At 35.4% G+C, this 140,064-nt stretch overlaps 6 protein-coding genes across 8 annotated transcripts; 3 read left to right on the top strand and 3 right to left on the bottom strand.

The window, feature by feature from the left end:
* Positions 1-6,932: 6,932 nt before the first annotated feature.
* On the top strand, positions 6,933-20,445 carry LOC131852184 (actin-like protein 6A). Its single transcript, XM_059202827.1, has 9 exons — positions 6,933-7,232; positions 8,611-8,759; positions 9,701-9,808; positions 10,966-11,084; positions 11,508-11,625; positions 11,945-12,076; positions 12,745-12,895; positions 14,779-14,979; positions 19,685-20,445. Exons 1-9 carry the CDS (start codon positions 7,031-7,033, stop codon positions 19,786-19,788), a joined length of 1,284 nt encoding a protein of 427 aa, XP_059058810.1. The 5' UTR covers positions 6,933-7,030; the 3' UTR covers positions 19,789-20,445.
* Positions 20,446-22,610: 2,165 nt separating this feature from the next.
* LOC131852254 (uncharacterized) lies at positions 22,611-33,068 on the bottom strand. Its single transcript, XM_059202906.1, has 11 exons — positions 32,882-33,068; positions 31,792-31,876; positions 30,692-30,738; positions 29,763-29,884; positions 28,295-28,404; positions 27,810-27,940; positions 26,780-26,832; positions 26,029-26,211; positions 24,899-24,962; positions 24,278-24,326; positions 22,611-23,804 (listed from the first exon to the last, which is right to left on the bottom strand). The coding sequence occupies exons 2-11, from the start codon at positions 31,862-31,864 to the stop codon at positions 23,686-23,688; spliced, it is 951 nt and encodes a 316-aa protein (XP_059058889.1). The 5' UTR covers positions 31,865-31,876; positions 32,882-33,068; the 3' UTR covers positions 22,611-23,685.
* A 7,213-nt stretch (positions 33,069-40,281) lies between these two features.
* LOC131852274 (uncharacterized) lies at positions 40,282-55,762 on the top strand. Its single transcript, XM_059202933.1, has 7 exons — positions 40,282-40,370; positions 40,584-40,643; positions 41,666-41,840; positions 43,602-43,722; positions 45,519-45,690; positions 53,306-53,437; positions 55,039-55,762. Exons 2-7 carry the CDS (start codon positions 40,587-40,589, stop codon positions 55,228-55,230), a joined length of 849 nt encoding a protein of 282 aa, XP_059058916.1. The 5' UTR covers positions 40,282-40,370; positions 40,584-40,586; the 3' UTR covers positions 55,231-55,762.
* LOC131852273 (differentially expressed in FDCP 8 homolog) lies at positions 50,250-51,867 on the bottom strand. Its single transcript, XM_059202932.1, has one exon. It carries the CDS (start codon positions 51,635-51,637, stop codon positions 50,312-50,314), a length of 1,326 nt encoding a protein of 441 aa, XP_059058915.1. The 5' UTR covers positions 51,638-51,867; the 3' UTR covers positions 50,250-50,311.
* Positions 55,763-68,593: 12,831 nt separating the features above from the next.
* LOC131852256 (uncharacterized) lies at positions 68,594-85,060 on the bottom strand. Its single transcript, XM_059202909.1, has 8 exons — positions 84,975-85,060; positions 80,634-80,772; positions 77,278-77,417; positions 76,050-76,153; positions 75,168-75,319; positions 73,938-74,012; positions 71,676-71,791; positions 68,594-70,139 (listed from the first exon to the last, which is right to left on the bottom strand). Exons 2-8 carry the CDS (start codon positions 80,761-80,763, stop codon positions 69,033-69,035), a joined length of 1,824 nt encoding a protein of 607 aa, XP_059058892.1. The 5' UTR covers positions 80,764-80,772; positions 84,975-85,060; the 3' UTR covers positions 68,594-69,032.
* A 765-nt stretch (positions 85,061-85,825) lies between these two features.
* LOC131852182 (adenosylhomocysteinase-like 1) lies at positions 85,826-120,918 on the top strand. Of its 3 annotated transcripts, none has more exons than XM_059202822.1 (10): positions 85,826-86,152; positions 112,084-112,286; positions 113,157-113,295; positions 114,550-114,720; positions 115,421-115,553; positions 116,428-116,554; positions 117,117-117,194; positions 117,621-117,800; positions 118,402-118,686; positions 119,637-120,918. In XM_059202822.1, the coding sequence occupies exons 1-10, from the start codon at positions 85,912-85,914 to the stop codon at positions 119,793-119,795; spliced, it is 1,716 nt and encodes a 571-aa protein (XP_059058805.1). In that variant the 5' UTR covers positions 85,826-85,911; the 3' UTR covers positions 119,796-120,918. The 3 variants fall into 3 exon arrangements, with proteins under 3 accessions (XP_059058805.1, XP_059058808.1, XP_059058806.1); XM_059202825.1 differs by lacking the exon at positions 85,826-86,152 and adding an exon at positions 102,229-102,437; XM_059202823.1 differs by lacking the exon at positions 85,826-86,152 and adding an exon at positions 108,271-108,453.
* The last annotated feature ends 19,146 nt before the right edge of the window (positions 120,919-140,064 follow it).

Raw genomic sequence — 140,064 nt, 5'->3', positions numbered from 1 at the left:
AGGTGAAGCAAGTAAGATTCTTTGACCCTTTCAGGAGGAGCAGCTACCCTCTTCTGCCCTGTAGTTACGCTCATGTAGTCATATACATATAGGTTTCTAGTGAATACTTGTGGGTATCTCGCTGGACGAGATTTGAGAATATACTTAAGACGTTTAAGAATAATGGGGTGATATTGAAGTTTTGTATTTTGATACCTATTATCATTAAAAAAAATTACCGAGGCAAAATTTGTTCGAAGTCGTGCATGTGTATGTACCTCAGTCTCACCTATTTCAGCCTCCAAGCAGCTTGCTTTGTAAGATGTTTTGGTTATAGGGTGCAGATTGGGCAGTGAAATTACAGGATGAGCGGAACGATTCTGGAATGGTAACGCAGGATTGGTATCACGGGTATCATGTGATAACGTGATGCCCGTAATGCTGTTCATGTTTAAACAGGTCACAGTAATCACTTACCATCAGATGGAGTGTCAACTTGTTTGCCATTCCAATAAAAAAATCATTTTGTACTACATGTTTAATTAGATATAAGATTTGGTAATTGATATCATACACTTATTGTAATAATACTTTTTATAAAATTTCATCAATATTGATACATCAGCAGTAAGAGGCACAGGCAAAACAATTGAAATAATCTCAATCTTAATTATGGAAGGTTGTTACTAACAATTCTAATTTAATTGTGTACTATTATACAGTTGCAATTTCATTACCTGAATTGCTTCAGAAACCTAGACCATTTTGATAAAGATATGTGAAACAACCTCTCTATAATACCCCTGGAAATTTTAAAGCGCTACCGAGTCCATTACTAAGCAGAGCTTGTGTTATGGGTACTAGACAACTGATATAAACACTTAGATATTGTTTTTGTAAACACATAATATACATAGAAAACACCCAGACCGATACAAACAATCATATTCAAGAACGCAAATGTTTATACCGTACGAGGAATCGAACCAGCGACCATAGGAAGTAAAGAGGTGTACTAAACCGCTAGGTGTACAGACCTATGAAGCCGTGTAGCGTGTCCCATCTGCTGTCTCAGAGTGGGACACTCCATTTTACTAAAACTACAGATATCAGCTGCAAAGCAGTGAAAAACTAAGTCTTTCCAATGTGAATATATGTACCTCAGTTATGCTCTTATTATTAGTTAATTCTCTATATGTGGTGCTGCCAAAAGATCTGTATTCCATTCTACTGGGAATATAAGATAATAGCTATAGGTTTTTTTCTTATGGATGATAATGGAATGGTACACCCGCCTGCGCTTTACGCTGGCGGAGTACCAGTGGAGAATGATAAGATGAGCATGAGGTCAGGTCAGTTAGTACATGGTAAATTCGCCATGATTTTAACACGATGGTTTCCAAGGGGAACCACGCAATGGGGTTATTAGTCCGCATTACTAACAATCCCCTTCCCTCCAATATATATAGTATATTAATCCAGGACAATTCCCAAAGCGCCATCTAGTCCCAGGCTTTGCAGAACTTGTTTTATTTGTACTAGAAAGCTGTCCCCCTTTAAAACAGAATGTAGATAATTTGGTAGCACCATGTATACGTACCTACTAGTTAGTATTTATATTACGTATCTGTCTATTTATAGTATACTTAAATTATTATTCATCCATAGCATGTAGATATTTTAAGAAACTATAATATTTCTTATTAATTATATTTGTCATTTATAAAATAGATGCATTATTAATTTCGTTGATGAATGTTGTTACCATTTTTTCTGATAGCCATTAAAATGGGTAATTTAATGTTTGGTCGTTTAACATTTCTTACATCCTGTTATGGGTGATACACGATTTATTTAAATATGTTATTTTAAAGTGTATTGAAATTTAAATTCTATAATCACAATAATGTAAGGAATCGTCTGTCATGGTATGGGCATGTAATGCGCAGGAATGAAGAGTGTTTTATGTATGAATGTGGATGGTTATAAGGGCTGAGGAAGACGGAAAAAGAGATGGATGGACTGTGTGAAATATGATATGGTAAGAAAGAGTGAATAACGAAATGACTGCGAACAGGAATGAATGGAAGAGAAAAACATTACGCCGACAACAAATGAATGGGATAAGGAAGAAGCAGATGATGAATGATATAATTTGGAAATGTTGACTACCAAAATGTTATATGTTACTATATATTTCAACTTTGGTAAGTACTTTAATTATAGATTTTCAACATGCTTGATTTTAATTATTTTTGTAATATAAACAGAAATACATTTATTTACAAATGTTATTAAATATACCCTTTAATTTAATAATCTATCAAATCATTAAATTTAATTCTCATAATTATTACATAATATTATTGAAATTAAACAATGTTATTTTAAATCGTGTACCGCTCATTTTGAGTGTCAAACATTTAGAGACGTAATCTATTGTTTATTATTAATATGAATGTAAGTAGTGATAATGTAAATGTTATGGGTGTTTAGAAAATTTAGATTTATGTAAATCATTGTACTTGGAAAATTAGGATTCTTGACATTATGATTTTGAAATATATGGCATATGGAATTAACTCGAGTATGACCTCAAGTGATTTCTACTTATAATTTTGCATCTTGTCTTATAACAAAGACGTTGTCTTATAACAAAGACGTTAGTCTAAGAAGCTTTTAAATTAAATATTCTCAGAATTTAATTGCTAAATTGTTTTTAAAGTGCTTTTTGTTATAGACTCTTAATCTTGATTAAGTTTGAATAATCCGGCTCGAAGGACCAAACTGAAAACTTTATATTTAAACGTTTGTAAACGTTAAATATTAATAAATTATAGTATATTATCAATTAAAGATTATTTGATAACTTTCTTATAATGAAATAAATGTGACTTACAAATTGCAATTATTTGATATACATATCAAATAATTGACATTCGTAAAATATTACATATAATTTTTTTTTATTTTTATTTGTTTTAAAGTATTGAATAATACCTATTATTGGTTTATTGGGTCAAATTAATCTAATTTTCCTAGTACAATGCGAGATCAATTAAGATTGTGGAATTTATATCACTTTTGACTTTAAATTGAGAAATGGCCTCTGATATGATTCCGTGTAAGACTGATGTGAAATTACACTTTTCTATGTACTAGATGAATAAGTGTAGCTCTACTATGTACTAAATTGAGTACACACTGTTTGCGTTAATTGGTATTCAATAGGTGGATTCAATATTAGAAAGAAAAGAGAGAGTTTATTTGAGATGTTTTCAAAATTTTGTCTGAATATATTCTCAAAAAAAATATAAACCAAGATACATTTATTCATGCAACTATAATTTTAGACAATTATGATTAGGGAAATCTATAGTCATCGCCTTACTTTCGTTCCTTTATCTTATTCCACTGATCCCTATCAGCCGGCATATCTGAGCTTACTGTCCTTTTATCTAAATCATCTACTACACAATCCATCCATCTTGTTTTCGGTCGTCTTCTCCCTTTGAATCCATATTCATACTAAACTCAAAATATACATATATATAAAATAAAAAAGAAATGTTAAAAAGAAGCAAAAATTGTATCATTAAAATTTGATTCAATTTTTCTCCTAGACTTGTATATTGCCTTGAGAATATTTTCAGATGAAATTTTGTATTGAAATAATTCTCTCTATTATTAATATAAATATCTGCCTATTGAATGTCATTTCAATTGGTATAAGACACGGAAAAGAGTTGCAATGTACACTTTGAAATTAAAACTTATGACGTCCAAATATGAGTATCTGTTGATCTACTCTGGAAATTAATTCCAATCCAATGACACTGGATTGCGTTGTTTCGCAGTTTTTTCTTATGCATGATAATGTAACAGTGCTCCCGCCTGCGCTGACGGTTTACGCTTAAAATAGATCTTATGCGATAATAACTTTAAAGTTAGTTTTAGTTCTTACTGAGTAAAATTAATGTTGTCTATTGCTCACTACATGGCCTTTTCGGCCGAGAGGAATTGTTTAACGAAATTAGACTCTAGCTCAGGGACTATTACACTGGCAACATTTTATATATTACGCGGTTAATGAAAGAACTTACTGACATTGTTACAAATTTATTTGATTTAGTCTTGATTATATTTCAAAAGAACAGTGTAATAAATTTTCAATTTTAAGCCCCGAAAAAACTACTCTGAATCTAAGAACCGTCTCGATAACGTCAGTTTTAAAAAACAGCATCGTAATCGGACTATTCGTTTAGGAGCTACGACTGATTACAACTTACAGACACGTTAAAAATTACAAGTATTTTTGCGTCGTGAGTTACAAATGGATATTGGTTTGAAATCGATATTGAGATTGAATTCCAAAGTAGACCTACAGTTCCTTTAAACCTACAAATATGTAACGAACACAGAAACAAGAAACTAATTCTGACAAAGAAATTATTTATTTTAAAAAAACGACCTTAAAGCGAGAGATTTAAACATAAAACTGATTGAGACAAGAATGAAAAGTTATTGAGGTAAGAACCTAGATATAAAAATTTAGTGGTATAATTATACCTTATTAGGTATAGTACTTTCATACTGTATTTTGTACTATGTATCTATTCGAAGAAATGTTCTTGTAAATGAGCCTTTATTATTGTTCCTATATCTGTTCTTTTGTTATTGTTTCATCCACTATATATGATGATGATGATGACTATGTCATAATCACCTTTTCAAAAATACATTTTGGATGCATTTAATATATGTACTCAGTTATGTAATATCTACGCTACCTACATGTTTTGTTATTGTTTCATCAACTATAAGATATGATGACGACTATATGGTAATCACCTTTTCAAAAATACATTTTGGATGCATTTAATATATGTACTCAGTTATGTAATATCTACGCTACATATTTTGTTATTGTTTCATCAACTATTAGATATAATGATGATGAATATGTGATAACCATCTTTTCAAAAATACATTTTGGATGCATTTAATATATGTACACAGTTATGTAATACCTACATAGCCATTCCTTTGGAATATTTTACATTTTATTAGAAAATATCAAAGTACACTACATTCAATTATAATAAACTTATTATATATAGGAATTCATAATAGTTTTCGTTACAGGATATATTTAGCGAAATAGAAAATTTATTGTGGCTTGTTACCTATTACTGTAATGTTACATGTTACAAAAATAATATTATATTTTGAAAAATGTAATACTTGCATAAATACTGTTTATATTAACCAAGTAATTGATTGAACAACGTATACATCAAGAAGATATTACAATATCAAATGTATTGGATTCAAACTGCTTGATATTGTCAGTTTTTAAAGATATTAGATATATGTATTATATTATAAAGTTTTGTCATCATTTGAATTAATACTTAATTATTTTTAATCAATATTTATGAGTGTAAATTGCAGATATCTTCCAATATATTCCTTAGTGACTACAGATAAGATATATAATGACAAAATAACATAAAAAAAAAGACAAAAACACCCACATTTTAAGAGCCCAATAATAGCGAAAAATAATCGATTGCGATTAAATTAAATATTATTATTCAATAAAAATCGATTTTCTTTTCGTATCGATTAGAAATAGATATTTTTAAATATTACATCCATCACTACATGAGAGTAGATGTTATTTTCTTCGCGTAAACTGTTTCCTTACTATTTATGTATACAGTGATATGTATAGTACTATATTGTGTATATCGGTGTTAGTTGAAGTCAGTGTTGCCAATTGTAAAACATTTAACGTCATTTAAAAAAACAGTACTGTAATAAAATTACGTAAATTAGCTCAATTTGGCAATGTAACCTAATATTTTGACTGTTAAAATCCCGTACAAACCTGTACGAAGTTATAAATATAATACCAAAGGTTAAAATTGTTGTACGGTTGGCATCCCTGATTGGAATATTGTTCGCATAAATTATTTGTGTTGTAATAAATTATTGTGCTGTAATAATGGTTTTATTTATTTTGATTTTTTCAAAGCTACAATATGTTACAATCCTACATCCTACTCCATTTTTATCCATCAAATCTGGGGATAGCAATAACAAAAAGAGAGTCGTTTGTTGTACATCGCGTCGAGCACTCGCAGATCCACATTTTCTCCGCGAATCAACATAAACGGATCCATTAGGCGCGATCTTCGTGCAATCATCTTATTAGTACATTATCCAGTGAAAATCATCGTAGTGTTGTGCGTTTTTAAAGTTAAAGGCTAGGCGTATATACGCCTGTATAATGGAAAACGATTGATTCTAAGGCTGACAAATATGGCATCTTTATTTCCTCTTTTCTATATCATACATTCCAATAAAAATAGTCTAAATTGTTCTTCTTTCTTGAATAGATTCCCCCAATGCATATAATTAGGTATATACATTGAGGGGCTCAAAAGGACATGTATGCAGAGCCGTAAAATATAATGTATAAAATATAATATTCAGTTTCTTTAGCCAGGCAACACTGATTATTTGTTATTTCACTGTCAGTTGTCACTATGAAATTTCTATTACTAATAATGTACTCTGTACTAACAATGATGCCATATTAGTAGATTACATTGATTTGGGCGATTTTATGGCGAAAGGGGAAATTTGAGGGCATTAATGTTTGGGAATTTATAGTTGAATTAAAAATTAAATAAGGAGGAAGGATCGTCAATAGAGGACTAAAAGCGACAGATAGAGATTAATGACACAAATATACACTTCTCACTTTAAAAATTCTCATAAGTTGTACGTAAATAGAAAATCAAAAGCAATATATTTCTTTTGGAATATTGTCATTACTAATACAAACTTTATTTATTCCTTGGATTTTTCTGAATTTTAAGGGTATTTTATACAAAATTTCAGGAGAAAGGAACATAGTAATCTGGTAACATTGGCAAATATACTCTGTGCTGTCAAGCTTTATTACCAAAATACCGCTTCTCCTTTTATTTATTGTAGTTTACGATTAAATAACATTATAATTTGACACAAATATACAATAATGAGTGGTCCGAACGGTATGTTGTACGGGGGCGACGAGATAGGTGCATTGGTCTTCGATCCTGGACATCACTCGCTAAGAGTCGGTTATGCTCAGGAGGACACTCCAAAAGCCGATATTCCCGCGGTTGTTGGTGTAGGTCCAGCCACGCACATACCAGACGCAGAGGAGAAGGTGCCCGATGGAAATATCACTCAGAGTGGTGAGTTTCAAGTTTCTTTTATATATCTAGAATGACAATCAGGCGCAGGACCCATTTCGTATTATTCTATAAAAAAAAACACCTCTTGCATTGCCGTTGCATAGAACAAAGGCATCATGCCGCCGTACCTTGTTATTTCCCTGTCATTTAACACCCTTCAAACCGGAACACAGCTTATGAAATAAGTTTTTTTTTGGCTACTAGTTGTTTTGCACTGGGACCTGTAGAAATCTATTGTGCTCGCCCTGCTTTAGAATGTTGCTGCATACTTCCGTCAGAGATAATAAATGAAGGATATTCTTAAGAGTGATGATTTTATCTCCTCAGTATAGTCTGTACTTTCCAAAGATATTTTATTTATGCATGAGTGACTATAACCACAGGTAAATTAATGGCAACTAAAGTAAGTAGAATAGAATAGAATAGAAAATAATTTATTTTTTATTCTTCATCTACCACTACACACAACAATTTGTTTTTTATCTACCACTCGTTCGGAAAGCTGTCTCATCACAAGAAGAATGAGCAAGAAACTTGTGTGTTGCTCTTTTAAATAATCCTTGTAAGTTTACAAGTCAAAACGTGTAAATACAAACTACTAACTACTAAGTGTAAGAAGTTACTCACAGGTAGACTTCAACAGCATACAGTATGCATTATATTTTATTTATATTATTAACCGGGTCTTAACACAAATAATTTTATGGCAAATATGACTGCTCAGTCAGCTCGTGACCATGGCTAGTGCAACCTAGTCGAAATGTCTAGAGAAGTAAAAATACCTTCATCTTATATATATAAAATTCTCGTGTCACAGTTTTCGTTACCATACTCCTCCAAAACGGCTTGACCGATTCTCATGAAATTTTGTGAGCGTATTGAGTAGGTCTGAGAATCGGCCAACATCTATTTTTCATCCCCCTAAATGTTAGGGGTAATCAACCCCTAAATATTTTTTATTTTAAGGCAAAACATTTGCCGGTACAGCTTGTTTTCCATAAACACTAAAGTTTAAAAATAACTATATGTTATATTGTCTATGGGTTTTTTGTGCTTTTTTGACTAGAATCCCATGCTTCTTATTCTGTATTGTATTTTGGTCCAATTACAATATCCTGTAATTTCAAGAATATAGCAAGGTTTTTTTTTATGTATGATAATGGTGCACCCGCCTGCGCTAATGGTTTACGCTGGCGGGGCACCAATGGAGGATGATAGGATGAGCATGAGGTCAGGTCAGTTAGCCCATTGTGAAAAATTCACCAAAAATTTATCATGATGGTTTCCAGTGGGAACCGCGTGGAGGTCAAACTACACTCCACATTACTAACAATCCTCTTCCCTCTATAGCAAAGTTTAAAAATTTCTCCAATTTCAGCCACAAAAACAGGTGACCTCCGATACTACATAGATGTCACAGAGCTCCATGTGCCTCGGCCAGGCATGGAAGTACAAACTTACATGAAGGACGGACAGATCGACAATTGGGACCTGTTTGAGAAGATGCTGGACTATTGTTACTCAAAGGTTTCATTTTGTTTACTTTATATTCAAGTAATTAAAGTTGGGGCCGTTAGTTAGTTATTGGGGCCTTTAGTTAGTTATTGGGGCCTTTAGTTAGTTATTGGGGCCGTTAGTTAGTTATTGGGGCCTTTAGTTAGTTATTGGGGCCGTTAGTTAGTTATTGGGGCCTTTAGTTAGTTATTGGGGCCGTTAGTTAGTTATTGGGGCCGTTTAATTATTACGTAAACACTATGGGGAGGACGGGCGAGTCTTTGCTTTGCTTATTTTGGATGATATGGGGGGTAGGGGAGTGTAGATGATGATTACGTCATCGGTAGTAATTACTTTTTTACGCGAATGACAACCCTAAATAAAACAAAATAATTGAAAAATGTTTACGTTATAATTTTTTAATTTCTGACAAAGGGGATGGGGGGCTAAATAATTGTAATAAATCTGCTTACGTAATACTTGAACGGCCACATACTTCTAGCCGTATGCCTGTATGCTAGCCGTTTGTTTAAAAAACGCCCACATTAAATAAAACAAAATAGGGGTTATAATTTTTTTAATTTAGTGTGGTCATTATTTTGACGACCTCTATGCCTAGGGGTTTAGCACACCGTCTTACTTCATTATTCAATCCCGTGCATGACTAAAACATTTGTATTCATAAGTATGATAGTTTGTGTTGGTCTGGGTGTTTTCTATGTATAATAAGTGTGTTTATGAAAAAAAATCTATGTATTTGTATCAATACTAGTTAGTACCCATAACACAAGCTTTAGCTGGCTTAACTTGGGTCTAGAGCCATCTAGCTCTGTGAATTGTTCTGAGATTATTATTATATTATTAAAACTGACACACAGTTGGTTTATAACAATAGTAGGATTTATCAATATTAAAAACTTTAATAAATTATATTTTTTTTAAAACCAGAAAATAATTTATTTTGTCCATTCCAGGTCATCAGATCCCCGTCAGAACACCATCCAGCACTGTTCACAGAGGCTGTGTGGACCATGAGACCAGCTCGGGAGAAATTGGCCGAGCTACTGTTCGAGAAGTATCAGGTTAGCTGATGTTCTAATTTACATATTACTCATCAATCAATCAACTCCATCATCTATGATGATGTGTAGACCTTGTCAATAAAGTTGTCTGCTTGGAAGCCTCTAGAATATAGCTTGTATATGAGAATAACACATGGCCACGCAAGTGATACCATGGGTACCGCTAGTGGATGGTAATGACATGGTGTTCGCCTGCCCTGACAGTATACGCTGGCGAAACAACATATGCACGATGACCAGGGCCCTCACAGGACTCTGCAAATTAAACAAGCATAAGGCTAAACTAGGCCTATGCACGACAAAAATCTGCAGATTCTGCCAAACTGAAGAGGAAACGTCACTACACATCCTATGTGGTTGTAGCCCACTCATGCATAAACGAAATATCTACTTTGGAAAGTTTACACTCTCTCCCGAGGACATAAAAATCATCGCTCCTAAGAATATCCTTCAATTTTTGTCCCTGACAGGTTTAGGCTGCGAACTTTGTAAAAGGGCGAGCACAATAGATCTATGTAGGTCGCAGTGCTACAGGTGCTACAAACATCTGACAATAGGGAGAAAGGGAATTGTTAGTAACGTGGACTGTTGACCCTATTGCTAGCAATGTACCTTATCAGGTTGACTTCCACGCGGTTCCCCCTGGAAACCATCGTGATAAATTCCAGGTGAATTTGTCACGATGGGCTAACTGACCTGACCTCATGTTCATCTTATCATCCTCCACTGGTGTCCCACCAGCGTAAACCGATAGCGCAGGCGGGTGCACCATTCCATTATCATCCATAAAAAAAAACATCCGACAATAGGTAACAACCCAATAAAAAAAAATACGCTGGCGGAGCACCAGTGGAGGATGATACGGTCAGTTAGCCCATCTTGATAAAATCACTTGTAATTAACCACACTGCTTTCTAGGGGAAACTGCGTGGAGGTTGACCTGACATAATACATGCTAGTCAATGTAATCCTAGTTCCCATTACTAACAATCCCTTTACAATCAACGCCTCATAGTATCACGGGTGATAACGTGATGTCCATAGTGCTGTTCATGTATATAGTCGACGGTTACCACTTACCATCATATGGGCCGTCAGCTTTTTACTATTAGAAATACAATGTTTAATAAATAAATCATTAATTCATTTCATTTCAGGCGCCTGCATTTTTTCTCGTCAAGAATGCAGTTCTAGCCGCGTTCGCTAATGGCAAATCGACAGCTCTCGTTGTGGATGCCGGGGCCAGTCAGACGTCAGCGGTGCCAGTTATAGATGGGTTAGTATTCTCTAAAAAAAAAATAGACGCAAAACAACATGACCTAAGACAGAAACAGGCAGATCACATAGCTTGTACTGAGACAAAAGGTGGACTCACCAATTAACTAGGCGAGTGACAGTGGCGAAGTAGACAGAGAAAAGATGGTCTGATGACATGAAGGAAATAGCGGGGGAAAACTAAATGAGTGTAGCTAAAAATAGAAACCATGATTTTCTATTTTTGCAAGCTGGAGGAAGCTTTACCCACATGGGACCGTATATAGAGTGTTTGGTGCAGCGACGGCTAGAACCCCAACAGCAGTATACTTGGGCCCACAGAACACACAGTTACCCATATGTATATACACTTTTTAGACTTCCTGTGCGGATGAATTATTGTTATCATCATCATCTTTAATTCGATGGTGATAATTGTCGTCAGGTACGCGCTGGTGAGTGCCGCAGTTCGATCTCCAATTGGTGGTGATCACCTCGTCGCTCAAGCTAAGAATATGCTCAACTCCATGCATATACAGATGCTCCCACTATACAGCATACAGGTAAACTGGTAAAACATTTCGTGGAAATTTTTAATTTTATATGTATATAAGTAAATAGAAAATAGAAGAATAATACTAGGTGTACGACGCTAGAGAAAGCCTCGGCAGGTAGTTCATTCCACTACACACGGAGGGAAACTCCTCTGAAACAGCACTGGCTCAGACCACCTAGGTTCCAGCGTTTGAGGATGAATTCCTTGTCGATGGCGAGCAGTACAATGGTAGTAGCAGTAAGCTTCATGTCGTAGAATTCCTCAGAACACATTCGTTAAATTTACGATTTTAGAAAATAATAGTGCTTAAATCGTTGTTGTAACAGAGTAAAGAAGTGATAAGAGAACGAGAACGCGCCCGGTACACATTGAAGACGCTACCTGCCGGACTGACGCAGTCGTGGCAACAGTACATGCTGAAGAGGCAGTACGAAGACTTCTGTCACTGTGTTGCACAGGTAAATATGTCAGGTCTGGATATGTCCACGTTTGTCTAGACATGGCCAGTTTTGTCTGGACATGGCAAACATGGTCCTGTGACAAGCTTAGGAATTGGCTGGCATAATAATATATTCGAATAAACTAAATGTGTAATATTATTCTAATTAGCTCATTGTACAATTGGAACCAAATATAGTTCTAGACTATGCAATAAAAACAAACAATTATTACAAAAATAATGAAAAAATTAACAAAAAATGGCTGTATAGTTAATTTATATGCCGAAGTGGAAGCGAGGTGTTACAGTTGTTAGTGTAGCAGTCATACATATAAAAGATCTTGGCCTGTCTAGAAGTGTAGTAAGTTCTATACTGGAATGTGTATCTAAAACTGTGCTAGCAAGCTCCTACCAGATTTACCTGGGCAGGGAGAGAAACACGAGCGGTGAAGGTGAGTGTTCACGTACGTCGGCAAAGAGTCCTCTTAAACCTACACCGGTTCAAGTCCCGAGAAATGCTCGGAGTTTCCCTCTCTGCCACACGATGGACTGATGGACTGGCACTCGCACGGTGAATCCCTGGAATGCTAAGAAGTTTATCTCGTTGTGCTAGCTACTCGGAATAGCTTATTGAAATTTGTCCTTTGCGTTAAATTCAGGAGGGTATTTTCTTAAAAATATAACCAGATATCAGAGAGTCCGTACGACGAACGAACAGCAGCATCAGTACCGTTCATACACTACGAGTTCCCCGGCGGCTACCACCAGGACTTCGGCCCCGAACGGTTCAAACTAACAGAGTGCCTGTTCGAGCAGAACGTGAGCGCAGCACACCTAGGTGAGTTCTATATGCAATTGTCTAATTGTACGAACATGTTAAATTTTGCCTGGTTCACTCTCATATTTTTTTGTATTTGATAATGGAATGGTGCGCACGCCTGCGCTAACGGTTTACGCTGGCGGGGCACCAGTGGAGGATTATAAGATGAGCATGAAGTCAGATCAGTTAATCTTGGCAAATTGCAATTTACCACGATGCTTCCGAGGGGAAACCGCGTGGAGGTCGACCTCTGATGGTACATTGCTAGCAATGGGAACACTAGACCCCATTACTAACAATGATACGATGACACGTTGTACTGGCCAGTGTTGTCTGAATATGGCCAGTTTTGTCTGGATTTGTCTAGTTTCGTCTGGACATGTCTGGTTTGTGTCTAAATGTTGGTCCACCGAAATTGATGATACCACAACTCGTCAGAGGGAAAAGGGAATTGTACAGAACTGTATGTGTGGCTCAGTCTTACTTATTTCAGTTCCGAAGAAGCTTGCTTTGTAAGACGTCTTTCAATTGAAGGGTGAGATATGTCAGTGATATTTCAGTACGGGGGCTCACGCTTTAGTTCTCAGGAACCCATGGAATAGTAGGCGTCAAGTGATGATGTAATTTCTGTGGTTTTGTTTATGTCTATAGACGGTTGTTACCATTTGATGGAAAATAACTGAGAGAGTTAAAAATTTAGTAGTTTGTGATTCATATTGTCCAATTCATTGTGTGTTTTAGTTGGTATGTACAAGTTTGTGTGTCTTGTGTATTGTAAGATGTGTATATGTATGCTGTGTCTGAGTTCAATGCAGTCTCAGGTTCGTTGAGTGTGTATAGTGAATTTGTATGTCGTATGGGTATGTGTGTGTATGGTGTGGGGCGGGGTGGTGGCGTGTAGTGTGCAGTGTGTAGTGGAGCGTGCAGTGTGTAGTGGAGCGTGCAGTGTGTAGTGAGTGCGTGTCGCAGCGTGCGCGGCGGCGGCGGCGTGCGAGGCGGAGGCGCGGCCGGCGCTGTGGGGCGGGGTGGTGGCGTGTAGTGTGCGTAGTGTGTAGTGGTAGTGGAGCGTGCAGTGTGTAGTGAGTGCGTGTCGCAGCGTGCGCGGCGGCGGCGGCGTGCGAGGCGGAGGCGCGGCCGGCGCTGTGGGGCGGGGTGGTGGCGTGTAGTGTGCAGTGTGTAGTGGAGCGTGCAGTGTGTAGTGAGTGCGTGTCGCAGTGCGTAGGCGGCGTGCGAGGCGGAGCGCGGCCGGCGCTGTGGGGCGGGGTGGTGGCGTGTAGTGTGCAGTGTGTAGTGGAGCGTGCAGTGTGTAGTGAGTGCGTGTCGCAGCGTGCGCGGCGGCGGCGGCGTGCGAGGCGGAGGCGCGGCCGGCGCTGTGGGGCGGGGTGTGGCGTGTAGTGTGCAGTGTGTAGTGGAGCGTGCAGTGTGTAGTGAGTGCGTGTCGCAGCGTGCGCGGCGGCGGCGGCGTGCGAGGCGGAGGCGCGGCCGGCGCTGTGGGGCGGGGTGGTGGCGTGTAGTGTGCAGTGTGTAGTGGAGCGTGCAGTGTGTAGTGAGTGCGTGTCGCAGCGTGCGCGGCGGCGGCGGCGTGCGAGGCGGAGGCGCGGCCGGCGCTGTGGGGCGGGGTGGTGGCGTGTAGTGTGCAGTGTGTAGTGGAGCGTGCAGTGTGTAGTGAGTGCGTGTCGCAGCGTGCGCGGCGGCGGCGGCGTGCGAGGCGGAGGCGCGGCCGGCGCTGTGGGGCGGGATGGTGGCGTGTAGTGTGCAGTGTGTAGTGGAGCGTGCAGTGTGTAGTGAGTGCGTGTCGCAGCGTGCGCGGCGGCGGCGGCGTGCGAGTGTGGGGCGGGGTGGTGGCGTGTAGTGTGCAGTGTGTAGTGGAGCGTGCAGTGTGTAGTGAGTGCGTGTCGCAGCGTGCGCGGCGGCGGCGGCGTGCGAGGCGGAGGCGCGGCCGGCGCTGTGGGGCGGGGTGGTGGCGGCGGGGGGCGGGGCGGGCGCGTCCGGTTGGCCGGAGCGGTTGGCGCGGGAGCTGGCCGCGCGCGCTCCTTCTTCGCACCGCATCAAATCACACGCCGCACCATCACCCATGGAACGAAGATTCGCAGCATGGATCGGTCAGTATTCTCACACTCACACCCCACTTCGCTTATTGACACTGGCACTCGTTGACATTTATTACATAGACTCATACGACACTGTGACGCTAACACCGTGGACAAAAATTCACCTGACACTTCTGACGCTCACAACTACGCTCCTGACCGCTACAATACTCGCAGGTTATAAACTAATACTTTTGACCATGACTCTTCTGACACTCACCTCATTAGCTGACATTCTCATCTGACTCTACAAACACACAGTTTCAATCTGCTTAGATCGTTAACATTCATTCTCTCACAGCTAACACCCACACTTCATAAGTTGATGTTTCCGACACTCACACATAACTCAGCTGACATTTCAGGTACTAACTTGCCTGACATTTCCCGCAAATATACATTATGTGACACAGTCATTTCTGAAGGTATTGACACTCACACACTTAAATCAGCTTAAACAGCTGACACTGACAATACTCATAGGTCCTCTATTTACGACACTCACAATTCTTCACTTGATATTTTTGACACCGACTCTCTTGACACTGTTTCCTCTCACATTTCGACAGCTGACGCTTTCGACACTCACACTACCTCAACTGACACTTCTGACAAATACTTAACTGATTCTACTTACACTTTGGATGTCGGCAGTACGAGGTCTCTTACGTGAACGAGGTCACAAGTAACAGCAGAGTATAGGTGTAATAGTCAGAAGTGTTCGGCGACTCAACGTCAGTGGCACCTCTGAATCTCACTCACACTCTACTGACACTTCTGACAACGACCTACCTAACACTTCTAACACTTTGGATGTCGGCAGTAGAAGCTATGAAGTTACAAGTGACAACAGAGTGGCTGTAACAGTCAGAAGTGTCCGGTGACTCGGTGTCGGCTACACTTTTAAAGTGGTAGAGCAAGCTGTACGACCACACGTGGTTGTTCAGCTCGATTGGGCCGCTCGAACCGGGAAGTACCACACCTCGGCAGAAAACCAGTGATATCGCGTTTCGCATGGTGAGCTGTAGGTTCCGGACGCCCCTCCCCCTCCCCCTATCCCTTTCCTACTTCCTTCCCCTACCCACCCCTTTCTTACATACCATGGCAGCGGATTACAAGAGATTTTTACCCCAGGGTGGTACCCAGGGTGGATCCCGGGCTTCTTGGTCTCTTGCCAAAGCTGCTCAGGTAAATTTCTGTCAGCCATCTTTTCCACCACTGCGCAGAGAGGATAACTCGTTGGCCCAACATGCCAAAGAGAAGGCCGATCTCCGTGGGTCTCTTTTTGCATCCAACTCGACACTGGACGATAGGGAGCAATCACCGCCGGTCATCTCGCGGTGTGAGACTTCTATGCCAGAGCTAAAATTTACCCAAAAGCTGGTACGTAAGTCTCTTTTCTCCCTAGATATTCACAAGTCAAGTGGGCCTGACGGTATTCCTGCTATTGTGCTCAGGACGTGTGCACCTGAGTTGGCTCCGGTACTAACGCGTCTTTTCCGGTACTGCTACTCTACAGGTGTAGTCCCGAAACTTTGGAAGACGGCTTTGGTTCGTCCGATCTCTAAGAAGGGAGAACGCTCAGATCCAGCTAACTATAGGCCCATAGCCATCTCCTCCTTATTCTCAAAGATCATGGAGTCGATTGTCAACCGTCAACTCCTACGATACCTAGAAGTGAACCAATTGATTTCTGATCGTCAGTATGGCTTTCGCCAGGGTCGGTCGGCTGGTGATCTTCTAGCGTATTTGACACATCGATGGGCAGAGGCTATTGAGAGTAAGGGGGAGGCCCTATCTGTTAGTCTGGATATTGCGAAGGCCTTTGATCGGGTTTGGCACAAGGTTCTTCTTTCAAAGTTGCCATGCTTTGGGTTGCCTGCGAAGTTATGCAAATGGGTCGCCAGCTTTCTCGCTGATCGGAGCATCAAGATCGTTGTCTATGGTGCTTGCTCCGACCCACACTCTGTGAATGCTGGTGTTCCACAAGACTGTGTGCTATCTCCGTCAACAACAAGTCAACAACATCAATTGCTATGCGGATGACAGTACCGGAGATGCCTTGTACAGCGGCCATGCTAATATGTCGCAGGCAAAAGTTATAGAGTACCGGAACAAACTTGTGTCTGAAATCGAAACTTCACTCCATCAAGTTTCGGTTTGGGGTCTGAAAAATTGTGTTCAATTTAACCCCAAGAAGACATAAGTTTGCGCGTTTACCGCTAAAAAGATTCCATTTATCGTATCTCCTCAGCTTCAAGACACTCTCCTTGATGTGAAGCCAAATGTGGGCAGGCGGCCCATCGCTTGCAATTATACAAGGCGCAGATCCGGCCGCATATGGAATACTGTTCTCATCTCTGGGCGAGAGCACCACAATACCAGCTACTTCCATTTGATTCAGATTTTGCATTCAGAACCGCGCAGCCAGAATCATTGGTAATCAACGTCTATGTGGCAGACTCGACCCATTGGCTTTGCGGCGAGATATAGAATCTCTGTGCATTTTCTACCGCATATATCACGGGGAGTGTTCTGAGGAATTGTTCGGATTAATACCAGCTGCTGAGTTTCAGCACCGTACCACCCGCCAGAAACTGAAATACCATCCTAATCATCTGGATAAATGGCGGTCTTCCACAGTACAGTTTTCCAGAAACTTTTTGCCTCGCACAACCACATTGTGGAATCACCTTCCAGCAATGGTATTTCCGAACCGATACGATATTGAAACCTTCAAGAAAAGAGCTTATTCCTTTTTAAAAGGCCGACAACGTACTTGCAATGCCCCTGGTGTTGCGGGTGCTCATGGTCGGCGGTAATCACTTACCATCAGGTGAGCCGCATGCTCGTTTGTCCCCTGTGTTATAAAAAAAAAAACACTTGCACTCAGCTAACACTTACAGTGTCAGTTCAATAATTATCAAAACACTTCTGATAATGACTTAATTGACATTTCTTTGAATGTCGACAGTACTAGGTCTGTTACGTGAATTGAGGTCACAAATGACAGCAGAGTGGGTGTAGTCAGAAGTGTCCGATGACTCGCTGTCGTTGACATTTCTGACAACGACTCGCATGCCATTTCTGACACAGTTACACCTGACCTGACACTTCTGACAGAGTCAAAAGTAAAATATACATTGAATCTCACATTGTACAGACACTTCTGACAACGACTCGTATGCCATTTCTGACACAGTTACACCTGACCTGACACTTCTGACAGAGTCAAATGTAAAATATACATTGAATCTCACATTGTACAGACACTTCTGACAACGACTCGTATGCCATTTCTGACACAGTTACACCTGACCTGACACTTCTGACAGAGTCAAATGTAAAATATACATTGAATCTCACATTATACAGACACTTCTGACAACGACTCGCATGCCATTTCTGACACAGTTACACCTGACCTGACACTTCTGACAGAGTCAAATGTAAAATATACATTGAATCTCACATTGTACAGACACTTCTGACAACGACTCGCATGCCATTTCTGACACAGTTACACCTGACCTGACACTTCTGACAGAGTCAAATGTAAAATATACATTGAATCTCACATTGTACAGACACTTCTGACAACGACTCGCATGCCATTTCTGACACAGTTACACCTGACCTGACACTTCTGACAGAGTCAAATGTAAAATATACATTGAATCTCACATTATACAGACACTTCTGACAACGACTCGCATGCCATTTCTGACACAGTTACACCTGACCTGACACTTCTGACAGAGTCAAATGTAAAATATACATTGAATCTCACATTATACAGACACTTCTGACAACGACTCGTATGCCATTTCTGATACAGTTACACCTGACCTGACACTTCTGACAGAGTCAAATGTAAAATATACATTGAATCTCACATTATACAGACACTTCTGACAACGACTCGTATGCCATTTCTGACACAGTTACACCTGACCTGACACTTCTGACAGAGTCAAATGTAAAATATACATTGAATCTCACATTATACAGACACTTCTGACAACGACTCGCATGTCATTTCTGACTCAAATACAGGTGTATCTGACCCTTCTGACACTGACACTCCACGTTCTTACACTCAGTGGACATTGCTGACACTCGAATCCTCTCAGCTAACATTTTTACTCCTACAGAGTCAAAATGTAAAATATTATACTTTAACCTTAAACCTTATATGTACATGTAAATAAATATACATAGAAAACACCCAGACCAATACAATCACACTCATACTAATGAATACAAATCTATATACCGTGTGAGGAATCAAACCCTCGACAAGCGGTAGGAAGACGGTGTTCTAAACCACTAGTCCGAGGCCGTCATTAAGTTTGAATATTTTTTTTAGTCAATTCTACTTTATTTACTACCTCGCCCCGGCTTTGCCCGGGTTTACATATATTATACATATAAACCCTCCTCATTCTATCTATTGTTAAAAATTGCATTAAAATCTTTTGTGTAGTTTAAAAGATCTAAGCGAACAGACAACGGAAGCGACTTCATTTTATACTATACTAACTTTTACCGGTGGCTTCCCTCGCAATGAATACATTAAATAATTTTTTTAAAGTATCCTATGTTCATTCTAATACCTTCAAGAACATACAAAATTTCATGATGATCGGTTCAGTAATTTTTGCGTGAAAGCCCTATTTTCATATTTATGGTAAGGATTTATTATGATTGCTTACAGGTGGTTCCATATTGGCGTCGATAGGCTCCTTCCAGCAGATGTGGATATCATCCCAGGAGTACGACGAAGGTGGCAAGGGTCAATTAGAGAGAAAATGTCCATAATTCAATATGTAATATAAGTATATTAGATTTTAAACTCTATTAAAAATTACACCGTTTACAATTATACATGTTATTTAAAATGAATTTGTACCGTGAAATTATTAGTATAAAGCTCCCGATATTTCGATGTAACAGCGTCGAAATATCGGGAGATATCTATATATGATTTATAGGTATTATAAACCGGGTCAGTCAGCTCGTGACCACGGCTAATGCAACCTAGTCGAAACGTCGAGAGAGGTAAATACCTTTATTTGCCATAAAATTATTCGTGTTAAGACCCGGTTAATAATATAAATAATGTATATTAAACACGAAAGTTTAAAAATAACGATATTTATATATAAATAATATGGTAAATATCCCGGTTATATAATATTAGCTGTGCCCGTGACTTCGTGCAGCGCACGCAACAGAAGCTCTCAAATATGAATAATTTTCCCCGTTACCCCCCATTAGCTCTTATTATGGGTACTAGACAAGTCATAGTGAAATGACTTTTATTTTTAAATCTCACATTTCTATTGTAGTATTGAAACTTTTTAACTATTCAAGTGCGACCAACTTTAATAGAGGGCTGGGCGGGGAGGGGGCGTGTTAACGTGACATAGATTGATTGATTGAAGGGACGTAGTTTTGTGAGTGACCCCCTTAAGCGAATTTAGTATAAATAGTTAACATTTTGTTATTAAACTAGCTGTACACGCAACTTCGTCCGCGTGGAATTCAACTTTATTTTTCTAAAATAAAGGTAGCCTAAGTTACTCCTTATTACATCAGCTACCTACCAATAAAAGTCTCGTCAAAATCGGTCCAGTCATTTCAGAGATTAACCGGAACAAACAGACAGACAAAAATTATAAAAAATGTTATTTTGGTGTATGCACCGTATTTATATTTATATGCATGTAGTAAAAAACGGTTATCTCAATAATACAACCAGACACTCAAATTTTATTTATATGTATAGATTTCCACTTTGTCTTTTGGGAGTAAGATTCCTGATTCCACCTGCTTTTGCTCTGTTCATCTAATTCTGTAATAGCCATAGTTGCTATTTACCATATTTTTTATACTACTATGGTGGCAAACAAGCATACGGCCCATCTGATGGTAAACTATTACCGTAGCCTATGGACGCCTGGCCACCAGGGATGTCACGTGCGCGTTGCCGAACCTTAAGAAACCTTGACGTACCCTTCCTGAAAAACCCAATTTACCATACATTGGGCCATCATTTTGTTTCCTATGAATGGCATTACATACAAAAAAAAATGCGATATGACCATGTAATAAGGCCCTAATTTTAACTTGTAAAGTTGGCCTTTGAAAGTTCATTTTACAATAAAGTAATTATAATTTTGTATACATTTGAATGTTTTGTGAGATATGAACATACGGGGACGCAGTCATGATCAACCGACCTCAAAAAAGGGCAGTATTGTAAATGACTACGTCGCTATTATATCTTATAGAGTGACTGAGAATAAATAATTGTAAGATTTTTATTTGAGTTTATATTTACACGAGTATAATCTTAGATGGTGTAATCAGAAGCATTGTCAACGTGGTATCGGAATTGACCAATCCCTGCCTGATCCAAGATTACCCTTTTCTTTTAATCTACAAAAGTCCGTCACCGCGGGAGGGATGTCGGGGCGGTATATGGGATTTTTACACTCTAAAAACCACACGATGTACCGATGTAAGGGCCTATGCCGGACAGCCTGATCCAAGATTCGAAACCTTTTTCCAACGTGTGGAAACTCTTGAAAAGACCGTCACCCCGCGGTTGGGATGGTGGAGCGATGTGTGGGATTTTTACCCTCTAAAAACCACACGGTGTACCTATGAGCGCATATGCCAGAGCGAAAGGTTTCGCATGTGCATTCCACCCCAGACTCCAACGTCTACGGCCCGCCCTGCAGATGTAGGGCAGGCCCCATCTCGTTTTTTTTTATTGTGATAAAGCCCCGGATACTAAATTCTAGGCTGCTACTATTTAAACATCTCATCTCTTGTGGAGGCGTGTGGGTACACGCGCACACCTCCCTCCTACGTGTTTATTTTGCTGCCCCGTAACACATTCCATTAATAAGAGGCAGGAAACATGCTGCCAGAGAGTTCTGCTCCTTAGCTGCATAAGGAAAGATAATGGGCGTCACATACTAACGTGATGTCCATAACGCTGTTCATGTTATCCGACAGTTATCACTTACCATCAGGTGGACTGTCGCCTTGTTTGCGACAGGGATGTCGCGAATATTCGCATCTGCATCCCCAAATACGAAACTTTCACATCTGCAATAATCGATGCGGATGTCGGACAAGTTGCTACAAGAAAGAAATTGCGTGGGGCCGGCGATCAGCGCTTGCTCTAATATAGGAGCAAAGTTTCGTTCGATGAGAAATTTCAACGCTTTTGTTATTGTATATCATTACCGTAAATTAAACATTACGTATCATCATTACATAGTATAAAACAAAGTCGCTGTCTGTCCCTATGTATGCTTAAATCTTTATAACTTCGCAACGGACTTTGTAGCGAGTTTTTTTAATAGATAGAGATTCAAGAGGAAGGTTTATATATATAATACATGTACCCGTGCGAAGCCGGGGCGAGTAGCTAGTATGGTATAAAAATATGAAAAACCATTCTGTTCTTTTCACTTCATTTCTGCACCTATTTAATATATATAAATAACTTTTTGTCAATAAAATCTAAAGCCGCGTCCGCATCAGTAGATGGGAAACAAAATCCGCATCCGCCTTTGTATCAGCGGATCCTGTTATAAATGCTACACAAATGAGTACACAAAATATAATTTAGAACTATTTATTAACTTACTTAAACTCAAATATAAATATATTCCAATTCCCATGCTAATGAATAACAATAGAAATGTTGATTAACTAGTGATTCTATTTATAGTACAATAGGGTATAATTTCGCGAATCATTAACAAAATAAATGATGTTGATTAGTAGTAGACTAAAGTGATTCTTTTTATAATATAGTATAAGGTCTAATTTCGTTTACCATTACCTCTCAATCAAAATTTCTGAATTGGTTAAGGTTTGTATTATGACGACAAGTGAACGTCTTCTGAGGGTAGTTTGAGGAACAGTTACCTCACAAACTTCAAAATCTTTTTGTTGATAATAATAAACTTTATGCACTATAACTTTAAAGTTCATTTCAATTATCAATCACGGGATTTTCATTCAAAGTTAGACACAGACATCTATATAATATACATTGTGAATACGCTAGTTGTAAAAAAAGCAGTTCGAGTTGTTTACCAGATTCAATTGAGAAGAACCATTGTGGAAGTTTTCAACCTCATTGAAATTGGTCACAATAACCTGTTGCTGGCTCACAACTATTATTGCAGAATGGAAAAAATAATGGAAAATCACAGCATGCTGTTTATAAAGAAAAAATATCTACAATACAAAAAAATCTCATACAATTTTTTTTTTATTCCAGTAATTTTGATCAAGGCTCAGAACGATACGGCAAGTAGACGAAGAGTTTATAATAATATCTTAGGACAATTCACACAGCGCCATCTAGTCCTAAACTAAGCAGTGCTTGTATTATGGGTATTATGGGAGTCTTTGACATGAGGTTGAGGGGTCCCCTACCCCTCATGTCATCCAAATCTAAGTTTAGTTGATGATTAGGTCATCGGTAGGTATATACTTAGTCTGACGGCACTGCCAGGGGTTCGAACCTCGGCTCAGGCCGTCGTAATAAATTAACACTATTACTGACTCCCAGATTTGTCTACCGTTTACATTAAACTAAATATTATAAATATACATTTCTTGTAGCAGTCTGTATACATAAACATAATTCTCACTTAATGTCAACATATTCTAGAAGGTTCTAGACTAACGCGCGATGGCTCCGTGCTTATCTTCTAGATGCTTCTTAAATATGATCCTGGAACTGGATTCGAACCCGCACGCGCCGCACACGAGGACTTGCATTGTGTCCACATCCTTGGTACCTATGAACACAATAACAGAAACATTTACGACTCACAACATCAAAAATATCGTATATTAAGTCAATTAGACGGCCCGGACGGTCTAGCGGTATAGCAGACCGCTTTACTACCGGGTTCGGTTCCTAGCACGGTACAAACATTTGCATTCATGAGTATGATTGTTTGTATCGGTCTGGGTGTTTTCTATGTATATGTATTTTAAAAAAATCTATGTATTTTTATCAGTTATCTAATACCCATAACACAAGCTTTAGCTAACTTAACTTGGGTCTAGATGGCGCTGTGTGAATTGTCCTGATATTTTTATTATTATTACTGATTTGTATAGATTTTACTGCTTAATCTGCAGCTCACAACCGAAGCAGCTTACAAAGCAAGCTGCTTGGCGGCTGAAATAGGTGAGACTGAGGTACACGCATACGATTTTGTGCTTTTAACCTCTGTAAATAGATGTTAGTTTACAGTGTACTTACTGTCTGCTGATGTTTGAATCAGGTGTTTCTCTTGAACGTGCCTCATAAGCTGAAAGTCAAACATTGCATAATCAAATCTTATTAATGTTATAAAAAAAAGTTATAGCATAATTGTTTTTTTTATAGTATAGGGGACAAATGAGCTTGCGGCTCACTTGAAGGCAGAAAATTTGTAAGTATGTTTTTTTATAGTACAGGGGACAAATGAGCTTGCGTCTCACTTTATGGCAGAATGTTTGTAAGTATTTTTTTTTATAGTACAGGGGACAAATAAGCTTGCGGCTCACTTTATGGCAGAATGTTTGTAAGTATGTTTTTTTATAGTACAGGGGACAAATGAGCTTGCGTCTCACTTTATGGCAGAATGTTTGTAAGTATTTTTTTTTATAGTACAGGGGACAAATAAGCTTGCGGCTCACTTGATGGTAGAAAGTTTGTAAGTATAGATGTATCGATCGGAAGAGCGATAGGCGCCGGTATGGTGTGGTTGAGGTCGTCGTCTTCGTCGGCGAGGACGGTGTCGTGTGTAACAGTATGGTAGAGACGGAACGGGTGGACCAGTAGGGGTCGTTAGCTGCCGTTATGGGGTCGTCGTGATCTTAGTGAACTGCCTGTGGTAACCTGTGAGTGCGAGGATCCCTTGTAGGGGCACCGCGCGCACTGCAGGCCGGCGTGTGTCTTGGCGCTGCGCCACCGCACGGCGCCCCCCGCGCCGCCCCCGGCCCCGCCGCCCCCGCCCCCGCCCGCCGCCGCGCCGCCGCCGGAGGCTCCGCCCCCGTGGCCCGTGTGCTCCGCCGCCTGAGCGTATTATACTTATTTAACATGTAATTGAAATGACTACGAAAAGACGGCCTCGGTGGTCTAGCGGTTTAGCACACCGCGTTACTTCCGATGGTCGCGGGTTCGATTCCTCGGTTTTGTATGGGTATGTAGTGAATACATAATATATATAGATATTTTCTATATATATTATGTATTCAAAAAATATATCTAAGTATTTATATCAGTTGTCTAGTACCCATAACACGAACTCTGCTTATCGTAAAACTAGACGGCACTGTGTTACTTATCCAGAGATAAAAAAAAATGACAAATAATTTAATGATAAAAAAAAGTAACCACACAAACGAGCTAGTATTTTGATTTAATAATATATATTTATTGCCAGAAAAGGACACAAACCTACATTTAAATGCATACACTGTTTCCTTAAGAAAAAACAGAAATGATCCTCTTAAACTATGTATAAATTAACAAAAGCATTATGGATTCATCCTCACAGTATTCTGGGCAAAAGCTAACTCGCTTAACTTGAGACTAGATGGCGCTGTGTTAATTGTCCAGGGTTATTTATTATTTACTAGCTAACTCGCTTAACAGCTTCCAATAAAAGAGACTAGATGGCGCTTTGTAAAAATGTTAATTGTCCAGGGTTATTTATTATTTACTAGCTGTACCCGCGTCTTCGTCCGCGTCGAATTTAACTTTATTTTTCTAAAATAAACGTTGCTCCTTATTACATCAGCTACCATCCAATAAAAGTCCCGTGAAAATCGATCGAGCCATTTCAGAGATTACCCGGCACAAACAGACAGACAGACAAAAATTGCAAAAAATGTTATTTTGTTGTATCTACCGTATTTATATTAGTAGTAGTAGTAAAAAACGGTTATTTCAATATTACAAACAGACACTCAAATTTTATTTATATGTATGTATAGATTTAAGTGCGTTGATTTTCAGTCACGAACGTACAAACCTTGTGTGCAGTCATCTCTTTGATAGCGTTGCATTTGAAGGTGCACATCTTGCAGGAATACAAGAACAGTTTGAAGTTAGGCGAGTTGAGCAGCTCGTGCGGCGGCGGTAGGTCCGACTTCCGTTTCCGGCCGCGCATCCGGCTCGGGGAAGGACAAGAGCGGGTTAATAAGGCTCTGTAACAAATACAACCTTATTAGATTTGTACTTTTTACTAGCTTTTACACGCGGCTTCGCTCGTATGATTTTTTTAAAATAAAAAGTATCTTATGTTCAGTGTCACGTTTGTTGTTGGGATGTTTGTTACGCTTGCACGCAAAAACTACTGAACCGATCATCATGAAATTTAGTACACATGTTCTTGGAGGTATTAGAATGAACATAAAATACTTTTTATTTAAAGATAAAACAAATATTTTTTATAAAAAACAAAAAATAAAATATCAACATTTTGCTACTTTAGCGCCATCTAGCAGCCAGTAATGGAGTTATGCGAGCGAAGCCGCGGGTAAAAGCTAGTATGCATATTCCAATTCTAACCATTGAGAATTGTAAGAGGGGAGAACTGGCACCTAAAATACAAGTTTCTACTTAGTTTAGGTACCGGGGAACAATTTAAATTGTAAATATTGTATGCAAAATAAAAAATATTATTATTATATAAAATTATATATAAAATTATATATGGACGAGTATGGTAACTAACATTGTGTGACGAGAATTTTATGTATAAGCTTAACTTACTTGGCCTTCTGGAGTCGCTTGGCTTTCTCCAAGATTTCCGTAGGGGTTAAAGGCTGTAAACAAAAACATTACACGATCACTTCTCAACAATACTTTATGGAAGAGGGGATTGTTAGTAATGGGAAGATTAAAACTATTGCTTATGAACGTAAGTCTTTATATTATAATTTTTTCCCTACCTACAGTTCAGTATACAGATTCAATTGAGAAGAACTGGCAAGAAACTCAATTGAATTACTTTTTTTTTAAAGCCAGTTTATTTACAATGCATAAGTATTTATATCGGTGTAACTAACATTAAATGAAAATCCCGTGCATGAACAACTATTGCCGTCATTCAAGTAATCGTTTAGTGAGTAATGCTACGTTTACATTCAGCCGCTTCCCCTGTCACTCGCGCTGCCGGAATTATTGCCGGGCGACAACTGAGCGAGAGGGCTGAATGTAAAAACACGCTGCCACTAGTGCTGCCAGTCCTTTGACTCGCGCACGAAAAACCGACAATCGAGGGAGCGCCGGGAAACGTGAGTGGCAGCGCCAATGACATGGGAAGTGTTTCCACTCGTGTTTACACTCTCGCGCTGCTCACTTCCCTGCCCACTCGGGCTGAGTGTAAATTGCGCATTATAGGATTTGCTCAGTAAATATGATTTAACAATGTTTTGAATTTATTTAAGAGTAATTCCAGTATATCCTATATAATTTTATATTTTGTATGTTATCCATAAATTTTGTTTATTTATGTAATTATATATTTTATACAGGTATATTAGTTAGTTTATATATTTGTATATGTATATATATATATATATATATATATTATTTTTCTGTATTTACCTGTTCTTATTTTTTATATTAATTATTAAACTGCACCGCCTTACTATCCCTGATCAATGTGACAGTAGACTGGTATAGAGAGAGAATGCCATCAGGCATTAAATATATATTGTATACAATAAGTATATATTGTATTGTGTGTATTGAAGTTATATAAATAAATATATCAGATAAATAGTTTGTGAAATCATACCTTCTTCTCTTGTCGCTCTATGGGAGTGTTCTGGATCATGTTTCTATTGGTCTGTGGTAGGGAGGACTGTAGGAATACTAGGGGTCCCTTATCGTCGTTTACCATGACGTATGTATCTTGGTTATCAGGATCTGTGGGCAAGTCATTAGAATAATTTTATTAATATTATTTCACGCAAAAACTACTGAACGGATTTTAATGAAACTATACAGTAATATAGCTTACACATAAGATTAACACATAGGCTATAATTTAAAAAGATATTATGTAAATTGGGCGCTATATAATAATAAGTGTGAAATTAAAAGTTTGTGAGTATGGATGGATGTTTGTTACTCTTTCACGCAAAAACTACTCAACGGATTTTGATGCAACTCTACAGTTATATAGCTTATACATCAGAATAACATATAGGCTATAAATCACACGCGCGTGAAATCGCTGGTACTGCTAGTAAATAATTATATTAGTAGACTCCGAGTTACCTTCAGTGTCGCTGCCTTGCAGTACGCAAGTGACGGTGGAGTCCGCTGGTATGTCGCTGGTGGTCTCAGCGCTGGCCACCAGCTTGTAGGAGCCGGATCCGTCTTCACACCTGCAATTGTAAGGCTTAAGTTACTGGGACCTCCAGGTCCCATATCTAACAATTCCCTACTGGGGAAGGAGACTGTTAGTAATAGAAATAGAAATAATCTTTATTCAAATAAATTATAAATACAAGCACTTTTGCATAGTAATATTTTGATTCTACCACTCATTCGGAATGGAGATTCATTACAAGAAGAATGAGTTAGAAACTTGTGTGTTGCTCTTTTGTATAATGGCAACTAACTCACACCAAAGGAGTTATAGATGTCAATAAGTTTTTTAACACCAACTTTAGGACTCCAATCCCTTGTAATTGTTGAAGATGTAATGCTGGCTGTTGCAGTGTGATACATGATATTGTCGGTTGAGACGATGTATATTACAGATGTTAATAGGCGGACAATCTAAATACATATAACTCAAAGGTGATTGACATAGTGATCTATCAACGCACAGCCCAAACCACTGGACGGATCGGGCTGAAATTTGGCATGCAGGTAGATGTTATGACGTAGGCATCAGCTAAGAAAGGATTTTGATTAATTCTACCCCCAAGGGGATAAAATAGAGGATGAAAGTTTGTATGAAACTTTGTCAATTTTAAACCGATAGGGCTGAGATTTTGCATGGATAAAGCTACTATGACGTAGGCATCCTCTAAGAAAGGATTTTGAAAAATTCCACCCCCAAAGGGATAAATTGTCGCAAACAAAAGCTAGTATGTACATTAAAGTATTGATCTTATATACTAAACTAGCTGTACACGCGACTTCATCCGCATGGAATTTAACTTTATTTTTCTAAAATAAGAGAAAGTTACTAAAATAAAAGTAGTCTATTTGAATTTATTTTCCTACATGATAAAAAAAAAGGGAATAGTTTGGGTCATCGATCTTAAATAGTATAGCTTTTTTCAATAAGAAATTTTAAGCAAGTATTTAGACTTGCTTTAAATCTCTTATTGAAAAAACAAGTCTAAACTGTAAACCTCACATTTTCCTATTGTTATCTATACATTTATACGTTATACCATACATATGAATAAAACGTTTTTAATAATACATGTAATAACTACATGCATATGAATATAAATACGGTACATACACCAAAATAACATTTATTACAATTTTTATCTGTCAGTTTGTTCCGACTAATCTCTGAAATGGCTGGACCGATTTCGACGGGACTTTATTGGCAGGTAGCTGATGTAATAATGAGTAACTTAGGCTACTTTTATTTTAGATAATAAAGTTAAATTCCAGGCGGACGAAGTTGCAGGTACAGCTAGTACATTAATAACAATCCTGCCTCTTTCCTTCCATGGATTGGTAGCCTTTGCTTGCTGTATGTTTGTTTGTTGTTTACCTGAGTAGGGTCATGTTCAGCAGATCCAGTTGCATAACAGTCTTGTCAGGGTTGATCACTTGCACGTATCGAGACTGACCGCCATCAGCCTCCAAGTCCGGCAGTATATGAGACTCCGCTCCCTGAAATAAAAAAGAAAATATTTAATATGATTTTGAAATTACATTTATATGTTACTAGCTACTCGCCCCGGCTTCGCACGGGTGTATATGTATTATATATATAAAACTTCCTCTAGAATAATTCTATCTATTAAAAAAAAACCTCTTCAACCTCTCGTTGCGTAGTTTTAAAGATTTAAGCATTCATAAGGACGGACAGACTGCGACTTTGTTTTATACTATGTTTTTATACCTACTCGTATTGTACCATTTCTTTGTGTCAATTTTTTTTTATGGATGATAATGGAATTGTGCACCCGCCTGCGCTAACGGTTTACGCTGGCGGGGCACCAGTGGAGGATGATAAGATGAACATGAGTTATTAAAAATTCTGTTTGTTATATATTTTACGTGTGTATCAAATAAATGTATATTTTTTCTTTCCTTCATTCCTTACATATTTAAGACCAGCTGTTCCCGCGACATCGTCCGCGTGGAATTTAACTTTATTTTTCTAAAATAAAAGTAGCCTAAGTTACTCCTTATTACATCAGCTACCTGCCAAAAAAAGTCCCGTCAAAATCGGTCCAGCCATTTCAGAGATTAGCCGGAAAAAAACAGACAGACAGACAGACAAAAATTATAAAAAATGTTATTTTGGTATGTGTACCGTGTTTATGTTCATATACATGTAATAAAAAGCGGTTATTTCAATATTACAAACAGACACTCCAATTTTATTCATATGTATAGATTCTGTGTGTATACAAACTGCCAAATAGCAAAATTAACAAAAGTGAATAAAATTAGATTGAAGAAAATACTGACCTGGTCACTCCTGTCAAAAGGCGTCACTTCCACAATTTGCAATTGGCCTGCAATGTTAAGAATATTATATGAGTGTTACATACATCATTGGGAAAGGGGATTGTTAGTAATGTGGACTGATGATCTTATTGCTAGCAATGTATGGTACATTGATTGATGATCTCATTGCTAGCACTATATGGTACATTGATTGATGATCTTATTGCTAGCAATGTATGGTACATTGATTGATGATCTCATTGCTAGCACTATATGGTACATTGATTGATGATCTTATTGCTAGCAATGTATGGTACATTGATTGTTGATCTTATTGCTAGCAATGTATGGTACATTGATTGATGATCTTATTGCTAGCAATGTATGGTACATTGATTGATGATCTTATTGCTAGCAATGTATGGTACATAGCTAGCAATAAGATCATCAGTCCACATTACTAACAATCCCCTTTACGGCATGTTAGGTTCTCGAAATACGCGACATAAATCGAAACGACGTAAGTCGAGACATATTGTGTCATATGTTTATCAGGTTGACCTCCACGCGGTTCCCCCTGGAAACCATCTTGATAAGTCTTGGTGAATTTATCACGATGGGCTAACTGACCTGACCTCATGCTCATCTTATCATCCTCCACTGGTGCCCTGCCAGCATGTAAGGTGATTTTGCACAAAGTCCACCTTGGTGAACGTTGGTAAAGAATAATAATATCTCAGTACAATAAAGATAGCACCATCTAGTCCCAAACAAAGCAGAGCTTGTCTTTTGGGTACTAGACAACTAATATATATTTTTTGCATATGCTGGTGGTCACTCTATTCTCCCAAATTTGAATTTAAAAATGAATCTGTATTATTGTGAACATGTACAACATTTATTTGAAAAGAATATTATTTGAATAGAGCCGAGTTTCTTGTCATCTCTCCCCATCTCAAACTCATTCTGATGGTAGATTTGATATGTCATAAGAGTCTGTAATAGACCTACATGAATAAAGATATTTTGAATTTGAATTTAAATAAATACATAGTATGGATCAGTTGGAAACAAGAATAAACACCTTCAGGACCCGTCAGGAAAGAAAAAATTATAATTACCATCCTTATACTCTGCTGACAATAACTGAGTTTCTCCGGCACTCTCCACAAGATGACCCTCTTCATCAGCCATTTCCGGTTAAAGCTGTAACATACATAAGTATACCTTCAGGATATACTTCAGATAATCTATACCAATACTACTCAGTTTGTTATTTGTTTGATGGTAATTATTCTCTGTACCACCCATGGTTGACTGGTAGATAATGCCCTATGGTGTTAGTCCGCCACATGTACTTTAAAAAGATGTGTTAGTTTAAATAAATAAATTTATTTATTTAGTTATTTAAATTTAATTGCACATAATATTAATTTATATATTTTATACATAAGTCAGTAAATTTTAATTTTGAATAGTTAAAAAAACTATATTTATATTATTACTTTATTATTATTATTACTACTAGCTGTGCCCGCGACTTCGCGCAGCACACGCAACGGAAGCCCTCAAATATGAATAATTTTCCCCTATATTGCAACATTTTTCATTGCAGCTCCGCTTCTATTGGTCGTAGCGTAATGTTATATAGCTTAAAGCCTTCCTCGACAAATGGACTATCCAACACAAAAAAATCTATTCGAAGCAAGTAGTTCCTGAGATTAGCGCTTTCAAACAAACAAACTCTTCAGATTTATAATATTAATAATAATAATTATAATATTAATAATAATAATAATAATATTAATTATTATATTATAAGTATAGATTAATGTAAGATACACATTGTATGAATTTCATTCAAAATACATGTAACCGTTTAGACATAATTAACAATAAACTATTTATGAGGTGGAAAACATACATCAAAGGTACTTAACCTAAATTATAAACATTCTTAAAATATGAATCTATTCTTCGACGTCTCTTGAATATATTAGGTGCTCTTCTGTATGAATATAACATTATTAGATATTCAATTATTTCTTATTAATGGCGATTGTACACATAAAAGAATATTAAATTGTAATATAGGACTATGTGTCAAATTAATAAACAAAAATTTTCTTGCAACATTATTGTAAAAACGAAAATAAAATCGGTGTTTCTATTATTAATTTTATGATTCTTGCAACAATTTACAATACTTACAATTTGATGGCAACAATAATATTGATGGATTACAATGGAATCGACACAACTTAATAATTATAGAATGAAATATTGAATAAAGATCAATAAATAGACAACGCTGTATTTTTAATAAAAAAATCTTTTTAGTACATGACGAAGAACACGCAAGTAGAAACAATCATTCACTCACTTGAGTGTTGAGAGATTTGAGATGCATTTAGGGTTGCCAGCTATTAAAATATTTACCCCATTATTCCAAATAACAAAAAGATATTGTTAAACAATTTTTGTTAATTCTAATTTGTATTATTTGCAATTAATACATTATTTTTAAATTGCCAAATTGTTTGTGAATAATTTTTAAACTTTATAACTACCTATGTAAATGTGTCTCTCTCTTACTCGTTATCAACTGTATGTACTTTCCATTCTATAAATCGATTTGCGTACAGATTGTAGAGCACAGTTGTAGAGTAAGAAAAATGTTATTCTGACTGAGGCAGCTGAGGCTGAGACCATTGAGAATGAAATGAGAGAGTAACCCTGTCAAATAGGTATAGAGTAAGAAGTTATATTTTTTACACATATCAACAATCACAAAAAAATAATGTAAATAACAATATTATGAGAGCAAATGAAGAAAAATATGGATAAAAAATAAAATAAGTTCTTTCTTTCTTATTTGCTTTAATGTTTAGCTCTACGTAGAGATCGTCAACTTTTTTTCACAGTCTGTGCATTAAATGCTACAGACTAAAAACAAAATAGAGCTGTTTAGATCCTACAACGCGCTATTAAAGTTTTTTGTTCCGCTAACTATATAACACTGGCCGAATATTCAACTAACGGGAGGTCCGTTGCTACTACGTGGGCCGGTGCTGGCAGGGAGCCGGTCTAATTCCTTGCCATCAGATATGTTGAAGCGTAAAGCAATCATATATGGTAAAATAATGTCAAATATGTCAAGAAAATGATAAAGAGAGACCCAGGTCTCATCCACACGGTAGTAGCCGCTTTGACTTCCTTTTGTTGTTTAGACATTAGTAAAAAATATTATTATAGTATTATTTTTATAAATAAAGTGTTATAACTCTAATTATTGTACTGTTTATAATAGAAATTATTTTTTAGTAATAAATATTAGATTAAATACTGGCACTCATGTTAGCTAAAACACGAAACATACGTCTAAATTTTAAATAGGTACATTATTATTCATAAAAAGTAGAGCAGAATGTTTTATGCCATGTAGTCATTAGTAGAGCATTTTGTTAGTCTTTATTAGCTTCATTATGTATAAATATTTAATTACATTTTAATTATTCTAATAATTAAAAAAACCTTTAATTTCTTGCTTTTTTAGAAAGTTATAGTGTTAATAAATTACACATGTTTTTATCTCTACATGTTACTTTATTATTATTAGTTTTTATTTTTTACTGTATTTATTTATTATTATTAAACAATTTGGTATTAATATGTATATGTAGAGTATTAAGTACCTATAATTAATAAATTAAATATTCATAATTCTACTATAAAAATTTGATTATAGATTGTTTCCACGTTATTATACAACGCAGAATGAAAATGTAAGACTGAACAAAAACAAAAGGAAGTCGAAGTCGCTACATCGGTTTTTTGAGAAGAGCTCTCTTGTGAAGATCTCATCAAAGTGTGTTTTTGTAAACCATTTTAATATTTAAACCCATACATGACGACAGTTGACGACATATTCAGATGGCGAGGGATTACACCGGCCCCCCGCCACGACCGGCTAACCTTGTAGCATGGGACTCCCCAACAGTACTATTTTGGTCCTGTTATATATACGAATCTCGTGAAAAACTTTGTAAGCGTGTTTCAGAACAGCAGTTTATCGAACGACGTCGCGTCGTGACGTAGGCGAAGTAACAAGTCGAGATGGTTTCATGCATTTGTGAGACAGTGAACGTTTTGAAATTGTACCAATATGCAATATTTAATTTATATTATACGACTGATAATCAAAGCTATTTCTTAATCCTTGATATTGTTATAATATCCAGAATTCTAGGAAGGAGCTTTACTAGCCACTTTAGTAGTCTCAGCTCTATACGCACAACGGCCCAGATCAGAGGCCAAATGCGGAGAATACAGTTTAGAAGAATACAGAATACATATATATTCAAGATTTATATATATATGTATATTCTTATGTATGAGTTGATGTTATTTCAAAAATCAATGCAATAGCAATAGGTAGAGTTACTATTTATTACTCTATTAGTAACATAATGTTATATTACAGACTTTGCAGAAGGATAGATAAAGCTTCATTTGCTTCATTATTATTACACAGTATAGAATAAAGTCGCTGTCGCTGTCTGTTCCTATGTATGCTTAAATCTTTAAAACTACGCAACGGAATTTAAGAAAGCGCTTCTAATCTAGAATCTAAATCTAGAAGCACTTTCTTAAAATAGATAGAGTGATTCTAGAGGAAGGTTTATACGTATAATACATGTACACCCGTGCGCAGCTGGGGCGAGTAGCTAGTATAATTATGTAATAAAAATGTCTCTACCTTACCTCGCAAATAAATTTGAAACTGTAGGGCACTTGAACGTCCCGTTCAGTATTCAGATCCAATTGAGAAGAACTGGCAAGAAACTCAATTGAATTTCTTTTTTTTGTAATATGACATGTTGCATTATATCGTCACTGGGCGTACCGTAAATGGATGAGTATACGAGGGCAATGGAGCGGACGATGACGATAGCCGTCCAGAATACGTGTTTAATAAACGACGGTAGCAATTTCCGGCTGCCAAATAAAAAAACTTACTAAGGATATTTATGTATGCACAACAAAAATCTGCAGATTTTGCCAAACTGAAGAGGAAACGCCACTACAAATCCTATGTGGTTGTAGCCCACTCATGCATAAAGATAATATCTCCTTTGGAAAGTTTACACTCTTTTCCGAGGAGATAAAAACCATCGCTCCTTTTACTCATTTTAAAAATGTAATTTTGGCATATGTACCGTATTTACATTCATATGCATGTAGTAAAAAACGGTTATTTCAATATTACAAACAGACACTCCAATTTTATTGATATCTATAGATCTATTGATTGCGATATGCAGACTTACTATTTTATTTTTTATTTTTATTACGACCAATTCCATTTCAATTAAAAAACCCATCATTGTTATCCAACGCGGCAAAATAGTAATGTACCCAAGATCAAGGTACTGGCAGCGTTCTCTCTCTGCATTGCTGTGCTTATCTTCTGAACAAAGTACTCTTTAGTCTTTATTCGTTAACATTCTTAATAAAAGTAATGTATACTTATTTTTATTTCAATATAATAATAATAATAATAATCTCATCAAGTTCAGATAGCTGAAGCTTGTGTTATGGGTACTAGATAACAGATACAAATACATAGATATATTTATTTTCGTAAACATTACATTATACATAGAAAATACCCACACACAATCATACAAAGAATAAAGAAAACAGCATAACTACAGTGCATAGCAGACTATCTATTAACAACATTCACGAGTGCACACGCTATCGTCTTGCTCTACCGAACTTAAGGCGATACTCTTCTGTTCTACACATTCATCTATTTATTTATTAAACGGTTATCGTTTTTAACGTAACAGTGTCGAAATATCGGAAGTCCTTAAACGATATTTTTGCATATATCCCGTTTCTATTATGTGTTTTAAATGTTTTTTTTCGCTCTACTTAGGTAGAGCACAGGAAAATATTATTTTATTAATTCTTTATTGCACTTTTAAACTGCAATAAATATATTACTAACAGATATCTCTTCCAGTCAACCCAAAGTGTGACACAAGTAGTGGTGATTGGGTCACAGAAGTGCAAATCATCATTACATAGTATTATACAAAGTCGCTATCGCTGTGTATTCGTCCCTATGTATGCTTAAATATTTAAAACTACGCAACGGATTTTGATGCGGTTTTTTTTAATAGATAGAGTGATTCAAGATGAAGTTTATTTATATAATACATGTAAACCAGTATGAAGTCGGGGCGAGTAGCTAGCAATAAATATAAAAAAGACGTAAGTAAAATTTACTTACAGGTCTTTGCGTTTTTATACATTATGTTAAGATAAACTCTTTTACAAGTAGGAATAGATTAAAGATAAATATAGTATTTCCAGTACTCGTCGTAATGATTTAGTTAAAAAATTATTTAAAATTGCTCTTATCTGTGGTTCGTTTATTTTTGCTTTTAGCAAGAGGTTAGAGTAAAAATTTTTATAGTAATTTTCAGTATGACAGTATTAAAGAGCTGTTTTTTAATAAATACACAAATAAATACGTTTGTTATGAAGGAATAATAAATAGTTTTTATTTTACATATCCAGTTATTATAGAGAACGTTGTTCTTACGTTAAAATACAATTAATTTTATTAGGTATAACCGTTATATAACTATAACTTTATTATTTTGTGTATTTACTTTATTACGTTTCAAATATACGACCAGTTACTTACAAAGGTTTTTTGTACTCATAACGTTAAAAAACCTTTATGTTTTAAAATGGACAAATCAGTTCGTCGTAAATTTGTCTAATAATTTAACAATAAATCTAACATATTTAAGCGTAAAGTGATTATCTGATTTATCATCACTAATCTGTCTATTACGATAAGATAAATATTTATTAACATAATAATAATTGTAACTATTATTAAACGACCTTGTAATTTACTAATTAATAATGTTAACATACAAATTATAAAGCTGGCTAGTTAGTTAGTAAACGATAAACATATGCATTATGGCTACTGTTTAGGTAATTTTTGGTCAGGTTGCGAACACTGATAAGATTTTTTGTTTTTTGCAATAGCATACGCTGGTGGTCACTCTATTCTCCCAAATTTGAATTTAAATAATTCTATATTATTGTAAACATGTACAACATTTATTTGAAAAGAATACGAACTGAGCATCTTGTCAGTTCTTTTCATCTCGATATCAGAACTGACGATAGATTTGATATATCATAAGAGTCTGTAATAGACCTACATGAATAAAGATATTTTGAATTTGAATTACTTATACCATCTAATTAATTAATTTAAAACTTTATACTTTTTATACGAGAGGGTATTCAAGTTGCGTCATATACATTTTATTTTTATACATATTAAAACCTCTTCCCCAGTCGCAGTCGGTCATATTGTATGTTTTAATACTAAAATTGTACATCACGTCACTAATCTAGGCATTCTAAGATCCAAAATTCAAAAATAATTTATTTATCCACTAGTTTTCATTATTTTTTTTAAACATATATTATAACTCGTCTCAATTGAATTACTTCTGTCACACTTTTTACGACGTATATTAATATAGGTGTCTTCATTAAATGAAAATCGAAAACAACTTTGCCATGCACGCTCGTCATTCGTCACAAATACCTTGACTACTAGTTTTATTATTTTTTTAAACAACGGTTGTGTCTCGTTCAACGTCCTTTTGTTACACTTTTTCGACTAACCAACCTTCATCTACACTCGTCACAAATCTAGTGCTTGATCACTAGTTTTCATTATTTTTTTTAAACAAAGATTATAACTTGTGCAACCTTCTTTTGTCACACTTTTTCGACCAACCAACTCTTCCTTAATATTAAAAGTGTACGTCACGCAGCAAATCAGCATTAGAATAGTACGAAAAAAACCTTTAGTCTTTTAAATTTACTGTATTATTTATTTGAACAAATTTAAAGCGATTGACAAATTAAAAAAAAAAATGTTCATCTTAAATTCATCTTACTTTACAGTGTCAATTTAAAAAACGACTCTATATAAAAATTATTCAGTCTTTCTTATAATAGGATGTCTGTGATGCTTTACCTTAACAGTTGTCGGTTATTGGAGAAACCTGATTCTACCCCTTTACAGAAATTCTATAGCACACAGAGCAATATCAGTCATAGATACAACAGCTCATAAATTTATTAAAGTTGTAATGATAAGTAACATTTCTTACAATAAATTATTATAAATAAACTAATAACTTAATGTTTAATTAAGTGTTTACCTAATTTGTTTACTCATTTATTAAGGTTGACAGGATTAAAAATAATGTTGTTCTAATGAACATATTTGCAACAATTGTTGTTTTGAAATAATTAAAATAATGTTGATAACATTTTAATGTTATATCCATGTTTATAAACAAAAGTTTCTATATCCAATTTTGTATCTATAAGAACTTAATTTAAATTTAGAAGATATTTCATTCAACACTTTCTGGAATGCCCATATCCAATAAGTTTTTGGTAGATTTCTTATCAATCATAAGGGAATGAAAGGATTTTCTGACAAAGTTTCCAAGATTAAAATTACCCACTGATATTAGAACCCTAGTAGTGCATGGAAAATGCAATTTCGTTTCACACAAGTTGTTGTACTATGCATGCTATTTAGAAACTTTTACTGGTATTTTTAAAAGTATGTTGTATTCTTATTTCAAAATAAAATCTCTACACTTCTCATTAATCTGCAGACCTGAATCGCGCTATGAAAATTCCTTTCCCCGTAACTACTTATATGAAAGGCTGCTAGTTTCGCTCAGGGAGTCCGCAGTCACATGGTAGAGTGGTCCTGTGCAGCCGCTTCAATCAAGTGCACCGCACACCCAAATTTAGATCTTATTCCATGTCGCATAAGAACATAACTTCAACATTTGCCATTCTGTCGACTAGAAGAAATTGCTAGACTGTATTTGGATACCCGCGACACTTTAGAATGACGAATGCTTGAACTTGACAATGACTGCCTACAGCACCAGTGTGGCGAATTTGACTCCTATTTTGAAATCTTATGTTTTGAAAAAAAAAACATTATTAACCTACATACCTAATTAATTTTAATGTCATAAAAACCTTAATTAATGATAACGAAGGATAAATATATTTAATTTTAAATTAATATCGCATATCTTCCTACAAAACAGTTTTAATAATAATATTCATTCAACATCTTAGAAAACGCCATCTATTGCTACATCCTTTAACTTGAACGACGTTGCAAGTGATGCAACTTGAATGTTTTCATAAAAGCAATTGGTATGGAATAACAATGCTTCCGTCAGGAAGTAAGTACTTACTACATCCGTTGAAGCAAGACATACGCCGCTAGCATGTACGATACATATATCTATGATTCATTATATATTTGGTTTGTAACTTAAAATTTATATAACATATCGATTAGTACATATAAATATTTTTAATCGTAGTTATTTAAAATAAATCTAAAACTATAAAAATTTACCCTACATAAGGGAATCTTTAATATCACCTAGCAACACAGTCAATGTACTGCGCAAGTCAAAATACCGTCAATTTTCTGACAACCAACAACCTGACCACTAAAATGACATGAGAAACAAAATAATCTATATTATCTTTTCATATGTATACTAAAAATTAATATAAAATACGTCCAATAATTTTATAGGTAAATATGTTTTTTATAAATAAATTAATTGTGTAATAATAAATCGAATACTATGGCAATAAATTTATAACTACCGGAAATGCATCCATCAATAATATCTATTTAAAAAATAAAAAATAAAATATTTCGTGCGTTCCGTTATTCTTAAAATGTAGCAATATTTTATATGTGTGGAGGTTATATTTTTATAATGTTTTTTTAATTTTATTACAGGAAATGACTACAGGAGGATCTGGAGCAGTCTTTTTTCTGGGCAACCGTGCTCATTACCAGGTAATGAAATATGCACAATCTATCGGATATAATAAATATTGCCAGAGACTTCCCTACGTCTAAGTGCATGCATCCACAATTGCAAACTAGGTCCTTTCCGCGTGACCAAAACAATATATTTTTTTTATATAGATATACACGTGCAAGCATGCTTTTCATTTTTACATCTACCTATACGTTTAAATACATCGTAACGGGAGGGAGGGTGATACAAAACGATATAGACCATAAGGAAATATTGGTTTAATTCAACTAAAATGCTAGTAAGATATACATGTTGAAATGTTACAATATGACAAGACAATAAAAAAACAAATCATAGTATTATAAAGAGTTTCTATACTACCACAGAGGGATTGTTAATAACGGGGAATATCTATTATTGGGGGGAAATGGAATTGTTAGTAATGGGCAATAACGCACCATGTCAGGTTGAACACCACGCGGTTCCCCTTGGAAACCATCGTGATAAGTTCCTGGTGATATTCCTACGATGCCCTGACTTCTTTTTCATCCTACCATTGTCTTACCATTGTCTTCTGGTGCCCCGCCAGCGTAAACCGTTAGCGAAGGAGTACCTTTCCATTATCATACGTTAAAAAAATTGTTAGGTATATTGGAGATATCAAGTTTGCAAATTAGAACCTTATGAACAGTGGTTGTTTCTACTGTTATCTATATAATCCAACCGAAATAATCCTAGTAAATACCGGTAAATTGGCCACCATCGGTTAACTGGCGTGACATCATGCTCATATTTTATAAAAAAAAAATGTATTTGTATCCGTTGTCTAGTACCCTCTAGCTCTCCTTAGCTTGGGACTAGATGGCGCTGTGTGAATTGTCTTGGGAGTAGATATAAATACATACATAATATAATATAGAAAATACTCACATCAATACGAACAAATATACTCATGATAAAAATGCATCGCGCGAGGAATCGAACCCGCGACCATTGGAAGCAAAGCGACGAGGCCGTTAATGACATAATAATGAGGATCCTATCTCCATTCCACCAGGTCCTCCAGCAGCCGGAGTCACAGTGCGACGTTGAAAATGGAAACGCATCCACAGAAACTATATACAGGAACCCGTCAGTTAGCGAGACGTGGACGGAACAGACGGATAGAGACAACAATAGCTGCTCGAACGCAACTAGCAACTGGAGCTACTGCGACCAAACAGATACATCAGGTGATTTTTTATATCACGATATAATAACTGACCTGACCTCATGTTCATCTTATCACCCTCCACTGGTGCCCCGCCAGCGTAAACCGTTAGCGCAGGTGGGTGCACCATTCCATATTCATCCTTTAGAAAAAACATACAGATACATGCTGGTGGTGGTGCTATAGGGTGTAACCTCGACTCGACCCATTGGCTTTGCGGCGTGATATTGCATCTCTGTGCATTTTCTACCGCATATATCACGGGGAGTGTTCTGAGGAATTGTTCGGATTAATACCAGCTGCTGAGTTTCACCACCGTACCACCCGCCAGAAACTGAAATACCATCCTGATCATCTGGATGAATGGCGGTCTTCCACAGTACGGTTTTCTAGAAACTTTTTGCCTCGCACAACCACATTGTGGAATCACCTTCCAGCAATGGTATTTCCGAACCGATACGATATTGAAACCTTCAAGAAAAGAGCTTATTCCTTTTTAAAAGGCCGACAACGTACTTGCAATTCCCCTGGTGCTGCGGGTGCTCATGGGCGGCGGTAATCACTTACCATCAGGTGAGCCGCATGCTCGTTTGTTCCCTGTGTTATAAAAAAAAACATTTTGTATGAAGAAAACATATCGGGGTAAGACTGCGGTTTTTTTTTCGGACTACTCTAATGCTGTAGGCCGCAGCTGGCCTTTACAGCTTCAACGGACGATAGGGGGCGAGTGCGGATGGCACTCAAAATCAAAGTAAAGACTTATGGAACGGCTGAAGACCAACAGTGAAGACAACTAAAAAAATGTTGACTATTCAAAACTGCTTAAATTAAGTTTATTTGAATAAATGATTTTCTATTCTATTCTATTCTAACTCCCGCCCGCCTGACGGATACGACTTTAGTATGAGAGCACCTTTAAGGGTTCTAACCTCGGCTCAGGCCGTCGTAATTTCGATCCCCGTTTGAATTGGACGGGGAATCAATCTGAGGGGCGACCGGGGGCAACGGTGTGGGGCGCTCCACACCGGGCGCGCGTAAGCGCCCACTTGATTGTGCAGTAAGGTGTGTTTGAGGTCGTTGTCTTCGCCGGCGAGGACGGTGTCGTGTGTTCGGAACGGAACGGGAGGACCCGTAGGGAGGTTAACTGCCGTCGTCGGGATCAATAAGAACGTGTCTCGGGCGACGTAGTACTTACGTATAGTTTGCTAGTTATATAATATTTTAAACTGCTATCCCACTCTGAGCCCCTGGTTGACTGTGCTGATATTATTTTTTGTTGTAGTAATAAGAAAAAAAGACTTGGTAAAAACAGAGAAAATATATTAATAATAGACTGACATATAGGAACAGAAAGAATGAATTGAATTATCAAAAACAAGAATGTAATATAAAAGAACTATAAATTCAAATACAAATTTAGAATATAAAATACATATCTGATTAGCCAGTTACAACATTTTTTATTTATATTTGTAAGTAATCCTGATTAATATTTAGATGTATATGTATATATATTTAAGTTTGTTATTGTCAATTATTATGTACTTACTACTTTGTTAGTAGTTTAGAACTTAATGTGCTATCGTCGTCGTTGATAGCTTATTGTATTAATTTACTAATAAAGGCTATAACAGAATAGCAGAGAAGATGGACTCACTGCCCCCTCTGAGTTATAGACCGTTTTGTCACCTACATTACTTTTAAATTTTATTATTGTATGGGCAGCAATTGTATTAGTTTTTGTTTGAGACAAGTAAAGATTATTGCCATGATTTTCTTTCAGATGACAAATTGGACATCGGCAGTGGTATAAAAAGACGAACTAACAGACGCACGAGCGAGACGGCACTGTGCGAAAGAGACGCCGAGATGCGGCCGGCACTGCTCAATTCCCTTGGAAATAAGTATGTTGTGATGTCAAAAAATAACTTTTTTATTTAACGGAAATGGCAAACAAGCTTGGTTTGGTTTCAATTCCATTTTTTTTATGTAATATATAAAATTTTCGTGTTTATACTCTTAAACTCTCTTCTTACACCCAGTCAACCATAGACGACTGGGAGAAAATGCCTCTAGGTGTTAACTAAGAAATTACTTAGAAATTGTCTCCACGTGCAAATGGAGAGTCATGTGAGGAGTGCAGTATCAAAATCTAAATATATATAACTCAAAGGTGACTGACATAGTGATCTATCAACGCACAGCCCAAACCACTGGACGGATCGGGCTGAAATTTGGCATGCAGGTAGATCTTATGACGTAGGCATCCGTTAAAAAAGTATATTGATTAATTCTACTCCCAAGGGGATAAATTAGGGGATGAGAGTTTGTATGAAAATTTGTCAATTTTACACCGATCGGGCTGAGACTTTGCATGCATAAAGCTACTATGACATAGCCATTCCCTAAGAAAGGAAACAAAAGTAAAGCCGCATAAACTATACCTAATTAATAATAATACTTCTTAACGCGAGCGAAGCCGCGGGCAAGAGCTAGTTATGTATATGAATTTACATAAAAAAATATCTAAGTAATAATATCAGTTGTCTAGTACCCATAACACAAGCTCTACTTAGCTTGGGACTAAATGGCGCTATGTGAACTGCTGAGTAAACGAGGAATCGAACTCGCGAACATTAGTAGTAACACTGTATGCTAAACGGCTCAACCACCAAGGTGGCCAAAGCACAAGGCTGTTGTAATATAATGTAATGACAGCCTCGGTGGTCTAGTGGTTTAGCACACCGCTTTACTATCCGATGGTCGTGGGTTCGCTTCCTCGCACGTTACAAACATTTGTATTCATGAGTATGATTGTTTCGGTCTAGGTGTTTTCTATGTATAATATGTATTTATTTACAAAAAAAATGTATCCATGTATTTATATCAGTTGTCTCACACAAGCTCTGCTTAGCTTGGAACTAGATGGCGCTGTGTGAATTGTCCTGGGATATTGATATTATATTATACTAGCTGTTCCGGCAAACGTTGTTTTGCCTAAAATAAAAAAAAAAATATTAGGGGTGGACTACCTCTAACATATAGGGGGATGAAAAATAGATGTTGGCCGATTCTCAGACCTACTCAATACGCTCACAAAATTTCATGAGAATCGGTCAAGCCGTTTCGGAGGAGTATGGGAACGAAAACTGTGACGCGAGAATTTTATATATAAGATATATCAACATAAAATCCCATTGAAAACAAATGTGAGTTGGACTCTATTTTCTACAATCTACTTTATTACTTATTACTTTAATACCATACAATAGTATTAACTCTTTCCACTCCAAGCCTTTTTTTATTCCACCAGCTCCACGCTAAACAAGAACTATTACTCTATGTCGAGTGACACTGGAGGAGAAAGACATTGGAGGAGAAAGGGTTAATGGCACTTTTTTCTATTCTTACTTTATCTAGTTTCTTTTTGTTTGTTGACTTTATTAGTATTCTTATTAAGATTCAGGTACGATGGGACCAATTTACAAAATGGACGAAATAGGAAAGATAAGGACTTTTATTAATAAAGTATAAATAAAACCTGGGGGGATGCCATTGTTAGTAATGTCGACTAATCCCATTTCTAAAATCCCATTGAAAACAAATGTGAGTTGGACTCTATTTTCTACAATCAGGCTCTCACTTATATCTAAGCATAAGGCTGTATGAGATCTGATCTGATAAAGATGACTGTCAGCAGTGTAACTCCAAAGACGAAACCACGTCGGCGCATCTCCCCCCTCACCTTCCTGGCGTCGCTGGCCCGGCGCAAGAAGAGAATGGACACCGACCAGATCCAATATTTGCAGCATTTGGAGCACGTCCTAACCAATTGCTCCTACAGAGAGTCCTGTCGGTGCCTCGATTGTCAGGTTAGTGGAATTTTATGGACCCCTGGTATATCTATACATATAAATATAATTGGAGTGTCTGTTTGTAATATTGAAATAATCGTAATAGTACGGTGCATGCACCAAAATAACATTTTTTACAATTATTGTCTGTCTGTCTGTTTGTTCCGGGTAATCTCTGAAATGGCTGGACCGATTTTGACGGGACATTTTTTGGTAGACAGCTGATGTAATATGGAGTAACTTAGGCTACTTTTATTTTAGAAAAATAATGTTCAATTTTAGCTTTAAAAAGGACGATACTTTCATACAAGGTTGGGACTGGGAGCATACAACTTTCTTTACTCTCATACAAAGTTGTATGGAAGTATCGTCATTTTTAAGCTAGAAGCTTGATACTTATTTTTCCAACTCCCCTTTCAATCTTTTTTCATATTAAAAAGTAATCTAAGTCCTTTATCAGGGTCTAGACTATCTATGTACCAAATATCATTTAAATCGGTTCGTTAGTTTTGGTTTGAAAGCGAGACAGTCAGACAGGCAGAGGGTTACTTTCGCATTTTTCAGTAACATTATATAAGTAAGAATTTTTACTTTGAAGTCATAATTATTGATTACTTTTATTTTGAAGTAAAAATATTTATTACTTATTACTTTAATACCATACAATAGTATTAACTCTTTCCACTCCAAGCCTTTTTTTATTCCACCAGCTCCACGCTAAACAAGAACTATTACTCTATGTCGAGTGACACTGGAGGAGAAAGACATTGGAGGAGAAAGGGTTAATGGCACTTTTTTCTATTCTTACTTTATCTAGTTTCTTTTTGTTTGTTGACTTTATTAGTATTCTTATTAAGATTCAGGTACGATGGGATCAATTTACAAAATGAACGAAATGGGAAAGATAAGGACTTTTATTAATCTTTAATCTATATATATAAAAATGAATTGCTGTTCGTTAGTCTCGCTAAAACTCGAGAACGGCTGAACCGATTTGGCTGATTTTAGTCTTGAAATATTCATTAAAGTCCAGGGAAGGCTTAAACGGTGATAAAATATGAAGAAATTGCATGGAGAATACTAAAAACAACAATTTTATTTTCCCATACAAACTGTCAAACGGGGTGCGTTCAGAAATTTATTCTGAGGCGGAACGGAGTGTGCGGGATCAGCTAGTAAAGAATAAAAAAAAACCTGGCGGGATGCCATTGTTAATAATGTCGACTAATAATTCCAATAAAAGAAATTATTCTGTCACAATAAGATAAAATAAAGTTAAAATAATACACACGAGTTTATAGAAACAATCTTTATTTATTACATTATCACAAATTATTCGCATCTGTGGGATTACATTTTTTATTCTATACACATGCCAAATAAGCATACGGTTCGCCTTATGCTAAGCGACAATTATATTCCTTATATATTTTAAAGCCATATTCGTTGAATTTAAACTTACGATTATAAATATTATAACAGGTACTAAGAAATTATTTGAGCCAATTTGACCAACATCTGATTTTTTTATGATATCTGAATGGCAAACGAGCTGTCCACCAGATTGTAAATGGCAATCGCTTAATTACAGGAGGGAAGGGGATTGTTAGTAATGTGGACTAAAAACACCATAGCTAGCAATATACCATATTAGGATGTCCTCCATACGGTTCCCCTTGGTAACCATCGTGGTAAATTGTCATTGGCCAAGATGCTTCTAATTGACCTGACCTCATGTTCATCTTATCATCCTCCACTGGTGGCCCGCCAGCGTAAACCTTAAGCGCAGGTGGTTCCACCATTTTTCTATCAACCGTTAAAATCGCCTAATTACGTGATAAAAAAAAAAGAAATCAATGCCATCAATTATTTTTAATGCTCAATTTACACTCAGCCCGAGTGGGCAGTGAAATGAGCAGCGCGAGAGTGTAAACACGAGTGGAAACACTTCCCATGCCATTGGCGCTGCCACTCGCGCTGCCCGGCGCCCCCTCGATTGTCGGTTTTTCGTGCGCGAGTCAAAGGACTGGCAGCGCGAATGGCAGTGTGCTTTTACATTCAGCCCTCTCGCTCAGTTGTCGCCCGGCAATATTTCCGGCAGCGCGAGTGACAGGGGAAGCGGCTGAATGTAAACGTAGCATAACATGTGTCTGTGTAAGTGAGAACTGAAATTTCCACGGACATCACGATATATCGTCTACTCTCTATACGCGACGGTAACGCTTTTTTGTGACCGAAAAATACTATTACATTTTCCACTAATCTATATAGAAGTTTCACTTCAAAAAAATCGCCTAATGACATAAACAGCATCACGGATATCACATTATCATTATGATGCCCGTGACAGGGGTGGATCTACCTAAGGGCTTTTTGGGCTGCAGTCCAGTCCCCACTGAAATGATATTTAGAATATAAAAAAAAATCTAGAATGTTAGAAATCTATCATAAGGTTGGCAACCCTGATATTAATCAACCCATGTAAGTGCGCGTCTATCGTAAAGGAACGGGGAATTTCTGGTCGCTGTTAATTTTTTTAGTTGAGTAATATAATTGGGTACGGTAGGTAAGCTCCTAAGTAGATTTAGCCCAGGGCCCCACAAATTCACATTCCGCCCCTGGCCCGTGGTATTTAAGCGTGCCATACCCTAGGACTAAGATGTCTTCATGTAACACCCTGTAATTTCCCTGCCATATCTCCCCTTCAATCGAAACAGCTTACAAAGCATCTGCCTAGCGACTGACATAGGTGAGACAGAGATACACACAGACGACTTTGCACAAAGTATACCTAAATTTACATGTAAATTAATTGAAATGGAACAAAAACCAAACCCTGAACTCTAACTAGTCATTTTAGCAAAATCCCCTTATGAGGTAGAATATGAAAAATAGTTAACTATTATTACAAATTCTTAGAAAGTATTATAAATATTGTGGTCACACTATTCTCCCAGATTTGAATTTAAAAATTAAAATGTAATATTGTAAACATGTACAACATTTATTTGAAAAGAATTCGAGCTGAGTTTCTTGTCAGTTCTCATCTCGAAATTCCGAACTGACGGTAGATTTGACATATCATAAGAGTCTGTAATAGAGTAGTCTGTAGTGGTAGAGTCTGCACATCTCAAAGGTTGACTGGGAGTGAATTCTATACCATTATATCATTTTGTACCAAATTTTATTGCTCAATAAAGCAAATAAACAAAAATCAATATCTGCATGGCCAACTTTGTTCTTTAAGAAAATAACTGTTGTTTTTTTCTCAATTTCATCTATATTATATTATATTAAATATTTTCTTCAACAAATTTTAACACAAATATATGTAGGGACACCTCTTATCATTACACAGTATAAAACACCCTATGTATGCTTAAATCTTTACAACTACGCAACGGATTTTGAAGCGGTTTTTTTAATAGATAGAGTGATTCTAGAGGAAGGTTTATATAAATAACTAGCTGTACTTGCGACTTCGTCCGCGTGGAGTTTAACTTTATTTTTCTAAAATAAAAGTAGCCTAAGTTACTCCTTATTACATCAGCTACCTGCCAAAAAAAACCAGTTCGGTCTATAGAGATGTAAGCCTGGATTTCTAAGATACAGATCTCCATTCTAGTTTAAGGTCCATTCTTTTAAATTTTATAATATGACTAGCTACTCGCCCCGGCTTCGCATGGGTGTTCATGTATCTATACATATAAATAAAATTGGAGTGTCTGTTTGTAATACCCGTTTTTATTAAATGCATATGAATATAAATACGGTACTAATACACCAACATAACATTTTTTACAATTTTTGTCTGTCTCTCTGTCTGTCTATTTCGGCTAATTTCCGAAATGGTTAGACCAATTTTGACGGGACTATTTTTGCCAGTAGGCAACTTTTATTTTAGAAAAATACAGCTAAAATTCCACTAGAACGAAGTCGAAGGAATAGCTAGTAGAAAATAAAATTGGCATACATAAGAGACTAAAATATCCTATATGTATAAGATGTTTTTGATTTGTTTTATTATTATGAATAATAATATTTTTGATTTGTTTTTATTTAGTATTGATTATGTATTAAAAGGACAGTATGGATATGTTAATACTGCCTTGGATTGAAATTGATGGATTGATAGTAAATACATTCTAGAGTAGACTATACATAAAGGCAATATACATAAGCTTTCTTTTTGAAAGCAAAATGGTTTACTAAATTATTATTTCTATAATTTGTTCTCATTTGGAAGACATTCCTCAACATATACACATAAAATACAATTGTAATGAATACATTCTCGTATTTTGAAGTCGGCTATAACAACAAAGTGTAAAACATGCAATTTATTACTTAACAGTTTATATTTATTGTTTTTATTTTATTTGCGTTATAAAACTTAATGTTTAATACTTAAAATATTAATTCATGTTAGTATTTAAAGATGATACTATTTGAAAAAAAAAAATGTTTTTGTTAAAATATAGTTAGTGAGGATTTTATATAATAAAATAATACCATGCATGATTTCAACTAAGAAGATTATTATTTTCATTAATAATTAAAAATTATTAACAATCTGTATATAAAAATAAAGAACTATAACAAAATATCTAAGTCTGAACATAGAGGAAAAAACCAGAGATTATTCAACAAATTTATCGATATCATATTCTATATTTGAATCTGTTTTGTCATCGTTAATTTTACTTTTTCTCCGTTCCTCAATACGTATGCATTTCAAACAATTTTGGCCTTTCCGAAGCCAGCAACTTCTGTGGTAAACAGAGTTACAATTGTCACACATGATAGCACCATTATCAAACGGATAAATCACTTCGTTATTGCCACAGATCTCACATATGTAACCTTTACCCGAACACAACTGGCATTTTGTTATGTGAGCACGACAGATTTCTGTTAACTCTGTCAGTTCGGACTCCAGAGTTCCATCGTTGATGGCTTGTAAATGAGCCATGCTGTATTTGTTGTTCACATCTCCAAGCTGAATGAATAATGGAGACAGCAGAAGAGTGCCTTTCCTACAAGCACACAAGTAACGTCGCATCCATTCTAAATCCTTTCTCATTTTATGAACCCACTGTAATTCCGTTATAAAGTTAAACAGCTTTGAATTTATCTGCTCTACATCTATGTAAGGCCGTGTCCACGATAGCATCAACATTTGGTACGCTAGACGTGAAATGGAACGCTTCTCCCAGTCCCAATTGTGTACAACTCGAGCTGGTATTGCACACATGTCGTTCCAATGGCACGTGCCACAGAAATACAAGCCGGTGTAATCACACAATCGGGGTTCGTTCCACGAGTCTTTAAACGTTAGAGTGGTCGCACATTCTGCACACTTATAATCCTGGGCTGCGAGACCCTTTTCAGGGCATATACTCATTTCGAATGCACCTTTCTCTGTCATAACAACATGGGCACAGACCCTACAAATATGATCTATGCACTTATAATGACACAAATAACCACAATCGCTACAAACATACGACGCCTGCACTATGCTCCATACAACGCCACTGCAGTGATCACAGTATTGCTTACCATTTGTTATTGTCGTCTGCCGATTAAAATGGTGACCCTTTATCGAGATATGCAGCCGTGACTCACCGTTGTTCTCTTTTAAATCCTCCAAACGCCATCTTAACTCAACTAAATATCTCACTAACCATTTCCTCTCGTCTGAACACTGTGGACTCGACAATACGAGCTCCTTACACTGTGTTATGGCCCGTTCGACTTCCTCCCGTGATGCAGAGCCGTGAATCTTTAGTTTTTTATTCACAGACTTTGGTATGTTGTACGAGTCGTAACTATCGTCCGCTGAAACGCAGCCCGACGTGGAAGACGACGATGGCGTGCCAGGTCCAATGTCTGCGGACCTCGGACTGCAGCATATCAAGCTGCTCCTATATTTGGGCGAGTCGTTAGCTAACGCAGCAGCCATGGTCGTCAATTCACAGTATTATGAACATTAACAAGGAAAAAAACACCACGATTTTATAACATTGGTTTGTTTTTATATTACCAAACACAGTTCAGTTCTTTAATAAGGTGACAATGGTCTAACTTATGACTAATTACGATTCATAATAATGTGGGTTGCCTTTGTTTTGATGAAAATTATTTTATTTGATCTATTTGTGTCGTCAGATGACCTCGACATTTTTGACAGATTAATAGCACTGACAGTCGTGTAAATGACAACGACGTCAGTTTTTTTTATTTATTATTTTTACGGCTCTGGAGACAAGGCAGATTAATAAGCCGTGTTACCCACTCTATGTTAGGTTTTCAGTTTGAGTACCAGTTTAATAAAAAACCTAGGAATTTTGTAATACTTATATATTATGAAAAATTTAGGTTTTTTTTCAAATCGTAATTAAATTATATAATTTAGTCATATACAATAATTAAAAAAATATATATATTTAGACAAGCTTCCAAATATTGGACAGAATAAATATAATAACTAAAGAGCATTATGGAATAAAATTAAAATTATTATAGTTATGCAAAGTGTTATTTATTTTCTTTTTACTCTATAACGACTGTTTAAAATTTGCGTTGACTGGAACGTAACTGATACTGCGCAGGCGTGCCAACATAACGTCGATAATTTTGCGTTTCGTTTCATCATATATATATATCAACCATGCATATTATTGCAGATTCTGTGAAAAATATGGTAATCGAGTATATTATATAATATCTGAAAATCAACATGTTTATTGACATCCAGGAGTTGTAATTTCGGCCGTAATCGAAATTTTCTTTTGTGATAGTTGTGTTGAAAATTTTTTAGATGAGTTTACTACACTCACGACTGCAATTCTCGATGGGATACGCAGAGAAATCAATGTGTACATTGTGGACTTGTGGTGAACGCAATACTTGATATATTCCCTTTTCGCTGAGTAGGTATATTAATATATGAATTAATGTTGCAAAATGTGTAATGCGTGTGTGACAGCTATGGTATTTCATATATTCATAGGCTACGGAAACCGTTTCCCATCCGATAAGCCGTTTGCTAGTTTACCAACATTGTGGTAAAAAATCGGTTTATAGTACCCAAATTAGAAACTAGTTTTGTTGGTCGCTGTGCAATGTTACATTTGTTTATTTCTGTAGTCGAATATTTTACTTTGTAAACTGTGCTTCAATCTGAAGCTTGAGTATGGAAGAGAAATTATGTTACCGAGGAGTAGCTGTCCCCAGCTAGTAGGTATTATTTCTCTCCTCGGTAAACGGCAAACGTTGTTTTGCTATATAAAATAAAATCGCTATTAAAAAATAAGGGTTGAAGAGTGAAAATTTAGGGTTGTATGTATTTGTAATGTCACATTAAAAAAATTTTTTTTTTTTCAAATAATAATAAATCATGTTAGGAGTGGACAACCCTTATCACTTACGGGTATAAAAAATAGATAGTAGCCGATTAGCAGACCTACTGAATATGCATCTAAAATTTCATAAAAATCTGTCAAGCCGTTACGGAAGTGGTGGTAACAAATACAGCGGCACGAGAATTTTATATATTACTGTATATATGTGACGGTTGTGCAATCTGCCTGTTCGCCATTCGATTAATATAAAATATTTTGAATTTCAGAGCCGTTACTTTGACTGTGATGAAAGTGATGATTACACGTCAGACGAAAGCGACTACACGCCTCGATATGTCTCGCAGCCGACCGTCCGTATCAGTGAAGAATGTGATGAAGACGATGATGATGATGATGAGGTACGTGATCACCTATGTAAATATTTCAAGTTATAGAGTAATATTTCTACCTATACTTGTAATATTTCGGTCAAAATTGAACTGCACTTCCAGTAGCGATGGTCAGGTTTCTGCACTGAATGTTTGTGGTCTCGCACATGCTAAAGGTAGCGGAATGAAATCTATACATATACCTATATAAAATTGGAGTGTCTGTCTGTAATATTGAAATAACCGTTTTTTACTGCAAGCATATATATAAGAATATAAATACGGTACATACACCAAAATAATACTTTTAACGATTTATGTCTGTCTGTCTGTTTGTGCCGGCTAATCTCTGAAATGACTGGACCGATTTTGACGGGACTTTTTTTAGCAGGTAGCTGATGTAATACGGAACTTAGGCAACTTTTATTTTAATAACAACGGTACTAATCACCAGCTTAAGCTGTGAAAAAAGAGAATAATAATAATATTTATTTCCACAAAAAACATAAACTATATAAAACAGAACATATATTTCTGAGGTCATACAGTTAAAAATCATTACCTCCCGCCATATTACGCCAAAACTGGTCACATCATGTTTAATTTAAAATTTTACTGCACTATTATTGTTGTGGTGGGGTTCTTTTTTGTTGAGATGATATGTTTACTAATAAATAAAATAAATGACGACCTCGGTGGTCTAGCGGTCAAGCACACCGCTTTACGGCCGATGGTCGAGGGTTCGATTCCTCGCACGGCACAAACATTTGTATTCATGAGTATGATTGTTTGTATCGGTCTGGGTGTTTTCTATGTATAATATGTGTGTATTTACAAAAAAAAAAATATCTATGTATATGTATCAGTTATCTAGTACCCATAACACAAGCTCTAGCTAGCTTAACTTGGGTCTAGATGGCGCTGTGTGTATTGTCCTGAGATTATTATTATTATTATTATAAATAATATGTACGTTTGCAGCAGAATAATTCTTATTGTCTCCTTTTATAATATATTTACAATAATGTCAATCTATATTTGACAACTAAACTATTACTCGTAATATATTAAATAGATCCTACAAAATTGAGAATGCCTGCAGTAAATAGTGCGCTATTTCATCAAAATTGTAGAATAATGTGTATAAAAATTTACAACAAAATACATCAAACTATTAGAGAAATGTCTTTTGAAATTTTTCAAAATAGATTACGCAACTGGTTAATTGAGAGATGTTTCTATACAGTAAAAGAATTTTTAAATTTTGATGGTAAAATGAGTTAAGAATTGGATAATATTAATATAATAGTAATGACATAACAGTAATAATATTGACATATAATGACTAAATAATAATATAGATATAATAATTTCTTAAAATTGTATAATATAATAATGTAATAAGCTATCTGAAAGACAGAATTGTAGAAGCATAACTAATATAAAATTTTGCATGTCTTCATATAAGACGGATTGTATGGAACCATATGTACTTTATAACATCTGTGCACACCACATTTCTCGCAAAATAAAATCATTTCATTTCATTTCACAAATTAATAAGTAGGTCGTATATACTCGTAACAATTATATTATCACTTACTCTACTAATATTAACTACTTCACTACAGGTATTCATAGATACAGTTCCCGGTGATAATACATCAACAGACCTGCTCCTCGAAGGTAAGGAGAAGATGTCGGTGTCATCTGACGAGACTGAGGACCCTGCAAACGAGGATATGCAACTAGAAGTGGCCGCCGGCACGCCAGTACTGCTCAATTACTTGCTCACACATCCAATAACTTGCAATATTCAATAAGACTTAAACTGCCTGATAGATTTAAAAAAATAATGTGATGTTTTTGGGTTTATGGTATTGTCTTTGGCCGTGTCTGTGGTCAGTTTTTTTTTTACAGAAATGAAATACACCATGTATTCTACTGATATTTTCTGGAGAGACTACAGCGTGGCTTTTTTCAAGAATGGTATATATGGGTCGACAACGCGCATGTGACACATTTGGTGTTTCAGGCGTTCATAGGCTACGGTAACCATATACAATCAGATGGACCGCACGCTTGTTGGTGACCATCGTATCGTATAAAAAAATATGCTGGCCGGACACCAGTGGAGGATGTCAGGATGAGCATGAAGTCAGGTCAAGTAGTATATCATGAGGAGTTTACCACGAAGGTTTAGGCAGGCCGTATAAACATTAGGATTACTGGTCCCCATGACTACCAATTTCTTTCCCCCCTCAAGCTCAATTGAATTCAAGGATCAATTCGTCCAGATAATACTGCTTTCCTGTAAGGGGTCATCCACAAATTACGTCACCAATATGACGACGAAATGTGTCAAAGTGTGACACAGTGTGACAAAGGGTGGGAGGAGTCATGACTTTTGTGACGTTACATTTTGTTAATAAATCTAGTATTTATATAGCAATAAAATTAATTTTCAAATGGCTTTTCTTAATTTAATTATTTATAGATATAATGTAATTTTGCTTAGTTATTGTCACATTTTTGTTTACTTTGTTAGTAGAGGACAGTTTGGCACTTAATCTATCGTCATCGTTGATTTTTTATTGTATTAATTTGTAGGCTATAACTGAATAGCAGAGAGAGATTCACTGCCCCTCTGAGTTATAGACCGTGGTCTTGATTATTACTTTTAAATTTTATAAGCAGCAATTGGAATAGTTTATTATTTGAGACAAATAAAGGTATGATTATATTATTATAATTAAGATATTATTATATCAGACGTCACAAATTTGATGAGATGTGAAAAGATCCAGGTAAAATATTATGAAATTCGTTTAACGCAATTTATAGATGGCCCCGTTAGAAATATAAGATTAGATATTAAGTGCTTCTCTATATGAAGTGACAATTAAAGTGGTCATTTTAGACCACATAGTGAGTTATGCTTTAATGTAATTTTGATATCTCATTGTAACTAATAAGGTTTAATATTGAATATGCTTTTCGACTGTCTAATGATTGTAAGATTAGCTTTTTTTTAATTAGATTAAGCTAATTGCTAATTTTGTAACTACCTAGTTAATTAATTCGGTATTATGTACACAAACGTACCTAAATTTACCTAAGTTAGGTAAATACAAATAGTATGTTTTTCCCTTTAACAGCTTTCTGTTTTTACCCAATAGTTGGCTGGTAGAGAATGCCATAGGCCATTAAGCTCGCCAATTGCACATTATTTTAGATAGTGCAATAAAGGATAAATAAATAAATAAACGAGCATGGCAATAGTTTTGTTATATAAGTTGGGAAAGAAATATTAATACAAAAATCTTGACGTTCATAAGCGTCGCCGGTAGTTCATCCCACAATATGAAACAAATTCCACAAATGAACTATGTCTGCAAATTTAGTTACCAGGCTATCACCGACTTGTCACTCGGTATACCTTCAAACTAAAGCAATATAAATAATACGATAACTACCATTACAACAATTACTTTAGTTGAAGAGATTTCAGACAATTTTAATCTGTGAAATTTGTCGCTTACTTTTGACGTTTTGGTTTGACGAAAATGATTGACGAAGTGTGACAAGGGAGGAGGAATCTTAAAAGCTGAGGCTTATGTAACGCAGTTGCAATTGTTTCTTTTTTAAAACGGACTTGGTTCCGATACTGCAACTATCAACTGATCGTGAATCAGTTGATAGTTGCAGTTGGTGACTTGTCAATACATTACGATATTGACGATGTGTGACAAGGGAGGAGGAATCTTAAAAGCTGAGGCTTATGTAACGCTGTTGCAATTCGTTCTAGTTTACAACAGACTGTGATTATGTATCAGTTGATAGTTGCAGTTGGTGGCTTATCAAATAATTATGATATTGACGAAGTGTGACATTGTGTGACAAGGGATGGGAGGAATATTAGAAATTTAAACAAATCAACATTTATTTATTTATTAATTTAATTATTTCTAGTCCTGAATTTGGTGTGACGTCTTTTATATGTCCTTGTTTGTCTGTATGGGTTTGTATCTAACAAGTATAATGGATAGACAACTCTCACGCCTCCAACACCAATGTACCTCTATTTATATATAGATAATAAAGCTCTATTGCTAATTACACTGTAGTTTCTTTTTGTTACACTATATTTAAGAGGCCTATTACAAAATGATGCCGCTCAACTTTAGGTTTAATCGCATGGATTTACGCACACATACAGTAATACACGCACACAGACGCAAATAACCGTGTAGCTCAATCGGTGTGGATTTAGTATGAACCATTTTGATCCTTGTAATATTTTAATTAATAATGTGATATGTTTCTACTTAACTGAGTAACATAAACTACTTATTGGATTTTTTTAAATAACGTGATTTATCTTAATTATCAAAGTGCTAATAATGACCATATTTTTTTATTATATTATTCCTAGAGGGTTGATGTCAGGATGCTGGCCGATTGCACAACTAAAAGCCAAAACCTTAAGTAATATGAGTAACAAATAATTGGGACAGGAAGATGAAATTACTATAACATAAATTTACTAATTAATTCTTCTTACGTATTAATTCAGTTTATTTATTAATAGATACAATATAATTTATTATAAGAGTCGGATACATTATTGCCATATTCACTTGTTATAAATATTATACTTAGCAAATAATTTTTTTATTTAAGTATAATAGTTGTGTTTTCAAGGCTTTGTTTTGATTTAAAGGTCCCATCCTTATATGTATATTAGGTGTGTCCGCGACTTCGTCAGCGTGGTATAATGAAATTGACCAAATAAAGGAAATATATTTAGATTATAACCTAAAAAAGTTTCTTTGTTTCACTTAAACAATGACGATACTTTTATGCAACCTTTCATCTCCGCTTTTAATCCCTTACAATACTTTTTTCGCACTATAAAGTAGTCTATGACCTTTCTCAGGGTATACTATCTGTGTATATGTATATCTATCTATATAGACTACCTGTGTATATATATGGTAGTGAATTTACAAGGTACAGGGGAATAACACCCGAGTTTTCAGGAATGGCAACGCATGAGGGAAACAATGTGCTGATATGAACATGTCAGGTACTGCTCATGTATATAGGCGACGGTTACCCCTTTCCATCTGGAGAGCCGTCAGCTTGTTTGCCATTCTAAGTTGTAAAAAAAAACCTTCAACTGCTATCATTGCTGTTCCTGCATCATTGACGTCGCCGCATGATATTGGCTGATATTGCAGCTTCTCGTTCTTGGTTGGTCGATTCTTGATTCTTGATAAATAATTAATTGTTAATGTCAAACCTTTTTATAAATTATTATAAGACGCCTCATTGATTATATGTAATGAAATCACCATGAGCTATAGAGATTTTGGACAGAACCTTAAAAGACCTTAGAAACACCTCTGCTCTCATTGGCGGGATTAATTTTATACTTTTGCTGGAGATTTCTGAAAGACTCTCTTTAAATAAAAACATTTATAATGTTGTTGACTTTTCACCCAAACACGCATAATTATTTGACATAACTGTACAGCAATGAAAGTCCAATGAGTATAATAACAGAATGGCTGCAATTTAGAAATATCTGTATTGTGTAAAATAAAATAAAATTGGATAAAATATCTCTAAACATTAAGGAATATAATTTATATATAATTTGGTAATTTATTTACAATCCACATTGCATACTAGATGACATACACTATATAACACAAGACAAATGTACGTAAAAATAATAATGTATTTTTATAAACAATAACCCTATTTTAATTTAGAAAAAAACTACAAAATAAACATAGAGTAAAATTGGTTTACATTTTCTTACATTTTTCTCTCAGATAAGCGTTATTTTTAAAAATACTAAAATGTTCTCTTTTTTAATTTTAACAATTAATTGCCATTAGTGTGACGAAATACCATGCTCTTGTGCTTTTCATAGTCCAGCAGGGTAGGTAGGTTTTATTTGTGGCATAACTGTACTTTTGTCTTGGCATGCTAAAATAAATATTATATATATATATATATATATATATTTAACAACAACTTTAAATTAATATTCGTAGAAATAAGTATATATTAGCAAAATTAATTAAATATTACTTAAATTATCAAAATTGTTTAGTCGCTCTATACTAATGTTCACTGACGAATGTCTTATCTTAGCGGTGTTGTAAAAAATGGCATAGGTCCTACCTCGACGAGCGCTAGCGCAGCACTGAGAATTTACTTTTGGCGCAACGGAATTTATACAACTTTCAATTATTATTATTGTTTATTTTTTTCTTAGAAACTTATATTTTTTTTTCATATTTCTAATTTATAAGTATATTAACTTTATTATTATGTTTTTTTTATGCAAAAATTTCGTTGTATTTATGAGAAAATTAGAAATGATTATGGCAAAGTTTTGTTGAAATTTCGGGTTTAATTATGATCAATTTTTTAGATATTTAAGTTGAAAATGAAAAAAAGGACGATGCTGTCTCAATTTATAAAGTAATTATCAAGTTTTAGTAAAGATATCATATCAATTTATGTTTGTTTATTAATGAACGACGACCCCAAACTTCTGTCATTTAGAGTTTTTGAATAAACTATTTTAGAATTTAGGAAGACTAACAAAGAGAAAATTAACATTTCAAAGATGTTGTTTTTAAGATTAGATATCTATCTATATAATTCAGGAATCAAAATGTATATCCGACTCTTAATTTCTTAGAACCAGAACCCCAAAGACACTGCTTTTAGGCCAAAAAATGTGAAAGGCCTCTTAATGGAGTTCATAGTGGACTAAGTGTAATATTTTTTTAGTTTTGAAAATACAACAACATTCATATCAAAAATAGTCATTTTTCGACTGTTTTTGGTATCGACAAGGAAATCATGACGGTCTAAGTGGTTTAGTGAATAAATGGGTCAGGATGCTTTCTACTTTATTCTTTTATTAATAATCTTCAGTCGTTTACTCTTGGAAGAGTGGTCGTAGCTTTTATGATGGTATCTCTTCGTTGTGCTCCTTGGCGACAGACTTTTAATAATAATACTGGATAATTCACACACCGCCATCTAGTACCAAGGTAAGCAGAGCTTGTGTTATAGGTACGAGATCACTGATACAAATACTTAAATTACATTTGTTGTGAATGCATGCGTAATTCACATAGTAGACACCCAGACCAATACAAACTCATTCTTATGAATGTGTGCATTCGGTTGCAGGGAATCGAACCCGCAACCATCGAAAGTAAAGCGGCGGGTAGTTCACGTTAGACTACAGAGGCTAACAATAATAGTTTATGCTTTATCTTGTGTTTACCAAGGGAGAATCTGTAGTTGTCAAAGTGGATTTTTTAAAATAAGTGACTATTTCAGCCACCTAGCAAATGGGTCTGTGAATTGTATGTCTGTTTGAAAGGCTACGGAAAGGTAACTGAGGGGTTCGATATAGTTTTTTTATGTATAGGGAACGATTACAATTTAAAATAAGGGCCCACTTGTTAGCTTGTTACAATACCTACTAGATAAAAAAATATTTTTCTACAGCCACGAAAAATTATGTGTTTAATGTTGGGTTATGTATCATATATGGGAACAGAAATAAACTAAGGAGTAACCGAAAATTATTTTTACTAAACCGATCACGTGATCAAGCAATCAATAAACTATAGTGTAATATGTAATAAAGTCGTGTTCTGTATTACATCATATTGGAATAGAAATAAAATAAAACAAACGAAGTATACCGCAGTTGTTTTATTTTGAGATTACATAATTCCAATGAAACCATCCCGGTGACGTCACAACGTCCCGGACTATAACAAATTCACATTATGACAATAAAAAAAAATTACAACGTCACGTCTCATGGTACTTATTCCGATGTATAAAGACTTATGTGCACAGTTTTATAACAATGCATTTAAGCATTATCGACTCTATCGCTCTGATGATAGAGTTAAATATAGTATTGGTAGTAGCTTTAATGTCTTTTGTAGAAGAGGAGTCTATCTCGTTATTGATAGGCATATATATATGAAATGGTGCACCCCCCTGGTATAACCCTGGAGGGGCACCAGTAAAGGATGATAGGATGAGCATCAAATCAAATCAGATCAGTTAACCCATCGTGGTTGTGAAATATGTAATAAAGTTGTGTTCTGTATTACATCATATTGGAATAGAAATAAAATAAAACAAACGAAATATACCGCAGTTGTTTTATTTTGAGATTACATAATTCCAACGAAACCATCCCGGTGACGTCACAACGTCCCGGACTATAACAAAATTCACATTATTATGACAATAAAAAAAATTTACAACGTCACGTCTCATGGCACTTATTCCGATGTATAAAGACTTATGTGCAAAGTTTTATAACAATGCATTTAAGCATTATCGACTCTATCGCTCTGATGATAGAGTTAAATATAGTATTGGTAGTAGCTTTAATGTCTTTTGTAGAAGAGGAGTCTATCTCGTTATTGATAGGCATATATATGAAATGGTGCACCCTGGTATTACTCTGGAGGGGCACCAGTAAAGGATGATAGGACGAGCATCAAATGAGATCAGTTAACCCATCGTGGTAAATTCATCAGAAATTAACTACGATGGTATCCAGGGAAGAAACGTAGCATATTTTTACAGAGGGAGAAATATTTGAGATTTTCCGGTACAACAAAAACATATGTCACCGAGTGAAGCTCGGTCGCCCAGGTACTAATGATTCTAAAATTAATCTATGTAATTTCTTATTCAACTAATACAAACAAGCTGACAACGAAAGAGAAGTGGAATATTACAGTGCCTCTATAAAAAAAATTACATATTAGAGGACTTTATACGTACACTTCAAAATTGATTTATAATAATATATTCTTAATTCATCTTGTGATGAATAATGAAAAAATACCACCTAATTCATCACAAAAAAATTCGAAACAAACCAAAAAAATGTAAAATAATCACAGTTCCTAGAGCCATATTATTATGAGAACAAAAACAGCATAATATTTCTAATGCCCAATTTACACTCAGCCCGAGCGGGCAGGGAAGTGAGCAGCGCGAGAGTGTAAACACGAGTGGAAACACTTCCCATGCCATTGGCGCTGCCACTCGCGCTGCCCGGCGCTCCCTCGATTGTCGGTTTTTCGTGCGCGAGTCAAAGGACTGGCAGCGTGTTTTTACATTCAGCCCTCTCGCTCAGTTGTCGCCCGGCAATATTTCCGGCAGCGCGAGTGGCAGGGGAAGCGGCTGAATGTAAACGTAGCATAAAACACTATTTGTAGAGCATCAATAAGTACTACCTCATCATAGTGATGTCTCAATCATATTTATTGTAAATCAAGAATATTCACAACAATTTCCAGCGTCTTTTCTTGTAGGTATATCTTAACACATTATGAGCTGATAAGGTATTGATACCCGTACTAATAAATATATATACTACTAGCTGTCCCAGCAAACGTTGTTTTACGTAAAATAAAATAAAAAATTTAGGGGTGGACTACCCCTAACATTTAGGGGGATGAAAAATAGATGTTGACCGATTCTCAGACCTACTCAATACGCTCACAAAATTTCATGAGAATCGGTCAAGCCGTTTCGGAGGAGTGTGGGAACGAAAACTGTGACACGAGAATTTTATATATAAGATATGTATATATATTTTCCCCTTAAACGGGTACTAATTAGAGATGAAACGGATATCCGGTAACTATCCGGTATCTGGCCTATTCAGCGGCCTTAATACCGGATAACTGGGGGGAAGCGGATTGTTAGTAATGTGGACTGATGATCTTATTGCAGCAATGTACCATGTCAGGTTGACCTCCACGCGGTTCCCTCTGGAAACCATCTTGATAAATCTTGGTGAATTTATCACGATGTGCTAACTGACCTGACCTCATGCTCATCCTATCATCCTCCACTGGTGCCCCGCCAGCGTAAACCGCTAGCGCAGGCGGGTGCACCATTCCATTATCATCCATAAGAATACCGGATAACTACTATTCGGCCGAATAGGCATAAGGCTGAATTAAAAAAAAAATTAGATAATTTTTTTTAAAGTAATTATTGATTATTTTGTTAGTATTACTTAAGAAATAAAATTAGTTTTAGTTATAAATTTTAAATAGCACACTAGTAAATGACTATTATAGAAAGAAAATGAATTAATTAGTTAGCTAAGTTCCGCCGGATATCCGGCTATTCGGTCATGTGGTTGACCGAATATCCGGTATCTGATATCCAGCCAAACTGGCATCAGTTTCATCTCTAATACCAATACCTTCCCCACTTTTAAACGGTACCTTATAAGTGACAATCCTGAACGGCTACAAATCCCTGCCTCAGTCATAATGTGTTAACACTGACCTCACATTTCCGATAGTAGCCGTACGACCCGTGCCGACGTCTTATTGGCGCATAGGTTGCAACGCCCCGCCCTTTTTGGAAATGCGCCAATCAAACGGCGGCGTTCTAACGGTTCGTCCGGATTTACACATTTGAATGTAAACTCAGTCTAAGGCCTTCACACATTATTATACGCGTATTTCTAGAGAACCCACCATTGAGCTAATCGAACGAGAATCGTCGGCACGAATCGTCCGATTGATTCTAATGTGTAACCGCCTTTAGACTACGTCCGTAACCAACATTGAACGAGTCGAACGAAATCACTTTTATTTTTTAAATATCACGCATTTAGGTGGTTAATGGGTTAAACAAAATAAAATTGAGCAAATTATTATTTAATAAAACTACATTATTAATTATTATAATATATATCCGAGCTTTTTCAGGGTACTTAATTTATTTGAATTTGGAACACATTTTTGTATAAGCGTCTACACACGACCGTAACGACCGTGTGGTACGAACAGTGTATGTGTGTGGGCGTAAATAATTTTTTTCTGATTTACACACGAACGGACCAAGAAAACGATCTCATTCCGCTCTCCACAGTTACTTAGATGTCGCCACCGATTTTAGGGTTGTGTGTAGATGCTTTAAGAGGTAAATAGGGTGGGCTAAGTTACAAATGTATAACGCCATATATTATGAATGGAAAAGTTAACAATATTACATAAATTAATATTATTTGTATTTAAATTTATAAACACAATATGTTCAATACAATTCATCTACATTGCAATTACATATTTAACGATTTTCTAAACAAATTACAAGTATTTAATAGATTTATATCATTTTTCTTAAATCTGCTACCATTTGGAAGCGTAGTGCCGACTGTTCGGCGGCGTAATTACGACTTAATAGTGAATATTAGGCTTCCAAGCTATACCCAAACTCCTAATGATACCTCGTTTATAGGTTAAACACGAGTCGCAATATGGGTGTAGATCTAATAACTATCGGAATTTGATCACCAATAGAGAAGGCCGTAACTCTTTAAGTAGCGGTGGTCAGTATGGAAAGTTGCGTTTACGTTGCAATGCTATTGCATCAATAGAATCGCCTTACTGACAGATAACGTCATTTTCATTACATCACATATCAAAATCGTTGCGTTTAAAGCTAGATAAATAGCCCACAGGTTTCCACACTGAATATTTGTGGTCTCCCACTGGTATGTTAGCGGAATTTACCAAATTAATACAAATCCATTAAATACTGAAATAGATTTCTGCAAAATAACAGTTAATTCGATATAAATTACAATTATTAAACTTCTCCATTGTCATAATAAACAAAAATTGGCATGACATTTAAAGAATTTGAGAATTTCTTTACTATGCTCGCCAAATTAAAACAGGATTTCTGTAAAGATATAAATATATTTAATTTGTAAGCACCTTATTTAAAAAATTCAAACATCTAATAAAGCTATTTTAATCATTCAACTGTTTGTCTCTATCTTTTGCACTACTTTCCTTATTTACAAGAGAGAGACAAAACACTGTACTCAAAATAGATTTGTGGTTTTATAATTAATAATATTACTATATAATTATAAATGAAATTACCATGATTATAAATTTTACTCGTTATACATATAATTTGGCGAATGCAGTAACGAAATTTATATGTATTAAAAAAAAACATTTGAGATGCACAGGAAAAACAAAAACTGCCACGATTTAATATGAATTTACTAGTTTACCTTAAAGATTAATTTGTGCTTGTATTTTGTTAAATTATTTTGTGGCATCCCAAACATTTTTTTCCTTATTGCAATACCCTGTCAATTTGTCATGATACAGAAATGGCCAACGCTCAAAGTGTGGTCAATTCGCGTAATAATTTGTTTTCAGTCAACAGTTATTAAACTAAATATACAAATATATTGAGTTAACATTCTCATATATAAACTTCACTATTTTTGACCCGGGATAAACTCTGTAACTACTTCTTCTAGAGCTACCCATGTAGACGACCTTCGTAAGTATAATGTTCCCTATTCGTGCGAAACAAGGACGGGTGGCCAGTATTTGTATATAATATAATATAAAATACAGATCTTATATACTTTTTTTTACCAACGTATACTGTAAAAACTCGTCTGCGTGAGACTGAGGTACAGTCTCACCTATTTCAGCCTCCAAACAGCTTGCTTTGTAAGCTGTTTCGGTTGTAGGGTGCAGATTTGTCAGTGAAATTACAGGATGGCAACCGTCGCTGATATAAATGAACAGCACTACGGATATCACGTTATCATATACCACCCATTACATTAATCATGACTTGCCATTCTAAAGAACTTATTTTGTTGCGTCTTTTCCTGTAATTTCACTACCTAATCTGCACCATACAATCAAAACAGCTTACAAAGCAAGCTGCTTGCCGGCTGTTATACGTAAAACTAAGATACTATCGCAGACGACTTTTTACAGTCTACCTCTGGTTTAAAATTGCATGTAATTTGTTAATACAAACTTAATATTCAAATAATTATTTATATCATAATATCAATTCAGCCAAAGAGAATAAGCAAGATATTTATCTCCTCTTCCTAAACAAATTATACAATACGCGAAGTGACCACACTTGGGACTTTGATTATTGAAGGTGATGTCAGATCTATAGTCTAATAGATGGCATATTAATGATTTTCCACATAATTTCAACATATCCGAATATACACATATTTATTACGAGTATACAGGGTGCTGCTGAATTATCTCAATTCCTTTCTTCAGGGTATAGTGTTAGTTATACATTTAATATTCGAAAGAGCTTAAATATAAGTTTTAATAAGGGAAATTCCTGTCTTGGTAGGCTTAAAATAAAAAAAAAAACATATTCCACTAACTCGTCTTTTTCTTCCATATATAAATACGTCTCCATATAGACACTAAGACAATTTATTATGCTTTATATTATAGTATATTTATAAAAGCATACCGTGATTGAAGCGGCAACATCTATTTTTAATTTATACAAAAATGAATACAATTTGCATGTATTAAAGCTGTTATTTGTATAACTTAAAAAATTGATTATACCATGTACGCTGTAGCACGGTGGGGGTGATAGTTTCATTAACGTTTCGTTTTACTCTTAAAAGTTGCAGCGATCTGCAAATTGTGACTTAGTATTTCAGCTGTACCACATTCGTAATATATTAGATCTAAATATATATAACTCAAAGGTGACTGACATAGTGATCTATCAACTCACAGCCGAAACCACCGGTCGGATCGGGCTGAAATTTGCCAGATGTTATGACGTAGGCATCCGCTAAGAATTTAGATTACTTCTACCCCCCAGGGGATAAAATAGGGGATGAAAGTGTGTATGAAACTTTGTCAATTTTAAACCGATCGGGCTGAGATTTTGCATTCATAAAGCTACTACGACATAGGCATCCCCATAGAAAGGATTTTGATAAATTCCACCCCTAAGGGGATAAATTATAAATTAATTAATAACTGTATTAACTTAAATGTAGCAATTGTTAAATGTAAAATTAGTAACTGTCATACAGCGCACACAGTATGGGGATACGAAATACCATCATTATCATAATTTAGGTATTTGAATATACTACTGTACAAAAGAAAGGGATGTAGATAAATTGGTAGCACCCTATATTAATGAGAATTCCTCATTACGTGTGAGGAACGAACAATTTTAAGTCTAAAAAGATTCACTTAATAATAAATTTTACTGACTAAAACAATAATTTGGGAAATGGACTTTAAAGTTCTAACTTTAAAGTCTATATCCCAAAATCTTTTTCAGTTAAGACAGTTGTTTATTAAACGTACGATATAATGAAGTTATATTCCAGGTGTGCGAACTTGTCTTTTTTTATTTTCTATACACTTTATAAGGGGTCTATTCATTATGTCACATGTGAAAAGGTGGGAAGAGGAGGTTGACGGAGTGTGACGAAGTGTGACAATGTTTGACAATGGGTGGGAGGAGTCATGACTTTTCTGACTTCACATCTTTACATATAAAAATTACATGTCACGTTTGTCCGCCAGTGCATCTTTGGGGCTCCAAAATACTTGAAACTGTGACGTATTTATGGACTTCAACCACATTATACAGAATAACTCAAAAACTACTGGTCATATCTTAAACAATATAATGCAAAATGAGAATGAGAAGCACCAACTTTAGATAAACAAATAAAAAACAGTCATCGAAATCGGTACACAAAAAAAGTTTAGATAACCTAAAAAAGACACTTGATTATGAACTTTCTCTAAATGGTTTGAAAAAAGTGTACCAGTTGTGTTATATGCCAGCTCTTCTGAATTGAAGTGGCTAGAAGAACTGCCGTCCAGTTCGACTAGCTTCAGTTGAGAAGAACTGGCAAGAAACACAACTAGAGATAGTGACCAAAAATACATATATATGTGACACAAATTGATGAATAAATGATTATGACTTTGAATAATTCAATATATTAATGTAATGACCCGTTTATTCGAGTTACCAATGTATTGAAATCAATATATTAGTAAATCTCCAAAATACCTTAATTTTGACGGCCTCGGTGCTCTAGCGGTTCAGAACACCGCCTTACTTCTGATGCTCGCGGGTTCGATTCCTCCGGCACAAACATTTGTATTCATGACTATGATTGTTTGTATCGGTCTGAGTGTTCTTTATATATAATATGTATGTATTTACGAAAAAATGTATTTCTATCAGTTGTCTAGTGCCCATAACACAAGCTTTAGCTAGCTTAACTTAAATTATCCTGAGATTATTATTATACCTTACCAGATACAGTCGAATTCCTGGGATATAGCTTCATGTATATCACTTTGCACTAAAACGACCACTCTACGCTAGCACTTGCAAATTTTACTATAAAAATGTCCATATCCAGATTACATTAGGTTGGACCGATGCTTTCGAGATATTACGACATACCTCACTGATGGATTGCTGATATTTATTAATTAATTAATTTTGGAGTTTATTAAAATAATATTCCTAACGATTATTTTAATATTTTTCAAACTATAGTCATTTTTTTAACGAAATTTATGACTGTATTGTTTTAAATAAGGAACAAATTTAATTTCATAATTAGATGCAAGTAATCAAATCGTCCAACAGTGGGGTTACCAAATGCCACCAAATATCGGCCACCTAACAATTCAAGATCTGAAATCCCACGGGATTGAATTCACTAACTATTATAGTCTTTGTCGCACCGGTCGTCGTGATCCCAGTATTTGTTATTCCGCGGGACGTCGCTGACGTGTCTCCGCATTGGAGTCTTGGCTCCGCTTGTTGAATTTGCGTCACTTTCACCACTATTCCGCCGGGCCGTTCTATTCCCGGGCTTAGAATCCCGGGAGTCCCGGGAACTCCGCGACGTTGATCTCGGGAATTTCTCTGGGTCCTTAACCTTTTCTTTGTCCTCCTCGTCGTTAACATTGTCTTTGGACTGATGTCGAGTCCAGTTCCGCGCTCTGTTCCTGTTGGAATCTTCTTTGAGATCACTCTTCTCTCTTCTCCAGTTCTCCACCGGTTTTCTTTGTGAGTTCTTCTGCATTTCATTGTTAATTCTATCGGGTACACTAGGCGGTCTCTCGTTCTGGTATTGAACGTATGCGTCTCCTTGAGGTGTGAAGTTTTGGGGCGAGGAGTACTGATTCTGTATGTACGTCCCATCTCCTTGTTGCAAGTAATTAACATTTTCAGGGTAAAACAGGTTCGGGGGTGGGTAATCTGGCACTGTTGGAAAATTTGGTGGTAGAACTGTTGGATTGAAGACTTCTTCCTCCTTCTCCTCTTCAGTCTGTCTCCAAGAATTCAGATCATATCGTTTTGATAGAGTATTCTTTGCTGTCCACGTTTCGAAGTTATCCTGACTGACTGACAACGCTTGTTCCTGTCTCAACAAGCCAGCACCTGCCCCTAATATAGGTCTCAACTTGGGTTTCGCATCGTCTTCACTGTTGAGACTAATTTGTGAGAGATTCCCAATCTTCTCTGTGAAACTCTCCGTGCTGACATCCGACGTGTTATCCTTCTCTGGACTCTTCTTCCACGATCCGTAGCTGACTTCAGAGTAGTTCTCATCGGTGGTCAATTCTAGGTGTGATGCGTAGAACTGTTGCAGGGTGTTCGGTAGGGGTAGGAATTTGTTTAAACAGAGGTCTGCTGATAGGAGCAGCCATATGATGCTGACGGGCGGCGGGGTGAGGAGTCGGAGACGTATTGATATTGATAAGTCGTCCAACTCCTGAGCTGTATGCTGTGAGAGCAGCTCACGGCCGTTTTGCATTAGCTGGAAAGAAGTAAATTACATTATTATAATAATATCGTTGGAAACACGCAGCGCCGTCTAGTCCGAAGCTAAGCAGAGCTTGTATTATGGATTCTAGGTAACTTATATAAATATTACTCGTGCACATAAATAATTTTACTGTTTGTACTGTGCCAGTAATCGAACCCGCGACCATTGAATTTAATCCGGTGTGCTAAACCGCTAGACCACCGAAGCCGTCGATTGTATATTACATACTATCTGCACCCGCGACTTCGTCCGCGTGGAATTTAACTTTATTTTTCTAAAATAAAAGTAGCCTAAGTTACTCCTTATTACATCAGCTACCTGCCAATAAAAGTCCCGTCAAAATCGGTCCAGCCATTTCAGAGATTAGCCAGAACAAACAGAGAGACTGACAAAAATGGTAAAAAATGTTATATTGGTGTATGTACCGTATTTATATTCATATGCATGTAGTAAAAAACGTTTATTTCAATATTACAAACAGACACTCCAATTTTATTTATATGTGTAGTTTATTGTAATCCGTGTGAACGTGATCACGTCTATTCGTGAATGAGTGCTGCTAGCTGGGATTGGTTAGGTTGTTGATTCAATTATTATGTATTGTTCAGAAATAATTATTTATTTAGTAGTCATTGAAAAAAAAATTAATAATATACAATCTCATCTCACCAATACATTATCACAAATTTTACCGAGATAGACTTTCTATAAAGTGGGCTGCTCTCTAATTTATTTCAAGCGCCTAACGTCACCCTTTCTAAACTACTGGTGCCCCACCAGCGTAAACCGTTAGCGCAGGCGGGTATACCATTCCATTATCATCCATAAAAAAAATTTAACTGGAGGTAAAAGGGATTGTTAGTAATGTGGATTGATGATCATATGGCTATCAATGTACCATGTCAGGTGTTGCGGGTGAATAATACAATGTTGTTGGTCGAGACGATGTATATTACAGATATTGATAAACTGACAATATGTACATAGAAATAATGATCTTATATACTAAATAAAAATAGGAATGTGTAAGGTGGGGTGACACAGTTTAGATACAGCAGTGCCTAGTAGACAATATTGAATTTGTCTTACTAGACATTATTAAATGCAATTATTATTTTATGTATCTAGGTGACTGTGTCCCATATCAGGTTTACCTCCACGGGTCCCCTTAGAAACTTAGATAAATTCTTTGTGAATTTATCACGATGGGCTAACGGACCTGACTGGTGCCCCGCCAACGTAAATCGTTAGCGGATGTACCATTCCATTATCATCCATAAAAAAAATTAAACTGGAGGGAAAGGGGATTGTTGGTAATGTGGATTGATGATCATATTGCCATCAATGTACCATGTCAGGTTTACCTCCACGGGTCCCCTTGGAAACCATCGTGATAAATTCTTGGTGAATTTGTCACGATGAGCTAACTGACCTGACTGGTGCCATTTCATTATCATCCATTAAAAAAAACCTTTGTAAGCTTGTTTTAGTTGAAGGGAGGTTAAGGTAAGAGTATGAAGAAGGTACCTGTGTAGCCAGACTGCGGTGTGCTCGAAGGTCGTCTGAAGCGAGAAGTGCCCGTAGGTACTGGAGCAGTGGCGCCGCCAGGATATGAACCTTGTGTCCATTACACAGCCGCGCCTCTGTAAGCCATCAACATGTAACATAATCCATAGATTCCATAATGTACAATTATTTTAATCTTATATCTATACTTAATCTTATTATTAATATTATAAATGTGAAAGTTTGTAAGTATGCATGTTTGTTACTGTTTTACGCAAAAACTACTGAACGGATTTTGTTGAATCTTTACAGTAATATAGCTTACATTATCAGAATAACATATAGGCTGTATTTTTTATTGAAATTTAACGCGAATGAAACCGCGGGCATAGCTAGTTTTATAAGATATCTCATATTTCAGTGTGACGTGGCATAGAGACCTCTTCCAGCGACTTCCATTGATTTCTATCCTGTGGAATAGTGTCAGTGTATATACATATTATACTACAGGAAAGCAGGGAAATACAAAGATTTGTAATAACCCTAGTGCGAAGCCGGGTCGGATCGCTAGTAATATATGTTAGAGTTCACATCAACATTGTAGAAAAATCTGATATTTTAAAAAGATATTAAAAGAAGGTAGTTTGTTTGTAGTACTAATGAAGTACAAGTAAAGATTGTTACAAATATTGTAAATAGCGCCATTTAGTGTTTATAGACCCACCTACTACACTGACTTTGGTCTATAAATATGGAGGTCGGTAGTTGAATAATCCTCTTTCGTTGCGTGAGCCGCGGCATTCAGTCGACGAGCGCAGAGCGTGCCGGTTGTGTTTCGGATACTAAAGTGAATTGCATTAGCAATGGGTTTATCCCGGTCTTAGTTGGGCCTGGGGGGAAGCTGCAAGTAGTGAAGGTGAGTGTTAATGCATTCTAAAAGGGCCTTTTAAACCTACACCCGTGTCACAAGTCACGGGCGCTATTTAAGGTTTTCCTTGCGGTAGCCGGCTTCAAAGCCTAAGTCGTCATCTTTATTAGTGGATCTTACAATCGTCACGAAGAATAGAATAGAATAGAATAGAATAGAAAATCATTTATTCAAATAAACTTAATTTAAGCACTTTTGAATAGTCAACATTTTTTTAAATCTACCGCTTATTCGGAAAGCTGTCTTATCACAAGACGAATAAGCAAGAAACAATGTGTTGCTCTTGTAAACAATCCTTGTTCACATTTTACAAGTCGAAACGTGTGAATACAAACTACCAACCAGCACTAATTTATTTAGGGTCAAATATAAAAACACAATAAGATTAAATCAGTCGTAGTGATAAGAGCAGACCAGTCCCTACAAGCAGCACTCGTTCACGAGTATGACGGATGAGCCAGCCATCACTGCGCTCGACCATATTTTAGGGAGCCCAATGACCCGGCCCACCACGCCACCACATGTCTGGACATTTTAGTGAGCATGACTACTCATTCCACTCGACCACGTCACAGCTACAAAAATTACTATATGGTAGTTAGAGTATTCGCACTTTATGAGGATGCATGCGGCAATCAATACAAAAGCCGCTACGCTATCATATATCAAGACAGCAGTATGAAAATAAATTATAACGTTGTCCGCAAATAAACTTATACTTGCTATATATTGCTATCATCTATAAATTCATCCATCCTTCGAAGATTCGTCCGGTATCAATAAACCCGATCTTACATATATAAATAAATATATATTGATATTGTTTTACCGTATTTATTAACGGACTGTTATGTCAACATTTTAATAAATATTTTCTTTATTACAAAACATTTATTTATTTATTCTTTTGCACACAATAATGTATACAAGGCGGACTTAATGCCTGATGGCATTCTCTACCAGTCAACAGTCGCGTTGATCAGAGATAATAATAAGGCGGTGCAATTTAACAATTAAACAAATATGGATAAATACGGAAAAATAATATTATATATATTATTCTATGCAAATATATAACATACTAATATACCCGCATAAAATACATATACAATTACATAAATAAACAAAAACTAAAGCCTATTGATTACATACAAAATAATACATATATATGTATATATATACACACATACATATAATAAAATTATATTAAAATTGCATATATTAAAAGTTTGGCTGAATACTCTAACTCTACAGAAATTTTGAATAATGTTCACGCAATGATCTCTTCAAGGAGAATTTGGATTGACATTGTTATATGAAAAATATTTTAGACTATCAAGTATGTGATAACTTACCCGCAAAGTAATCTCCCATGAGGTTAGCAGCATTTATTAAAAACATAGGGTTAGCTTTCTCTAGTACATCCAATTCTGAAACAAATTACTAATATTACCATACAGTATATTATATATTATTATTAAGACAAAACTACATTCCCCTTTGATCCATCCTCAATCTAATTCAAACGAGGATCGAAATTATGACGGCCTGAGTCGAGGTTCGAACCCCTAGCGGGTGCCCTCAGATTAAAGTCGTATCCGTCAGGCGGGAGTTGGCCTTCAGCCGCTCCATAAGTCCTTCCTTTGGAGTGCTATCTGCACTCGCCCCCTATCGTTGCGCGAAGCTGTAAAGGCCAGCTGCGGCCAACAGCATTAGGGTAGTCAAAAATGGTTTCTGAGCCATATTTTTTTGACGTGTCTGTCAGAAAACGTTTCAAGTAACGAGTACATTCGACGCGAAGTCGTAACGTGGACTGACTTTACACTGAACTTAAATCTGTGTCATCTGGAGAGGTACTAATTGAAGGATCTCGAGTGTTGACAGAAATATTACAAGTGTAGGGACAACATTATAAATGCGAAAGTAACTCTGTCTATCTGTCTCGCTTTCACGCCAAAACTACTGAGCCGATTTAAATGAAATTTGGTACACAGATAGTCCAGATACCGAGAAAGGACATAAGTTAGTTTTTAATGCGAAAAAGAGTTATAAGGGGTTGAAAGAGGAAATGGATGGTTGTATCGAACTAATGTTATTTTTAAAGGTTGGAACTTATTTTTTAGGCTGTATATAAATAAAGAAATATAGAATGGATGTAAAGGGAGGGGACGCCCTAAGAAAAGATGGATAGATTGTGTGAAAGGTGATATGAATAAAAGAAGAGCATGTTTAGATATGACGACCGATAGAGAGCAGTGGAAGAGAATGACATACTGCGCCGACCCCAAATAATGGGATAAAGGCAAGGTAATGATAAATAAAGAAATAGGGTTGTAAGGTATTGAAAGGTTGTATAGCAGTATCGTCATTTTCAAAGCTAGAAGCTAGAAACTTATTTTTTAGGCTTATGATTGAGTTGTATAGAATTCTATACAGATTTTTAAAGCTAGAATGATGAAACTTTACTAAACATTTTTTCATTATTTGGTAAAGGTCATTACGCGGACGAAGTCGCAGGTACAGTTAAATAATAAAGATGAAGAGGCAACTTAGCATAAAGTATATATGGACCCTAAGGTACTAACTGGAGAAGGTGCCCTGCATGACCACGTTGAGAAGTGCTGCCCGTAGTAGCTGCTGACGTTGCTGCCGTGTGAATGAGGCTCCGACGGCGGCCAGCTTGCGGGCAGTACTCGGATGCCGTAGGGCTGCGGCACGGAAGGCTCCGAATGCTTGTCTATAACAAAACAGTACCATGTTTAGGCCACGAATATATCGACTTCAAACACTTCTTAATACATCTACGAAAATATCATGTATACCAGGAAAAAACATTGACAGTTTGAAAAAGGTAGGTTATTACACTAATAAAAGCTTACACAATACTAGCGCCAGCCCCTTCCTGCGACTTTGTCGGGGTGGAATTTAACTTTATTTTTCTACAATAAAACTAGCCTCAGTTACTTCTTATTACATCAGGTACCTGCCAAAAGTCCCGTCAAAATCGGTCCAGCCTTTTCAGAGATTAGCCGGAACAAACGAACAGATAAAAATGGTAAAAAAAAATATTTTGGTGTATGTACCATATTTATATTCATATGCATGTAGTAAAAAACGGTTATTTCAATATTACAAACAGACACTCCAATTTTATTTATATGTATAGATAAACAAATTGGTTTATCTATACATATAAATACTTTAGTAATTCGTTTCATGGAAACTACTTAAGATTTTGCAACAAACTGCCAGAGTCTGTACTCAATTTGCCAGAAAAAAGCAAAACACTTCAGCAGCAAAATCGAAATGTATCTTGCAAGTGGGAGACCGTTAATCCAGAACATATTTGATTAAAAAAAAAAACTTTGAACAATAATTTGCACATATTTTTCAGTCTGAGGTTTGATCCTTCGGTCTGTTGCTGACTGCCACTATACCGTCAAGGTAATAAAAAATACTGTACTTACTGTAGGCTAGCTTCATCTGGACACATTTTGGTTACTGTGGCTTCAAAAGTTTTTAATTTCCTATTGAACTGTATACCATCTTCGCCCGGTGAAAACTGCTCCAACTGGAAGAGATTAAACAATATTGAGATACCTTCACGGTTGTAATCCAAGAGGGGGCTTCTGACTTAACAATTTTTTAATTCATTCATACATAATTTAACAGCTACGCTCTTGGCGGTGGAGCTCTTGCCACTTTCCGCGATCTTCCATCATGCTCTTTAATTCTTGATACGACACGACTCCCATTTTGTCCTCAATTTGTTTGATGTAGCTATTCCTTGGTCTTCCCCTCCCCCTCTTTCCTTCTATTTTCCCCTCAATAATAATTTTCATGAAATCATCGTGCCGTATCAAGTGCCCTAACATATTTCCTCGTCTATTTTCTATTGTGTTCAATATCTGCCTTTTTTCTTTTACCCTGTGTAGTACTTCTTCGTTTCTTACTTTATCCTTCCAACTAATTCTTTCCATCCTTCTCCAACACCAACAACCAGTAACAAATTTTTACAATAATAAAAAAAAGTACAATCTTCATCATCACCATTTCTTTTATAGTTGTCATTGTTTGGTGATTCACACGCAAGTCTGTCATGAATAAAGATATTTTGAATTTAAATATGTTTTGATACAAATTCACGAGATAATCTGTTTTTTTTTTAAACTTTCTTGTCTAATACAAATTATTTATATTGTTAACAGGGTCATAACACATATAATTTTATGATAAACCAAGGTTTACCTTTCTCGACATTTCGACTAGGTTGCACTAACCATGGTCACGAGCTGACTACTACCATTATTTACCATAAAACGATTCATGTTAAGAACCATTTAACTACAAAACAAATAGATGGCCTTTCGGTTTAAATCTAGGCAGTTAAATAGGCTAGGAATATATTAAAGTAAATAATAAACATTATTAGAACTAGACTGTTCTGTTTTTATTTAAACCAAAACAATATTTTTTTTTGATATCTTGAAATTTCTAAAGAAGAGGGTGAGTGTAGAAGAGATATATTGTATTGTATTTTGGACTCTCTTTCCGCATATAGCCTCTTATCTGGACCACTAGAGTAGCCAGCCAAGCTCCTTTCAGTAGCGCAGAGGTCTGGTGTACCCACAGGCGTCACGCAGCGACCTTACTATTCCGAGAATTTAATGTGTTAAATAAAAATGAACTATTTACCAATGTCAACAAGGGTGTATATTGCTCATCAATCGTCAGCAATTCTTTTAGTGCATCATCGTCGGTTGTTGCAACTTTTTCTGGTTCTTTTTCTTTCTCTGGATCCACTTCTAGCACTTTCTCTGGCTTTTCTCGGGACTCTGTTGATTTATTAATATATTCATTATTACATAATATAAAATACATCGCTGTCGCTGTCTGTCCCTATATATGCTTAATTATTTAAAACTACGCAACGGACTTTGAAGCGGTTTTTTTTATTAGATAGTGATTCTAGAGGAAGGTTTATATGTACTATACATGTTCACCCCTGCGAAGCCAGGGCGAGTAGCTAGTATATAAATATAAAATATGTCAATTCAAAAGTGCTTGTAATGAGTTTATTTGAATAAAGATTATTTCTATTTCAGTTGAAATTCTTGCCAGTTCTCAATTGAATCTGTATACTGAATAGGACGCAGGCAAAAAGTATTAACATATAAAACTTGACGTTCATAAGCGGCTAAAATGTTCTACATGAATATATGATTTTAGATTTGATTTCACTAAGGTATCATGCCACAATACTGTAATGCTACTGTCACTTCAACTGTCCAAATGTCACTACTTGATAGGAACAACTGGTACTACAAGCAGGGGCCGATCTCATACAGCGGCTGTGTGCGAAACCTATACTAAAAGTTGATGTTGCTATTTGCTATAGTTTATGCTATTGAAATTTAATCTATACATCTATACACATGAATAAAATTGGAGTGTCTGTTTGTAATATTGAAATAAGTTTTTTACTACATGCATATGAATATAAATACGATACATACACCAAAATAATATTTTTTTACAATTTTTGTCTGTCTGTCTGTTTGTTCCTGCTAATCTTAGAAATGGCTGTACCGATTTTGACGGGACTTTTTTTTGGCAGGTAACTGATGTAATAAGGAGTAACTTAGGGTACTATTATTTTAGAAAAATAAGTTAATGTCCACGCGGACTAAGCGAGTACAGCTAGTTTTTGCTACATTTGTTCGGTTCAACTAAAAAAAAGTTTGATCGTGAGGCCCCTATTGCCTTGGCGCCTGTGTGCGCCGCACACTTCACACACAGGGGCAGTGCGGCCCCGACTACAAACAAAGCGAAAGGCGAGACAGATGTACCCATAAGAATACAAACTATAAAATGCAAAATAAATATAAACTATAAAGATATAATTTATAAAATGCAAAATGCATTAGCTGCCTTTACACGTGCGCTCATTGGCGCGCGAACCGCCTTACACGCGGTAGAGTGTGCGTGTAAATGTGGACAAAGAGAACGAGAGAGACCTGCGCGCAAACTGAGTGCATTCACTCGTACAACAATCGGGCATGCTTTAGCGGCTTTTATTAATAATTGATTATCTTTGCAAAATGGCAGATATTTAATTATGAAGCAAAGACATATTTATTTGTAAAGATTTATTGATCATTTATAAATCGTAAACGTGCCTTTGGAAAATAAAATCTGTGGAATAAAAAATGAAAAAAAAAAAAGTGAAATGATATGAAAATTACGCGCTATCACGCGCGAAAAAGTGAACACAAAAAATAATAAAATTAGGTATGTATTTATGTATATTTATAGGGATGTATATATAAGGAGAGAAGACGAAAGGTGGTAGGTTGCGCTAGAATAGAATGGTAAAAATTAAATCATAATAATAATGGCAAGAATATTATTAATAATAATGACCAATTAGTTATTTAAATAAAAAAAAAACTAAAATAAAATGTGGTCCCTCGCGATTGCACGCGATGTCATTCCCGCCCTTCTGATCGCGCGTGAAAGAACGTGTCGTGTAAAGGCAGCTCATAAAATATTTAAATATTATACCTTTACAACCGTTATCCCAGATGGTGTAGTCAGAAGAATTGTCAACTGTCAACATAGTAGTGAATGCAACATTTGATCCATAAACTACGTCACATGTTGAGGGGGACGGAGAGACACTGTCACACATTGTCATACTGTATCGACCGATAAATGTCACACTTTATCGACCGATAAGGTGTGACATTATGTGATAAAGGGTGGAAGTAGTCCCAAATTTCGGGCCTTTCTTTAATATACTTAATTATACAAAAACGCAATATCAATGTTATTTCTTGTGTTTGGACTATTATTTCGTGCTTAAACCTGTAGCACTGCGAACTGAAGAGGTCTATTCTGCTCATCATTGCCGTCAGGTACAAGAATTGAGAGATATTCTTAGGAGCGATGGTTAATTTTTAATTCAAATTTACCAAAAGTCTTCAAAACATTTCCATTGTATTAGTCTAATATTTAACAAATATTAGACGTCACACTTGGGTGAAGTATGACGAATGTGACCAAGTGTGACGAGAAGGGGACGGGGTCAAAATATCCTGAAATTTATGTGAAATAATTTATGGATGCACCACCACACATAACAATGTTTTCATTATGAACATTTGAATCCAAAGAGGCAGTTTTTATCTGATATATATTACTACTGTCTGTGAGATACATTTGGTTTGTTATGTGTGTCAATCACCAGAGAGTCAGTCAAGAAAATGACTGGGCACATGATTTTTTTAAATTCTAATTCTGTATTCAATATAACTATAGTCGGGATCAGTGTAAATATATTAAAGATCAAATTTAATTTCAGTGTATTATTTTTTCAAATTTCCTTATGGATACTGCTAATTGGCAACCTGTTTTTTTTAAATACAATAGTCCTATCTGATGGCTGTTCTATTATGATGGTGGTATTCCTTTTAAATTTCAGTGTTATTCAGTGTAAATATACTGTGACAAAGGCAAGGAAACAATGATTTAATATAATTTCCATTTGATATAAATTGAGTTGTCTGGAGATTATTGGTTGGAAGAAGCATTCCTGGTGGTAACTGCCCACAGCCTTGAGGAATCACCAGAGAAGAAATCTTACTAATATTATAAAAATGAAAGTAATTATGTGTCTGTCACAATTTCACACTAAAACTACTGAACCGATTTATATTAAATTTGGCACACAGATAGTCCAGACACTAATATAGGACATAGGCTACTTTTTAAATGCCAATAAAGGGTTGAAAGGGTAGATGAAAGATTCTATGGAATTATCGTAATTTATATGGCTAGAAACCTGAAAGGTATTTTTTAGGCTATTGATTAAATACAAACAAATCTGACATTCCAAGTTTGTATAATAAAATAGGGGACTGAAGTTTGTATGGAAATTCTTTGAAGAGATTTTTTTTGGTTAGATTATTAAATATATATTCTTTATTTGGTCAAGGTCCCTAATTCCAGGTCAGTAGAGCTAGATAATAAATGGTCATGATGAGTCTTACCTGTGGAGCGTGGACTGAGCTCTGCTAAAGTTCTGGCAGCGTCGAGATCAGCAAGGTCTGCGTCACCCGGCCTCGGGTCGCGAATGTGGTGCCTTCCGGTGTACCCACGGCCGCGACCAGGGGTCGACATTGTAGTAAACTGTGAAACAACAACCTTTAAAAAAGCTTCTGCCGAAGGGATGACAATGAGTTGATTCTTCATTATTACAAATTCTGCCCATCCCTATGTATGCTTAAATTTTTAAAATTATGCAACAGATTTTGAAGTGTTTTTTTAATAGATAGTGATGCAAGAGGAAGGTTTATATGTATAATACATGTACACTCATGCGAAGCCGGGGCGAGTAGCTAGTCATTACATAGTATAAAATAGTCACTATTGCTGTCTCTCTGACTCTATGTATGCTTAAATCTTTAAAACTATACAATGGATTTTGAAGAGGTTTTTTTAATAGATAGAAAGATTCAAGAGGAAGGTTTATATGGCTCAAAATCACCAAGGTGGAGAATTAGCTTTATCAGCAAATAAAAGTCTAAATTTGGTGTTTTTAAACAAATTGATATTGTAAATATTACTTAACTATGTTCATATTAACTGTACCTAATATTTTTTACTGAAAAAGTAAAGCACATTTATTAATATTTAAAGAAATAACTTCAAAAATCATTTCGGGAACGCGTCCCAAGTACCAATCTTCAAAAACTAACGTTGAAAATATTAATAAAATAAAATAAGTTTTAAATGTTTTTCTTACTCAATGGCCTACAATTTTATCATAAATCAATTAATTATTGTTATTACTAAAGAAAGAAACGAAATTAAAGAAAATTAAGTCAATATATTGTGTCCCGCAGTGTAAGCATCATTTCAGTGAACGTAATTTTGATTCTCAATAAAAATTTTGTTTTTTATCGCAACCCTTAGTTTTCTATGGTACAGTGATGTGAACGATGTAAACAAACGGTTGTCGTCTTTCGTTTTTGCCAAAACAATTGAAAATAAGAGGTAAGCATCTTTCAATTCAATATTTATAGAGCGTACATCAATACGTCATCATACCGGGAATGCGTTTCTAAACTTGGGAAATTGAAATATAAGTTTTGTAGTACTTTATAGCAAATAGTAATCTCAAATATTTTACAATAATAAAACCAAACACGATGTCAAAGATTACTGCGATCTAAAAAAGGCACGCTTATTTAAAAAAGTCATTTCGGGAACGGTCATTTCGGGACCGTTTCCGAAGTTGACGGAGGGTTCTCGAAATGATGATGACGTTCCCGAAATGACTTTTTAAATAAACGCACCCTGTTATTATTACTAACGGTTAATCAATTCAGTGTATGTTGTGCTAACATATTGTTTAATATATGTTTAATGTTATTTAGCAATATGGAGTCTCATTTGGCTGAAAAAAATAAAGACACGTCCGAAATAGCAAGTTAATAAGAATAGTTCGGCTTACTTGCGACAATGGGAGAATCCAATGCCAGGAAAAAAATTTTTTTAGATAAGATGAGATAAGAAAGAGAGAGAAATAAAAAGGGCTAAGGATAGAGCCTATTTTTCGAAAAAAAGCTGTAGAGAAAGTTAAAAACATTGAGGAAATCAATGAGAGAGTAAAGCAAAATAAAAAATTGTGAAAGGGGCATTAGAAAAATACAGGGAAGAAAGGAAGGCAATATCAGGTATAGTAAACAATACTTTGCCAGATTGGAATGATGAATTAAATGCAGAACGGTTTTTAGGGAGAAAACAACGGAAAGAAAAATTGTTCGGAAGGATAGAGCCAAATCATAAAATAAAACAACAAGAGAAAACAATTCCTAACATAAAATGTAAATATAAAACTTTAACGAAAAGACTTAGAAGAAAAGAAAAAAAAAAGAACAGGAAATAGTTCAGGTACCAACAACGACTCCTAACAGCAAAGTTGACGCATTGATTTAAAATGTCATAGAACCACCTATCTCTTATTCAACGAAGTACTTACAGCGCAATTAAAAGAAAATGTATTTTATGAAAAAATTCCAAAGAGAGGGAAGGCTTCCAAAAATGTGTTAGCGATAGCAAAGAAATATAAACTGATTCGTATGGCTAAGACTTTTATGCCAAAGAAAGAACCAGTACATTGATTCTGAAGACCGATATCAAAATTCGTGTATATAATGACTAAAAAATAATAAGTATAATGTTTAGATGGTTTGATTTATTTACATTGGAATAAAGATTATTGCCATTGTAATAAAAGTTTAATATGATTATTAAAACTTTCTAATCAGCTGTGTACAGGTTATTAAAAGACTAAAGTGTTTTAAGTTACGGTTTTTGATAATTAGGAACCTTATGCAAAAATGAATCAATAAGTACATGTTCCAAAAACATTGCTCATGATTTTTAACCCTAAATTGTATCTATATCGTCATTTCAGGACGTCACACGCATCATTCCGTGAACACCTCATCCCTTCCGGGAACATCACCAACCTCGCAGATAATACATGATTATTTTAGATATTTTAAAAAAAGCTCTAATAATATTAAAATATGTACGAACTTCTCATACCTAGAGCATGTTAATTAATATACAAGACACATCTATTTCTCATATTTAGATAATTTAGACTAAAAAATAGTCATAATATCACCCATTTGCACAATATTTTGCTTTCTAACGTCTTTATTGGCAATTTCATTAGATTTCTTTAATTTCTATGTATAGGTAACATATATCCGCTATTGAATAAGGAAAAAAATAAATACTTATGTTATATTTTAATATTATTATAAACCTTACAAAAACGTTCCCGTAATGATTTTTTTCAGCGATAGGTCTCTTTAAAAATAAAATTACAAGAGCTGTAATCAATTCCATGCTCTGCCAACGTAAATATTGTTTAAACATAAGTTTATGGATCATTTAGGCTGATCATCAAAGTAATAGCTGCTAGGTAAATTCATCATAAAACAGAACTTGGAATTTGCCACCTTGGTGATTTTGAGCCATATATATAATATATGTACACCATTGCTGGAGTTATGAGGTTGCATTTACATTCTATTGCGAAGCTGAAGGAAGTGTATTGTGATGTAATATGAACTCTATTCTCTGCATTTCACCTCTCATCAAGTATAGTATTTATCTTCATATATAAAAAACTACTACTAAACAAATTGCAAATTTGATTTGCACACTGTGTGCAATCTGCAGCTTACATCTCAATTTATAGTCGCAATATTATTTAACCTTAGACACAGCAACATGTGGTCAACTAGTATATTATTAATTTTAAAGGTTGTAAACTATAGATATTTTAAATATATGATAATGTTGTGGTGTACACAACAACACTTTTTTTTTATTGGAGTTTTTGTTCTGGGCTATTGTCAGGTGCTAAGACCTGTGACACTAAGACCTACATAGATCTATTGTGCTCACCCTTTTTCAGAGTTCGCTACCTAGGCCCTTCAGGGACAAGAATTGAAGGATATTCTTAAGAGCTATGGTTTTTATAGATGTATGGATAAAGTGTATACACATGCACTCCTATGATAGGATGAACATAAAGTCAAGTCACTTAGCCCAATGTGATGAATTTACCAGAAATTAACAATAATGGTTTCAAAAAGGTTTTATTCTAATTAGTGCATGGATAAAATTATTACTCTAACATAAACTACTTGATATATTCAAATAAAATTTGCTCCACAGATAGATCATATCTTAGATACATACAATACTTTTTACCTTCATTTATGCGGATGTCGTGAGATATATCTATTATAAAGTGAGAATATTTCATAAATACAGCATCCTGAACGTTTTTATACAGATAGAATGAGATAGATGCGAACAGGTTAACATCTGTCAGACAGAGACAACACAATGTGTTTCTCCGTAGAGCTTGTTATATTAGGTCAAAATAAATAATGTCACACACAAGCGAGTCACATTCAATATAATAAAACAAGTATAGTTATATTATTATCGTAAAACAACTTTATCTCGTGTGAAAGCTACGCATAAACAAGTTTATATTATTATTAATAATGACAATAAACAAAAATGATGTCGCAATACTTTCCAACATTAAATTACTTTTGAATGAAAACACACAGATAATATATCGAGTTTCATTAATAAGAACATTCTTAATTCAAAATTGAACAATTAAACTATCGGTAATATTATTAACGGATGTTTTTCTTGCCGGCAAAACGATACGGTGACGAATAAAGCACATTTATGTTTTTCTGAATATTACAAAGATTATATCAAAGAATAGAGACAAAAAGATGTTATCAAAAATCTATATTATAATTTACAAGAAATTTACTCACCAAATAAAGAGTTAAATGAAATAGAAACTTATTTATTTCAGTTGTCTATCGTATTGGTTGTCATACGTTTCACTTCCATATTGTTGGGATTAGTGACGCGAATTAAATACATGATACATGTCAGTCACACACTTCAGAATAGACCACAGATAATAACAATCGGAAAACCGATTTTATCGATTGCATTTTCTTGTTTAGAAGGTATATAAAGAATATATATATGTGAAATATATTTGTAATTACTTTATAAATAATAAATATAACTTATTTAAAAAAATAAAACAAAGATTAAGATTTCTCTTTTGTATTTTTTCAGTTCTATACAAAAAAGACTTGAACTTCTATATTTCTTAGCTTAATTTGTTACATTATTTTTCTAAACATTTATAACACTAATAAGAAATCGACAAAAAAATTATTATAAGATTTTACATTTACGAAACTTTATACCGGTTTTCCACGATGTCCTTTATTGAAATCTCTACGGAAAATCCGAATGAACCGATCGAAAAATGACATTTCAGCTTTCAGTTTCAGCATTTCACCGTATCGGGTTGAAGTATGAGGTTTGGGGTTTTCGATTCTGTTCACTGTTGGGTTGTATATTGGAAATTCATATTTTTCGAACAATATTATCTATCCTTATGCTCACAAATGCAACGACAAATGATTGAAATCCCTTAGTTAATATTAGTTTATATTAGGTGAAGTGTTCCTTTTTAGTGAATTATTTCATTGCCACTGCGGTTGTTTGTGCTGCTGTTTTTTAAAATGTATTAATGTAAATTTATTTTTATCATTATAAATATTAGTATTTGATAATACTGATATTTTTAAATATAGTGTAAAGCAACCAAATGTTGTTTTAAATAAATGTTTGGAATATTTCCTTAATCTGATTGCGACGAGGATTTGGAAGAAAAAAATAAAATAAAAAATGTCGGATGGTCATGGGGAACCAAATCAACATCGAAAAGAGAGCGTGGCCGCTGCTAATATTCCAAGCGATAGCCCCGTGACTGACCCAGGGCAGGTGCGAGGCGGGAACACGGAGCCAGCTGCGGGCAAGTTCGATGGACCGCGCGGCAAATCGGGCGCTTTGAAAAAGTCTGCGAGATACAGGAGTAGGTCACTCTCTGCTTCATCTGCGGACTCATACAGCTCTACGTCGTATACAGGTACTTTTTTTTTTTATTAGCAACCGGCTCAATTAGGCTTCGAAATTATGGTACAGATCTATAACTTACTAAAGCAAAAACAGATGCACATGTAAAAAATATCCGTACAGGAATTGTAAGGATAGCTAAAGTACCTGCTGCTTCATGAAATGTTATATAACCATTGGAGATATTAATATTTAAAAAATAAGAACCTCTTTGATTGCTTATAGCATATCTTTCTGTAGATGGAAGTTTTTTTTTTATTAATATAATTTCAATGCATAAAATACCAAAATAAAAGTATATATGGCAGATTTAACACCTTATGGCATTTTCTACCACTCAACCACAGGTTGTGCAGAGAAAAATTGTAGGTGGTGTAAATATAATCAATAATAAAAAAAATATATCATGTAACAACATATACTAAGAGTAAGGTACATGTAAATATGTTTATACAATCTTTATCACTTATAAATAGAAATAAAACTTTCCTTCTTTATCAAATTATCTTTTCTCCGAGGCTTCTGTGACTACAATTGGCCAATTGTAGAAAAGGAGCCTGTATCCTTATGTATTTACAAACTAAATATATCTATCCGTTGTTTAGTACCCATAACACAAGTTCTGCCTAGCTTGGGACTAGATGGAATGTGAATAATAATAATCTTTATTCAAATAAACTCATTACAAGCACTTTTGAATAGTCATATTTTGATTCTACCACTCATTCGGAATGCAGATTCATCACAAGAAGAATGAGCAAGAAACTTGTGTGTTGCTCTTTTTAATAGATGTTGGTTTTTATGGTTTGTTGATAATTGACAAATTCAATAATCAGTGATGTCATAACATAGCCGCGCGCGCACGTCGCACTCAATATCGCAATTATGTCTTAATAGTTGTAATCAACCTGATTTAATATTATTTTTAATTTAAGAACAAGCACATTTATTCAGATGTTGTCATTCATAGTTCCACCAGCCAGTATACAACAATATAGTCCATCGAAGAAGCAGATCATACAATGTCTCTTATTTATTGGACCTTATCTATGTCTGTCACAATAGGAATGTATTTATTTAAAATTTGTTTTAATTTTTTCCTATCTGTTTTGACTCGCCATGTAATATTGAACCTTATTGCGCATGTAATAGGATCTATTCAAATTGCATACCACGGGCACAAATATAACGATACATTATATTTTCGTTAATAATAAGTTTATATTTATGTCGCTTATGAATTGTTCATAACTCGCAGCAATTCTTCAATTTCGCTTTATATCTGTTTGCGTTGTTTCGTTCATTTAATTTCACATTCACCCGCATTATATCGATATTGTTGATCGATCGAAGCTTCTAGAAATATTATAATTGTCGTTATACTATTTGACGAAACAATATTACCTGTCGAATATTATGTATGATGATTGTAGTGTTTGAATGTTAAGATTGTTAGATATTTTTTTATATTCTTGAAATTTGTTGAAAGTCATTGTGTTAATTACCGTAGTCTTTACACAAGAAAGTGAGCAGGGAAAGCACACTATTTAATCTGAATAATTATTGATAAGCAGCGATTTTATTTCTGTTCGTAATAGATATTTTATTTCCTTATAATCGCCGTATAATACGGTGGTTAAAATTTATAGCTGTTTTATACAATACATGTCGGTTATAATTTTAAATGCCCTACGTCCTTTGATTAAGTTATACGTGGTGTATCGACACAGTTATAACAACGTAAGCGTAAAATTTGTAACATAGTTATTTTATATCTTTTGTAATAGTTATAGATACATTATCTATTTTCTATATGACATCACTCACTTCGATTTCGCTTTATGTATAGTTTATTTTCGCATATTTTTTGTAGATGTATGGTCTGATACCTAATTCGCATTGTCCATGATTATTACCGCTTATGCATATATATATAAAAAAATTTGTCACGCACTATTACCAAAACGTTATTGTGATTTACAGCTCGAAATATTTAAAATATTGCTTTTATGCATTATTTTATTTAATCTCGAAATAGGTATATATAGATAATAGTTGCTATTTTTCGCATATTAATTAGTACATAGCATATAACTATATAATTTATGTATGCTAATTTATATCGTCGCATCATTTCTCGCATTTGTGTTTATTTTCGCTACAAGTACATCTTCAATTTGTATATTTAGTACATTAAATACCTATTATAGCTTTATTATTGTTTATCGCTCGCCCTTTTACGGTAGTACAGGTATAGTATGTGGTTATTACCACATAGTTTTATATATCGCATTTATTGGTTTTCCTATGTTATTTTTTAAGAAGTATATATATAAATAATAATAATGGCTAAACAAACATAATTAAAAATGTATGATAAGGCAAAACGTGCACAATATTTTTACCAACATCATTTATGAATTATCTTCGAAAACTAAAATGGAGAAACATCGTAATGTTTTTATTGCAAAATAAATTTTTCGATCAAATGCAAATATGTTAAAATTGTCGATGAAATTATTCTCCTTAATTTGGACTAATTATTATGTAGTTAATATAGTCTCTCACAATTTTGACGAAATGTTTTAAAAAGATGATGGCGCATTATAACCATCAATCTTCGGAACTCCAGCGAAACAGTTTGCTTTACCAGACAACAAACAGTAAATATTGTATTTCTCAGGTGATATTTTCCTTTCTTTTACGAAACATTCAAACAGGTTATTCATGACAATGAATCCTTTTCGGACTCAGAACGTTTTCATTATCTTATGAGTCACCTGTCAGAAGTGTTAAAATCTGTGTGCTGGCTTAATACAATTATCCTATATTGTGGCATTTAATCGACAAGTATCAAGATAAACGCTCTCTTGCAACGTCATATTTAGATAAATTATTTTCTTTAAAATCAATTAACGGTCCTTCGGCAATAAACTTAGAAAAATTTATTGATACTTTCTCGTCGACTATCGCATATTAAAGCAACTTAAAATTGAAAAGCTGGATGATTTTATATTTATTTATATGGGATTAAAGGCATTAGATCAGGCTGCGCAGTCGTATGAGTCATCAATTAGAGGAGAAGATGACATACCGCAGTTTGAAAATTTTATAAAATTTATACGTCAACACGTAAAAACATTACAACGCAGTTTTTGCGTTACTGCCGCCACCAAGTTGGACGGTCCCGCCGCGTCCGCCAGTGGTCGTGCACAGTATCATATCGATCGCTCGATCGCCACGTACATTTTTAGGTACTAATCCTACGCAACGCATTTATTGTTCCTTATTTAAAGTTGATTCACATTCTCAATTATATAAATGCAAACAATTTTCAACTTTCACAATTAATGATCGATTTAATTATATTAAAACTAACCGTATGTGTACTAGATGTCTAAGTAGTCAACATAACTCTTTCAGTTGTCAATCAACTTCCGCCTGTCGAAATTGTAACAATCCGAGACATCATACGTTGCTTTGTTTTAAAAATAATAATTCCGCACCTACGCAAGTATCTCAGGGTACGAAAAACGCACAACATACGCACGGTCGCCAATTACCACCATCTTCTTCGTCGCAATTACCTCCGCTTGCGCACACACAACCCACACAACAGACACGATTAGAACCAACTCCCGTTCCTATTGGAACCACCACTGGTGGAGACAAGGAGTCGTTATGCACGCTTTCATCGTCCATTCATGAGCAGCCGTATGTGACTGAAGTACTTGCTACTGCCAAGGTATTTGCTACTGCTCGTATGGGAGTGATGTTGTCATTCGTTTGCTTATTGGACCCCGGGTCACAAAAGCATTATATTACTTCTATGTTGTTTAAAATTAAAAAAATTAACCATGCAGCCGGACGCACATACCACCGTTAAGGGTATAGGTGGCCCATGAACAGTTAAGGGTGCAGTTGATCTCTCTTTCCGATCGAGATTTAATCATGAGCAATATTATAATATTCGCGCTGTAGTTTTGAATAAAATAACAGGTAACTTACCAACATGTCAAATTGATGTTGGCGCGCTCATTATTATTTTTCCGCTATATATATTATTATATATTGACCTTTTGATTGGTGTCAATCTATTCGCGATTTTTCTAATTATAATTATAAATTCACCTGGTACTCCAAACGCGTTGGAGACTGTTCTCGATCTTATTTTAGGTGAAGCTCCCATAAGCCTTAACTTCTACGTCTTCTTCATTCTCGTTCTGTTCCACCACTTCGTGCGAGGAAAGTATTAATTCGCAAATTTTGGGAGATTGAAGAAGTAGATCGCAAACCAATAACAAGTATAGACGATAAATACTTGAAGATTTTTATACCACAACGACCACTCGTAACGAATCAGGTCACTACGAAGTCGCTAATTTAAGTATAGTTCTAAGTCTTTAGATCTTTCGATATCGCTAAACGCAGATTTTATCATTTGGAACGTAAATTCGCATCAAGCAACTTTTTTATGATGAGGTAATTCACGAATATATAGAAAAACAATATATTTCTCCATAGACGTAATTGAAAATAACAGCCCTAGTTATTTTATACCGCATCAGCCTTACGTGAGGACAAAGTGTCCTGAGGCCGGTACTAGACGCAAGCGCGAAGTCTAGTACTGGATTTTCGACCCTATTCTACATACAGGTCCTTCCTTACAACAGGATTTATTTATTATTCTCTTGAATATGAATTGTTCGCAGTCGCCATCTCAGCTGATGTGCGACAAATGTATTTACTGAATAAAAGTTCGCCCGCAAGATCGTTGTTTTCAACGTATTGTATATAGATTTAGTCCTAATAAACCGCTCCAAGTCTTTGAATTTAATAAAGTTGCATTTGGCTTACGTTGCAGCCCGTACTTAGCGTTACGTACTGTAAAACCCATGTTATAATCCGATGTAAAATGCGCATGAAATAATAATAGAGAGACATATATGTTGATGATGTTGTTAGTTCAGTTAAGAATTAACACAGCGCCATCAGAGCTCACCGCTTTATTTTTGACTGGTGGATTTGAACTGGCAAAATGGACTAGCAATTGTAAAACTTAGAGCACATTCCAGAAAGTAATCGTTTTTCGCAAAATCTGGAATTCGATAAGGATGAAACGCTTAAAATTTTAGGTTTATGTTGGTTTCCATCAGATGATGTTTTCGCATTTAAATACTCCCATTAATATACATAGTCCATGCACCAAACGCAATATTTTATCATCAGTCGCACGACTGTTCGATGTTTTAGGTTTAGTCGCGCCTATAATATTATATGCAAAGCTTTTAATTAAACAACTATTTTTAAAACTCGATTGGGACGAAACGCCCCCGCAAAAAATTGTTCGCACGTGGAATCAATTCCAATCTGAATTACCACTCATTTCTAACATTAAATTTATTCGTCATATAGGTGTTATTGATAATTGCAAATTAAACATTCTCGGATTTGCTGATGCATCCGAACGCGCATATGGTGCTTGTGTATACGCGTATATTGAACTGCCAGATGGTACTTCAAATATTACACTTTTATGTGCCAAGTCAAAACTCCTCAATTAAAGGTAATTGCTTTGGCACGATTGGAATTGTGTGCCGCTGTAATTCTTTCTAAATTAATCAAAATTATTTGTCAAGTTTATTCGCCAAGATACCCCATAGAATCGGTATTCGCATTTTCGGATTCTACGGTCGCATTAAATTGGATACACTCGTCGCCACACAAATGGCATACGTTTGTTGCGAATCGAGTATCGCAAATTCATGAAAACATGGAACCAACGCATTTTTATCACATTAAGGGCACGGACAATCCCAGTGACTGCCTGTCTCGGGGACTGAGTCCTGCTCAACTCGCAACGCACCCCCTTTGGTTAAATGGTCCACCATGGATTTGTAAACCAAAGGGACAATGGCCAATTAAAGCATTTCTTGCTGCGGATTCATCGGACATTCCAGAATTAAAACCTATCGCACTGGTTACCATTGAAGATTCTATGGAACCTTATTTATATTCGCTCGCTCGCAAATTTTCGTCATGGATGAAATTACTTCGTGTAATTTGTTATATTTATAAGTTCGCTAACATTCTTCCACGCGGCGTCATATCCAGTTCCGATTTGGATTTCGCCGAACGTATAATTGTTCGCGCTGTGCAGGGGTTTAATTTTAAAAACGATATTAGCAAGTTAAATAATAAAAAACCTTGTACCGCATCAATAATTAAATTAAATCCATTTTTATCAGACAATCTCTTAAGAGTTGGTGGTCGTCTGACTCATTCTGATGAAGATTTCGATTATAAACACCCTATATTACTTCCGGGCAGAGATCATATAGTTCAATTAATTGTAACACACTTTCATCGTAAAAACCTGCATACAGGCCCAGAATTGTTAATGTCAATACTACGTACTAAATATTGGATTCTCGCAGCTCGACGTATGATTCGCACGATCGTAGCTAATTGTAATATTTGTTTCCGCAATAAACCGCGTCCTACATTCCCACCGATGGGTGATCTGCCTGCACTAAGGGTGAAGGAAGTTCCTAAAGCCTTTGTCCATTGTGGCTGTGATTTCGCAGGTCCGTTTTTTGTAACCCCTTATCGCGGTCGTGGTATAACCACTCGCAAAGCATACGTTTGCTTATTCACGTGCTTAACCACTCGGGCTGTTCATATTGAGCTCGCAAGTGAATTGAGTACAGTTTGTTTTCTCGCCGCGTTAAAACGTTTTCTCGCTCGCCGCGGTCCTATTCAATGCATGTATACGGATCATGGTACTAATTTTATAGGGGCACGATCCTACCTACGTGAACTTTATTTGTTTTTATCGCAAGAATGTAGATCTGTTTGGGATAAGGAATTAGCTAACAATGGAATTAAGTGGACCCTTATCCCTCCTAACGCACCGCATATGTCCATTGCCTTTGCAATAATATGTATTCTATAAGATAGGTAGTACGCATTTATAATAGGTTAATAAGTTAAGTTAAAATCCTTTGCATTTTTCTTATTTAGTAAATTCCGCATTTGATATTTTTTGTATTTTTTCTTTCTTGTTTTTTGTATTTGTCGCATTCGCAATAAGGTTCAATTGTGTAGTTCCTTTATTTTTTTCTTTGTTAATTTTACTTTGACATTATGTCAAGGCGGGGGGCATGGTTACGCCAAACGCGATGCGTACCTGGTTTGTTGATGTGCATTGACACCCCTCCCGGCTAATTCAATAATCAGTGATGTCATAGCTTTCGCCGCGCGCGCACGTCGCACTCATATCGCACGCATGTCTTAATAGTTGTAATCAACCTGAGTGAATTCCTGAGATTCCTGTAACCGTGTGGGCCCACTGAAGAACAAGCTTGAAGTAGGGTAAGTCATTCATATTCGACCAGCCAGTTTCCTATACAACAATATAGTCCATCGAAGAAGGCTAGATCATAGCCACCGCCGCACCAGATGTTTTTTTTATATAAATAATTACAGTAAAACAAGTAAGATGCATGTGACAATCAACATAGAAGTCGCTAAGCACTAATATAAAATTATTTTTACGCACACTATTATTTAATATTATTTTTAATTTAAAATTACCTTTATTCAGATGTTGTTTAGTTCCACGCAGTATTACAGTAAGCAGATTACTACAATGTCTCTTAAGTCTTGGACCTTATCTATGTCTGTTTGTATCTGTTCAATAGTCTCTTTTAACCAGGGCCAGATCGTGAATTTCTGAGGCCCTGGGCTAAATCTACTTAGGGGCCTACCTAATTATATTACTCAACTATTAATATACACAGACGAAAAACTAGCGACCAGAAATTCCCAGTTCCCATTCCCACTTGCATAGGTTGATTGATCTCAGGGTTGCTAACCTAAAAAACCTATCATAAGGATAGGTTTTTTTAACATACTAGATATTTTTTTATATTCTAAATATTGTTTCAGTTGGGATGGGGCCCTTTGTATCCTCGGGGCCCTGGGTTGCAGCCCAAAAAGCCCTTAGGTAGATCTGCCCCTGCTTTTAACATTATCCTTTCTTTTCTATCCTGAGTTATTCTCATATTTCTTATAATGTCGCTAAGAATTAATTTAATACAAATTGTTGATAATTTTAAATTCCTTCCTTTATAGTAGTTCTAAAATTATAAACTGTAAGTAAAATTTGTAAGTTTTGATGTACGGGTTCTTGTAATGTTGGACAGCTATATAACATCAGTACGGCTAAGACAAAGTCTTTTTAGCATTGGACTGAATGGCGCTGTGTAAATTGTCCATGATTATTATTATGCATATTATTCATTAAAAAAAAACACCCACATATTACCAGACATTTGTAACAGCATCGAAATAACTCATAAATAATACTTTTACGGTAAATAGCACTTTTATATAATCTGAAAAAATTTGAAAATGCTGTTTATGATACACATATACACAGAATAACTTATAAGAGTCCACTTTTTCGTCGGCGTCAAAAGAGTCGATTATGTTGATTCCTTAATGATTTCAATTTGTATAATAGTTCTCGTAATACTTTAGAGCGTATTAGCCATTCAAGATATTATTGTGCGCTATGATATTTGGTATTATAATTACATAAAAAAACATACATATATTTGCATAATATGAGATAAGGCAGTATGGTTAAACATCTATACCAACATACATTTGTGGCCGTTCGAAATTAAAAAGTTATTAAGCTTATAAAAAACATTTTTTTTCGTAAGTTCAAATACCGGTTTTTATTTTTTTTATGCTGCTCAGATTTCGACTAATTATGAATAGTGTAATATAGTTTGACAATTAATAAATTTTGAAAAAAGAACGCATTATATCCATCAAATGGAACGCAGCGAAACAGTTTGGAGCAGTAAATATTTATTACAGATATTTATAGCTCCTGCATGTTCGCTCGGACTCGAACCAATCAATTTCATGGAAGTGTTAAGAGGTAGCTAATACAATATCGCATTGTAATTGTATGGATAAGATTTGGTTTTCCCGAGGATTTGTTTCTTTTATTAATCTACTAGCAGATCCGCGCAACTTCGACAAAACTTGACATTTATGATTACATTTCGTCCAATTTACATATTATCTACTTAAATTATAGATATGTGTTATTCTGATGTATGAGCTATATTGCTGTAAAGTTTCATTAAACAGCGTTCAGTAGTTTTTGCGTTACAGAGTAACAAACATCCATCCATCCAGTCATCTATATACTCGCAAACTTTCGCGTTTATGATATTATTAACATACGTACATATTATTGTTAAAAATAAGTTTAATCACAATAAAATGCTAGTTTTTTTCCGGACTACTCCAATGCTGTTGGCCACAGCTGCCCTTTACATTTTCATCGGATGATGTTCTCCAAGCAAAAGGCAGCAATCCAATCCAAACCAAATAAAAAAAATATCAGTCACTTTATTATCATTTAACTGACAACTTATTATAATTGTTAACATAATTGACGACCTCGGTGGTCTAGCGGTCTAGCACACCGCTTTACGTCCGATGGTCGCGGGTTCGATTCCTCGCACGACACAAATATTTGTATTCATGAGTATGATTGTTTGTTTCGGTCTGGGTGTTTTATGTATGTATTTTAATTTAAAAAAAAATTATCTATGTATCTGTATAAGTTGTCTATAGTACCCATAACACAAGCTTGAGCTAGCTTAACATTGCTCTAGATGGCGCTGTGTGAATTGTCCTGAGATTATTATTATTATTTTTTATATATATTATTATATATCTCCCTTTGATGGGGTGTTATTATTATTATTATAATTATAATTTAAATACTCATTTACAGTGATCGTGGAACTGGATGAATATAAGCATCACAATCCTAAATAACAGGATATTTTTGTTGTTATATGTTTTCTACGGAAACTATCTTATTTATTTTGCTACGATAATCTCCCTGTCAAGATTCATATTGACTTATCCCTAAGGAGCAAGGCGGGAAGACATAAATAAATAGATATTGATTGACCTGAACATAGAGCAAAACAAGATTTTTTTTGTATTACGATGTTGGAAACGGCCCATCTGATGGTAAATGGTTACCGTAGCCTATAGACGCCTGAGACACCAGGGGTGTCACGTGCGCGTTGCCGACCCTTATACTACGATGTTGGAAAACAGGCATACGGCCCATCTAATGGTAAATGGTTACCGTAGCCTATGTACGCCTGAGACACCAGGGGTGTCACGTGCGCGTTGCCAACCCTTATACTACGATGTTGGAAAACAGGCATACGGCCCCTCTAATGGTAAATGGTTACCGTAGCCTATAGACGCCTGAGACACCAGGGGTGTCATGTGCGCGGTGCCGACCCTTAAGAAACCTTAATACGGAGGGTATTAAGGTTTTTTAAGGGTCGGCGGTCGGGTCCTGAAAAACCCATGCTATAATCTCGTGTAAAATGATTAATAATAATAATATTAGTACAATTAACACAGCGCCATCTAGTCCGACCCTTGAGAAGACAGACTTGAAGACTTGAGAAGACAGACTTGAAGACTTGAAGCAGAGCTTGTGTTATGGGTAGTAGATAACTGATATAAATACAATTTTTTTTTGTAAATACATACATAATATACATAGAAAACACCCAGAACTCATGACTATAAATGTTTCTACAGTGCTACGTTTAAGTAGTTTTGAATAATCAGTTATTTTCTATTTTTACTAGCTGCACCGGCGACTTCATCCGCATGGAATTTAACTTTATTTTTCTAAAATAAAAGTAGCCTAATTTACTTCTTATGGCATTAGTTACCTGCCAATAAAACTCCTGAAAAATCGGTACAGCCATTTCAGAGAGCCGGAACAAACAGTCAGACAGACAAAAATCGTAAAAAATGTTATTTTGGTGCATGTACTGTATTTATATTCATAAGCATGTAGTAAACAACGGTTATTTCAATATTACAAACAGTCACTCCAATTTTATTTATATGTATACATCCTATAGATAAAGAATTTATGTAAGGGAGCGCGAACACCCACCCCAGTGCTTCATATCAACCTCACCTGACCGGTACATCCTGCTAAACAACAGACTAGGCTTTGAGGACCTATAAATGGCGGTAAACTAACGTGTCCTTATTCTTTGACTCAAAACTGGACATTGGTAACATTTATGTCAATTAATAGACAGTCAATGAAAAAATTATTTCTTAAAGCTTTATTCAGAAACTAGCTACTCGCTAGCTACTATTAATAAACTGTGATCGTGAATCACTCTAAAAAAAATCAAACAAAAAAAAACTTCTAAATCCGTTACGTAGTTTTAAAGATTTAAGCATACATAGGTACGGACAGACAGCGACACCGACTTTGATTTATACTATGTAATGAAGTCAATGTTAAAGACAAAGACACTTTAAAAAACAAAATCAAAGTTAAAGTAATATTTAAAAGTAAAGTCATCATTATTTATACTTTAGTATTTATTTATACCGATTTTGACAGGACTTTTATTGGCAGGTAGTAGTAGATGTAATACGGAGTAACTTAGGCTACTTTTATTTTAGACAAAATCTCTAATTATCTTGTTTATTAAATTCCACGCGGACGAAGTCGCGAGTACAGCTAGTCCAAAATAAACAAAGACCCCCCTTGCTGTTCAAATATTACGTAAGCACTTTGGGGGGCCAAAGTGCTTACGTTATATTTGATCGGCCCCAGTGGGCTGATGATGATGATGATGATGAATTTACTATTCCATTCTACAGAAACAGTACAACCGAAGGTGGGCGGTTAAACGCAGTTTGTTTACGTGATGCGAACGCATGGTATTAACTCGACAGATCTAAGCCGTCATGTGCCAAATCGTGTCTTTCGTAAAAGCTTTATATAGAGAAACATGTCATGAATTGAAAATACAGTTTACTGGAACTAATAAAACGATCGCTTGTTACTATGGTATAATATTATCTTTACACAGTATAAAATGAAGAGCTTTCGCTGTCTGTTCGCTTAGATCTACTAAACTACGTAATGGATTTAATAATAATAATATCTCAGGAGAATTCATACAGCGCCATCTAGCCCCAAGCTAAGCAGAGCTTGTGTTATGGTTAGGTATTAGACAACTGATATAAATACTTTGATACATAGAAAACGCCCAGAACGATACAAACAATCATATTCATGAATACAAATGTTTCTACCGTGCGAGGAATCAAACCGCCGACCATCGGATAGTAAACCGGTATGCTAAACCACTAGACCATCGAGGCTGTTAATGCAGTTTATAGTAATAGATAGAGTGATTCCACAGGAAGGTTTATAGTATGTATACACAATACACTCGTGCGAAGCCGGGGTTGGTAGATAGTTAGAAAATAATATAAAGCAAAAAGAACATAATATTGTCTGCGCTGTTAATTTACATTATTTTTTTTCTACATAAATAAATAAGTAATACTATAAATGGTATTCATATATCCGGCTTAAAACCGGTGCTATATCGTAAAAAAAAAGTTGTGAGTACAATTTCAGTAGAGGTCTAACTTATGAGTTAGATTCGGATTAAAACCGGTGCTATATCGTAAAAAATAAAGCTGTGAGTACAATTTCTGTAGCGGTTTAAAAATAAAGACTCCTTGCATCAACCACATCTGTTCGTGTTGTTTATACATTGTCAACGTCGGGAATCGAATATTTGTTGTAAGTTCGCGTGTGTTGCCATTGTTACCAGCAATAATGCAGCACGATACAGCTTGCGGAGTCACTGACCCTACTCGAATAGTACCAATATACGTAAATATTGTCTCGTGTCCTTTAGCATCTAAGAGCACATATTATTTATCTGACGGTGTATTTTTTTTATATTTGGCTATTACTTATATTCATTTAATGTTAGGCATAGACACCTATAGAAGTACATAATGTAAATAAACTGGCTTTTAAAAAATATATTCAGTTGAGTTTCTTTCCAGTTCTTCTCCATTGAATCTGTATATTGAATGATAGGGAAAAAATATTAAAACAAAAAAAAATTACTTTCATAAGCGCATAAAAAGTCCTACAGGAATAAATGATTTTTGATTTAAATTACTACATATATGCTTAGACCAGTAGCACTGCGACCTGCAAAGATCTATTGTGCCCACTCTTTTTTCAAAGTTCACTACCCAGACCCGTCAGGGGCAAGAGTTGAAAGATATTCGTAGGAGTTATGGTTTTTATCTCAAGATAGAGTGTGCAGTTTCCAAAGAAGATATTTCGTTTATGTATCGTGGGCTACAACCATATAGGATGTGTAGTGGTGTTTCCTCTTCCATTTGGCAAAATTTGGCCTAATTTTGCCATGTGTTTATTTAATTTACAGTGACCAGAGAGAGCTATAGTCATGATGCATATATTGTTTTTATTCAATATCATTAGTCCATCAGAGTATTGATTCGAGTAACCCGAGTATGATTTCGAGTGTTTGACATACAATGCTATACTAATACAATTTAGAGATGGGCGTTGAACGAACGAACCGTTTTGTTAAACTGTTTTTTGTGTGATTACTTTCTCCTCCAATCGATCTCCCGTCCAATTCAAACGCGGATCAAAATTACGACGGCCTGACCTTGAGACGAGCTTCGGACCCCTAGCGTCTAGACTAAAGTCGTATCCGTCAGGCGGGAGTTGGCCTTCAGCCGCTCCATAAGTCATTCGGGTTTGGAGTGCCATCTGCACTCACCCCCTATTGTCCGGTGAAGCTGTAAAGGCCAATAGCGTTAGAGTAGTCCGAAAAAAAGCTAGTTTACAGGTAAACTAGTTTATTCGTCGACTGGTTGATGAGACCGTCGTGTCGCGATCGTATCGTCTCGTCTAGCTATCGAGACAGTCGCTCCTACGGCGTCAATTAGCAAACGAGATTTTTCGTTTGTTTACGATTACCAATCCATTATTTATTTCAGGCTACTAGGCCCATATTATAAATACCTTATAGACTAACATACATTTGGATTAAAATTATAATACTAATATATAGAAATTGTCTGTGTGGTCACGGCATTGACGACGGCAATCTAACACGATAGCGCCGATACACCACATCCTTCGGCCAGTAGTCCTCCTTCATGAAGGTGAGCAGCATGTTGGTGACCTGGGCCACAAACGCCTTGAAACTCGTGTTGTGACTCAACTCCAGCTGCGTCACCTTCAATGTCAGGTAACTCCTGGACCGTATGTATTCGACAATGTCCCATTCCTGACCTGGGCCACAAACGCTTTGAAACTAGCGTTGTGACTCAACTCCAGCTGCGTCACCTTCAATGTCAGGTAACTCCTGGACCGTATGTATTCGACAATGTCCCATTCCTGACCTGGGCCACAAACGCTTTGAAACTAGCGTTGTGACTCAACTCCAGCTGCGTCACCTTCAATGTCAGGTAACTCCTGGACCGTATGTATTCGACAATGTCCCATTCCTGACCTGGGCCACAAACGCTTTGAAACTAGCGTTGTGACTCAACTCCAGCTGTGTCACCTTAAATGTCAGGTAACTCCTGGACCGTATGTAGTCGACAATGTCCCATTCCTGACATGGGCCACAAACGCTTTGAAACTAGCGTTGTGACTCAACTCCAGCTGTGTCACCTTCAATGTCAGGTAACTCCTGGACCGTATGTAGTCGACAATGTCCCATTCCTGACATGGGCCACAAACGCTTTGAAACTAGCGTTGTGACTCAACTCCAGCTGCGTCACCTTCAATGTCAGGTAACTCCTGGACCGTATGTATTCGACAATGTCCCATTCCTGACCTGGGCCACAAACGCTTTGAAACTAGCGTTGTGACTCAACTCCAGCTGCGTCACCTTCAATGTCAGGTAACTCCTGGACCGTATGTAGTCGACAATGTCCCATTCCTGACATGGGCCACAAACGCTTTGAAACTAGCGTTGTGACTCAACTCCAGCTGCGTCACCTTCAATGTCAGGTAACTCCTGGACCGTATGTATTCGACAATGTCCCATTCCTGACCTGGGCCACAAACGCTTTGAAACTAGCGTTGTGACTCAACTCCAGCTGCGTCACCCTCAATGTCAGGTAACTCCTGGACCGTATGTAGTCGACAATGTCCCATTTCTGACCTGGGCCACAAACGCTTTGAAACTAGCGTTGTGACTCAACTCCAGCTGCGTCACCTTCAATGTCAGGTAACTCCTGGACCGTATGTAGTCGACAATGTCCCATTCCTTATGGGAAGACATAGTCTTTTTGACGACCACGTAAACTAACTGAAAATTTGACGTTTTTTTAATAATTCATCGGCGACGGTAAACGGTCTTGTTGCGTCGACTGTAAAATCGTCGACGACCTACCACTAATATAATTCAAAGCCTATTTGAGTGAAAGATTATTCAATTGAAGGGGATAAAGAATGACCTTTTACGGAGGCGACGCCGACGTTTTCCATTTTCAATCATGTGGGCCATTAGTAGCTGTGGTGTGCGATTTAACAAGTATTTACTTTTCACATAAAATGTCTACTGCATAGTATTTATGTTCTTTACAAACTGATTTTGAGAAAATTGCAATAACATATGCTGGTGGTGTCTCTATTCTCCCTAATTTGAATTTAGAAATAATTTCAAATCTGTATTTATGTAAACATAAACAAATTTTAAAAAGTATTAAAACTGAGTTTCTTGTTAGTTCTTAGCTTGAATGCACTCCGAACTCACGGTAGATTTGACATATCATAAGAATCTATAAGATGAATAAAGATATTTTGATTTGATTTGAATCATTTCGAAGCAATCTTTTTCTTCGCTTTTTTTGTGGTTAAATATAGAATTTGTGCCGCTATAAATTTGTTTGGTTTAGTCTAGATACGAATAGATAAGTTAGACGTAGCTTATTTTAAAACATATTCACAATTTGACAATGATAAAAATGTTAAGATAAAAATTTATTTGCACATTAATAACTGATTTATTTAAACAGCCATTCCATATTATGGCAAACGTAACAAAACGCCGGTGACTCGGCTCACACTTCCCGTGCAGCGGACACGAGTTGAACGTATTCCAAATTTTTAAACATTTTAAATTTCGAATTCTATTACTTATTTGTTTTTTTTTATAAATATATATTGGCTACGGTGTGGTGCAGTTTTATAGTGATGTGGCCTGTTTGTTATCGATTGGTTACGGTTCCACGAATTAATTACGTTGCGCTTTTCGATTTGCTTTCTTGTGAAGTATAAAATTTGCAGTGCATATGCATTTAGTGATTTACGTGAATTATTTTCTGCGTTCTATTCGCTAGTAAGTACTGAGGGATAGTCAAATGTGAGTTTAGTTGTAGTGTGTCGGTTTTTGAGTCGTATTTTCAGTATGTGGTCTCTGTGTGTGATTTCCAACAAGTAACATAATTTCTGACAATTTCTGTGGATTCTAGAATAGTACAATACTGTGTCGTATTTTAATTGATTACTCTAGGACTGCCTGTGTACCTACTTTTTTTTTTTTCTCTATATCATGCCCAAAAATATTGCAAGATTTTTCTGGCTGGCTGATTATGTAATATGGTCGTTAGTATATTATGTGTATTCGAAATTTGAAATTGAAATCTTATTATAACGCTTATTCAATCTTAGTGCAAATGAAAGTAATACTATAATTTTTACAGGATCGTAAAAGGGGTCGGTATGCCAAAATGGAGGCCGATTTTCCAAAATGGGGTTTTCAAGTAGAACGTTTAAAGTGTTATATAATACACTAACTTTTCCCGCGGTTTCACCCGAATTACGTTTCAATATAAAATATAGTCTACTAGCTACTCGTTCCGACTTCGCTCGGGTGTGTATACTACTATATTATATATATAAACCTAAAGTTCCTAATGACACCAAATAAAAGAATAATAATAATTAGTTGTTATTTAAAAAATAAATATGATTGTTTCACTATGTAATTTTTTATATTACAGACCTTTAAAGCTTAAGTACCCCATCTTGCCACCACCTCCCCTATATTATATATATAAACCTTCCTCTTGAATCACTCTATCTATTAAAAATATCCGCTTCAAAATACGTTGCGTATTTTAAAGATTTAAGCATACATGGGGACGGACAGACAGCGACAGCGATTTGACAGCGACTTTATACTATGTAATGATGTGTTATTCTGATGCATAAGCTATATTACTGTAAAGTTTCATCCAAATCTGTTCAGTAGTTTTTGCGTGAAAGAGTAACACATACCTAGGTTATATTTTATATTGAAATTTAACTGCGGGCACAACTTTTTTTTTGTTTGTTTTTGTTTCGTTTTTTGTTTATAATGTATGATTGTAGGTATTGTATTTTTTACATTGCATTGAATAAAATATTTTTCTTTCTTTCTTTCTAATAAGCAATAAATGTGTGAAATTTCATAATCCTGTGTCGGCGCTATTTTCGTAAAAGAGGGTACAAAGTTTTTGCTTCACGTATAAATATACGTACCTAGTAATAAGTGAGAATCTCAAATTTAAATTTTTGGGAATTTATTACTTTCTATCTCATAAGGTTAAAATTGAAACTATATTTCATTTTCAACCATTTCATAAGAAACAATACAGCCGTTTAATCGTATTCACTGCGAACTCAATAATTTATGTTTGTTTATAAATGCGCTATTTTTATATCCGACCATTACACCGACCTAGCGAGATAATGTACGTCGTGACCTCACGGGTAGTGGATTCGACCCCGAGATGGTTTATGCAAGGTCGAAGGACAATAAACGTATGGAATTACTTCTGTAACTGTGCTGGCATGTTGCCTAGACCTGTTTACAGGCAAAATGGCGGGTACTAATTTGTATGCGTAGGTACTGGATTTTTCTTGCGTTTGTTTGGCCTAATAATCTTTATCTATACATATAACTAAAATTGGAGTGTCTGTTTGTAATATTGAAATAACCGTTTTTTACCACATGCATATGAATATAAATACAGTACATACACCAAAATAACATTTTTTACAATTTTTGTCTGTCTGTCTGTTTGTTCCGGGTAATCTCTGAAATGGCTGGACCGATTTTGACGGCACTTTTTTTGGCAGGTAGCCGATATAATAAGGATTAACTTTGGCTACTTTTATTTTAGAAAAATAAAGTTAAATTCCATGCGGACGAAGTCGCCAGAACAGCTAGAAATAGATAACAATAATAATAACTCTGGACAGTTCACACAGCGCCATCTAGTCCCAAACTAAGCAGAGCTTGTGTTATGGGTGCTAAACAACTGATATAATTACTTAACACATTTTTTTGTAACTACAAACATAATATACATAGAAAATACCCAGACCGATACAAACAATCATACTCATGAAAATAAATATTTGTACCGTGCGAAAAAATTTGAAAAAATAAAAGTAATGTGCGAAAAATTGGAATTATAATGAATATTCAGAATAACAATAAAAATACCTTTATATTTATTGTGTAAGATATATCAACTCTATGTACTAGTAATAGTATGTATTATAGTAAACTAACAACTATATAACATTAATTTAACGATATCTCTAACACAATTCACTTTAAAATTTAAAATGTAACCAGCACATCCTGTGCTCAAACACCGAATGCCGCGGCCTACAAAAACCCTCCCTTTTATACAGAGAAGATATGAAAATACTTTTTTTAATATTTTTATTAGCTCTAATCTTTAATTTCAGTTCAATCAGTCGAAAATCTAAGAAGATTTATGCAAACTTTCATCCCCTATTTAATCCCCTTGTGAGTGGAATTAATCAAAATCCTTTCTAAGGGGATGCCTAGGACATAGTAGATTTGTGCATGCAAAGTCTCAGCCCGATCGGTTTAAAATTGACAAAGTTTCATACACACTTTCATCCCCCATTTTATCCCCTTTATTTAGATATACAGAATGAGGGCAGAATGCTAATATATTTCTTTAAATGTCCATAAAAAATACATACATAATTGTGCATAATAATTAAAAAAATATATTATACATAGTTTTATTTCACACACATGCATTTATACTATTTTGTTTATTATTGAAGTCTGTAGTCTAATTGAGAATATATTAAATACTATTTAGAATAATTAAATAATAAAATATGTAAGTAGAATAGAATAAAATAGAATAGAATAGAAAATCATTTATTCAAATAAACTTAATTTAAGCACTTTTGAATAGTCATAACAATTTATTTTTTATCTACCACTCGTTCGGAAAGCTGTCTCATCACAAGATCATCACGGAATTCCCCTAAACCTTAATAAAATTCAAACTTATATATTTTTTTAATTATACATGTAGAAAACATTAAGTACATGAATACAAAAACATTGCACACACTAGCATTTGACATATATATATACTGTTGTATATTGTTAAAGTCTATGGTCAAATTGAGAATAGAGTAATATTGTTTGTATTTAATATTATTTGTCTATAGTCTTACTGAACGGTAAATGAATTATCGTCGAAAATCAACCACTGGGCAACCACTCCTCCGATCGATCCCCCGCCCCGTCCAATCGGGGATCGATATTACGACGGCCTGAGCCTAGGTTCTAACCAGCACCACTAGTGGTGCCCTCAGACTAAAGTCGTATCCGTCAGGCAGGAGTTGGCCTTCAGCCGCTCTATAAGTCCTTGCTTTGGTTTGGAGTGGCATCTGCACTCGCCCCCTAACGTCCGGTGAAGCTGTAAAGGCCAACAGTGTTAGAGTAGTCCGAAAAAAAGCTAGTTTAGTCGTGTCGCGATCGTATCGTCTCGTCTAGCTATCGAGACAGTCGCTCCTACGGCGTCAATTAACAAACGAGATTTTTCGTTTGTTTACGATTACCAATTCATTATTTATTTCAGGCTACTAGGCCCATATTATAAATACCTTATAGACTAACATACATTTGGATTAAAATTGTAATACTAATATATAGAAATTGTCTGTGTGGTCACGGCATTGATGACGGCAATCTAACACGATAGCGCCGATACACCACACCCTTCGGCCAGTAGTCCTCCTTCATGAAGGTGAGCAGCATGTTGGTGACCTGGGCCACAAACGCCTTGAAACTCGAAGGCCAACTAACTAACTTTATTTAAGCGAAAACTTAAAGGCCAGCTGCGGCCAACAGCATTAGAGTAGTCCGAAAAAAAAGTGAGCAACCACTAGTAATATTAATTACATTAACTTATTACTTTCATTTGAGTATAAACATTACTGCTAACATAATCAAAGGAAACTGCTTTGTGACCGTCGCCATTGCAATCTTCATAATGAGAACTAGTGTAATAACATGAAACGCAAAAATAAAACGTTTTATATGCCTACTAGCTTTTGCCCGCGGTTTCGCTCGCATTAATTTATCACAATTCTTTCTTAAGGGATGCCTATGTCATAGCATAGTCATATGCATGCAAAGTAGATAAGAAATTTCAAATAACGTTTTTGCTTCACTCATTAATAGATTAATCTGTAGTAACAGTAATTGAAAGATATTCTTAGGAGCGATGATTTTTATCTCAAGATAGAGTGTAAACTTTCCAAATGAGATATTGTTTATGCATGAGTGGGCTACAACCACATAGGATGTGTAGTGGCGTTTCCTCTTCAGTTTGGCAAATATAAGCTAGCAAGATATACAACATAGATATATACTTGTAGCATATACAGAGGTCAATGCAATGCATATATGACATAAAAGAGCAAACATATATACAGAGTTAGATATGACCTGACCTACTACGGTCGTAGTATATTGGGACGGTGTTATGCAGTAAATCGCCAGGTGAATATAGGATCCAAAAAATCATAGCACTTGTTCACTAGTGTTTTATATTAATTTACAAAATAATAGCACTTTCTTCTTCCACCATCAATCCCTATTTTTAATAGACATTTGAATTTATATGCCAAAGTTTGTTGTTTGGTTAGTTAGTTTGGGTCAGCTAGTAGAGATTTGAATTTATATGCCAAAGTTTGTTGTTTGGTTAGTTAGTTTGGGTCAGCTAGTAGAGATTTGAATTTATATGCCAAAGTTTGTAGTTTGGTTAGTTAGTTTGGGTCAGTAAGTCAGCCCAAAGTAAATTACTAGCTATCAACATTACAGCGGAGGAACGAGGACTATGTCTTATGGAAAGTGTATAATATGAATGTGGATCGATGTAAAGGGAGGGGACGCCCTAAGAAAAGATGGATGGATTGTGTGAAAGACGATATGAACAAAAGAAGAGTATGTTCAGATATGACGACCGATAGAGCGCAGTGGAAGAGAATGACATACTGCGACGACCACATATAATGGGATAAAGGCAAGGCAATGATGATGATATTAAGTGAATTAATAAAAAAAAAAGTAATATGATATTACTTATCAACATTATAAATAGAACAAAATTGTTCATAACTGAATAATACCATTAAGTAGCTGGTGTTTGCAATAAATGGTTGAATAAGCATTCACTGATGGTTGTTAAACGTGGAATTGATTATCATTGCAGTTCTGTGTTTGTGTCTCGCTCGTTGTGTTTTGTTTCGTACTAGCTGTGCCCGCGAGTTCGTCCGCATAAAATTACGATAATTCTATAAAACCTTTCATCTTCCCTTTCTATCCTATACAACCCTTTTTTCGCATTAAAAAGTAGAATGTCCTTACTCAGGATCTAGGATATCGGTGTACGAAATTTTAATTAAATTGGTTCAGTAGTTTTGGAGTGACGGCGAGACAGACAGAGTTACTTTTGCCTTTATAATATTAGTGAGGATTATTACATACTGCCAGCTATATGTGACTTTATATATAATAGAATTAGGTGTTATTTTTCGGAAGTCCATTTCACTACTCTATGGATTTATATGATTTTGTTTAATTCCGCTACAATTAGCATGTGTGAGACCACAAATATTCGGTGTGGAAACTTGATTATCGTTACGATCTTCTCTAATGGCCATCAAATCCCGACTGTTATTGAGTCTACACCCATATTGCGTCTTGTTTCGTCTCTGAACGAGGCATCATCAGGCTTTGAATAGAGTTTGGAATTTTGGATATAGCTTGGAACTCTAGAGTTCACTGTTCGGCCACGAAAAACGACTCGTGCTCCGTTTAGCAGTTTAGTTGTGTTTTAAGGTAACAAACAAACAGACCGATACGAATTTTTAATATAATAATAACACAACTATTCATAATATTAGTGTGTGTATATATATAGCTAATTACATGCCTACGTTATCTGGTATACTAAAGAACACCATGACAGAGAAGGCAGTGAAGAAACGTCAATCAATTGTATCTGGAAGAAGTGATTTTTGTAAGTACTCACTTTGTATGTGATCATATATATTTATTTTATTTATAGGTTGTTTTGTTTTTTGTCCTGTAATTGGTGCAATGAAAAGTTCATTGCACCAATTTAGAATAGAATAGAATAGAAAATCATTTATTCAAATAAACTTAATTTAAGCACTTTTGAATAGTCGTAACAATTTGTTTTTTAACTACCGCTCGTTCGGAAAGCTGTCTCATCACAAGAAGAACGAGCAAGAAACTTGTGTGTTGCTCTTTTAAATAATCCTTGTAAGTTTACATTTACAAGTCGAAACGTGTGAATACAAACTACCAACAAGCACAAATTTTTTGGGTCAAATATAAATATGCACTAAGATTAAATCAGTCGTTAGTGATAAGAGCAGACCAGTCCCTACAAGCAGCACTCGTTTCACGAGTATGACGGATGAGCCAGCTATCACTGCGCTCGACCATATTTTAGGGAGCCCAATGACCCGGCCGACCACGCCGCCACATGTCTGGACATTTTAGTGAGCATGACTACTCATTCCACACGACCACGTCACAGCTACAAAAATTACTAATTACAGGACAAACAAAAATTAAATAGATTTTTTTTATGGATGATAATGGAATGATGCACCCGCCTGCGCTAACGGTATACGCTGGCGGGGCACCAGTGGAGGATGATAAGATGAGCATGACGTCAGGTTAGTTAATCCGTAATGACAAATTCATCAGGAATTTATCACGATGGTTTCCAGATGGAACCACGTGGAAGTCAACCTGACATGGTACATTGCTACGCTGGCGGGCCACCAGTGGAGGATGATAAGATGAATGTGAGGTCAGGTCAGTTAGCCCATCGTGACAAATTTACTAGGAATTTGTCTCAAAGGTTTCCAGGGGGAACCGTGTGATCAAGCTGACATGTTATATTGCTAGTAATGGGGTTATTAGGGAGCGAGGGATTGTTAGTAACGTGGGTTCTCGACCCCATAGCTTGCTATGTCAGGTTGACCTCCACGCGGTTCCTCCTAGAAACCATCGTGGTAAATTCCTGGTGAATTTATCACGATGGGCTAACTGACCTGACCTCATGTTCATATTATCATCCTCCACTGGTGCCCTGCTAGCGTAAAACCCGCACCCGCCTGCGCTAACAGCCGGGTGCACCATTTCATTATAATATACAAAAAAATAGGGTTATTAATCCAGATTACTAACCATCTCCTTCCTTCCTCTTTGGATGAGGTTGGCAACCCTAGTTCTATACCAGTCAACCATACATCAAATAGAAGCTTTTTTATAACATAGGGGACAAACGAGCGGCTATTGATGGTAATTGATTGTGCGGCTCACCTGATGGTAAGTGATTACCGCCCCCCATGAGCACCCGCAACACCAGGGGAATTGCAAGTACGTTGTCGGCCTTTTAAAAAGGAATAAGCTCTTTTCTTGAAGGTTTCAATATCGTATCGGTTCGGAAATACCATTGCTGGAAGGTGATTCCACAATGTGGTTGTGCGAGGCAAAAAGTTTCTAGAAAACCGTACTGTGGAAGACCGCCATTCATCCAGATGATCAGGATGGTATTTCAGTTTCTGGCGGGTGGTACCGTGGTGAAACTCAGCAGCTGGTATTAATCCGAACAATTCCTCAGAACACTCCCCGTGATATATGCGGTAGAAAATGCACAGAGATGCAATATGCATGCATGCAATATGATGCGTAGAAGTCAGCAAACTGCGCATTTTTTTCACTATCTTGACACGAAAATCTCGTGTCATTTAAAAATCAACATTGGTTTATTTGTAAAGCGTCGATGTCTAGTTGTGAGTTAAGTTTTTGTCATTTACTAAATTACAAATTGAAAGGGCCTTTATATAAAACCACATCATTGTATATATTGAAACAAATTATGACTCGCAGATCCGTGCATAAACGTCTGCATTACTTATGAGTACTTATTTACTTCAAATTTATATATATTTTGACATTTATATAAAATCCGTTCAGTAGTTAATGCGTGAAAGAGTAACAAACAGTCATCTATACTCACAAACTTTCGCATTTATTTATTTACTACAGCTAGTAAATAAATAAGAGCGAAAGTTTGTGTGTTTGTTGTGTACTACACTGACTTTGGTCTATAAATACGGAGGTCGGTAGTTGAATAATCCTCTTTCGTTGCGTGAGCCGCGGCATTCAGTCGACGAATGCAGAGCGTGCCAGTTGTGTTTTGGATATTAAAGTGAATTGTATTAGCAATGGGTTTATCCCGGTCTTAGTTGGGCCTGGGGGGATGCTGCAAGTAGTGAAGGTGAGTGTTAATGCATTCTAAAAGGGCCTTTTAAACCTACACCCGTGTCACAAGTCACGGGCGCTACTTGGGGTTTCCCTTGCGGTAGCCGGCTTCAAAGCCTCAGTCGTCTGTCTTAATAAGTGCTTCTTACATGTATAAGCTATATTACTGTAAAGTTTCGTCAAAATCCGTTCAGTAGTTAATGCGTGAAAGAGTAACAAACAGTCATCTATACTCACAAACTTTCGCATTTATTTATTTACTACAGCTAGTAAATAAATAAGAGCGAAAGTTTGAGTAGCCCGCGGTTTCACTCGCGTTAAATTACGATAAAATATAGCTTATATGTTATTATCATATATAAGCTATATTACTGTAAAGTTTCGTCAAAATCCGTTCAGTATTTATTTAATTTATTTATTCATTTATTTCAGGCAACTAGGCCCATATTATAAATACCTTATAGACTAACATACATATAATATAATATTTAAAAACCAATACAACGATATTGTCTGTGTGATCACGGCACTGAAGACGGCAATCTGCCACGGTAGCGCCGATACACCACACCTTTCGGCCAGTAGTCCTCTTTCATGAAGGTGGGCAGCAAGTCGGTGGGGACCAGGACCACTTATTGCGTGAAGGAGTAACAATCCATCCATCCATACTCACAAACTTTTGTGTTTTTTTTATGGATGATAATGGAATGATGCACCCGCCTGCGCTAACGGTTTACGCTGGCACCAGTGGAAGATGATATGATGAACATGAAGTCAGGTCAGTTAGCCCATCGTGATAAGTTCACCGGGAATTTATCACGATGGTTTCCAGGGGGAACCGCGTGGAGGTCAACCTGACATGGTACATTGCTAGCAATGAGTACATATTACTAACAATTCCCTTCCCCCCTAAATAATATTAGTAATATTACTAATGATGACTGTCTCGGTGGTCTAGCGGTTTAGCACACCGCTTTACTTCCGATGTTCGCGGGTTCGATTCCTCGCACGGTGCAAATATTTGTATTTATGAGTATGATTGTTTGTATCACTCTGGGAAGTGGGAAATTTGGGAAGTTAATTTTTGCTTACGCACGTTGGGGACCCCCGTGGCCCGGGGCCCCGTATAATTGATATGGCAGATACAGCGGTAGCCACGCCCCTGTATTCCAGTTGTCCAGTACCCATAACATAAGCTCTGGACAATTAACACAGCACTATCTAACCAGAGTTATTTTTGTTTCATCCCTGTACTCATAACACAAGCTCTGCTTAGATACCGCTGTGTTAATTGTCCAAGGTTATTGTTTTTGCATCATAAATATATGCAGGAAAAATGTTTCAGGGTCATCATCAGAAGAGGATGAAGGTGTACAACCCCACGAGAAGTCGATCGCAGCTGGCCAACCCAACCCCCCGTACTGTGTTCGTAACGTGGAGCAGCACGCATTCGGTAGGAGAGAGATAGAGATAGCCGAGCAGGAGATGCCAGGAATAATGGCTCTGAGGGCCAGGGCCAAGGAAGATAAACCCCTGAAGGATGCCAAGGTAACGCATTTTTTTTAAAGTATTGTATTTGGAATGGTGACAACCCAGATGGTAAACGGTAACCGTCGCCTATATAGGCGACGGTTAAGAAGAAGTAAGTTTTAGGGAGAAGCCGATGATGATGAGTATATACTCATCATCATCGGCTTCTTCCTTATCCCATTTATTTGGAACGGCGTAATGTTTTTCTCTTCCATTCATCTCTGTTCGCAGTCATCTCGTTATTCACTCCCTTTCTTACCATATCCTCTTTCATACAGTCCATCCATCTCTTTTACGGTCTTCCTCTGACCCTACAATAATCCACATTCATATGTAACGCCTTCCTTAAAATATTGTATATCTATACATAAAAATAAAATTGGAGTGTCTGTTTGTAATATTGAAATAACTGTTATTTACTACATGCATCTGAATATAAATACGGTACATACACCAAAATTACAGTTTTTTCAATTTTTGTCTGTCTGTCTGTCTGTATGTTTGTTCCGGCTAATCTCTAAAATGGCTGGACCGATTTTGACAGGACTTTTTTTGGCAGGTAGCTGGTGTAATAAGGAGTAACTTAGGCTATTTTTATTTTACAAAAAATAAAGTTAAATTCCACGCGGACTAAGCCGCGGGAACAGCTAGTCGTATATAAAAATAAGTAAATCTTATTTGTAAGTATTTATAAGTTTATAAGTATGGATGTTAGTTACTCTTTCACGCAAAAACTACTGAACGGATTTTGATGAAACTTTACAGTAATATACCTTATGCATCAGAATACCATATAGGCTATATATTTTATTGAAATTTAACACGTGTGAGACCGCGGGCGCAGCTAGTGCAAAAATAAATAAATAAATATATTTTTTATCTTTTCAGATAGTGGGTTGCACACACATAAATGCACAGACTGCGGTTCTGATCGAGACGCTGGCCGCCCTCGGCGCCACCGTCCGCTGGGCGGCCTGCAATATATACAGCACCCAGAACGAGGTTGCCGCTGCCTTAGCACATGCTGGTAAGTTCTCAAATTCAAATTCAGAAATCATTCATTCATATAGGACATTTTAGCCGCTTATGAACGTCTGTTTTTGAATATTATGTTTTTTTCCCAACCGTCGAACAATAGCAGCCCGCCCCGGATTCTCTCGAGTACAAATGAATTGTTTAATTTATCATGATGACATATCTAAATATATATAACTCAAAGGTGACTGACTGACTGACATAGTGATCTATCAACGTACAACCCAAACCACTGGACGGATCGGGCTGAAATTTGGCATGCAAGTCGATGTTATGACGGAGGCATCCGCTAAGAAAGGATTTTGATTAATTCAACTCTCAAGGGGATAAAATAGGGGATGAAAGTTTGTATGAAACTTTGTCAATTTTAAACCGAAAACCCTAAGAGGATAAATAAACGCGAGCGAAGTTTTATAAAAATGGATCAGCAACTTTTTATATAAAATATCTCAAATATATATATGTAATAAAAAAAAATTTTTTTGATGCATGTACGTTACATTTTTGTAGTTACGTACGGTATATACTTTCATATGCATCTATTGAAAACCTGTTAATTACAAACAGACACTTTAATTTTTTTTTTTTTTATTATATTTTGTATGTTAAGATTTCAAGTAAAATTCGTTGAAATTAGGATGTAATTTTAATGGAATGTGTTGTTAAATTTACAACTTTTAGGCTCAACTATATATATGTTGAGCTATAAAGTAAACCTTAGAAAAATACTAGTAGTTTTTTTAATTGGTATTTAATCTTTTATATCCTTTACTTTTACTTAGTGATAAGACAATCTTTTATACTTGCTTTTAATTTTCAATCTTTTGGTTTTTTGTGTGTATGTTCTTTTATTGTTAGTGTAATACAACATTCATATATTAGTAATATAATAATTGTGTATTCCCGAAGGTCGATAATTAATTTTAGTATATTTATAAATAAGTTTGCGACGTTAGCTAGTTATTATTATATAACTCAGTAGGTCTAATTTATACTCAGGGTTTTTTTTAATGATAATGGAATGGTGCTCTCGCCTGCGCTAACGGTTTACGCTGGCTGGGCACCAGTGTAGGATGATAAGATGAGCATGAGCTCAGGTCAGGTAGCCCATCGTGACAAATTCCCCAAGAATTTATCAGGATGGTTTCCAGGGGGAACCGCGTGGAGGTGAACCTGACATGGTACATTGCTAGCAATAAGATCATCAGTCCACATTACTAACAATCCCCTTTTCCCCTAAACTCAGGGTTCGCAATATTCGCGTGGCGCGGTGAGAGCGAGGAAGCATTCTGGTGGTGCATCGACCAGTGCTGCTCACCCGCAGCCGGCTGGCAGCCCAACATGATCCTGGACGACGGCGGGGACGCCACGCACCTCATGCTGAAGAAACACGCCGCTGCATTCAAACACATCAAAGGTACATCGTCATTACATAGTATAAAATAAAGTCGCTGTCGCTGTCTGTCCCTATGTATGCTTAAATCTTTAAAACTACGCAACGGATTTTGAAGCGATTTTTTTTATTGATAGAGTGATTCAAGAGGACGGTTTATATATATAATACATATACACCATCGCGAAGCCGTGGCGAGTCATATCATACTCGTCCGAAACGCCTTGGCCGTTTCTTATGAAATTTTATATGCATATTCAGTAAGTCTGAGAATCGGCCAGCATCTGTTTTTGCTAAATAGTGTTTTTTTATTTTTTCGACAATGTTTTATTTTTATTTCATTATGATTTAGAATTAAAAAATACATACAAAATTTTCGCCCTTCTATCACCAACCCCTATTTTGTATTAGCGACTTTAATGTATATGTCAAAAGATAGTCTAAAATATATTTATAAATTATTCTTCAATCGGTTCTTAGCTCAAAAGCACTCCGAACTGACAGTAGTAGATATGACATATCATAAGTCTGTAATAGATCTACGTGAATGAAGATATTTTGATCTGATGCATATAGTGCATGTGACAGTATTGTTGTCTCGCTCGCACCCATAGTATTGACATTTTGTTAAGTTTATTGTAAATAAAGCTATATGAATAAAGATATTTTGATCTGATGCCTATAGTGCAGGTGACTACAGTATTGTTGTCTCGCTCGTACCCAGGTATAGTAGAGGAGAGTGTGACCGGCGTGCATAGATTATATCAGCTGAGTAAGGCGGGGAAGCTGTGCGTGCCGGCGATGAACGTGAACGACTCCGTCACCAAAACTAAATTCGACAACCTCTACTCGTGTCGGTGAGTTATATTTTTTTTATACTACGACGTTGGAAAACAAGCTTTTGGCCAATTTGATGGAAAACTGTTTGCGTAGTCTATAGACGCGTGCAACACCAGGGTTATATGCGCGTTGCCCTTAATAATTGTTTTTTTATACTATAATGGTGGCAGACAAGCATACGGCCCGTCTAATGGTAAATGGTTACCGTAGCCTATGGACGCATCAATCTATAGGGGTGTCACGTGTGTGTTTAATAAATATTATTTTTTTATACTATGATGGTGGCAATCAAGCATACGGCCCGTGTAATGGTAAACGGTTACCGTAGCCTATGGACGCCTGAGACATCAGGAAGATCACGTGCGCGTTGCCGACCCTTAAGAAACCTTAATATACCCTTAAGAAATCTTGAAAACCCCATGCTATAGTCTCTCGCCTCGCTGGTCTAGCAGTTTACTACGATGCTCTACATCCGATGGTCGCCGGTTCGATTCGCACAGTGCAGACTTATATTCATGAGTATGATTGTTTCTATCGGTGCACTTCTATATGAACTGCGTAAGTGCGTAGCGACTTCTATGTTGATTATCGCATGCCTCTTACTTGTTATACTGTACTTATTTATATAAAAAAAAATCTATTAAAAAGAGCAACACACAAGTTTCTTGCTCATTGTTCTTGTGATGAATCTGCATTCCGAATGAGTGGTAGAATCAAAATATGACTATTCAAAAGTGCTTGTAATGAGTTTATTTGAATAAAGATTATTTCTATTTCTATTTCTATTTCAAACTATAAGTGTGCGTTTCATACAGCTCCGGTCGCGCATTTTCGCAAAAGGGCTACAAAGGTTTTGTTTCGCGAATTAATATAATCATTTTTAATTAACAGGGAAAGCATAATAGATGCTTTAAAGCGCAGTACAGACTTGATGTTTGGCGGCAAACAGTCGGTCGTATGTGGGTACGGCGAAGTTGGGAAGGGCTGCTGTCAAGCGCTGAAAGCGCTTGGTTGTGTGGTAAGTGAACGTTTTTTTTTAAATAATCATTATTGAATGACATTTTGATATTAAAATCACATTTGGTTGACCCTCTCTGCACTCCTTATGGATGATTCCATGATATTGCTCCATATTGTAGTTTTATTTTTTATTATCTTATATATAAAATTCTCGTGTCACAGTTTTCGTTCCCATACTCCTCCGAAACGGCTGACGGACCGATTCTCATGAAATTTTGTGAGCGTATTGAATAGGTCTGAGAATCGGCCAACATCTATTTTTCATCCCCCTAAATGTTAGGGGTGGTCCACCCTTAATTTTTTTTTTATTTTAATGCAAAACAACGTTTGCCGGGACAGCTAGCTATATTATATATATATATATATATATATATATATTATACTTTAATAGTACATTCTTGTTTTATACTTCATTCTGTCTTTTAAATAGTTTCCTAATATGTATCAGCGTCTTTTTCCATTCCAAGACTTTTCTATAGTTTTCCTTTTACCTATATACATATAAAATAAAACTACAACATTCCACCTGTATTTTTAATATATTTTTTATATATATACAGGTGTACGTGACAGAAATAGACCCAATATGCGCGTTGCAGGCCGCCATGGACGGTTTTAGGGTGGTTAAATTAAACGAGGTGAGATTGTGAACACATACATACATATATATATGTATATTAATATATTTAATTGGCGCATACAAAACAATCCTACAACATATTATAATTAATTATTTTAAAAATACAGCTGCGATCAAGTTGGATTCCACTCGGCTTTGTGTCTGGACTGTAATGCCCAAACGCTGATCTCTTAATGCAAATAAATTCATAAATTTAATTGGGTTAATAGGTTTTATTAAAGACATTTGTAATTTAAAATTTAAAGGTTCTCACTAAATGAATATATATATAGATACTTGTATATAAAAAAAAATGGGGTGATTCTTCCGACTCTCTGATACGTGTGTCGATCAGAATCAGATTTGACCTCGCGACCTCTTGGGCGTGATTCAGCGTAGTAAACTACAGGACCGAGACGGCCTCAATTATTTGCTTTTTGTTCAGGTGATAAGACAAGTGGACATAGTGATAACAGCTACAGGTAACAAGGGCGTGGTGACCCGCGAGCACATGGAGCGGATGAAGAACGGCTGCGTGGTCTGCAACATGGGACACAGCAACACCGAGGTCGACGTCCACGCCCTGCGCACGCCCGACCTGCTGTGGGAGCGCGTGCGCAGCCAGGTCAGCCTGAAACGCGCTAACGATGTTTTCTTACATTTACATACATATACACAGTGTCGTACGATTGTTATCATCCCTCTCCGATTGATCCCCCGTCCGATACAAACGGGGATCGATATTACGACTGCCTGACCCGAGGTTCGAACCCCCAGCGGTGCCCTCAGACTAAAGTCATATCCGTTACACGGGAGCAGAAGTTGGTCTTCAGCCGCTCCATAAGTCCTTGTTTTGGTTTGGAGTGCCATCTACACTCGCCCCCTAATATCCGGTGAAGAGAACAGCAGTTAGAGTAATCCCGATAAACCAAAGTCTTATGAAATTAAACCATTTTCACAAAACAATGAACTGTTTAACGAAGTAGTATTAACTGCTGTTTTTCATATTAGTGTTATGACGTGACCATTCGGTTTATTATCTTCCATTCTCCTTAAGATTATTTATTAATTTATTAATTAATAAAACTAATTTATTAATTAATAAATTAAGCCATTTTGTTAGTAATACAATTTTTCTATAACTAATGTTAGTAAAACATAAAGTAATAACAAAATCAGACCTTTATAATGTTTGTAAATATAATTGAATTCAACTTAATTCACAGGTGGACCATATAATCTGGCCTAACGGTAAACGTATCGTCCTGCTGGCGGAGGGCCGGCTCGCCAACCTGTGTTGCTCGTCACTGCCGTCGTTCGTGGTGTCGGTGACGGCGGCCACGCAGGCGTTAGCACTCATAGAGTTGTACAACGCACCGCAGCATCGGTACAAGGTGAGAAACATACATTCTCATCGTTATTCTCAATACATATTCTCAGTGTCGGTGACGGCGGCCACGCAGGCGTTAGCACTCATAGAGTTGTACAACGCACCGCAGCATCGGTACAAGGTGAGAAACATACATTCTCATTGTTGCTTCTCAATATAAATACGCAAATCCTTACTATTATAATAAATATTATAATTGCGAAAGGAACTCTGTCTGTCTGTCTCGCTTTTACGCCAAATCTACTGAACCGAATAAAATGAATTTGGGGTGTACCAAATTTAATTTGATTTGGTGCATTTTGGTTCAGTTTAGATAGTCTAGATCGTAAGAAAGGACATAGGCTACTGTTTAATGCGAAAAAAGGGTTGTAATGGGTTGATAGGGGAGATGAAGGGTTGTACGGAAGTATCGTTATTTTTAAAGCTAGAAGTTGAAAATTATTTTTTAGGCTCTTCATTCAATATAAATAAATATGACATGCTAATTTTGTAAAAATGTTACCCTTAAGGGGGTAAAATAAAATTGGGATGAAAGTTTCTATTTATAATATATATTTCTAACCGTAAAATTTAGAAAACGTTTAAAATCGGATCAGCAATACCAAAGATAACCCTAAAGAAACAAACATACAAACTTCACCTCTTTATAATATCATTATAGATAATAAATTTACGCTGTACATTTAAAAATAACTAACGTAATTTAGTTACAGCCCATCCCCAAATAGAAACAATAGAGTTGAAATAAACTAAAAAACTTAATCGTCTGCCGTGGTATGGGCATGAAATGTATAGGAATGGAGATAATATTTTAAGGAAGGTGTTACATATGAATGTGGATGGTTATAAGAGCAGAGGAAGACCGAAAAAGAAATGGATGGACTGTATGAGAGATGATATGGTAAGAAAGGGAGTGAATAACGAGATGACTGCGAACAGAGATGAATGGAAGAGAAAAACATTACGCCGACCCAAATAAATGGGATAAGGAAGAAGCAGATGATGATCATGAACCGTACCAGCTAAATAAGAATTAGTTAACCGATTTTGCTGCATTTTTTTTTATTTCAGGCCGATGTCTACTTATTACCAAAGAAAATGGACGAATACGTCGCTAGCTTGCACCTACCCACGTTTGATGCTCACCTAACAGAGTTGACCGACGAACAAGCTAAATATTTAGGTCTCAACAAAGTCGGCCCATTCAAACCTAATTATTATAGATACTAGCATAAAATAGCATACCCCAATAACAATACGTGTAAACCTAGACACAATCGGAGGTGAAACGCAGCGGTGACGCATAGAATACGCAGCGGATACGCAACGGAAACGTAGCGAGACCGCAGCGGAGACGCAGCGTGAACGCAACGAATACGCAATGGAAACGTAGTGACACCGCAACGAAAACGCAGCGTGAACGCAACGAATACGCAACGGAGAGGTTTTAAATCAGTCTAGCGTTCCTACTACGTTTGAGTTGCGTTTCGGTGATACAAACTTTGTATTGTTAATTTATCAGTTGTGTAAGCTTATTATACCGCTTTCGATGGTGTTCTTACTAATGAACAGGCTTTAAAAATGATATTGTATGATATTGATGATATATTGAGTGCTTTTATTATTTATGTATATCATAACCAACTTCGAATTGTACGAGGTTCGCTATTTGACAGTATTTTTTCTTCATTCCACACAAATTTGGCACGATTCAATGTTGTTTTTAGCAACAATTATTGTAGTGGCATTTAAAATTTGTGATGCATAAACAAAATTTGTTTTTTTTTACTGTAATATAGGCATTAGGCGGTAGACTGTCAGAACTGCAGGTTAATATTAAGTGGTCTCGTCGTCATAGAAACTGCTGGGTATGGATTCCTTATGAGTGTAGATTTGGGGCTACATTTTTCTTTTTATATATTTATAATTAACCGAGAACAATTCACACAGCGCCATCTAGTCCCAAGCTAAGCACAGCTTGTATTATTACTATTTATTTCAGGCAACTAGGCCCGTATTATAAATAGTTTATAGACTAACATACATATGAAATATTTTAAAACTAAATATTGTTTGTGTGCTCACTACACTCATGGCGGCAATCTGCCACGGTAGCGCCGATACACCACACCTTTCGGGCAGTAGTCCTCCTTCATGAAGGGCAGCTTGTTGGGACCCGGGACACAAATTGGGACAAAGACAACTGATATAAGTACTTAAATTTAATGGGTGAATACATACATAATATACATAGAAAACACCCAGATTGATACAAACAATCATACATTCAAATACAAATGTATGTTACGAGGAATCGGACTTGCGAAAACCGACGTAAAGCTGCTTAAAGTGATATACTAAACCGCTAGACCTCCGATCGCGTCATTTTTTTTATATAACGGAAATGCCAATATAAATTGACTTCTTGCCATACAAATGTTGACTCCTTGCCATACAAATGTTAACACCTTGCCATACAAATATCGACCCTTTGCCATACAAACGTCCACCCCTTGCCATACAAATATCGACCCCTTGCCATACAAATCTATGAGTGTAGCATCGTTGCTAGTAAACGAATGGAGCAATTATGATGCGATTTATTTCGTTTCAAAGCTAACGTGATCAAGATGCTCATTAGCTGCAATTTGTTAGAGATTTTTTTCTGAGAGAGTGGTTCGTTGGTTTTTTTAATTTATAAATATTTACAATTAACATATTTAGCAACATGGCGTCTCATTGAAGCTAGTCATTAATTTTTTTTTATAAATAATGTATAACTATACTAGTATATACATTCTGACTTTGTTTACAGTTCAGAAAAAATATAAAACTAGAAGGCGATTCCATAGATTTGGAAATGTTAAAACTTCTCTGTGGTAATTAAAAATTGTTTTATAATTGTGTTAAGTACACAGGGGCGGATCTTCCTAAGGAATTTTTGGGCTATAGCCCAGGGCCCTGAGGATACAAAGTGCCCCCAATCCCAACTAAAACGATATTTAGAATATATAAAATATCTAGAATGTTAAAAACCTATTATAAGGTTGGCAACTCTGAGATCAATCAACCCATGTAAGTGCACGTCTATCGAAAGGAACGGGGAATTTCTGGTCGCTTGTTTTTGGTCATGTATTTTTTCAGTTGAGTAATGTAATTAGGCAGGCCCCTAAGTAGATTTAGCTCTGGGCCCCACAGATTCACGATCCGCCCCTGTAAATACAGTAGTTTAAAGTCGATTTGGTTAAATATCTTTTTTGTCTAAATTGAGTTCATTAAGGATTTTCAATATTTGACTTTATAATTATAACTTCAGAGTTCAAATTCCAATAAAAAACAATTTGTTACATAGTATAAATTGTTATTTAAAGCTAAATATATAGAATTTGTATTCTGACATCGGAAAATCTACTGTAATTGTACTGAGTTTAAAGTCGATTTGACAAAATTGCATTTTAGAGCAGTTCATTAATTAATTTAAGAAATCTACTTTCCAGCTTTAACATTAGAGACCAAATTTCAAAATACAGATATAATACACCTCCGCTCGAATTAAAGTATCATAAATTATAAATACCTTTTTAAAAATCAATTAAATAAAAATTAACAAATATATCAAATCAAATAGAAACAATATAGGTTTATGTCAGTCTGCTTTGATATTTCAAATCTAGCGTCAATTCTGAATAGTTTCAGTCAAGATGAAATAACAAGAAACTCAGCTCTTGAGGCTTTTGAAATGAGCTTGTTTAATTTGTTATTTTTTTATTGTATTCGAAGGAAAAAACAAAAACTCAGCGCTGAGTTTTTTTCAAAGGATTTTATTGTATTACTATTCGAGCTGAAGTATACAATCGGATATAAAAAATGGCAATAATGAACCACCTTTACACTTGTATGTTCGACGCACTTGTGACTTACATAATTAAGTTAGTATCACTTTATAAATGTAAACACGTTTTTATTTAGTTATTTACTTAATTAACGTATTTAATAAAAGATTTATTTATTAATTATTATAATTTTGTTTTAATGTCGTGCAATAGAAATTAAGCTAAATATAATGCAATTAATTATTATTTGTATTTAAATGTTATTATATTTAATTCAATAAATAAATAAAAGCTTTATTTATTTTAATTTTAGAATCAATTTTATTTAAATTGCTTGCAATAGAAATGATAGAACTCAAAATAATGCAATTATTTATTATTTTTAATTTAAATGTAGTAAATATTGAATTCAATAGATAATTAAAAGCTTTATTTATTACTAATTTTTATATTAATTTTATTTAAATAGCGTGCAATAGAAATGATAGAACTAAAAATAATGCAATTATTTATTATAATATAATTTAAATATTATTATATTTCTAATAGGATGGTAATAGAAATGATAGATCTAAATAAATAACGCGATTTTAGCATGTAATGTTTAATATGACACAAATCAAAATGAAAAACTTTGTTATTGAGTTATATACATTTTATATTGAACATGTAAATTAATAATATTGAAAACAGTTTTGAAAATAATTGTATACGTTGTTTTATAACATAAGTTAATTTTGTGTGGTAAAATTATATTTATCAAGTATTTTTAAACAATAACATTAGACCAATAATCAAAATTTCAATTAAGACAGTTATGTTTTCGTATTGTAATTCTCATGTACAACAATCACTGAGTTTTATGTTAGGAAGATATAGAAATTGTAATCTCTGTATAAATCGGAATAATTACAATTAACACGGTTATATTTTTCTACTGTAATTTTCTTGTACAACAGTCACTGAGTTTTATGTTGAATACATAAAGAAATTTAAACTCTTATAAATCTCAATAATTTTAAATAACATAATTATGTTTTGGTATTGTAATTTTCGTGTACAACAATCACTGAATTTTGTGTTGGAAAGGTATAGAATATACTGAGTTTCTTGAGTTATTTATTGAATAATTAGGTAATCATATAATTATATATTAAATAACTGAAACTCAGTAAATTATCAATAATTCTCAGTAATTACAATTAACACAGTTACCTACCAACAACCTATGTATTTATATTTTAATTTTCGTATTTAACAATCCCTGAGTTTTATGTTGGATAAAAATATAAATTATTTGTTTATTTAATAATTAGGTACTAACCCAATTATTAAATAAATAACTTAGCATTTTCTCAATAAAACTCAATCATTTCAATGAACATAGAAACTGCGTTTTTTGAGTTATTTATTAAATAGGTTATTAAAGCAAATATTGTAATGTGGTCATTGAGTTACCGAATAATCAATAAGTCTTATTGCGTAAATGTAAAGTTGAAAATAGATATTATGTTTAGCTAGATATATCACGTATGCTTGACTTAGAGTTTGGCCTAAAATGGAGTTAGGCGTATGTTTAGATAATTTTACTAATAAGGCTGTACCTGGATATGGGGGAGAGAAATTTTATTTAATATTAGATGTTGGAAGGAAATCGGATAGGTTTTTTTATGTAATTGTACGTAAACAAGCTGACGTCCCACCTGATGGTAAGTGGTAACCGTCGCTTATATACATGTACAGCACTACGGACATCACGTTATCATGTGACACTCGTGATACTACTGATGCATGGCTATTACAGAAGACCAGGACATCCAGTAATTTCACTGCCTAATCTGCACCCTACAACCACAACACCTTACAAAACAAGCTTGGCGGCTGAAATAGTTGTACAAGGTCTACCAGGGCAAATCTGGATAATTTAATGTCCAGAATGGTAACGCATGGGTATCACGAGCGTCACATGATAACGTGATGTCCGTAGTGCAGTTCAAGTATATAGGCGACGGTTACAGATCACTGACCAGTCTATATTACCAATTTTCATAACTCAGCATATTTTCGGTTAACCTATTAACTATTTTTGAAACCAAATGACTGCTATAATAATAATAATAAAATTTAAATTTTAAAATAATTTATTAAAGTAGGTCATTTTATCCGCTTATGAATGTATTTTTTTTTTGTATTACAGTTTTTTCCTTCCGTTCAGTTCAGTATATAGATCCAATTGAGAAGAACTGGCAAGAAACTCAATTGAATTTCTTTTTTTTTCTAATCCAGTTCACTTACAATGTATATTTATATAGGTGTCTTTGCATAACATTAAATGATAATCCCGTGCATGAACAACTATTGACATGTACGCTGGTCAATTATAATATTTATTTATATAAACATTCATAAATATGCAGTCTTGACTCTCAAACTAGCGTGAGTTTTTATCTGATTTTAAGTTAATATTATAATCATCAGTAAGAATAGGCATATTTCTCCCCCGGCCATCGTGTAACTCAGAAAATGATGTAATTTTGAAAGGTGTTAGTGTTAAAAGCTAGTGCTGAGTTTGTTAGACGAACACTGAGTTTATTGTTTTTCAAGACGGCTAGTTATTGTTAAGTTACGGATGTATCGATAAAACGATGGTGTTATATAAAGAAATATTTCTTTTGCGTGATATTATTTACCCTAAGTCGTCGTCTTAAAATCAGCGTTGTAGCGTCGCCTGCAGCAATATCAGCGGGGTCCGTAGCAAATATTTTATAGTAGCATATTGGTTTTTAATTATTATTTTACTATGTTGGAGTGGCTGCGTGTATGTATATGTATGTATGCTAATGTTAACAATGTTGGCTAAATAAATGTATAATATTATTATTATTAATAATCGTTTAATTTGTAGCGTGATGGGTATCACTTCATCACTATATCATTATGTGTGATGTGATGAGATATTTGTTCCTTCTAGTATATTTGTAGTGAGTATACGGCTGAATTGTTTTAAACTGTCCAATTATTTTGTTGTTTTTTTTTTTTTGGGTGGGTGCGTGGGTGGGTGGGCTTTTGTTATATGCTTGAACCTTTAGCACTGCGACCTACATAGATCTATTGTGCTCGCCCTTTTTCCAGAGATCTCTACCTAGACTCGTCAGGGACAAGAATTAAAGGATATTCTTAGGAGCGATGGTTTTAATCTCCTCAGGATGGAGTGTATACTTTCCGAAGGAGACAATTCATTTATGCATGAGTGGGACCACATAGGATGTGTAGTGGCGTTTCCTCTTCAGCTTGTCAAGATATGCAGATTTTTGTTGTTACGTAGACTTTAAATCTAAGTTGTGTGACGACGTAAAGAAATGGAAGGGTGCCCAGTGTTAATACAAGTAATAGTATATATTAATATGACGACCTCGGTGGTCTAGCGGTCAAGCACACCGCTTTACGACCGATGGTCGCGGGTTCGATTCCTCGCACGGCACAAACATTTGTATTCATGAGTATGATTGTTTGTATCGGTCTGGGTGTTTTATATGTATAATATGTATATATTTACAAAAAAAATATCTATGTATATGTATCAGTTATCTAGTACCCATAACACAAGCTCTAGCTAGCTTAACTTGGGTCTAGATGGCTCTGTGTGTATTGTCCTGAGATGATTATGATTATATATACTTAATAATATGGAGTCGTGGGGATCTTTGGGGGAGGCCTTTGTTCAGCAGTGGACGTCTTCCTTGCTCAGATGGTGATGATGATATATACTTAATAACATCACAGAAGACCGAAGAGCTGGCAGCTACCTCGGACAAAGAATTAGTCTATCCATTCAAAGAGGGAACGCTGCCAGTATCTTCGGAACGTTGCCTAAAGGGACCCCTTTTAATAATATATTTTAGTTATTGTATTATATTTTTTAAGCTTTTTAATTTTAGGTTGTAGTTGTATAACGGTATAATATATGCCAACAAACTAAAAATTAAATATTTGTATATATATATATAATTTACTTTCCGGCTATTATTTTTATGTTTAACCGTTTGTCGTTGTATCGATACATCCGCACATTTTTAGTGAAATACAGCGACTAGTCACAGCAAAAATATCAAGTATAGTGATTGATATTGTTTCATATGTGTACATATTGTTTTAGTGATAAAATTATGTAGTATGTACCACTGAGTTGAGAAAAATATGTTTATGCAATAACTGTGTTTTATTAAATACATAATCACGTTCCACTACCTTCCGGCAGTATTTCAGAACGGATACGATATTGCAACCAGGGCCGTAGCTACCGCCATATCTGCAGTATCAATTATACCCAACGTGCGTAAGCAAAAATTAACGGCCCAATTTTTTTTTCAAATTCAAATTCAAATTCAAAATATTTTTATTCATGTAGGTCTATTACAGACTCTTATGATATGTCAAATCTACCGTCAGTTCGGAATGATTAAGAGATGAGAAGAACTCCTTCGTATGGGCCTCCAAATAAATTTTTATACGGGGCTCCGCCAAAGCACGTTACGCTTCTTCTTCTGGTTCTGGGTGCTCATGGGCGGCGGTAATCACTTACCATCAGGTGAGCCACAAGCTTATTTGTCTATGATATAAAAAAATTAAATACTGGTTCTTAACAATGATATCGTGTACCTTTTACAGAGAAAAGATCAAGTCGCATGTACAACAAATATATATAGGACCATGTGGTGAGGTCAGTTAACCCATCGTGACAAATTCTCCAAGAATTTATTACTATTAGTGTAATTTTATATAATACTAGTTGTTCCCGCGACTTCGCTCGCGTTAAGAAGTATTATTAATTAGGTATAGATTTTGTGACTACTTTTGTTTAGCGTGTGTAAAAAATTAGGGCCTAGGGGATGTCTACGTCATTACGCTTTATGCATGCAAAGTCTCAGCCCGATCGGTTTAAAATTGTCAAAGTTTCATACAAACTTTCATCCCCTATTTTATCTCCTTGGTGGTAGAATTAATCAAAATTCTTTCTTAGTGGATGCCTACGTCATAACATCTACCTGCATGCCAAATTTCAGCCCGATCTGTCCAGTGGTTTGGATTGTGCGTTGATAGATCACTATGTCAGTCAGCAGTCACCTTTGAGTTATATATAGATATTTAGATATATATTATAATTTATGTCGATACTAGCAGATCTGGCCACGCATTGCTGTGGCTAAGGTTCTTGAATAAAACAATATTGTGACTATAAATTAAGTTGAAAGCTATCCTATCTTTCAAGTTGGATCAAATTGCACACAATGTGTAAATCAAATTTGCAATCGGTACAGTAGTTTAGGAGTCCATCGCAGACAAACAACGTGACACATAATTTTTATACATAAACCAAAATAGCCTCCGCTGGCTATTCGCTTATGTCTTTTAAATTATGTAACAGATTTTAATACAGTTATCAGCAATAGATAGTGATTCAAGAAGAAGGTTTATATGTAGTACGTGCGTATTATATTATAGTATAGAACAAGCCGAGAAATTTAATGATTAGTAATGCATCCGAGCGAAGCCATGATGGATTGCTAATGTTTATTTCTAAACTTTCGTGTTTAATATACATTATTTATATTATTAAACGGGTCTTAACACGAATAATTTTATGACTGACGATTGACTCATGATGAGCTCGTGATCACGGTTAGTGCAAACCTAGTCGAAACGTCGAGAGAGGTAAATTCCTTTATTTACCTACCATAAAATTATTCGTGTTAAGTAAAACTCGGTTAATTATAAAAATAATGGGTTGCTCATAAACCAAACTGAGTACAGCTATACATCTACCTCGCTCAGAACTCGTACAATAAAATATTGAAAACAAAGTATATAGGTACATATAAATAAAATTGGAGTGTCTGTTTGTAATATTGAAATAACCGTTTTTACTACATGCATATCAATATAAATACGGTATATACACCAAAACAACTTTTTTTACAATTTTCGTCTGTCTGTCTGTCTGTTTGTTCCGACTAATCTCTCAAAACTTTTAGGCTGGACTGTTTTTGACGGAACTTTTACTGGCAGGTAGCTGATGTAATAAAGAGTAACTTAGACTTCTTTCATTTAAAAAAAATCTCTTTTTTGTTAAATTCCACGCAGATGAATCGCGAGTACAGCTAGTTATAAATAAAAACATTTATGCATGCAAGTATAATAATTTATTAATTTATATATTACGCTACTCTAGGATTATATAACAATATTAAATAAATATTGAAATTAAGACTATAAAATGTCTTTAAATTATAAAGATAAAGTAAGTAAATTTACCATTGTCGTGCAAGACTAAATATAATAAATTAATTAAATTCCCATTTATATTTATAAAAATATTATTGTAACAATTAACATTTATTATTAGGATACAATTGTAAATATATTTATAATAATAATATTATATAAATATTTATTATACAAATGTGTTTACAAAGTATAAATACGTTATAACCATTACCAATTTGAAAATTACTAAATTTTATATGTAATCTGAATGGTAAAGAAGCTGCCCATCTGATGGTAAGTGGTAACCGTTGTCCGTGATAACATACGCTTTGCCATTCCAGAGATGGCATGCTTCTTATATGTACTATAATACGTTACTTAAATATTGAACTTGTATGTAGCTGACATTATGTAGTATGTTAAATGAGTTCGATACTATAAAACTGTATTTTTTTATATTAATATTTTTTTTATATGTAGAAGTTGTCGTTGTATATATTTATTGTAGTTGTCAAATTATTAAGCTGTGGCAATGTTATATAACAGCTGTTAAGTTAAACTGTGGTGTGGTAAAATTGTATGTTGGTGTAGTTGTTAGGTTAAACTGTGGTGTGGTAAAATTGTATGTTGGTGTAGTTGTTAGGTTAAACTGTGGTGTGGTAAAGTTATATGTTGGTGTAGTTGTTAGGTTAAACTGTGGTGTGGTAAAGTTGTATGTTGGTGTAGTTGTTAGGTTAAACTGTGGTGTGGTAAAATTGTATGTTGGTGTAGTTGTTAGGTTAAACTGTGGTGTGGTAAAGTTATATGTTGGTGTAGTTGTTAGGTTAAACTGTGGTGTGGTAAAGTTGTATGTTGGTGTAGTTGTTAGGTTAAACTGTGGTGTGGTAAAGTTATATGTTGGTGTAGTTGTTAGGTTAAACTGTGGTGTGGTAAAGTTGTATGTTGGTGTAGTTGTTAGGTTAAACTGTGGTGTGGTAAAGTTGTATGTTGGTGTAGTTGTTAGGTTAAACTGTGGTGTGGTAAAGTTATATGTTGGTGTAGTTGTTAGGTTAAACTGTGGTGTGGTAAAGTTATACGAGGGTGTAGTTGTTAGGTTAAACTGTGGTGTGGTAAAGTTGTATATGGGTGTAGTTGTTAGGTTAAACTGTGGTGTGGTAAAGTTATATGTTGGTGTAGTTGTTATGTTAAACTGTGGTGTGGTAAAGTTATATACTGGTGTGGTAGATACATTGAACTGCGGGGTGGTAAAGTTATATCCTGGTGTAGTAGTTAGGTTAAACTGTGGTGTGGTAAAGTTGTATATGGGTGTAGTTGTTAGGTTAAACTGTGGCGTGGTAAAGTTATACGAGGGTGTAGTTGTTAGGTTAAACTGTGGTGTGGTAAAGTTGTATGTTGGTGTAGTTGTTAGGTTAAACTGTGGTGTGGTAAAGTTGAATGTTGGTGTAGTTGTTAGGTTAAACTGTGGTGTGGTAAAGTTGTATGTTGGTGTAGTTGTTAGGTTAAACTGTGGTGTGGTAAAGTTGAATGTTGGTGTAGTTGTTAGGTTAAACTGTGGTGTGGTAAAGTTGTATGTTGGTGTAGTTGTTAGGTTAAACTGTGGTGTGGTAAAGTTGTATGTTGGTGTAGTTGTTAGGTTAAACTGTGGTGTGGTAAAGTTATACGAGGGTGTAGTTGTTAGGTTAAACTGTGGTGTGGTAAAGTTATACGGTAAAAACTGTTATATACGAGGGTGTAGTTGTTAGGTTAAACTGTGGTGTGGTAAAGTTGTATGTTGGTGTAGTTGTTAGGTTAAACTGTGGTGTGGTAAAATTGTATGTTGGTGTAGTTGTTAGGTTAAACTGTGGTGTGGTAAAGTTATACGAGGGTGTAGTTGTTAGGTTAAACTGTGGTGTGGTAAAGTTGTATGTTGGTGTAGTTGTTAGGTTAAACTGTGGTGTGGTAAAGTTATATGAGTTGTTAGGTTAAACTGTGGTGTGGTAAAGTTGAATGTTGGTGTAGTTGTTAGGTTAAACTGTGGTGTGGTAAAGTTATACGAGGGTGTAGTTGTTAGGTTAAACTGTGGTGTGGTTTGTAGGTTAAACTGTGGTGTGGTAAAGTTGTATGTTGGTGTAGTTGTTAGGTTAAACTGTGGTGTGGTAAAGTTATACGAGGGTGTAGTTGTTAGGTTAAACTGTGGTGTGGTAAAGTTGAATGTTGGTGTAGTTGTTAGGTTAAACTGTGGTGTGGTAAAGTTGTATGTTGGTGTAGTTGTTAGGTTAAACTGTGGTGTGGTAAAGTTATACGAGGGTGTAGTTGTTAGGTTAAACTGTGGTGTGGTAAAGTTGTATGTTGGTGTAGTTGTTATGTTAAACTGTGGTGTTGTAAAGTTGTATGTTGGTGTAGTTGTTAGGTTAAACTGTGGTGTGGTAAAGTTGTATGTTGGTGTAGTTGTTAGGTTAAACTGTGGTGTTGTAAAGTTATACGAGGGTGTAGTTGTTAGGTTAAACTGTGGTGTGGTAAAGTTGTATGTTGGTGTAGTTGTTAGGTTAAACTGTGGTGTGGTAAAGTTATACGAGGGTGTAGTTGTTAGGTTAAACTGTGGTGTGGTAAAGTTATACGAGGGTGTAGTTGTTAGGTTAAACTGTGGTGTGGTAAAGTTGTATGTTGGTGTAGTTGTTATGTTAAACTGTGGTGTTGTAAAGTTGTATGTTGGTGTAGTTGTTAGGTTAAACTGTGGTGTGGTAAAGTTGTATGTTGGTGTAGTTGTTAGGTTAAAGTGTGGCGTGGTAAAGTTGTATGTTGGTGTAGTTGTTAGGTTAAACTGTGGTGTGGTAAAGTTATACGAGGGTGTAGTTGTTAGGTTAAACTGTGGTGTGGTAAAGTTATACGAGGGTGTAGTTGTTAGGTTAAACTGTGGTGTGGTAAAGTTATACGAGGGTGTAGTTGTTAGGTTAAACTGTGGTGTGGTAAAGTTATACGAGGGTGTAGTAGTTACATTAAACTGTGGTGTGGTAAAGTTATACGAGGGTGTAGTTGTTAGGTTAAACTGTGGTGTGGTAAAGTTATACGAGGGTGTAGTAGTTACATTAAACTGTGGTGTGGTAAAGTTATACGAGGGTGTAGTAGTTACATTAAACTGTGGTGTGGTATTGTTATGTGTTGGTGTAGTAGTTAGATTAAATTGTGGTGTGGTAAAGTTATATCCTGGTGTGGTAGATACATTGAACTGCGGCGTGGTAAAGTTATATCCTGGTGTGGTAGATACATTGAACTGCGGCGTGGTAAAGTTATATCCTGGTGTGGTAGATATCCTGGTGTGGTAGATACATTAAATTGTGGCGTGGTAAAATTATACGTTGGAGTAGTGGTAACATTATATATGGGCGTCGTGAAGTTCACAGTGGTAGTTCCGATTGTAGTGGTACTATTGTCAATAGTTCCATTTATTCCAACAGGTGATTTGTTCATACACCGCACAAGGTTCGCGTCTCGGCATTTCTGAAATATTAAATGTTACTTATATTTTAGGCTGTTTATAATAAGCTTTTACAAAATTATTATTTGGAGCTTCGCTTCTCTTGTTACTCGTAGCGTAACGATAAATGGGCTAGCCAACACACAAAAAATCTTTCAACACTTTTCAAAATACAAAGTACAGTACAAACAAAAATAATCTTTATTCAAATGACGATAATGAATGATATGACGGCCTCGGGGGTCTAGCGGTTTAGCATACTGCTTTATAGCCCACGAGCCCACGACGGCCAGACTTACGTCTTATTAGTAAACGTGGAAGTTCTTGTATGTGTGTCCCCAACACAGGTAAGAACGATCCCCAAACATGAAACCTGGATCGTGGTTCCTTCGGCAGGTAACAGGTAAGAAAGGTGTAAAAAATTTCATATCAAATTCGTTATTTTAAGAAACTCTATATTTTCATATATTGTTCGTAGCATTATTATAACTTGCGCTGCTCATTGCCAGAGTATAACGTATTTTATAGCTTGTACGTATACGAAATGTATATATACGAATTTAATATTAAATTCTTTACACCTTTGTTACCTGTTTCATGTTTGGGGATCGTTCTTATCTGTGTTGGGGACACACATACAAGAACTGTCACGTTTACTAATAAGACTTATGTCTGGCCGTCGCGTCGTGGGCTCTTGCTCTATTACGTTCAATGGTCGCAAGTTCGATTCCTTGCACGGTGTAAACATTCAAATTCATGAGTATGATTGTTTGTATTGGCCGGAGTGTTATCTATGTATAATATATATGTGTTTACAAAACATAAATGTATCTATCTATTTATATCAGTTGTTTAGTACCCATAAAACAAGCTCTGCTTACAGTGGGAGTAATTGGCGCTGTGTTGTCCAAAGTTATTTATTTATTTACACTTTTCAAAATCGATTCAGTAGAAATATAAATAATTTATTCAAATAAACTTAATATGAACCCTTTTGAATAGTCATATTTATTTATTCTACCACTCATTCTCACGTAGACTCGTCACAAGAAGAACGAGCAAGAAACTTGTGTGTTGCTCTTTTAAATAAGTATTGTTCAGAACGTTTTTAAGAATTTTGTGTGAATACAAACTGCCTAATAGCAGAGTTGACATAAACTAATGAATAGTTACTTGAATAATAAAATAAACCAGTTACAGTCACATGACGACCTCGGTGGTCTAGCGGTCAAGCACGCCGCTTTACGACCGATGGTCGCGAGTTCGATTCCTCGCACGGCACAAACATTTGTATTCATGAGTATGATTGTTTGTATCGGTCTGGGTGTTTTCTATGTACAATATGTATGTATTTACAAAAAAAAATCTATGTATTTGTATCAGTTATCTAGTACCCATAACACAAGCTTTAGCTAGCTTAACTTGGGTCTAGATGCCGCTGTGTGAATTGTCCTGACATTATTATTATTATTACAAATCATTTATTCAAATAAAGCTGGGGCAAGTAGCTAGTATTACAATATTACTGAATATTTCAATGAAGATTTCCAGTTCTAGGGACTGGCCTGCTCTAATCACTGTGACTGATTCATTCTTATATAGTACTCAACCAGTTGGTTGTGATCTTATATTTAATATTTTCTCTATTTGAGTATTTAATTGAATTTGTGATAGTTGGTAGTTTGTATTCACACATTTCAACTTAAAAATGTAATAATAAAATTATTAAAAAGAGCAACAGTTTGTATTCACTTGTGACATTTCAATGAGCTAAATTAAAAAAACTGTAACTATAAAATTATTAAAAGTTTATTTGAGTAAATGATTTTCTATTCTATTTTTTGTTCATTTTTCTTGTGATGAGACAGCTTTCCGAATGAGCGGTAGCTTAAAAAATTGTTATGACTATTCAAAAGTGCTTCAATGTAAGTTTATTTGAATAATTATTTTCTAATCTATTTATATCATTTCAACTTAAAAATTTAAAATTATTAAAAGTTTATTCTTCTTGTGATGAGACAGCTTTCCGAATGAGCGGTAGATTAAAAAATTGTTATGACCATTCAAAAGTGCTTCAATGTAAGTTTATTTGAATAATTATTTTCTAATCTATTCTTTTTGTATATGGTTGTTGGCCCTTACAGCCAAGAAAAAATCAGATAAAACGACTAACCTTTATCGTAACGTCGTAATATTCCCCTTCAGGGCATTTCACAACCCACTTTATACCGTAGTAACACTGGTATAAGATGTATTTTGTGCAATCATCATCAGGTAGGTATTCGATGCTGTTACGGTCAGTACAGGTGATCGTAGAGGCAGCAGCGGTCGCGAAGAATGCAAAAAGCAATGTTATATGCATTGTAATTGCTGTAACAAACAATTTTAATTAGAAGTTATCTTTCAGTAGTCAACTAGCTGTATACGCGACTTCGTCCGCGTGGAATTTAATATTATTTTTCTAAAATAAAAGTAGCCTAAGTTGCTTCTTATTAACTCAGCTACCTGCCAAAAAGAGTCCCGCCAAAATCGGTCCAACCATTTCAGAGATTAGCCGAAACAAACAGACAGACAAAAATTGTAAAAAATGTTATTTTGTTGTATACACCGAATTTATATTTAAATGCGTGTAGTAAAAAACGGTTCTTTCAATATTACAAACAGACACTCCAAAAAAATATTTTATTTTACATATAGTTAAACTCCACGCGGACGAAGTCATAAAAATATATATATTGCATTATTAATTTACAAAACTGTATCATTATATATTAATGAGCTATATTTGTTATATTTGTTTATGTAGGTAGTAAGTATATAGTATAGTTGCCAAACAAGTTGTCCTGTTTTCCCAGGACATCCTAGTTTTTATAGTGTCCTGGATAGTTTTTAAGCAGCGTCTTGGCTTTTTAAAACGCCATAAGGTCATGTATTTTCAAAATTCTCGCGCCATTTTTACTATGCTCGAATTGTGGAGTTTTTTTTAAATACTCTTAAGTACTAAGGACTGATTATAACCATTACATGAATTTTATTAATTTAGTCTATTGATATTATATAGTAATATAATTATAACGAGTATATTACTGAGTCCTGGTTTTAAACTAAATTGTCCTGTATTATCCAACTTCTGATACTAGTTTTTTAAATTTTGTGTTGGCAACCCTTGTGAAATATAGGTGAAATAATTTGGCTGAAAGGAAATTTCCAGGGCCGTAAAATGTTTAGTAAAAAGAAAAAAAAAATAGGCGATTTAATTATACATTATTAAGTTAGTTTGGTAGACTGCTACATGGCTAACGCGTACATTCAACATCGAGTCGGGACATAGACAGTTTTAAAGTGAACTTAAATCTATGTTAGTTGAGACGTAAAGTAATGGAAGGGTCTCAAGTGTGGACAGAAATATTACAAGTGTAGGCACAAGATGAACACTACTAGCTGTTTGATTTGATTTGATTTAGTTGTGAAAATCGTTAGTTATTATTACAGTATATCGAAGTTGATTACTTATCAATAAAATGTTGTATGGTAGGCATGTAAAAACATATGAGTATCACGAAGTAGTCATCAATTAAGTATTTGTATGTTTTTGGCTGAAAGGAAATTTCCAGGGCCGTAAAATATTTAATAAAAAGAAAAAAAAATAGGCGAAATAATTATACATTATTAAGTTAGTTGGGTAGACTGCTACATGGCTAACGCGTACATTCGACATCGAGTCGGGACATAGACAGTTTTAAAGTGAACTTAAATCTATGTTAGTTGAGACGTAAACTAATGGAAGGGTCTCAAGTGAGGACAGAAATAATAATATTACAAGTGTAGGCACAAGATGAACACTTAGTAGTATCAAAAAGCTAGTGCTTTTTGATTTGATTTAGTTGTGAAAATCGTTAGTTATTACTACAGTATATCGAAGTTGATTACTTATCACATAAAATGTTGTATCAATAAAATGTTGTATGGTAAAATATACTTTAATGTTATATATGGATAGTTCACAAATACATGTAAAAACATATGAGTATCACGAAGTAGTCATCAATTAAGTATTTGTATGTTAATCTTGAGATATAACTATAATGTTGTCATGTTAAATTGCACAATATAATAAAATGATTAGGCTACACAAAGCGAAATGTTTCTATAACTATATATATAAATATATCTTCTATATATATATAGATCTTATTGCTACCAATATATCATGTCAGGTTGACCTCCACGCGGTTCACTCTGGAAACCACCGTGATAAATTCTTACTCACTTTGTCACGATGGGCTAACTGACCTGACCTCATGCTCATCTTATCCTCCACTGGTGCCCCGCCAGCGTTAACCGTTAGCACATGCGGCTGAACCGTTCCATTATCATCCATAAAAAAAAATGTCGCGGTAGTACCGATACACTACCCTTCGGCCAGTAGTCCTTCATGAAGGTGAGCTGCATGTTAGACCAGAGAGGCTATAAATCAATAAATTACTTACCGAAAATAATAACTTTTTTTTTAATAAATGTTTCCACCTCACTATTGACTACACCTCACCACTGACTGCTACTCATAACGCCGTGACTACATATATACTATATGTTATATATCAATTGATATATATTATAATGTACTATCTCTTGATTAACCGATTACATAAAAATAGAAACGATTTAAAACATAATTGTAATAATCTAACCATCTTATATCACTACATAGTATAAAACAAAGTCGCTGTCGCTGTCTGTCCGTCCCTATGTATCCTTAAATCTTTAAAACTACGCAACGGATTTTGACGCGGCTTTTTTAATAGATAAAGTGATTATATAGGAAGGTTTATATATATAATACATGTACATCCGCGCGTAACTGAGGCGAGTAGCTACTCTTAAAATAGAATAGAAAATTATTTATTCAAAACTTATATTGAAGCACTTTTGAATAGTCATAACATTATTTTTCACAATTAACTAAACTAAAGTAAACTAAAGTAAACTAAAGTAAACTAAAGTAAACTAAAGTGAACTAAAGTAAACTATTAACAAGTAAACAATAATAATAATAATAATCCTGGTCAATTCAGACAACGCCATCTAGAGCCAATGTTATCAAAGCTTGTGTTACGAGTACTAGACAATTGAAATTAATACATGGATAGTTTTTTTTTGTAAATACATACATATTATACATAGAAAACATCCAGACCGATACAAACAATCATAGCCCTCAATAGAAATGTTTGTACCGTGAGAATCGAACCCGCGACCGTCAAAGTAAAGCAGTGTCGGTGTGCAATAGTGTGTGATATGTTTATGGCGCCGGCACACCAGTGGAGGAGTCTACTGGTGTCAACTACAACAATTAAATCGAGCAAACACACGAGTCATAGCTAATATTATTTATCTCTATTTATCTATATTTCCGTTTATACAGGATATAGTCATCAATAACCAAGATAATTATTTAATAAGATAATCTTTAACTAAATTAATTGACGAATATATTGATTATTATCACATATTAATATATATATATATATAAATTAATCCCTATTTCTCTTGGTTACAGCATCACGCGTGAACGGCTTTACCAATTTTGGTAATTCTTTTTTTTGCGTTTATTTTTCTCAGAAGGTTGTTACAAAAGAAAAAAATAAGAGATTGGAAAGTAAGCGGTAGAATAAAAATGTGACTATTCAAAAGTGCCTATATTAAGTTTATTTGAATAAAGATTATATTTCTATTTCTAGTTAATATTGTCTTTAAGTTTGGCGCCCTCGGTGGTCTAGTGGTTTAGAACACCGCTTTACTTCCGATGGTCGGTTCGATTCCTCGCACGGTGCATTTGTATTCATGAGTAGGTATGATTGTTTGTATTGGTCTGGGTGTTTTCTATGTATATTATGTATGTATTTACAAAATAAATAGTATTTATATCAGTTGTCTAATACCCATAACACAAGTTCGGCTTACTGAGGGACTAGATGGTGCTGTGTTAATTGTCCAGGGTATTTCTTTTTTATACTATAATGTTGATACCCCAGCGTTGCTCTCAGATTAAAGTCGTATCCGTCAGGCAGGAGTTGGCCTTCAGCCGCTCCATAAGTCCTTCCTTAGGTTTGGAGTGCCTGCACTCGCCCCGTATCGTCCGATGAAGCTGTTAAGCCCAGCTGCGGCCAACAGCATTAGAGTAGTCCGATAAAAGAAATCACCAAAGCAAAGTCAGGAATCTTATCTAGTGCTAGCTGTGCCCGCGATTTTCACTGATTGCTTCGCTTCTATTGGTCGTAGCGTAATGTTATATAGCTTAAAGCCTTCCTCGACAAATGGACTAGCCAGCACGAAAATAATTTTTCAATTCTAACCAGTAAATCCTGAAATTAGCGCATTCAAACAAACAAACTCTTCAGCTTTATAATATTACTAGCTACCCACCCTTATTATTGTACATATATTATACATATAAATATAAACATATAAACCTTCCTCTTGAATCACTCTATCTATTTAAAATAATGCTACAATATCCGTTGCGTAGTTTTAAAGATTTAAGCATACATAGGGACAGACAGCGACAGGTACCTTGTTTTTTTATTCTATGTAATGAAGTACAGATAATGTACCTAGTGATTTTCATTTCCGTTCGTACAGGATATTGACATCTGCTAATTAGATAATATATTGGAGTAAATCAGTTGTTTGATAACATGATTATCACTGATTATAAAGGTGATAACTGTTATACTTATTGTTTGTGTTTTTTTATCATAATAACAGGTTTCCTTTACTATAAGTTTGAAGATGATCGGCCTAAAAAACATAATTCTTGGAGTAAACACCAGTCTACGTAAATGGCTTATGCTGGCGATAAGGAATTGATACTCATATCATAGAACTTAAGTGGTCTCTGGCGGGTAGTCCGATGGTGAAATTCAGGAGTCCGAACAATTCTTCAGAACACTCACCGTGATATATAAATATAACAATAATAATAATAATCATCTGAGGACAATTCACACAGCGCCATCCAGACTCAAGTTAAGCTAGCTAAAGCTTGTGTTATGGGTACTAGATTACTGATATAAACACATAGATATTTTTTTTCGTAAATACATACATAATATACATAGAAAACACCCAGACCGATACAAACAATCATATTCATCAATACAAATGTTTGTGTCATGCGAGGAATCGAACCCGCGACCATCGGACCGTAAAGCGGTTTGCTAGACCGCTAGACCACCGAGATTGTCGATTATATTATGAATCTTTTATACGGTATGCTTTATATTGGCAACACTATTATCTATGACTGGTCGTAATCTGTGTCTATGACACGTTTTTTTCTGCACGCTCTCGGCCTGTCATGACATCGGTTCATTTGTTTGCTATATTGTATTTGACTAATTACAGTAAAATATTAATACCAGGCACTTGTAAACCTATAATAAGTATTTCATATTGTATTGTGGCAATATATTTAGTGAAATCAGTCTGGTTGTTTTACTACCAACTCCCACCTGCTGCTGCGCTGCGTTGCCACGCTGTGAGAATCACTCAGCTGAGAATATCTATATGCGCTAGATATGCAATGTCTCGCCGCAAAGGCAATGGGTCGAGTTTGTCACAAAAACTTCAATTATCTATGATTCTGGCTGTTTTATACTAGTTTTAAATAGCTAAAGACAATTATTTTCATGCCACGTAGGTGGCAAACTAGCATACGGTCTATCTGATGATAAACGGTTACCGTAGTCTATGGATGCCTGAAACGCTGGGGGCGTGATGCGCGCGTTACTGACCCTTAAGAAACCTTAATATACCCTTCTTGAAAAACCCCATGCTGTAGTCTCGTGAGAAAACCTCGGCTCACAATCTAAGTGTACACGGGAGGAAGCTCTCCTCCTCTCGTGGAAGGAGACTTCTCTCTCACTTCTCTCTCGAAGAAACCTCT

This window comes from Achroia grisella, unplaced genomic scaffold (genome assembly GCF_030625045.1).
Source record: "Achroia grisella isolate CSIRO2021 unplaced genomic scaffold, CSIRO_AGI_Agris_v1 utg841, whole genome shotgun sequence".
Classification (NCBI taxonomy): domain Eukaryota; kingdom Metazoa; phylum Arthropoda; class Insecta; order Lepidoptera; family Pyralidae; genus Achroia; species Achroia grisella.
Note: the sequence above shows the minus strand (reverse complement) of the source record. Positions and strands in the feature narration are given on the sequence as shown.

What these genes read in the sequence shown, in the direction of transcription:
- LOC131852184 (XM_059202827.1), top strand. Translation starts at nt 7,031, where the DNA reads ATGAGTGGTCCGAACGGTATGTTGTACGGGGGCGACGAGATAGGTGCA. An exon ending in TGGACTATTGTTACTCAAAG is followed by an intron (nt 8,760 to 9,700) that starts GTTTCATTTTGT and finishes TGTCCATTCCAG; the next exon opens with GTCATCAGATCCCCGTCAGA. An exon ending in TCTGTCACTGTGTTGCACAG is followed by an intron (nt 12,077 to 12,744) that starts GTAAATATGTCA and finishes AAATATAACCAG; the next exon opens with ATATCAGAGAGTCCGTACGA.
- LOC131852254 (XM_059202906.1), bottom strand. Translation starts at nt 31,864, where the DNA reads ATGGCTGATGAAGAGGGTCATCTTGTGGAGAGTGCCGGAGAAACTCAG. An exon ending in GTCAGCAGAGTATAAGGATG is followed by an intron (nt 30,739 to 31,791) that starts GTAATTATAATT and finishes TTAACATTGCAG; the next exon opens with GCCAATTGCAAATTGTGGAA. An exon ending in TAGAGCGACAAGAGAAGAAG is followed by an intron (nt 26,833 to 27,809) that starts GTATGATTTCAC and finishes TTTTGTTTACAG; the next exon opens with CCTTTAACCCCTACGGAAAT.
- LOC131852274 (XM_059202933.1), top strand. Translation starts at nt 40,587, where the DNA reads ATGACTACAGGAGGATCTGGAGCAGTCTTTTTTCTGGGCAACCGTGCT. An exon ending in CTCAATTCCCTTGGAAATAA is followed by an intron (nt 43,723 to 45,518) that starts GTATGTTGTGAT and finishes GACTGTCAGCAG; the next exon opens with TGTAACTCCAAAGACGAAAC. An exon ending in ACGATGATGATGATGATGAG is followed by an intron (nt 53,438 to 55,038) that starts GTACGTGATCAC and finishes ACTTCACTACAG; the next exon opens with GTATTCATAGATACAGTTCC.
- LOC131852273 (XM_059202932.1), bottom strand. Translation starts at nt 51,637, where the DNA reads ATGGCTGCTGCGTTAGCTAACGACTCGCCCAAATATAGGAGCAGCTTG.
- LOC131852256 (XM_059202909.1), bottom strand. Translation starts at nt 80,763, where the DNA reads ATGTCGACCCCTGGTCGCGGCCGTGGGTACACCGGAAGGCACCACATT. An exon ending in GCTCAGTCCACGCTCCACAG is followed by an intron (nt 77,418 to 80,633) that starts GTAAGACTCATC and finishes ATAAATCAACAG; the next exon opens with AGTCCCGAGAAAAGCCAGAG. An exon ending in ACCGCAGTCTGGCTACACAG is followed by an intron (nt 70,140 to 71,675) that starts GTACCTTCTTCA and finishes ACTTCTTTCCAG; the next exon opens with CTAATGCAAAACGGCCGTGA.
- LOC131852182 (XM_059202822.1), top strand. Translation starts at nt 85,912, where the DNA reads ATGTCGGATGGTCATGGGGAACCAAATCAACATCGAAAAGAGAGCGTG. An exon ending in AACCCCTGAAGGATGCCAAG is followed by an intron (nt 112,287 to 113,156) that starts GTAACGCATTTT and finishes TTATCTTTTCAG; the next exon opens with ATAGTGGGTTGCACACACAT. An exon ending in GACAACCTCTACTCGTGTCG is followed by an intron (nt 115,554 to 116,427) that starts GTGAGTTATATT and finishes TTTAATTAACAG; the next exon opens with GGAAAGCATAATAGATGCTT.